This window comes from Rhineura floridana, chromosome 9, assembly GCF_030035675.1.
Source record: "Rhineura floridana isolate rRhiFlo1 chromosome 9, rRhiFlo1.hap2, whole genome shotgun sequence".
Classification (NCBI taxonomy): Eukaryota; Metazoa; Chordata; class Lepidosauria; order Squamata; family Rhineuridae; genus Rhineura; species Rhineura floridana.
Genome location: NC_084488.1, coordinates 13,760,364 through 13,904,542, shown reverse-complemented (window position 1 = coordinate 13,904,542; position 144,179 = coordinate 13,760,364). Strand labels below are relative to the sequence as shown.

The 144,179-nt window shown below is 41.4% G+C and overlaps 1 protein-coding gene across 1 annotated transcript; it reads right to left on the bottom strand.

Moving 5' to 3' along the window:
• Positions 1 to 47,672: 47,672 nt before the first annotated feature.
• On the bottom strand, positions 47,673 to 143,755 carry STIM2 (stromal interaction molecule 2). Its single transcript, XM_061584325.1, has 12 exons — positions 143,170 to 143,755; positions 97,460 to 97,590; positions 72,700 to 72,814; positions 61,537 to 61,648; positions 60,604 to 60,719; positions 59,151 to 59,328; positions 58,560 to 58,737; positions 55,943 to 56,110; positions 53,418 to 53,518; positions 52,964 to 53,202; positions 50,702 to 50,936; positions 47,673 to 49,072 (listed from the first exon to the last, which is right to left on the bottom strand). The coding sequence occupies exons 1-12, from the start codon at positions 143,681 to 143,683 to the stop codon at positions 48,595 to 48,597; spliced, it is 2,565 nt and encodes an 854-aa protein (XP_061440309.1). The 5' UTR covers positions 143,684 to 143,755; the 3' UTR covers positions 47,673 to 48,594.
• Positions 143,756 to 144,179: the final 424 nt, after the last annotated feature.

Below are 144,179 nucleotides of genomic sequence, written 5' to 3'. Positions count from 1 at the left end.
AGGAGGAGTTGAGTTACCACCGCAGCCCCCCCTGTGCAGCAGAGCCTGGACGCTCCCGCCGGCCACAGAAGTGAGGGTGGTGAGTGGAGGCCGTAGCCGCGTGGCGCCGATGGGTGGGAGCGGCCGCGATGGGGCTGAGGAGTCTGTGCGTACGGTCGTTCCGAATCCGGTTGGGGGAAGAAGGCCGCTGGTGGAAGGAGCCGGTTTGAGGCCGGGTCGTTTGTAGGCTGTCGCGCAGAGGGAGAGAGGGGGGAGAGAGAGATTTGTCTTGAGTCTGCTATATTTAGTGAAGCTTGAGTCTGCTGTATTTAGTGAGCGGCCTGCCAGCCTCAGCCGGTTCCCCTACTCCGGAAAGGAGCAGCGTGGCGCCGATGGGTGGGAGCGGCCGCGATGGGGCTGAGGAGTCTGTGCGTGCGGTTGTTCCGAATCCGGTTGGGGGAAGAAGGCCGCAGCGCTGGTGGAAGGAGCCGGTTTGAGGCCGGGTCGTTTGTAGGCTGTCGCGCAGAGGGAGAGAGGGGGGGAGAGAGAGAGAGATTTGTCTTGAGTCTGCTGTATTTAGTGAAGCTTGAGTCTGCTGTATTTAGTGAAGCGGCCGGCCGTCCTTTCCGGAGCAGGGGAACTGGCTGAGGCTGGCAGGCCGCTCACTAAATACAGCAGACTCAAGCTTCACTAAATATAGCAGACTCAAGACAAATCTCTCTCTCCCTCTCTCTCTCTCTCCCTCTGCGCGACAGCCTACAAACGACCCGGCCTCAAACCACCGGCTCCTTCCACCAGCGGCCTTCTTCCCGCAACCGGATTCGGAACGACCGCACACACAGACTCCTCAACCCCATCGCGGCCGCTCCCACCCATCGGCGCCACGCTGCTCCTTTCCGGAGCAGGGGAACCGGCTGAGGCTGGCAGGCCGCTCACTAAATACAGCAGACTCAAGCTTCACTAAGTATAGCAGACTCAAGACAAATCTCTCTCCCCCCCCTCTCTCTCCCTCTGCGCGACGGCCTACAAACGACCCGGCCTCAAACTGGCTCCTTCCACCAGCGGCCTTCTTCCCACAACCGGATTCAGAACGACCGCACGCACAGACTCCTCAGCCCCATCGCGGCCGCTCCCGCCCATCGGCGCCACGCTGCTCCTTTCCGGAGCAGGGGAACCGGCTGAGGCTAGCAACCGCTGCCGAGAGGGCGCCCATGCGGCATGGCAGCCTCAGAGCCAGTTCCCCTGCTGTGATAAATGAAGGTAAAAACGAATTGGACATTGTACTGATTTTAACTTAATAAAGATTAACATTTTTTTTAAAATGGATGCTCATTCCCAGGTTCATAAAACATGGGTTTATGAAGTCTCAAATGACAGTTCAAACTGACCTACTGCAACATCTATTCCTGGGTTCAGAATTCTAAGTTTTAAAAAGCTACACTGTAAATTCACAATATTACTACGAAATGACAAGGTGAAGCAAGTGGTGACCAGAGAGGGTGCCTTCTTAGTTGTGACACCCTCTTTATAGATCTTCCTCTCCAGATAAGTTTGCTTGGTAGCCAATATTACATTTTCTTATTTTCCCAGGCCTTTTAATGTATAATGTTGTATTTTTTTAATATGATGATGACTGGTTCTTGTACTTTACTTTGTTTTTGTAATGCACTCATCTCCATTCTTAAAATTTGTTCAACCTTGGCAGGCAGAAATTCCATTTGGTAACAGCAAGCTTTTAAACCTTGCTGGGTTTCACAAAGCAAAAATCAAAATGGAAAGGTAGAGTCAAGTAGCTTAACCAAATTTAAGAAATGTAGATATTAGATAATGGCTCCCTGTAAGCCTTTCCCATATTAAAATTCTTCGTAATATTTTAACCAGCAGGTTCCTTGCTGTTTGCTAAAACTGCTCATTAGGCCACAGCTGCTTTGAGAAGCTTTTACATTTAAGGCCCTGTCAACTAGAAGAGTGTTCATCAGTGCACAGATAAGCCTTGTAAGTTCAGGTCTGTGGCTTCCTTTACGGAATCAATCCGTCTCTTGTTTGGTCTTCCTCTTTTTCTACTCCCTTCTGTTTTTCCCAGCATTGTTGTCTTTTCTAGTGAATCACGTCTTCTCATTATGTGCCCAAAGTATGATAACCTCAGTTTCATCATTTTAGCTTCTAGTGATAGTTCTGGTTTAATTTGTTTAACATGGCTGCAACCATATCTACTCAGAAGTAAGTCCTATTGAGTTCTATGGGGCTTAGTTCCTTAATAAGCATGTTTACAGTTGCTGCCTTCAGGGGCATCCATCTGTGCTCCCATCTAACATCTCTGCAACACTAAGCTCCTTTCTTCCAATATTGGCCTGGCCTGAGGGCACGTAAACCCTTCTTGCCAGAAGCAAGTAAGCTAGATTAAATGTTCCCTAAAGGTGTTGAACTGTGACCTGGGAGACCAGGGCTTGAATCCCCACACAGCCATGAAGCTCACTGGGTGACCTTGGGCCAGTCACTGCCTCTCAGACTCAGAGGAAGGCAATAGTAAACCACCTCTGTCTGAATACTGCTTACCATGAAGACCCTATCTGGGATCAACTTGAAGGCAGTCCATTTCCATTTTGCATCACCCTAAGCTTGTGAGAAAGAATGACCTTGTCACTTCAGATGGACCTAGGAACACCCTATTTTAGGTAAGATTTCTATTTTAATCTCCGATCAGATAATTTTTTTTTGAATGGTATGCTCCAAGCAACTGCGGTTGATACAATGTATCATGTTTAATGACATCACCAGGGCCTGCCCCGTGATGTCACCAGGGCCCGCTCCATGACGTCACCAGGGCCCGCCCCATGACATCACTAGGGCCCACCCCATGACATCACTAGGGCCCACCCCATGATGTCACCAGGGCCCGCCCCATGACGTCACTAGGGCCCACCCCCATTTTCTCAGGTTTTTGGATGGCTCCGACCTGGCAACCCTACTGATGTTGGCTGTCACTGCCACCATCGCCACTAAGCCAGCCTGCAGGGGCCTTCTAAGAGAGGAGGGGACCATTGTACTCTGCATCCTTTCAAACAGCCGTTTCCCCAGCCAAAAATCTTTAAAATTCAGCAAGCACTTCTTCTTGTGCTTCTGAGCTGCTGCTGACTGAGGATCAGACAGCGGCTAACTCCTGCCCCTGGAAGCTTAAGCAGAGTGATGGCCTCCTCAGCTGGATCATGGGACTTTAGTCCTCTTAGCTGTCTAACCTGGTTAAACATATTCCAAACTTTAGAGGGACAATCCATCTTTTCTCAAGATTTGAGGGTGACAGGCACATATGTTTCAATTGAAAAGGGCTTACCATATTACCTTATTTGCACATTATCTTGGTTTATAAGCTTGGATATTTGATTGCACCTTCTGTGCCTACATCTGGTGCTCTCATTCTACTCCATTTGCAACAGATGAGGAAATTACGCACTGCTAGTCCGTAGTTGGAAAGTTAATGTTGAAATGCTCTTTGCAGTTGCTGTGCAGGGTAAATGAGTTTATCATCCTCTAGACAGCTCCCAACCTAGAGGCAGTTTTCAAATGCACCAATTCTCCATCTACCTGCCAGCAGGTCAATTCAGGGCAATCTAAAAAGCATCAGCTGCCTCCTACAGATCTGCTGCATGATGTCGCAAATTGTCTGTGGTGTGAGCAATTATTCTTCATTTGTTTGAAGAGGAAAATCAACTTTGGAAGCTCCACAACAAGCATAACAACTTATTTTGCTTCACAGATTTTCCTTTGGAGTTGTGTTTTTCATTGCAGAGCCTTCTGCACTTAATGTGGCTCCTGAGAAGCATAGTACATTACACAAACATACACATTTTCACACATAGAAAACTAGCGTATCAGAAGAGGTGAGTTCTCCCTGACATCTACATTTCTAATATCAGGAAATGTTTTATGGAGAGACATTCAATCATGCAACCTCGAGTTGGCACATTACAGTTTTCCCATATCATAAACTATTTGTCTTGAGACACACATAACTGAAAAGACCACTCAACAGACACTAGTCTCACTCCTGCTCTTGTGTATTAGTGATTTCATGTTCAAAGTTGGGGAGCAGTGAACTTGATAAGCATGTTGATATGCATCTGCATCTATATATCCTGCAGCATCAGTGGTCTTGCTGGTTCAGGGTGATTGTTTTTACCTTTTAAAAGATGCATGTGTGGCAGAATATTCAGGTTCAAAGGTGCCATCAACAAAGATGGCAGCGGAGGCGTCATCCCCTTAGGGAAACTGCTGCCGCCATCTTCGTTAAGGGCAATGGTAAAAGACAGCAGACAGGTAGGTGGGGGACATGGGGGCCACATGCACGCATGTGGGGGCACAGGGCAAGCTGATGCCCAAGGGCCCCGGCATGCCTGGAGCCGGCCCTGATATCCTTGTTTCGAGTTCATTTCATTGGCTACAAGTACACCTTGCAGGGTATGGGAAAATGCCGTGCATGATGACATCATATCATCTTTTTTCACTAGATATTACTGTGCCAAAGTTAGTGCCCTAGTGCCTTAATTAAATCCAGTTATCATCATCCCCTTTTAGAAGGTGAGCAGATCAAGAATAAAATCAAAAATATTCTCCATTTCTCAGTGATATTTGGTTTAAAAAATAAATTAGGATCCTCAAGATACTGAGCTAATCATCAAATACTTTCTTACATTATGTAGAATTTCACATTTGTGGATCAATGTCAAACTATGAACCTCAAACGTAGCTGATTTTATTTTATTTATAGTACCATTTTTGTACTGTAAGTTTATGTAAAAGAACAAAACACCATCAAATAACAGAATTTGAAATGAAAAACATAAAACCAAAAATGAGTGAAAACCCTCAGAGTGAAAACCTTTCACTGCTTGCCTAAGACAGGGCTTGTCTTTTCTCCTTTGGGAGGAAATTCCACAAACGGTGCTGTGACAGGCAAAACCCTGTCTTGTGTTACCACCAATCAAACTGCTTTTGGTGGTGGGACATAACAAAGGATGTCACCGGTTGGCCATCCATACACTGTCTCAGGTTCTCCAGTCTCTTAATTTAAAAGAGTCCCCAGAACAGTTTTTGTTGCTTCTATGAAAGTGAAGGTTCAGTGTCATCCAGTGAGTGCTGGATCCTGATCAGATTTCCCAGGTCAGCCATAGAGGTATATAGAAACATAGGAAGCTGCCTTATACTGAGTCAAACCATTAGTCCATCTAGCTCAGTATTGACCATAGTGACTAGCAGCAACTCTCCAGGAGTTCAGACTGGAGATGCTGGGGATTGAACCTGGGACCTTCAGCATATAAACCAGATGCTCTACCACTAAGCTATGGGTAAATAGGTGGCCTTGGGCCCGTTGCTGCATCCATCTTCAGTTCCCTGTAAAATGGAGTGATTTGCCTTACAGCAGCAAAGGCTAATGAGGTTGGGTTTTGTTTAGTTTAGAAATAAATGAGGAGAACATTTATAAAATTACATGAGACATGTAGAAAATTATAAGCACTGTGGAGAAGATATGAGAGGCAGTTGAAGAGTTGTTGACCCAAGTTCCAGCTCAACTCCATTGAGTGGTTTCAAACATTTCTGCCACACTTTATAGACCAAACTTTCTCTCCCTCTCATATACCACGAAAGCTCAGGGTCATCTAATGAAACTAATTGGCAGTAAGTTCAGGTGAGACAACACACTTATCACTTCACACAACATGTTGTTTCTTAAATTCATTACCACAAGATGTAGATGGGTTTTTAAAAAGGAATGAGACAAACAAGGCCACACAAGACCTTCTCTCGGTCCCACCAGTTAAGATAGCGAAGCTGGTACGGACCAGAGAGAGGGCATTTTCGATCGTGGCCCCTTCCCTCTGGAATTCCCTTCCTTTTGATCTTCGCCATGCCCCTTCCTTGATTGGTTTCCGCCGGGCCTTGAAGACCTGGCTGTTCAGGCAGGCCTATGGGATCTCTGGGGTAGGTTGTTTTTAATACTGGTACATTAATTACTGTTTTGGTTTTCATTGGTTTTTATTGTATTTTAATATGTAAATGTATGTCGCCTAGAGTGACCGTTAATTCGGCCAGATAGGCAACTCATAAATAAAATTTTATTATTATTATTATTATTAAACATATTGAAACTTCAAAGGCAGCATAAATATAGCTAAATATCTCTGCAAATCGGAAGATGGAGGACAAATAACAGGCAATGGGCAATCATCTTCACACCCTGTTTGTGAACCCCCAAAGACATCTGGGTGGCTACCTTTAGAGACAGAATAGTGGGCTAGGTGCGCTGTGGTCTGATCTAGCAAAGCAGTTTGTATATTCTTAATGAAGGAGATAAAAATGACAATGAACTGTATACAGATTAAAATACTACACAAATTTGCATCCAATTCAGCCCCTTAAAACCTCCCCAGTGTTTTTTATAACATAAATAAGTAGCATCTTTTAAAATTACAGCTATACTTAGCATGTTCTATGGCATACCTGATCCAGCATCTGGTCTGAAATGCCTGAGCTACAGACAGTGTGAGTGCCTGATGAGACTGTAAGAAGCAACATCTGCCCCTTCAGTTTATGACAAAACATGCTAGGCTAGGAACCAGCAGCAGTTCATTTCTAATGCATGTCATACTAACAGGAGTAATGTGCCACAAAAGCTATATTAGTACACTACACTACACACACATCAAAACATGTTGCATGGTGCTGTGTTGACCCAACTCAGTTCTAATTATGTGTACAAAATTAGCTTCTTTCTTTGATGAGATTAGCCAATTCAGATAATCCAGGATTAATCTAAGATGCATCTGGCCACTTCATCCAATACCTTTGAATTTAGGTCAAGATACTCACAAAGGAAACACACATCTATTTCACCACTTGTGAAAGATGCCCATGTGTATTATTTGCTCTTAAAACAGACTGCAGGGCAACAATCAGGAAAGCATTAGGGGCCCAGCTTCTATGAATGCTGCTTTTAATTAAAAAATCTATACTTGTATGTACCTCCCGGTATAATAAATAAAATATGCAAATATCTTCAGGGTTGTCATCTCAAATGTTACAAAATTTCCTACCCAGAAGTGCTTTCAATGTGAGCAAGTGGCATGCAGCTTAAGTATGAATTGCCAGTTTTCCTCTCACTTTCTATACACATGGGAGAAGACAGGTCTACAATTCTGAATGGTTTACCACCTTACACAGTGGTGGCTGGTGGCTCCATGTCAGTGGGCAAGTGGATCCACTCCAGGTTTTAGTCCAAACTTTCAAGGAGCTATCAAAGGTGTTGAAGCAAGGTGCTGAAGTTCAAATTAGGAGCAGATTCCACTGACCCACAGCCATGGAGCCACCAGCCACCACTGGCCTGACATGTGCACATACGTGCAAGTCAAAAATGCTGAATCAGCCCCTCCTCTTATGCTTCAGGCAGAATGCCTACTTTTTATATATCAGCTGTTTGTATGAAATTGTATCCTATTAGGGATGGAGGGAAGGACTCCTACTGGGAGGAAGGGTGGGATATAAATCTAATGATGATTAGATGGAGGGATGGATGGATGGATGGATGGATGGATGGATGGATATGATCACCATTTTTAAGCAAGCTGGCCTAATGCCAGCCTCCTAAATACATCAGAGTGTAAATACGTTTCGGATGTTGCACTTGATTTTTTGTGATACACTTCTCAGCTCAAAAAATGTACTGAAATGAGTTTTTTAAAAAATGTTTTATGATAAAAATAGCTTTAGAAGTGTGTACACTGAGATAAAAACACATATTTAAATACATATTGAACACCCATTTAAATACACGTTTTCAGCCTTTCAAAAATTTACATATTAATTCAGAAATGGGACAGAACAGATGTATGAATGAACACATGTAAAATTGATACAGGTTAGAAATAGACTGAGCTGCCCATTCCTATTTATAATATACATGCACATTCATTCTTCACATCAAACACAAATTCACAGTTTAAGACCAGTTGCAAAACTACTCTGGAATCTGGGGAGAAAGGTTGGTGATATCACAGGCACTAATCAATAAGTGCTCTGATGTTGTTAGAAAGCACCAGAATTTTGGGTCCCCACATGGTCACCTTGGCTCTAAAGGCTCCATTTTGCCTGGAAAGTTTGACTGCCAAGGTCTAACATATTAGGACAAAATGCATTTGCAGTTCCTGCTGACGTCATCTAGTGAAATGGGAGCATCCAAGCCTCTCTGCCAGGGATGGGGACCTGCAGCTCTCCACATGCTGTTGGATTACTACTCCTATCAGCTCCAGCCAAGAATGATGGAAACTGTAGCCCAACAAAATCTGGAGGACCACAGGTTCCCCATCCCTGCTCTGTACACTAGCCTGGACCTCCTGAACTCACAAATGTCTTGTCTTCCTAATTCAATCAAGACAATACTATATTGCTTATCAGTTTGCTGTTGAAAACCCTGAATTCTCATGGGTTTTCTCAAGGTCCAAGTTAAGCACAATGACTCAATCATCTTCCTTCTTATTCACCTAGAACTCATATTTCCGGGTACCACCCTACACTTTTGCAAGTCTTTGTTTTCTAAGTGTCTTAAGCTGCTTGCAAAACTCACTGAGATTTCCCTGGAGAGCTCTGGATGGGATAAACTCAGCTTCATTGGAGCTCCCAGCTTTGGGCACCTCTGCAGTCCTTCACTGAGCAACCTTTGCCTGGAAAACCCTTGCCATGGTTGGGAAAAAACCTCTTTCTGCCTCCCTTTTAGATTCACCCAGACACTAAAGATCCTCATTCTCCTTCCCTGTGTTCAGCTAGACCGCAAGGAAGAAGAGGTATCATCTTCTGGACTCTCTTTCTCTCCAGGTTCCACAGCTTCAGCCCCCACCCTTTCCTTCAGACTCTGAAACATCAAGCCCTAAACAGCTTGGAACAAGGATACCTAGAGGACTGCTTCCCTTACTATAAGCCAACTTAACCTTTTCACTCTCCAGAGGGCACGTCTGCTGGCCATGCCACCCACAGCCAATCGATTGTGGTCTGGAAATCTCAGAAAAAACAGACCTTTTCAGCTGCAGCACCTGACGTCTGGAATACTCTCCCAAAGGAGATTCAGAAGGCCACGTTGACTGGATGCTTTAAACATTTTTTAAAAACACATCCATTTGCTCAGGCCTCCTCTGATGTTTTAGGAGTTTTATCTTGTTTCAGTTCTGACTTTGCTGTTTTTACATGATGGACACATCATTTTTTAAAATATTTCTGTATCTTTTATTTTTATTGGCAATATCTCATGATATTTGTAAACTGCTTGGAGATTGTGCTATAAATGTGAAGTGATATATAAATTCCAGAGCTTGGAAAAGTTACTTTTTTGAACTACAACTCCCATCAGCCCCAGCTAGCATGGCCACTGGATTGGGCTGATGGGAGTTGTAGTTCAAAAAAAGTAACTTTTCCAAGCTCTGAAATTACCTAAATAAACAATCACCACATAACCTCCTTTGACTCGCTGTCATCTCACTTAACTTTCCTCCACTACTCCTTTCTTTGCTGAAACAGACTTCAAACTGGTCTATGCACCGTAATAAACTCAATCTATCTATCTATCTAGCCTTCAAACTGTTAACCCATAAAATGGCTTTTGTTCTGTTTTTTTCAATAACGGTTACTTTGTGGGGGGACTTGTCTCTGTTGCTCCCTCTGTAGTGCCTTACACAGGCTCTCCAGTGCCTAGATGGTCATTCTTAAATTATCCGCTCTGCTGAAATGTATTTCAGTAAATGTGCCAATTCCTGGAACATGCTTATTCCCTGTCACTGAACACAGAAAAGTAGTTTGCTGATCTGTATAGACACATTGCAAAGAAAGCAAGCAGTTTCTCTTTTCTTCCCTTTCCATGGTCCCAATGCATCCCTTTGTGACCCATAGATGGTGCCATGGAAGCTTGCCTTCTGGAGCAGTGAGTGTCTTCCAGGCACACTCATGGTCCAATGACATTCACACACACACACACCATTCATTAATAGGCAGAAAAAACCTTGCGGTTTAAGAATGTACCTATAGCCCACAGATATTTCTATCAAACTTTAAAAAGCAAAGAATTTGGGCAGCTATAGTGCCAGGGGAGCAGGAGACCTGATCTCCTCTCTGAGATATTGGACTGCGCTACAAATTTGGCAAAATGCAAACACAATTTGGGTTGGTCTTTCACAGTCCAATCCACTTGCTGTGTAGCTTGGAAGAATTTGGTAACATGTGCCTCTGAGCACATGGAGAGTGGTGGCAACACCTGCAATCTCCAAAGATAGAGAATTATATTTTTGTATGTTTGTTGATGTTCTTCTTACTTTGCTTCTTTCCTGTGTTACTACTGTTTCTACAGAGAATCTAACCTAGAAAATTATATTTCTCTCATTATTCATCCTAGAAATCTGTGTCGAATTTATCTTTATTAATTTCAAAGTCTTTTTATTGGTCAGTCTCATATGATGGTGAAGACAACTGTGTGTGTTTCACAGAAAATGATTTACTGTAGGAAACTTCACTAAAATTGCAAAGTAAATCAAACATGTTTAAAGTGACTATCTGAACTATGTAAGCTGTCATAAAATTGTTGCTTCCTCCCTGCTAAAACAAGATCAGCACAGCACATGTCTTGTTTCTGTTATTTGGGCTGATTGCAGATGTTGCCACCACTCACCATATGCTCAGAGGCACATGTTACCAAATTCTTCCAAGCTACAGAGGAAGTGAGTTGGACTGTGAAAGACCAACCGAAATTGTCTTTGCATTTTGACAAATTTGTAGGGCAGTACAATATCCTCTGCTGCATTCCCTATAGCTGCCAAATTTCTCTGCTTTTTAAAGTCTGATATCTGTTGGCTATAGGTACATTCTTAAACGGCAAGGTGTTGTTTTTTTTACCTATTAGTGAATGTATCTGCTTTTTAATCTGGGAGGTAAAAAATGGGATCCTGTGCAAGTTTGCTGAGAATAGATTGATCATTGACTTCAATGGGATTTACTCCCCTGCAATCATGCTTAGGATAGGTGAAACTGATCACGGGGGATGGCAAGGGAGGGAGGAAAGGTAGAGGGAAGGAGGAAATGGGAGAAGGCAGAAGGGGGAGGGGAGGGCAGATTTGATCATTTGCAGTCATGCTTAGGATAGATGAAACTGACAGTGGGGCAGGAGGAGAAGAGGGAGGGAGGGCTGGAGGCAAAAGGAGGAGGGGAGGGGAGGATGGAGGAGGGGATAGGAGAGGGAAGGAGGGGAGGGGAAGAACAGGGGAGAGGGGGAAGGAAAGGAGAGGGAGCAGGGGAAAGGCAGGTCTGATCATTTGCATGCTTATTGAGTTCAATGGGATTTACTCCTGTGCAATCATGCTCAGGATAGGTAAAATAGGGGAGGAGAGAGAAGAGGGAAGAAGGAAGGGAGGGGAAGGAGGGGGAAGGGAGAAGAGGGAGGAGAAGCGGAGGACAGGTTTGATTATTTGCATGCACTTTTAGTTCAGTGGGATTTACTCCTGTACAATCATACTCAGGACAGTTGAAAGGGGAGGAGGAAGGAGGGGAGGAGGAAGGAAGGGAGGAGGGGGGAAGCAGGAGAGAAGGGGAGAAAAGGTAGAGGGAGGGGACAGAGAGGAGGGGGAGGAGAGGAAATTGGGTGGGTAGGCACTGGGCAGAGGGAAAGCTCCTTTCTTTCCAAAAGGTTAACACCATGAACAATATTGTTATTTTTCAAAGTTTTCCCCTCCTTTTTATTCTAAAGCAGGCACATGTAGTTTTTCACCCAAATTTAAACCAAAGCTGTCACTGGCCACCCTATTCCTCTCACAGAGCTACAATTCCCAGGAGAGGGGCTGACTGTTAAACCACTCTGGCCACTGGAGCTCTGTCAGGGGAATAGGAGTCTCAGCAGCCTTCACAAACTACACTTCCCAGGCTTCTTTGGGGGAAGCCATGCCTTTTTAAAGTGGAATCAATGTCTGGTGTGGTTGTGGCCCCTAATTAGCCAAGCCAAACGGTTGTGAGTCTAGCATTTAGAACACTGAGAGTTGGTTCTTACTGAACATGCCACTGCTTATCATTGACTTCAATGTTAAATTTCTGAAATTAATTAAAAATAAGCCAGGGATTTTTTTAACGTTTAAACTGCAGAATATGAAGGTCAGAGTATGAGGCAAGGTCAGCAATAGGATTACAGGTAGTCTGTGAACATGGCTGATTTTTAATTAATTTCAACAAATTATGAGAGCACTGACAGAAAAAAGGCCAACAGAGGTCTGGATTATTTTTTTCTTGTTTTACACTTTGAACTCTCAATTCTTTCTGAGTGTTTTGTGTATCGCCATGAAAAATTAGAAGGTTGTTGAGCAAGCGTTTCTGAGTTCAGGGAAGTTTTGTAAGGTTGTGTTTTGAAATGAGCTTATGGGAAGCAGCAGAATGGCATGGGGGGTACTTTCAATTTAACATTGTGGAATGTGAAAAATCCATGCTGACTATAGTACACAGCCACAAGAGCCAGATATGCTGGCTATAAACAATGCAAAAAACAGTCATGATATTTCAAGTGATACATTTGGAGTTGTCTCTGATTTGGCCCTGAAGACTCCTAGAAATTGCAGTTTGGAGAGGATGCTGATAATTCTTCATCGGAGCTGCTTAACTCCCTCACTTAACTGCAGTTCCTAGACTTCGCTGGGGAGCTGTTAAACCAATTTAGCATAGATATGCCTGAAGTTACAAATAGTGTCACCATTTCTTTGAATAGCAGGGAGTTTGTGCTTTTAACAGCTGCATGAAAGACAGAAATTCCACATGTACTTTTTTCCTGGATGTTATTAATGCTATTAATATATCACATTTTTATCCCACCTTTTTTCCATCGTGAAACAAGGTAGAGTATATGCAGCTTCCACCTCGTCTCCCATCCAAGCACTGACCAGACCCAAACCAGCAGCTCTGGTAAGTTTCATTTAGCTTCCCCCTTTGGACCATGCCTGCAGCTTAAGGCCCTGAGTGAGTTTCCATCAGGAAAGCCAACGTAGCCACTTCTGCATTAGCTGCTTGAGCAAGCAAAGGTCCTGGGTATTAAGCATGCGCAATCATTTACATAATGATGTATAGTTAAAAGAAAAGTTTAAAGTGAGATATGCAAAACTTATTGGAAAGTCAGACAAGTTTCTATTTCAGGCCTGATTTCTCTTTTTGGCTAATTGGGTTAATTTAAAGAAAAGAATTTAAAGATGATTTTATTATATTTTTCTTTTTACTTTAAGATTATACCTTTTAAGTTTTATACTTTTAAAGTTTTACTGTTCTACCATGGTAATTGTAAGAGTATCCATGAGAATGTCCCTTTATTTAATTATTTTTATCTACTTATGCTTGTAAGCCCTCTCCAGGATGCACACCTTAACGTGGTGAGGGGATTTGAGAGTGTTGAGAGCTGAGAGCAATGCTGTCAGGAGGCTAGACCAAGAGGCTAGTCTCCTAGCAGGGGCACCCATGGCGGAATGGTCAAAGCTGAGACACCAGACTAAGATGCATCCAAACTCAGAGAAAGGCAATGGTAAACCACCTCTGAATACCTCTTACCACAAAAACCATATGAACAGAGTATCCAAAATGCAACACGAGATAGTGCTGGAAGATGAGACCCCCCAGGTCAGAAGGCACTCACCGAGCTACTGGGGAAGAACAAAGGACAAGTATGAGTAGCGCTGTGAGTAATGACGCAGCTGGGTCAAAGCCGAAGGGAAGCCCAGAGGCTGATGCGCGCAGATGAGAAAGGAGAGTCCAGAGTTGTACGACACACACAATAGGAACATGGAATGTGAGAAGCATGAACCAGGGAAAGTTAGAAATTGTCAAGCAAGAAATGGAACATATCAGCATTACAATACTTGGCGTGACTGAATTAAAATGGACGGGAATGGGACATTTTCAATCAGGCAACTATAAAATATTTTATGCAGGAAATGTGAAATTAAGAAGAAATGGGGTTGCTTTAATAGTGAGAAGTGATGTAGCAAAAGCAATTAGGAGCTACAACGCAAGGTCTGAGTGAGTGATATCAATGAGATTAAATGGGAAACCTATTAACATAACCATCAACCAAGTCTATGCTCCAACAGCAAATGCAGAAGAAGAGGAATTGGAGAGATTATACGCAGAAGTACAGGAAGAAACTGATCACACACCAAAACAAGATGTGTTGATAATCATGTGGGACTGGAATGCGAAAGTAGGGAACAGAGAAGAACTAGGAATTGTGGGGAAATGGGGCTTAGGAGACAGAAATGAAGCAGGAGAAAGACTTATTGAATTCTGTGAAGCCAATAATTTGTTTCTTACAAACACATTTTTTGAGCAACCTAAAAGATGACTGCACACGTGGACATCACCAAATGGTCAATATAGGAATCAAATTGATTATATAATTGGTAGCAGAAGATGGAGAAGTTCCATACTTTCTGCAAAAACAAGACCAAGAGCAGACTGCTGTACCGATCATGAACTGGTCATATCGAAAATCAGAGTAAAGCTAAAGAAGAAGAACAAAGCAATCATAATGCCAAAATACAATTTAAATAACATCCCAGAACAGTTTGAGGCTTTAAACTTAGTTGACATAGAACCAGAAGAACTATGGAGTGAAGTCAGAGACATTATCAGGGAAGAATGCAAAAAGACAATACCTCTAGTTAAAAAGAGAGAAAGACCTCAGTGGATGACTGAAGAAACTCTTAAAATGGTTAAAGAGAGAAGGAAAGCAAAACCAAAAGGCGATAGAAACACGGACAGAACCCTAAATGCAACAATACAGCAACTAGTACACAGGGACAAAGGGAACTATTACAACTATCACAACTATTACAACAGTTATTGTACATAAAGAGAAGAGGACAACAAAAAGGGTAGAACAAGAGCCCTATTCCAAAAGATTAGATAAATGAAAGGGAAATTTAAACCACAAGTAGGGATGTTGAATAATCAACAGGGGAACATACTGACTGACCGAGATGAAATAAAAGGAAGAGGGAAGCAAAACACTGAAGAACTCTATAAAAGAGATGCCAGGATGACAGATTCATTCACGGAGGAACCGAACGATGAAGAACCAGACATTTTAGAATGTGAGATGAAAGCTGCTCTTAAAATACTTGGAAGAAACAAATCACCAGGAACAGATGGCATACCAATAGAGTTGCTACAGGCTACTGAGACTGAATCTGTCCATATCTTGACAAAAACTTGTCAAGAAATATGGAAAACTAAACAATGGCCCACAGACTGGAAGCGTTCAACATACATCCCAATTCCAAAGAAAGGGGATCCCAGGGAATGCAGGAATTATCAAACTATTGCCTTAATATCTCATGCAAGTGAAGTAATGCTCAAGTAAAGTAAAGTAATGCTCAAGATTCTACAACAAATGCTCTTACCATATATGGAGCAAGAAATGCCAGACGTTCAAGCTGGATTTAGAAAGGGAAGACGTACCAGAGATCATATCACAAACATATGTTGGATAATGGAACGGACCAAGGAATTTCAGAAGAAAATCACCCTTTATAGATTACACCAAAGCCTTTGACTGTGGAGATCATGAAAAACTATGGAATGCTTTAAAAGAAATGGGGGTGCCACAGCATCTGATTGTCCTGATGCGCAACCTATACTCTGGACAAGAGGCTACTGTAAGGACAGAATATGGAGAAACCGATTGGTTCCCAGTCGGAAAGGGTGTGAGACAGGGGTGTATTTTAACACCCTATTTATTTAATCTATACGCAGAACATATCATACGGAAAGCGGGATTGGACCAAGATGAAGGAGGTATGAAAATTGGAGCAAGAAATATCAATAATTTAAGATATGCAGACGATACCATACTACTAGCAGAAACCAGTAATGATTTAAAACGAATGCTGATGAAAGTTAAAGAGGAAAGCACAAAAGCAGGACTACAGCTGAACATCAGGAAGACTAAAGTAATGACAACAGAAGATTTATGGAACTTTACAGTTGACAATGAGGACATTGAACTTGTCAAGGATTATCAATACCTTGGCACAACCGTTAACCAAAATGGAGACAATAGTCAAGAAATCAGAAGAAGGCTAGGACTGAGGAGGGCAGCTGTGAGAGAACTAGAAAAGGTCCTCAAATACAAAGATGTATCTGAACACTAAACTCAGGATCATTCAGACCATGGTATTCCCGATCTCTATGTATGGATGTGAAAGTTGGACAGTGAAAAAAGCGGATAAGAGAAAAATCAACTCATTTGAAATGTGGTGTTGGAGAAGAGCTTTGCACATACCACGGACTGCAAAAAAGACAAATAATTGTTAGAATAAATTAAACCAGAACTACCATTAGAAGCTAAAATGATGAAACTGAGGTTATCATACTTTGGGCACATAATGAGAAGACATGATTCACTAGAAAAGACAGTAATGCTGGGAAAAACAGAAGAGAGTAGAAAAAGAGGAAGGCCAAACAAGAGATGGATTGATTCCATAAAGGAAGCCACAGACCTGAACTTACAAGATCTGAACAGGGTGGTTCACGACAGATGCTGTTGGAGATCGCTGATTCATAGGGTTGCCATAAGTCATAATTGACTTGAAGGCACATAACAACAACATGCTTGTAATTGTATGCTGTACTGTATTTGAATTGTATTGTATATTGGCTGGTGATTTATTTATTTATTGTATTATTGTCTGAGTTTTGCTTGGTATATTATTTTGGGTTTTTTCCTTTTGTACTGTTACCTTTGTTCTGCAGATGTTTTTGAGATTTTTTTGTAAGTTGCTTTGAGTTTCATTCTGAAAAAAGCGACTGACAAATAATAATAATAACAATAATAATAATTGCTGTCAGCTTTTTTCATATGGAGGACTACAGAGGGCTTGTTTTCTTGCAAGCCATGTAGAAGCTGACAAACAGGCTACTAGTGTTTTCATCTATGTAAATCCATAGTTCAGAAAGTGATATGGAAATGGTAGATAATTAAGACGACATGGTGCATTAAATTAATCTGATGGTGTCTAACTACTCAGAATGAGAGGAGCAAGCCAGCCTGTCAAAGCAAACCATAATCATCAGAGGTAAACCAGCACCAGTATTTCAGAGCACACTCATGACTCAGCAGTTGCTTTGCTGCAACACTGACAGGAAAGTTGAGCTGTTGTTTTCTGATCCTTTAGAACTTTAAAAATTTGGCAGGTCTTTCATAGACGAATGGATACTGGAATGCCAGACTCCAGTATCTTAACTTGGTAGGAATGTAGCTTTCTGTCTCATTGCCTGAGAACACTAAAATTATATAGTAAGTCTAGACATTATATTACCTTTGACATTGGAGACTGTCATCCTCAGGAAATCATTCATGAAGTATTACATGCAAGAAGTGGTACCAAGTAATTGGTATTTGTTAAAATGACGCAAGGTAGAAAAGGGATTAAAAAGGCCTTTTAAAAAGTGTAGTATACTTTATAGAAGTACACCATTGTGAATTCCCCCACCAACACACATATTGGTGATAAGAAACCACTGTCAAGGCCATTTTTTTAAAAAAAATATTTATTTTACAAATATACCCCCCTTTTTCTACCATCATGGAACCCAAGGCAGTGTACGTGTACATGTAGGCAGCCACCAATCAAGACACTAACCAGACTAGGGATGGGATCTGCTTGTTGGTGCCTGTTTGATTGCATTCCATTGAACTGGCAGGCAGTTCCATTTCAAGTTAGTTTTTTTCCCCGCTATTCTTTCCTTTCACCGCTCCAATTTTTCCCCTCTTGAAGAATAATGATATTGTTAACAATGTTTTCCTTTCAGAAAGGAAAGCAGCTTTCCCTCTGCCCAGTGCCCACCCACTCAATCCCCCTCCTCCCCTTACCAAATGGTATTGGGTCCTTTCCCCAAGCCCTGGGAGAAAGTGAGAGATCGCTTTAACACAAAGCAAACACAAAGGCCGATCAGTTTCACCTTAGCAAAGCAAAGACACAGACTTGTCATTTTCAAATTAGCAAAGCAAAGAGGCAGACTGGGTCAGTTTCATGTTAGCAAAGCACACTTCAATGCTTTTTTTTAAAAAAATCCAGTGTTGGGAAAAGCCAGGGAAACTCACAGCATTCAGGATGGGTCCGCAAAGATAGCGGAAGGTCCAGTGCCAAGTTTGATTTTAGCAAGATTCTTGCCCATCCTTAGACCAGACTCAGACCTGCTTAAGGTGGTGACCTTGTGTGCCTTCAGACCATATCCTGTAGTCTGCTTTCTTGTCTCCCAATCCAGATTATTATTTCATTAATAAAATAATTAATCCCTTCCCATGAGGCAACCCAAAGCTATTTACAATCCAATAAACCCTACACAGAACTATTGTATACATAAAAACAGCTAAAATCTTTGCATTTATAAACAACAATTTAAAACAAACAACACTTTTGTCATGGGGACATGGTTATGATGACAAAATTATACTGTGATTTTTATTTGAGATTTCTTTCTAGCAGTGAAACATGCTTGCATCTTACTGATATTATAAATATATTTTAAAAGCTAATATTGATGTTTATCCCCTTTAATGAAGTTCCTCAATGAAAATATGTTCTAGGAGGGAATTGTTCTTAAAGCCCTATCTAATTTAACACAACTCTAGCTATTTTCAATGGTAGTTCAATATTTTGCAAGTTTTATATAATGAGGCTGACAGGGAAGCCTCGCATGTGTGCTTGGGCTTTTATTGCTTTTAATCATCCCAAAACTTGTTCTCCTTTACACAACACTTCTCATTTACATCTCTCATTTCATTTCTTCCCAAACAGCCAATGCATTTTTAAAGTAATAGTTGTGTGTCTAAATGGCCACCTAGTCCTAGCTTTTGGGCACCCAGTGGACACAAATGGACAGAAACATGACATTTACTCATTGAACCAAGAACACAAATTCCAGTTGGAAGCCACTGGAACACTGACTAAAGGTATGAAATTTTAGTGAAATTGAATAGAAACAGTAGAACATAGGGCACTTTGCATTATAATAGTTAAGATTATTACGAATCACCAGTTTTTCTGAAAAACTTCTTAACAAAATCTCTCCCACATAGACTCTGATGTCTGGTTCTCGGTATCTTCATTCTTTTTTGGTAAGAATTTTGCTACAGCAGCGTGTGGATCATAAGCAGCAAATTTTAACTGTAATTTGATTTTTAATTCATGTACTAACTGGTAGGTGGGAAAGCTTGTAAGAATTTTGCTAGGCTGGTAACCTGTGTAAATGCATTTACAAGGCTATATTCACTCCCTGTGTTTTTTTCTCTTTCTTTTACGTTTGAACCACTTTAATCTCAGTCCAAATGTCAGGACTTGTATGTGGTAGAGAAGCTTCCACATGCAAGCCATTTGAATGAAAAAATGGACACTCAATAACAATTCCTTTAAAAATGCCCTGCAAACAGCCTCTGTTACGGGTTGGGAATTTGAACAAAAATGTTCCCATAGAGGAAAATGCAATTGGCATTGTAGTGAGGGTCTAAAAGCTTTTGGTGCCTGAGGCAAATAAAAATATTAAACAAGAAGTCACATTGTTAGAGAGGCCTTGCTTCTATTTTTCCATTATAATCTATTTTGTATCTTTTCTCCCTTGCTGTAGTGACAGGTGCGGTGACTGAGCTGATATTATAAGGTCAAACAGAGAATTAGGTCATGTAAGTGTATATACCAAGCTTCCTTGTGATTTCTCAATTATGAAAAGGATATTTCACACTACCATATATTCTATGTCGTTTCTGACCCCTTGGAAATGAATGTAGGGAGAATATGAGTTTCAGACTTACAGTTGCGCTCCAAACATGCTCTCCAACGTTTATTCCAATATCTCATTCTTAGTGCAAATATCACAATATAATCTGCATTTTCCTCTCCCCCACGTCTCGAAAACAGATGTGGAGGTCAAGCTGGCCGAAACAGAGCAGCAGATTTCATTCCAGTCTCCCAAGGTTCAAAAGTTATATCTTGTTGCAAGCAGACAGAATGCAAAATAGGCAACTTAAGCTATGGGTCTTGTTATGCATAGCTGATTAGTTAAATAATTTGACAACTTGCTTCATTTAATGTGTGTGTTGATATTTTTTGCTTCCATAACTGCTGAAGTGCATACATGAGAGTTTAGGGCACACACCCATGACAAGGTAAGAAACCCTTTGCACCCTAAGCCCCTGTTTTGTTCTGTCATCTGCAGGAGATAACCAGGTTAATCCCTCTCTTGCTTTTTTTTTTTTGCCTCTTACTAATACATTTTACACTGGTGCAGAGGAAAAAATCTAAGCAACAAATAGTCATGGAGGGGGGAATCATGATCTTGTTTGAGACATTGCCAAGTCTGATGTCTTATAGACAGTACAATTCTGCCATCTAGAGGACAAATATATGAAGTAGCCCAAAATGTTTCCTAAGCAGACACTTTTTTTTCCAAGACGCTATTAAAATGACAGTCTCTCTTGACAACATGACCGAGTCTTGAATGTCAGGCAATTATATCAGATCATGTTATGACTGTATTAATATTTCAGTCACACTGCACTATTATAAAAAGAGTGCATTGTACATTAAGCAAGTCAGATTATAGAATTGCCAAGGTTTTTTGAATACAGACAACAGTTGAAATTCCTAGCATATTTTACACATTTGTAATGATACCTATATTATTAGCCCCAGACTGAAATGTTACTCCCCATATTCTCAAATGAAAATTGTGGGACCCAGGATTTAGCATCATATCATATTTGTGCATGTGCATACTTTTAGCATGGACAAGATTCTCAGGAAATTTTCACAAGTAAAGCATGAAGTTGATGACCATCCTCCTGTCATATGAGTATATGGTGATCAGAGGCAGATTGACTCTGAACATGGAAGTTCAATATAGCTCCTGGACTTCCGGGAAGTGGTGCTGGCTGGTGGTTGTCTCTGAGGGAGCTCTGCCTCAGAGGAAGCTTTTTTCAGGTTAAAAGTCAGCCAAGAGGAATCTTGGACTGGCTTAAATGTTCTCCAAGGTACAGGAGAACCGATCAGATCTTCCACAAGACTTCGTTGAGCTGTCGGCGGCTGGAATTGATCAGGAAATTCCTGAGATAAGAAGGCAAGCCGATCGGCTGAAGACGGAGTCAGGATTTTCACGCAAGCTGGACTGGAATGAAGCGAAGCGTTTTTTCTTTTCTTAAAAAAAAACGTTCTTAACCAGCGAGCCCACTTCTGCCTAAACCTTATCATTTGGCTTAAATTACTGCAATAAAAGGGATTTGTTTATGAATCAGCAATTGAGAAACCTGGGTGAGTCATACTTTTTCTCTTTTAAATATAATTAAGGAAGAAAGAAATTATAAACAACTTATTTACTTTTCTACGACAAAAAGCTGGCTTGAATTTGGACTTTTAAAGTTTAAAAACGGATGAGAGGTAATTATTATATTTTGGACTATTTTTCTCTTTGGACTATTTCTTGTTGGATGAATCCGCTGCTCGTATATGCTACTAATTGTTTAGTCTTGGCAACCAGAATTGTTTTGCATTCTTGGATGCAGATAAGGACTGTGTTGTGCTGGCTGGATTCCAATTACAGGCCTGGAATATTAACTCTTCTTTTTGGTGGAGGGAAAAAAAGAAGAAATAGACTGCCCTTAGGTTCTGAAACAGTGATTAATTTTAGAAATTAAAGGCCTCTTTTTGAAAATGACAACTAAAAAAACAACTAAGGCCCAGGGGCGAAGAGGTTCTATTGATACACAGGAAGAGGATATACCCCCAGAAATGTTTCAAAAAATAATGGAAGGGATTAATGCTATAAAACAGGAAATTAAACAGGAAATGAAAATTGAATTGACAGATATAAAAGACTATATTAAAACACAAGTGGATGAGATTAAAGGGACAATTGGGCAAATAAAGGAGGATGCAAAAAATACTAAAGAAAAGGTACAAACCTTGGAGAATAGAACAGATATACTAAATCTGGAACTAGAAAAAAATTTGGACTATTTAGCTATGACTGAAATGAGAAATAAAGAGCATTGTTTGAGATTCCGTGCAATCCCTGAGGAAACAGGTGAAGACATTAGAGACAAAATTGTTAATGCTTTAGTAAAATTTCTGGACTTGAATGAAGATAGGATGGAATTTGAAATAGACAAAGTTTATAGAATTAACTCCAGATATGCAACAATGAAAAAAATTCCAAGAGATGTGCTTGTTCACTTCGTAAAGAAAACGACCAGAGATATGGTTTTACAGCAACACTTTAAATATACCTTTAAAATTGATGGTAAGGAAATACTGGTGATGAAGGAAATTCCTATTAGACTTTTACGTAAGAGAAAAGAATATGCTTTCCTTACAGAAAAACTTAAGCAATGCAAAATTCAATTTAGGTGGGACGTTCCAGAAGGAGTGATTTTTACATTCAGACAACAGAAATATAGATTGAATACTGTTCAAAAAGCAAGGGACTTCTTGAGAAAAGCTTCAAAAGATATGGAAGAAGATAAACTCAAAGATATGGATACAGTTCCTGGGAAACAAAGTCAACAAGGATACGCAGAGGAGGGGAAGGAAGATGATGGATCAAAAGGAGCATCAGGCAAATTTTAAAATACACGCTTAACGATGGATTACAAATACCTAACTTGGAATATAAATGGAGCCAACACGGCGCAGAAGAGAAAGAAAGTGTTTCATTATTTGAAAAAATTAAAATTGGATATAATTTGTCTACAAGAAACTCATATTCAGAAGAAAGATTCTAAATATTTGATTTGTAAAAATTTGGGTGAAGAATTTATTTCAGCTGGACCAAAAAAAAAAAATGGAGTTGTTCTCTATATTAACCCACAATTGCTTCCTAAATTGGTATTATTGGACGATAGTGGTAGATTTGTGGGGGTTGAAATTACTTTACAAGGTACAAACATTTTGATAGTGGGTATTTATGCCCCCAATGAAGATAAAACAAGGTTTTATACAGGACTTATGGAAAAATTGTCAGAGTTTTCATATGAGCATTGGTGTGTCATGGGTGACTGGAATGGGGTAATCTCACCAAAAATTGATAGGCTTTCTGAAAAAAATATCAAAGAGACACAAGGTAAATTACCGAAGATTTGTTTTGAACTCATGGAACATCTAGAATTGGTGGATACCTGGAGATATATAAATGATAATGCAAAGGAATTTACTTATTTTTCAGAAAGACATAAAACATTTTCGAGGATTGATATGATTTGGATGTCAAAAATTTTAGCGAAGGATATTTTTAAAATGGATATATTACCAAAAACTTTTTCGGACCATAATCCTGTGATATTAACTTTAAAAAAAAAAATCTTGGATTTAGATGGAGACTAAATGAATCTTTATTACAGAATGATAAAGTAGTACAAGAATGTAAGAAGAAATTAAAGGAGTTCTTTGAATATAATTTACATAAAGGAACAAGTGAAAATATTGTTTGGGATACAAGTAAGGCATTTATGAGGGGATACTTTATTAAATGTAATTCTGAATTAAAAAAAAAGAAACAACAGAAAATGCAATTAATTTTGGAAGAAATAAAACAAAAAGAGGAAGAATTGAAAAAGAATCCAGCTAAAGTTTCTATTGTAAATCAAATTAAAATGTTACAGAAGCAAGTATCAATGTTGACAGTTAGAGAAATTGAAAGGAAATTAAATTTTGCTAAACAAAGGACTTTTGAATTTGCAAATAAACCTGGGAAATGGTTAGCATATAAATTAAGAAAAGAACGTCAAAAAAATATTATTTTAAAGATACAAGAAGGAGATGAGACGCTGACAGACAATGTAAAAATTAAAAAGATTTTTCATCAATATTACTCAACATTGTATAAGTGTCAAGAAATTCCATCTGAAAAAATAGAAGAGTATTTATTTAAACAGAATTTGCCTAAAATTACAGATTTTCAGAGACAAGTTATTAATGGCCCTATTACGTCAAGAGAGATATCTGAAGCTATAAATAAAATTAAATTAGGAAAGGCACCAGGACCAGATGGGCTATCTGCAATGTATTATAAATGTTTGGAGGAAGAACTCCTGCTACCTTTACAGTCTACAATGAATTCTATTTTGCAAGAGGGAAAGATACCGGATAGTTGGAAAAATGCTAATATAACATTAATACCTAAAGAGGACCAAGATTTAACTAAAACAAAAAATTATTGGCCAATATCTCTACTGAACAATGACTATAAAATTTTTACAATGATTTTGGCTGAAAGATTGAAAATAATATTGCAACAATTTATTCAGGAAGATCAATCAGGGTTTTTACCTAAAAGACAATTACGTGACAACGTCAGGAATGTTTTGAATGTGTTGGAATATTTAGAACAACGAAATGATAAACAAGCAGCTCTGATTTTTTTAGATGCTGAAAAAGCATTTGATAATTTGAATTGGAAATTTATGTTCCAGGTTTTGGAGCAAATGGACTTTGGAGACAACTTTATAAAATGGATTAGATCGATTTATACATCACAGAAGGCCCAGATAATTGTTAATGGAGACTTAACGGACTCATGTGAAATACAAAAGGGTACAAGACAGGGATGTCCATTATCTCCCCTTTTATTTATTTTGGTTTTAGAAGTGTTGCTTAGAGATATAAGGCAAGATAAAAGGATTTCGGGATTAAAAATAAAAAAAGAAGAATATAAATTGAGAGCATTTGCTGATGATTTGATAATTGTACTAGAAAACCCTTTGGAAGGAATTCATATACTGATGGACAAATTAAAAGAATTTGGACCTTTAGCAGGATTTAAGATCAACAATCAAAAAACAAAGATGTTGGTGAAAAATTTAACTTTAAGGGAACAGAAAGAGTTAATGGACAAGACAGATTTTACAATAGAAAAAAAGTTGAAATATCTAGGCATCATCATGACAAATAAAAACTCAAAGTTGTTTCACAATAATTACGAAAAATTATGGACAGAGATTAAGAAAGACTTGCTAAAATGGGATAAACTACAACTGTCATTAATGGGTAGAATATCTGTGATAAAAATGAATGTATTACCGAGAATGATGTTTTTGTTTCAAACAATACCTGTAATATCCTCTGATTTACCTTTTAAACAATGGCAAAAAGATATTTCTAAATTTGTATGGCAAGGAAAAAAACCAAGAGTTAAATTTAAATTACTTCAAGACGCTAAAGAAAGAGGAGGACTGGGATTACCAAATTTGAGACTTTATTTTGCTGCCTGCTGTTTAGTCTGGATAAAGGAATGGATCTTATTGAGGAATAAAAGACTATTGGATTTGGAGGGCCACAATCTGAAGTGGGGATGGCATGGATATCTATGGTATGACAAAGTAAAAGTAAATGTAGACTTTAATAATCATTTTATAAGACGTCCTCTGTTGAAAATATGGAATAGATACAAACCAAGGTTTTATTCGAAAATACCATTATGTGTCTCAAGTCAAGAAGCTTTTTATAGAAGAGAAATGTCTGGAAAAGAGAAATGGTTAACTTATCAAGAACTATTAGAAAATGTACATGGAGAATACATAATGAAAGAGAGAGAACAATTGATAAAGGAAGGATATAGTTTTCATTGGTTTGCCTATTTACAATTGTTAGAAAGATATAAAATGGACAAGAAAATGTATGGGTTTGAAATAAATAAATCTGATTTTGAAATAGGTTTGTGTACAAATGATGAAAACATAATTGCAAAAATGTATAAACTTTTATTGAAAATGGATATGGAGGAAGAACAAGTAAAAGAGTGCATGGTAAAGTGGGCAAAAAATTTTGGTCATAACATACAAATGGATCAATGGGAAAATATGTGGAAAAAAGGCTTGAAATTTACATTATGTTATAATCTTAAAGAAAATTTTTATAAAATGATGTACCGTTGGTACATGACTCCAGAAAAGCTGTCAAAAATGTATAGTAATGTCTCTAATGTTTGTTGGAAATGTAAACAACAAGAAGGATCTTTTTATCATATGTGGTGGTCATGTAAAAAGGCGAAATTATTTTGGGCACAGATAGGTAGGAAGATGCAAAAAATTCTAAAGATAAATATTCGGTCAAAACCAGAATTTTTCTTATTGGGTTTTATGGATAAACAAATAGAAAAGAAATATGGAAGAATAATATTATATATGATTACGGCAGCAAGATTATTATATGCACAAAAGTGGAAAATGGAATCAACACCAACAATGGAAGAATGGTTATTGAAATTAATGGACTTAGTAGAAATGGATAAATTGACATGTTTACTTAGAGAAAAATCGACAGATACATTTCTTAAGGAATGGAAACCTCTCTTAGACTTTTTGTTGAAAGATCAAAATAAAATGATGATACTGGGATTTGACGATTAATTAAGACAGCCTATGGAGAAAAGGGACTCTGTATGTATACATTAAGGGACAGGTTTGATGTATATTATATACTTATAGCTGATCTGCGACAAATCGGAAGTCAACTATTTTATTTTCATTTTTTTGTTGATGTATTGTTATGTCTTTTTGACTTTGTTTTGTTTGTTTTTGGAAAAATTTGAATAAAAATTATTAAAAAAAAAAAGGAAGTTCAATATAGCTCCTATGGCTAATTGCCATTGACCCATCTATGGTCCCATTAATTTATCTATTTTAACCTTTCCGTCTTCACAGTGGAAGATATAGGGCAGATCCTTGAACCTGAACTAACATTTGCAGGAAGGGATTCTGAGGAACTGAGACAAATAGTGGTAACGAGAGAGGAAGTTCCAGGCTTAATAGACAATATAAAAACTGACAAATCACCAGGCCCGGATGGCATCCACCTGAAAGTTCTCAAAGAACTCAAATGTGAAATTGCTGATCTGCTCACTAAAATATGTAACTTCTCCCTCAGGTCCTCCTCCGTGCCTGAGGACTGGAAAGTGTCAAATGTAATGCCAATATTCAAAAAGGGATCCAGGGGGGATCCTGGAAATTACAGGCCAGTTAGCTTAACTTCTGTCCCTGGAAAACTGGTAGAAAGTATTATTAAAGCTAGATTAACTAAGCACATAGAAGAACAAGCCTTGCTGAAGCAGAGCAACGGAAAGTCCTGTCTCAGTAACCTATTAGAATTCTTTGAGAGTGTCAACAAGCATATAGATAGAGGTGATCCTGTGGACATTGTGTACTTAGACTTTCAAAAAGCTTTTGACAAGGTACCTCACCAAAGACTTCTGAAGAACCTTAGCACTCATGGAATAAGAGGAGAGGTCCTCTTGTGGATAAGGAATTGGTTAAGAAGCAGAAATCAGAGAATAGGAATAAATGGACAGCTCTCCCAATGGAGGGCTGTAGAAAGTGGAGTCCCTCAAGGATCGGTATTGGGACCTGCACTTTTCAACTTGTTCATTAATGACCTAGAATTAGGAGTGAGCAGTGAAGTGGCCAAGTTTGCTGACGATACTAAATTGTTCAGGGTTGTTAAAACAAAAAGGGATTGCGAAGAGCTCCAAAAAGACCTCTCCAAACTGAGTGAATGGGCGGAGAAATGGCAAATGCAATTCAATATAAACAAGTGTAAAATTATGCATATTGGAGCAAAAGATCTTAATTTCACATATACGCTCATGGGGTCTGAACTGGTGGTAACCGACCAGGAGAGAGACCTCGGGGTTGTAGTGGACAGCACGATGAAAATGTCGACCCAGTGTGCGGCAGCTGTGAAAAAGGCAAATTCCATGCTAGCAATAATTAGGAAAGGTATTGAAAATAAAACAGCCGATATCATCATGCCGTTGTATAAATCTATGGTGCGGCCGCATTTGGAATACTGTGTACAGTTCTGGTCGCCTCATCTCAAAAAGGATATTATAGAGTTAGAAAAGGTTCAGAAGAGGGCAACCAGAATGATCAAGGGGATGGAGCGACTCCCTTACAAGGAAAGGTTGCAGCATTTGGGGCTTTTTAGTTTAGAGAAAAGGCGGGTCAGAGGAGACATGATAGAAGTGTATAAAATTATGCATGGCATTGAGAAATGGATAGAGAAAAGTTCTTCTCCCTCTCTAATAATACTAGAACTCGTGGACATTCAAAGAAGCTGAATGTTGGAAGATTCAGGACAGACAAAAGGAAAGTACTTCTTTACTCAGCGCATAGTTAAACTATGGAATTTGCTCCTACAAGACGCAGTAATGGCCACCAGCTTGGATGGCTTTAAAAGAAGATTAGACAAATTCATGGAGGACAGGGCTATCAATGGCTACTAGCCATGATGGCTGTGCTCTGCCACCCTAGTCAGAGGCAGCATGCTTCTGAAAACCAGTTGCTGGAAGCCTCAGGAGGGGAGAGTGTTCTTGCACTCGGGTCCTGCTTGCGGGCTTCCCCCAGGCACCTGGTTGGCCACTGTGAGAACAGGATGCTGGACTAGATGAGCCACTGGCCTGATCCAGCAGGCTCTTCTTATGTTCTTATGTTCTTAACACTTATCTAAACTTGAGGCAACCACCACATCTTGTAATATTAAATTCCACAAAGGAGAGTAGGAACAGAACATTATTGTAGAGCAATTCCCCAACTGTGAATTTCAAACACCATTCAGATGGTCTATAGAGAGGTGGTGGAACAATCAAAAATATCTGTACTGGGCCCTGCAACCACTGGATTTTTTTTCTGATGACAGACATCAGGGCTATTTTTATCATGGTTGGTTTATTCAATAGGTTACCAAAGTCCTGGTCTAGAGACAGTGGTTTTCATAATATGACATGGGTTTTGACAATGATGCTGGTGCTGAAGGGGGGAAAGTTATTAAAATATGAGGTGTGTATGTGCTTTGATTTATAGAACAAGAAAAAGTATAGTGAGAGATCTACCAAGACCCCCCACAATTTCCAAGTGGCCTTGGAGAACAGGAGTTTTAGACCTGTTGCCTTGGGGTATTTCAGAAAATGTAAAAGTCCTTAACAGATGAATGGCAGGATTTAGCCATCTGTATGAAGTGAAGGGAGAAGCTAAGTTTTTAAAAACACTGGATGATTTCTCTTGATTAGATGAAACAGACAGAGTCGTGGTGGACCTCTCAGCATACTTTTTTGTTCTATAAATAGCATAAATAGGATAATGCCCCATATTATTATAATACCCCATATTTTCCCACACAACCGTGATCCTGGTCCCCTCCCAGTCTCAGTCCTGGGGCATGGGTGCCATTGGGCCTCAGTGGATTGCTTGGCCCCAGAGTCAGCCTTTCCCCTCCCTTTCCACTCCATTTGCAGCTAGTGAGCAAGTGCGGCAGGGTGGCTCCCTCTATCCCAGTTTTGGCCCTGATGGCCTCCCATCCTAGCCATCCCAATTTTTTCCTAGAGCTTATTTGTTGTCCTAGGCTCACAATGCTGGGGGGGCCCTACATTACGCAGAAACTTTGCCTTTAGGTGACCATTTTCTCCCTGCCACTAAAGAAAAAAATTAGTGTGGTGAGTATGTGGACCTTTTTTCGCTCCTATTCCAGGAGCCCAAGCCTGTGGGCAAAGAAACTGCTGAGTCCCGGGGGACACGAAAAAATTAAACAAAAGCAGACTGATAGGAATTGGGGAAACTGGTTATCGGGTTTTACCATTTATGTGGGCGTGGTCTTGCAGGCCCAGCTGTGGAAGGTTGCTGCCTTGGTTAAGTACCTGGACATCATTCACAGGGCTTTTTCTGAGTACCTGGGTCCCGCATGGCTCAGGGATGATGAAAATTTTCATATGAGGGTGACCTGGAACCCTGCATTTCCCTGAGGCATTCATTCCCTTGCAGGAACTTTGGATGCAGTGCCTTGCCCCAGCCCAGAAAGCTGTTGGGGAGCATGCAGATAGTGGGCATCTGTTGGTACGTTCTCCTGCTCCCCTGGGAACTTCTGAGGTTGCAGGGCAGGGGGTTCAACCCCGCCTGCTTTGCTGGGACTTTAACTCCCAGGGTCACTGTGGTATGCAGCCATGTCGCTTTAGACATGAATGCTCTAGCTGTGGCGCAGGCCATGCAGCCATCCACTACGCTCGGAGCAAGGGATGGCAGCAGCCGGGTTATGGGGGTGGCTCCAGTAACCCCTCCTCAGCTGCGCCTGGCAAGGGCCAGCAGCCCCATTAATGTGACCAACATTGTCGGGGTCCTGTGTGATTACCCAAACAGGGCTGCGGCACAATACTTCGCCACAGGTTTTCAGGAAGGTTTCCAGATCCCTTATATTGGTCCTAGGGTTCATCATATGTCTAGGAATCTTTAATCCATCTCTGGAATGCAGGATATTGTCCATGCCAAACTGGAGAAGAAAATTAAGGAGGATAGAGTCTCTGGCCCATTTGATTCCTTACCCTTGCCTCACTTGAGAATCTCCCCACTTGGGATTGTCCCCAAGCGGGCTACGCATTCACCACTTGTCTCATCCTTGTGGCGAGTCTGTGAATGATGCAATCCCTCAGCACTTCTGTTCTGTTTCCTATGCTTCTTTTGACAGTGCTGTCGCCATGGTGCAGCGCCGCAGTCAGGGTGCCCTGCTTGGCAAATGTGATAGAAAGTCTGCTTTCCACTTGCTTCCTGTTCATGCACAGGGCTTTGTCCTCTTGGGCCAATCCTATGTTGATAGGGCTTTGCTCATGGGATGTTCCATCTCATATGCTGCCTTTGAAACTTTTAGCACCTTCCTTGAGAGGGTGGTCAGGTGGAGGCCTGGCTCAGAGAACATCATCCATTATTTGGATGATTTTCTTTTCGCTGGTCCAGCAGGCTCAGATATTTGCCTTGGGTTTTTTCAGGCTTTTGCCTCTATTGCCGAGGAGCTCGGTGTTCTTCCAGCTCCTGAGAAAACAGAGCGGCCTTCACCTGTTTTGACCTTTGGGGGCATTGAGCTGGACACTAGGCTTCAGTTGCCCAGGCTCCCTGACCAGAAGCTAGAGGACTTGAGGGCAAGGCTGCCCAGGCCATAGCTACTAGGAAACTTTGCGAGAGCTGCAAGTTTTGGGTGGTCATTTAAATGTTGCGTGCAAAGTCGTAGCTCCTGGCAGAGCATTTCTTAGGTGCCTATGGAATGCATCTAAAGGCTTTAGTGCTCCTCACCATAGAATTAGGGTCTTGGGTGGCATGAGAGAGGACCTGTGTGTATGGTCATGCTTTTTGACCAGTTTAATGGTGTTTCCTTTTGGAGGATCGAGCTGGTCCTTGAGGCTGAGCTGCAGGTCCACTCTGATGCTGCGGGAGGTTTGGGCATGGGCATTTATTTTAGGGGATGCTCTGAGGATTGGCCTGAGGATGTGTTTGCCAAGGGTATCACTAGGGATCTTACCTTTTTAGAATTATTCCCCATAGTGGTGGCGGTTCACATTTGGCCACAGTTTCTGACCAATAGGCCTGTTATGTTTTGGTGCTACAACCAGGCTACAGTTTGGGTGATTAACTCTTTGTCATCCAGGTCCCTTAGGTTTATGAGGCTTGTCCGGGTTTTTGTTTTAAAGTGCCTCAAGCCAGGGCTGTGGAGTCGGTATGTCAAACCTTCGACTCCAACTCCAACTCCTCTATTTTTCTACTGTTCGACTCCAACTCCTTCATAAATGGCAAATGTATATTAATTTTTCTCCTATCTGACTCCGACTCTGACTCCTTCATAAATGGCAAATGTATATTAATGTATTAATATTAATACATTAATAATATTAAAATATTGATTTTATTTTGAAGTTGGAGTCAGTACATTTCTACCGACTCCGACTCCACCCGAAATTGCTTCCGACTCCGACTCCTCAGCCCTGCCTCAAGCATAATATTGTTTTCCTGGCTCAGCATGTTCCTAGTCTGGTTCACAAGATTGCAGATTCCTTTTCTCGTTTTCAGGTAGAACATTTTCGGGCGCTTGCCCCTCAGGCCAGAGCCAAGCCAGACTCGTTGCCTCTCTGGATATGGAACCTTGGAAGATTGAGGTCCAGCAGGCCATAGACGTTTCTTTGGTTCCCAGTACCAGATCTAGCTGCAAGAGGGCCTTTTCCAAGTTTGAAACCTTCTGGCAATCAGCGGGCTTGGCCGAATATTGGCCACTCCCGACTGAGCATGTTTTGCAGTTGTCTGTTTTCCTTAGGTCCAAGGGTTTAGTTAAAAGTTTGATAGCAGGGAAGTTGGCCGATCTGGCTTTTCAGTCCAGGGCCTAGGGTTTTCCTGACCCTACAGTCAATTTTAGAGTAAGGAAGACTTTGGAGGGGTGGGCTAGGGAGGCACCTCAGCAGCCTGATGTTCATAGCCCTATTTCCCCAACTTTGCTTTTGGCTGCTATTCAGGCCCTTAATGTTTTTTGTCACTCTGATTTTGAGTGTCATCTGTTCAGAGCTGCCATGCTCTTGGCATTTTATGGCACCTTTAGGGTTAGCGAGTTGGCAGCTACTTCTAAGTTTGATTGGTCCACTAGGGCTTTGAGTTTTTCTGATGTTGTTTATTCTGTCAATGGTCTGCTGTGCAAATCAAAAACTGACCAGCGGGGAAGCGGCTTTGTGGTTGAATTGGAGCCTTGTGGGTTTGCTGACCTTTACCCTGTTCAGAATTTGGTTCCGTACATTTGCCTTCGTGGGCAAATCCCTGGAGTTTTATTGCAACATGAGGATCAGTCACCACTGACTCGTTTCCAATTTTGGGCCGTGGTTTAAAGAGCGTTGGAGAGGGCTTGTGCTCCAGCTGGAAGTTTCGGCACACACTCCTTTCATATAGGTAGGTGTGGCCTCTACTGTTGCATCTCTAGCCCTGGGAGGTAGGCGTATCCAGACCATTGTGAGACGGAAGTCTGGGGCCTTTAAGAAATATATTCGACCCTTCAAGTAGCTTGTTTTTCTCGTTGCGGGAATCTCCAGGCTTCGGGGCCCTTGTCAACTTTCTATTTTGTCTTTGCAGGTTTTGGCTGGAGTGGTGAGCCTAAGCACGTCCTGATTTGTGGTCACAATATTATTTTCTGGGCCCTGCACAAGGCCAGGGAGTCTGGCATTGGTTCGCATCTTGGCTTTAGTTTAATTGCTTGCACTGAGTAGGTCGGCAGGCGTGGTATGGTTTGGAGCCATCTTTTCCCGGTCCTGTTTCATGGTGGTGGCTCCCCGCCTCAAGTCTTATTAGTTCACCTTGGAGAGAATGATCTGGGGGTGAAAAAGAGCTTGTCTATTCGCTACCAGGCTGAGTGGGATTTTTCTTTCATTCAGTCTGCCTTCCTGGGGATCAGATTCATCTTGTCTGATATGCTTCAGCACAGTGTAGAAATGTGGTGCCTCCAAGCAGATGGATGAAGCCAGGAGGAAAGTGGACAGTTCCTTGAGGCAGACTTTGTTGGCTGATGGGGGTGGATTCATCCCTCATCCAGAGATCAAACACTCCTTGTCACACCTATATAGGGATGATGGAGTACATCTCTCTGATGAGGGCTATGACATCTTCCTTGAGGATCTGCAGAAGGGTATCAGGTACCACCTTTGGCAGTGGTTGGTGGAGAAGTGACCTAAAAGCAAGGGCTAGGTCTCCTCCGTGGCTGGGTCAGTGCAGAGTTAGGAAAAATGGGGTAAGTGAAAAAAATGGTGAGAACCTTGAGGCACCTTCTAGAAGGTGAAGGGGGTTTCCTCAGACCTGTCCATCAAAGCCTCAAGGCCAGATGGTGGGAACAGGAGCCCTCCATGAGGACTGCCCAGATCACAGGCTCAATGCCTCAAGGCTAGAGCTGAGGGTCACCTGAACAGAATTCCCTAGGCACAGTTAATGTGCCAGCCAGGATGGCCCTAGGAATAGGTAATAAAACTACCCTTGGGCCTAGAGCCAAGGTTCCTCGCCCAAAAATCTGAGGATTGGGGTTTAAGCTTTATAGCACTCAGATTTTAGGAGCCCACACTGATCTAAATAAATATTAAAGTTTCCCTCCGCAGATCTTAATTTGATAATTGGCCTAACAGATCGTTCAGCTTAATTGGCTCATTTGCTTAGGAGAATTGGTTCAATTTGATTTAATTTGGCTTAATAAAATGTTGCCCTTTTCATCTCATATTTTGTGTCTGCCTCATTTGGGGGGTCTTAAGCCATTTCAAGTGCAATTCTTAGTGTGTATACTCAGAAGTAAGTATCAATGAGTTCAGTAGGCTCTGCTTTCAGGTAAGTGTGTATTGGACTTCACTGTCTTATTGAAAACTTGGGATTCTTTTGATATTTCTTGGATTCTTGAGAAGTAATCCTTAAATCAACTTTGAATTTCACTTTAGAAGAAATGTCAGTGTCAACTGTAGTCCAAACCAGTTAAACATGATAGATGAAGGCTTGTGTCCAGTGTTGCACTATGTGAACATGCCATCAGTGCAAAGATTTCTGTTTGCACAACAGAATGTTAACTCCCTCTCCTCCACCACGCCTAGGGTTTCCCTGCAACTTTTCGGAAGAGCCCAGGGGGTAGGAGGGGGAAGGAGAGAGGAGGAAGTCCTTTTGAGCAAGAGGTCTTGTGCTGACGGGACATGTTAGTTGAATATTGCCCTAAAACCAGTGCACTGAATTGTGTCTGCGGTGCTGAGCTTTGCATACAAAGTCATTAATGGCAGTTGCTAAGCCTGAAACAGAAAACAAGGGTGATTATCTTCTCACTCAGTAGAAAATAATTGCCAGTCACTACAGGCTTATGGTTTAGAGGCATACCAAAGAATTTACTGACAGAGGAAAGCAGCCAATCCCAGGCCCCATCAGCACCATACAGTGAAAGCAGTGTCATACCACTTTAAAAGTGGTATAATTCTGGCTTCCCTCAACGAATCCTGAGAACTGTTGTTGGTGAAGGGTGGGAGCTGTTATGTACCCATTCCTCTCACAGAGCTACAATAATCAGAGTTCCCTAGGAAGAGAGATTGGCTGCTCAGCCACTCTGAGACAACACCGTTTCCAGCATTCCTTGAGGGAAGCCAGGACTGTTTTAAGTGGGTGATACTACCTTAAATGTATAATGAAGTTACCCCCCTCCCAAAGTTATAAAACTGATGCTCATCACACCAATGACTGGTGAACTAATATCCTCCAGAGTTAGTCATCCTGCTACTTTTACTTCATAACTTGTCCTTTTCTAGACCCCAGTCCTAATCAACCACTGAGAGAGATGAATTATAACTATAGTCCAAAGAGGAGAGACAGAGCTGTGTATCATAAACTTGGTTGTGTCCAATAGTGACTTTGTCTTAGTGCAGGGTTTGAGAAACTGTGGTCCTCAGATATGGTTGGACTCACTTCTGCTTCCGTTTTATGTCAGTTCACTTTTAATTATCTTATGCTTTTCCCATTTAATCCCCCCAAAATAACGTTGCTATTGTCATTATTTCTAACAATGTTTCTACTGTTTCAACTGCTACTGGCAGCGAGGGGCTCAGGGAGAGATAGCAACCTGCCTTGCAGATTGCTACCGGCCAGACACAACCAAAAAGCCCACCCCATGCCACCTTGCTAAGTCTGGGCCCGCTTTGGGCCATCACGGCAACAATCAAGCCTGGTTCCCCTGGACCTGTCTTCCTCACCACTGCCCAATGCCCTCTCCGTTCTTCAGCTGGGACCCGCCACTCTCAGTCCCATGCCTTCTCACTCTCACTGTCTTGTCCGCTGCCCTAGCCCAGCACCTGCCCCTACCAAGCTCACAGTCCATCTAGGACAAGTGATGCTTCCCCAAGTTTTAAAGCAGCTCCCCTCAGTACTATGGCCGACTGTTATGGATTACGGGAGTAGAGTTGCCAGGTCAGAAGCATCCTAAAACCTGAGATTTCAGGGGCAGGCCCAAGTGATGTCACGGGGCAGGCCTGAGTGATGTCATGGGGTGGGCCTGAGTGATGTCACGGGGTGGGCTCGAGTGAAGTCATTAAGCATGATACATTAAGCATCAATCACAGTTGCTTGGAGCATACAATTAAAAAAAATCTGATTAGAAATTAAGATAGAAAATTTAGCTAAAATATGGATCCTGGGTAGGGAGCATTTAATCTAGCCTACTTGCTTTCAGCAAGAAGGGTTAAGAACATAAGAACATAAGAAGAGCCTGCTGGATCAGGCCAGTGGCCCATCTAGTCCAGCATCCTGTTCTCACAGTGGCCAACCAGGTGCCTGGGGGAAGCCCGCAAGCAGGACCCGAGTGCAAGAACACTCTCCCCTCCTGAGGCTTCCAGCAACTGGTTTTCAGAAGCATGCTGCCTCTGACTAGTTTCAGTGCCTTAAAGCCAGGCCAGTCACCAGAAGGCCACTGTAGGAAGAAAGGAGCCTAGTGTTGTGGAGATTGTTAGATGGGAGCATTCGGGAGTAAAGATGGATGCCCCTGAAGGCTGCAATTCTAAACACACGTACTAAGGGACTAAGCCCCATAGAACTCAACAGGACTTACTTCTGAGGAGATAGTTTGGATTGTGCTGTTGGTAAACCTTGACTAGGGATCCTCTGCAAAGACATCCATCTCCAAGCAGGGTTGGCAACCCCCTGCCTGGAATGCCCTGCCCTTATCTTGTAATGTGGCTGCTCCAAACTTCTTTACAGATTTGACCCTTCACTTCAGAAAGAGGTCTGAGAGATGAGTAAGAGTAAGAAGATTCTCTACCCTTTCTGTCTACCCTGTGGGCTGCTATAAACTCACTTTGACAGCCAACCCAATTCCAGTGAGTAATAATTGACAGAGAGAAAACACACATGGTTTGGTCTACCTTCACAGGCAGCAGCTTGGGAACAATTGCAGCCATACTTTCAAATATGTGAATTCTCTTTTACCACTACTGGGCAAGAAACAAACTGCCATGCAACCAACAAGGTGCATCGTCAATGGGTTTTAGGGGGTTGAGCTGAGCACATGCAACCACTGCTGTTGCTTCTATGGATGTAAGGGAGTGAGGTTAAAGGTAAATGAAATGCAAACAGAAAATGAAAAACAAAAGACAGTGATGCTTTCCTAAATGCAATACCATACCAGCCACAAGATACCTATGAGTAAGGCAGACAACTTAGCATCCCACAACCAGTCAGGATTCATAATCGAAAACCAAAACTAAAAAAATTCTGGCAGCCAGTCAGTTAATGCAGAATGCTGCGGCATGATTGCTGACATAAGTGAGATCCTAAATGTAAATGTACTGCCTTCAAGTTGATTCCGACTTATGGAGACCCTATGAATAGGGTTTTCATGAGGCTGAGAGGCAGTGACTGGCCCAAGGTCACCCAGTGAGCTTCATGGCTATGTGGGGATTTGAACCCTGGTCTCCCAGGTTGTAGTCCAACACCTTAACCACTACACCACACTGGCTCTCTCGAGAGTGAGATCCTATCAGCACATAATACCTCTGCTCTGAAATCTGCATTGGTTGCTGATTTGCTACCAGGCCAAGTTCAAGGTGTGCTTTCCATGTTATGGGTGCCACATAGTACTTGTTCTGCTCTTGTAAGAAATCAGTCCTGTAAAGTGACAGCATTTTGGATAGTCTGTTCATAGTGTTTTTGTGGTAAGAGGTATTCAGAGGTGGTTTATCATTGCCTTCCTCTGACTTTGGACACATATCATACTTTGGACACATAACGAGAAGACATGATTCATTAGAAAAGACAATAATGCTGGGAAAAACAGAAGGGAGTAGAAAAAGAGGAAGACCAAACAAGAGATGGATTGATTCCATAAAGGAAGCCACAGACATGAACTTAAAAGAACTGAACAGGGTGTTTCATGACAGATGCTGTTGGAGGTCACTGATTCATAGCGTTGACATAAGTTGAAATCAACTTGAAGGCACATAACAACGACAACAAAGTGGCAGCACCTACGCCTTGGAACTCCTTGCCTACTGACATTCAGCAGACACCTCTTTTCAGCACCTGCTAAAATCATTTTTGTTTAGGCAAGCCTATCCACGCATGTAGAAGCTATTGTATTTTTAAATCTGTTTTTAATTCATCGTTGGTTTTATTATTTTGAATGTTTTTAAATACATGTCTTTAACTGTTTTTGCCAATAATTTTATTGTTTTAATTCTTTCTGTAAACCGCTTTGAGTTTTTTTACAATAAAGCAATATATAACTGTTGTAAATAAAATGCACAAATAAATTTTGGAGTCACTGTGGCCCTTGAGTCTCTTCCCACTTTTAGGAACAAAGGAATCTGCCTTATACTGACTCAGGCCATTTGGTACCACATAGCTCAGTACTGATGAAATGGACTAGCATTGGCTCTCCAGGATTCCAGGCAATAGTCTTTTCCAAAAATTGAATTCTGGACCTTTCCATGCAAAGCATATGCCCTACCAATGAGCTACAACCCTTCCCGTTTAAAAAAGTATCTTTTAAAATTGGTCTTTTCAATTCACTCTTGAATGCACATCATACCTAGGGCAGATCCACACCATTCATTTAAAGCACATTCAACACCCATTTGAAGCACATGAATCCCACCACAGAATCATGGGAACTGTAGTTTGTTAAGAGTGGTGAGAACTATAACTGTGAGGGGGAAATGACACTTCCCAGAATTCTTTAGGGGAAGTCATGCGCTTTAAATGCAAGTTGGATGTGCTTTAAATGTATTGTGTGGATCCACTTAATAAATTTTGCCTGCATGTAAATTGTTTTAATTAATTTTTCAAAATGGAAATGAGCTATAAAGTGTGGTGGGTGACCATGGGCTACTCACCATCTCTCAGCGTATCTGCCCCTCAGGATGAAAACAATGGAGAACCATGACCACCCCAAGGAAGAAGGGCATACTTAAAATGTAAAGGAAGTATTGTACAACCATGGTGTGAAATCGGATACTTATTGGGACACAGTATGAAGAAATATTTATATAAGCATGACTATCAAATGTGTTTATTATTTACACAACCTGTAAAGATATTTATAGTGCAATCCTATGTTAATTTACTCAGAAGCAAGTCCCAATGTATTCAATGGGGCTTACTCAACCAGGAAAAACTGCAGCCTCAAGTGATAAGGAACTTGTTCTTTTAACAAGCCTTTTACGTTGAGATCTTATCCCAGTCTGTATCTGTGGTGGAATTGCTTTTTAATGTTTTTAAACATTGTCCATAAAAAAAATGTTTTTAAAGATGTTTTGTTTTAATATATTTTAAAGTCTGTTTTTATGATTTTTAAAGTGTTTTTAGTGCTTTTGTTTGCCGCCCTGGGCTCCTACTGGGAGGAAGGGTAGGATATAAATAAAATAATACAGAAATGAATAAAAATAAATAAACTTCATTCACCCAACCCAAAATTCAGAACCATGCCAATTTAAGCTGTTTTGCAACTGTTTATACTTGTTTTATGGTTATTGGTTTTTAAAGGGATTTATTTCTTATTGTGAGCTGCCTTTCCAATCACCAGCCCTACCTCACAGGGTTCTTGGAAAGACTCCACACACACACACACACACTTGCAGGTGTAAAAATACACCCCATATAATAGTTTACTGTCAAACCAGTTGGTCATTGCAGAACATTTAAAAAAATCAATATTATAGTTTCCTAAATAATAAAAACTTTGATACCAAGGTAAACCCTGCCTAATTGCTTTAAAAATAGGATTGGAGGGGGAGAGAAAGTTTTACAACACAAACACAATTCTTTGCTATTTTTACTCAAAAGTCCCATTAATTTACAGCAAAATCCTAATCATGTCTACTCAAAAGTAAGTCCTAATGAATTCAATGGGGTTTACTCCAGGTACATGGGATTAAGCATTGCTTCACTCCCAGAAAAGCAAGTGTTGGATTAAATACTTTCATATTGCTAAGGTTTTCAAAGCACTGCCCTCTTCAACAGCCCAGGTTCTGACTCTTGCACACAAGAGAAAAAAAACTTTAAGCCATATTCTTACTTACTGAAACAAACTAAAAATCTCAAAACCACCATTTTCTGACATTGCAATAAAGTCTAGGCACTGCCTGGGTCAACAAATCACAACCCTGGCTTCACTTATTGGCTGCAATCTTGAAAGGGTGGGGTTAGAGCTAGGAGCTGCTGTAACAGATGTTTAACAGGGGGGGCAGTTGACGTTTTGGTTTATATCTCGGGAACCAGACCACCTAGAAACTTTTTTTAAAAAATTGAAGCTGAGAGTCAGGAGATTAAGGTGAGTTATCCAGCAACCCGGAGGAGACCCCCAAAAACCAGAGTATCCGGCCAAAACCAGACACCTGGTAACCTTATATGGGAGCCATACTCCAAAACAACCGGCCGCAGGCTCCCCACCAAAGCCTTAGCAAAAAGAGCTTCTGCTTGGCAAATCAGGGCACCTAATTTTTACTGATTTCCCTTACTTACTATACTCCTCCATGCTATTTCCTCAGTATGTTCTGGAGTTCCCAGCCCTCAAGAGTAGCTTTTAGGGAGAACCACAGGGGACAAGTGGGCTGGTGGGTATTGATGAAAACTAGGTCACCCAATTTCTACAGGTTTTCTCCAAAGGGAAAGCAATTATTGGTTATAACACATTTCTGACATGTCATCAGAAGCTCTCCTGTGATCTCAGAGTCCTGCTGAAACCTGATAGAGATGGTCATATGGAAAGACAACAAGCAATTACCCAAGATTCCTCTTCTGAGAGCTCCATGCTAGGAATGATCAGAACCATTGGAGACCAGTCTCTGCCTCACTGCCACATTTTTCACTTGTGATCTTCACTGATTACCTACAACTTTCCAGGCTCGATTCAAAGTGCTAATTATTACCCATTAAGCTCTAAATGGTTTTGGACCTTGAGGAATCATCTTCCCCTACATATACCCCCTTAAATGCTCTGCTCAACAACTTGAGTTTCTGCTTGAGGCACCCTTGTGGCCTGAAGTTTGAGGGGGATCGAGCAGCAGTAGGATCGTCTTGGTGATGATGCTAACCCTGTGATATGCCATTCCCAAGAAGGGGCATCTGGTCCTGACACTGCATGCCTTCAGACACCTGATCAAAATCTCACTTTTTCAGGAGACTTTTGGGACTGGCTAAGTCCTGTTTCATAGCCCAATTCATATATCAGGCCACAGGATGTGTTTGCAGCTGTGGGGGTGGAAAAGAGTTGGCACTGACATATCGTGCACTTAGAGGGGACACAGGAATGCGAGTTTAAGAACTGGCTGTGTCACCCTCCCTCTCTTTTTGGCACCTACCCACCCTCCCTAATTCTTAGTGCATAGTTCATTTGTTCATCACTTTTAAGGTCCAGCTAGGAATTTTGGCACCATTCCCCTAATCCACACTGTGTAACTGGCGGGGCGGGGCAGATAGATTGGGTTTGTTTGAAAGGTTAATTTGATCACTTTGGCTTTTCCCTCTTGTCGGACGGGAATCCTTGAAAGGAGAACAGGTAAGTTCAGATTGATGGGTGGACCACAAGGTTTGCTACTGAGGGCGATGGGACCCAGAGGGCAAGATAAAGACTGCTTCTGAGGCTAAACTGTGTCATCCACTTGGAGTTATGGGGGCCCCGGGGGTGGCAATGCAGGAAGGTCTCCTTACTTTTCAGGAGTGGTCAGGTAAAGGGTGCAGGTGGTACAGCTGTACTCCTTTTCCCAGTGGCAGGGACTGTTGCCTTATTGGCTGCAGGCTTGGCCCTGTATGTGAAAGTTAGTTCCCCCACTAATAGTTTTCCCTCTACAGGTGGTTTGTGCTTAAATAAAGTGACCCATAGTTCAATTGTGTCCAACTCTTTATTTTCTTCAAGTTGCAACGCTAGTTCTGCATGCTATTTTTTTCCCCTGCATTGCTGGTTACTGTTGTAGTTTCTCCATCACCACCTGTTTCTGCAATTATAGTTTTTGGGTTTTTGTAATAGATATATTTCATTTGTTAGAATTTTTTCTGTAAGCTGCCTTGAGCTTGTTTATAAAGAGAGACAGGATATGCTTAAAATAAACAGTGCCCATACCACTGCATGATAAGTTGTGTCAAGGGCACTGAAAATTTGAGTAACAATGTGCAGTTCTTCCATTAAGAATCATCACCATATCTAAGATACATGTGGCAATCCTAAGCATTCCCAGTGATGTAAAAAAAAAAGTTTTTTTTTAAATACACGGTTGCAAGTTACCAGTATGACCTGTAAACTGGTTAACTATGTGGATGCTCGTGGAGAAACTACCTTAAGGAGGAGAAATTTAAGTGGAAGAAGGCTGTTCTGCTAGAAACACTGTTGAGATTGGAAATAGTTCACTGTATAAAGGAAACAAACTGGTATTTAATTCCTAACAGAGAGAAATGCATTGTATTGAAGCTGAAATCACCAAAAGCAGAAGCAAAGGTGATCTGCAAGAGGACATAGGCTCCAGCAGCAGCCCTTTGGGAGAGCTGAAGCCAATGTGTTAGCAGTTGGTAGCTGAACAGAAAGAGGACTTCAAGTGGTCCTTTAAAAAGCCTGTGATTTAACTGCGGTGGAGATAGAAAGAGTAATTAACTAATAGCTTAGTATACAGGTGGGCACTAAGACAAGTTTATTGAAGTAAATATAATATCTAAAGTAACAGTGGCACTTTGAAGCAGTTTACAAACTAAGTATTGCTATATAACCAACCTGCAAAGAAACCTTTTATTATACAGCCACGAGAGTGGCCGTATACTATAGCCAGCATGGATTTTTCACATTCCACAATGATATATTGAAAATACCTCCCATGCCATTCTGATGCTTCCCATAAGCTCATTTCAAAACAAAACCTTACATAACTTATAGTCTTGAACTCAGAAACGCTTGCTTAACAACCCTCTAAGTTTTCATGCTGATACACAAAACAGTCAGAGAGAAACCAGAGTTCAAAGTGTAAAATGAGGGGGGGAAATCCAGACCCTTGTTGGACAGTGGTCTCATAATTTGTTGAAATTAAAAATCAGCCATATTCACGAGTACCTGTAATCCTATTACTGACCTTGCCTCATACTCTGACCTTCATCTTCTTCATTTTAAATGTTAGAAGACGCTTTTAATGTTTTTAATTAATTTTTAAAAATTAGCATTAGAGTCAATGATAAGCACGGGCATGCTCAGTAAGAACCAACTCTCAGTGTTCTAAAAGCCAGACTCACAGCTGTTTGGCTTGGCTAATTAGGGGGCCACACCCACACCAGACTTTGATTTCACGTAAGACAGTCATGGCTTCCCCCAAAGAAGCGTGGGAAGTGTAGTTTATGAAGGGTGCTGAGAGTTGTTAGGAGACTCCTGTTTCCCTGACAGAGCTCCAATTGTCAGAGTGATTTAACAGTCAGACCCTCTTCTGGGGATTGTAGCTCTGTGAGGGGAATAGGGCGTCTCCTAGCAACTCTCAGCACCCTTCACAAATTGCATTTCCCAGGATTCTTCGAGGGACACCATGACTGTTTAAATTGAAATAAAGGTCTGGCGTGGATGTGGCCAAGCACAGTTTTGGTTTAAATTTGGGTGGCAGTCGACATGTGCCTGCTGTAGAATAAAAAGGTGAGGGAATCTCTGAAAAACGATACTGTTCACAATATTTTTTCTTTTGGGAAGGGGCTTTCTCTCTGCCCAGTGCCCACCCACACAATCTCCTCACCTCTACCTCCCCTTCTTTCCCCTCCCCAGGTCAGTTTCATCTATCGTAAGCATGATCATACAGGAGTAAATCCCACTGAACTAAAAAAGCATTGCAAATGACCAACCTTGCCCTCCTCTCTTCCTCCCTCCTATCCCTTCCCTCTTGCCCCTTTCCTCCACCTTCCTTCACTCCTACTGCTCCATTTTCCTTCTTCCCTCTCTCCCCTCCCCCCTACTCCCCCATTGTCAGTTTTACCTTTCCTAAGCATGATTACATGGGAGTAAATGTGTGGCGTAGTGGTTAAGGTGTTGGACCTGGGAGACCAAGGTTTGAATCCCCACAGCCATGAAGCTCCCTGGGTGACCTTGGGCCAGTCACTGCCTCTCAGCCTCAGAGGGAGGCAATGGTAAACCACCTCTGAATACCGCTTACCATGAAAACCCTATTTGTAGGGTCACCATAAGTCAGAATCGACTTGAAGGCAGTACACACACATACACAAATCCCAATGAACTCAATAAGCATGCAAATTATGTCCTGCCTTCAATTCCAATGGAAGGAGGAAGTTGAATCTCTGGTAAAAGGGGTCGAGGTCCACTCAGCCTTCCATCCATCCATGGTCAGTAAAATGAGTACCCAGCATATGCTGGGGGTTAAAGAAAGGCCGGGGAAGGAACTGGCAATCCCACCCCATATATACGGTCTGCCTAGTAAATGTCGCAAGATGTCACCTTAAGAGTCGGAAACGACTTGCACTATAAGTGCGGGGACACTTTACCTTTTTCCCCCTCCCCTCCCCTCATGTCCTTCCCCTATCCCCTCCTCCTCCTCCCTTCTTCTCCACTGACCACTCCTTCCCTCCCTTTCCTCCTCCTCCTGTGGTCGGTTTCACCTATCCCTAAGCAAGATTGAGTAAACCCCACTGAATTCAGCAAGTATACAAATGATCACACTTGCCTTTCCCCTCCCCCTCTCCTTCTCCTTCCGCCTCTCTTCCTTTTTCCTCCAGCCCTCCTTCCCTCCCTCTTCTCCTCCTCCCCCGTGGTCAGTTTCACCTATCCTAAGCATGATTGCAGGGGAGAAAATCCAACTGAACTTAATAAGCATGCAAATGATCAAACCTGCCCTCCTCCCCTCCCTCTCCCCCATGGTCAATTTCACCTATCCTAAGCGTGATTGCAGGGGAGTAAATCCCATTGAAGTCAATCACCTGGAATGAAAGCATGGAATGAACAGAGGAGGAGATCAAAGTTTGAAAATCAACAAATATAAGTTATTAATGCTAACTAACAGGCAAAAAAAACTCCTTGTGGTTTAAGAACGTACCTATATCCGACAGATATTTCTATCAAACTTTAAAAAGCAAGGAAATTGGGCCGCTATAGTGAATGCAAATGCAAACACAATTTGGGTTGATCCACTTCCTGTGTGGCTTGGAAGAATTTGGTAATGTGCTAAGAATTTGGTAACGTGGTTTTTGTGCTTGTTAGTGAATTTTATATTATAGTTAGCATTAATAACTTGTATTTGTTGATTTTCATACCTTGATCTCCTCTGTTCATTCCATGCCTATATGATACAGTGCATGGTTAAACTATGGAATTCATTCCCACAAGATGCAGTGAATGCTTTATTCTCCATGAATTTGTCTAATCCTCTTTTAAAGCCATCCAAATTGATGATTATCATGGGCTAATAGCCACAATGGCTATGTTCTACCTCTACTGTCAGAGGCAGTATCTCTTTGAAAACCAGTTGCTGGGAATCACAAGTGGAGAGAGTGCTGTTGCACTCAGATCCTGCCTGTGGGCTTCCCATAGGAATCTGGTTGGCCACTCTGAGAACAGGATGCTGGATTAGATGGGCCTTTGGTTAGATCCAGCAGGACTTTTCTTATGTTCTTACCCATCTGAAACTAAATAATGGCAGTTGGAATATAAAGGAGATAAAAGAAAGCAGGTACTTTCAATCTATGGTGTATGTGGCAGGGATCCTACATGTGGTACTATAAAGACCTACAGATAAATGATCCAGCAAAGAGATCACACCTCACAGTGGTCTAGAGATGGGAGCTTTCACAATCTGATGGGATAAAGAAACCAAAGGAGTTCCTTATGACACATAACAGCTGATGTAAGGCCCATTAAAAATTATTTACAGCATAGGTAGGCAGGCAATATATCATTCACTGTGGGACTCACACTCAAGGTGGGTCAATTTTTTTAAATGTGCTACTTTATTGGTTCATTAACATGTACGCAGGAGAAATCATGTAGACAGGCAGACACAGAAAAAGATTAATGGGTGCAAAGGTGTGTCACAGAGATATGTGAAATTGAAATGTGACCTCCAAGGATGCATCCTTTTATGTAAAGCTATAAAAAGGCCCATCATTATAACAAGGCCTCAGGTGATCCATTATAAGGAGCATGTATTGAATCATTCAGGGGAGGGTTCTAGTGGGTAGTCATGTCAAGTTGCAACCTAGAGATTCTCCTTTTAGCTTTTGATCTGATGCCAAGTCAATTGCTGACTGCAGACACATATATGCACAAACACATAGTCCTGTCATTGGCTTCCTTCCTTATCTACTATAGCATGAAGGTTTGTATAACAGTAAGGAGATGTAGGTAGTAGGTAAGGACTGAGAGAGTGCAACTGCATTGACTCCTGATTTGGCAGTAGATTTAAAGGTAAAGGGTGGACTCTTCAGGTTGCCACCTATCAATCTCCTCATGGGGTAACAATAGCAAAGGCAAGGCAATGAAGAGGGCTGGTATTCTAAATGGTAAATGCCCCCTCCCACCGAGAAGTTCTGAATAATGGCGTTCTGGCAGAAAAATAAATACAAATGCTAAATATTTGTAGGTCCTTCACAAAGGCTTACCTACCAGCAAGATAGTTAGACTAACAATTATTCTGCTATGCAGTTATATGAATGAATGTCAGGAAACATGGATTCCCAATTACTAATGCCCATTGAGACTATGACCCACTGGGACTGGAACTTTCTCTGGAACAGAAATATGGCCCATTTCTTCCAAATGTCATTTGTGTTTGCTAGGCAAAGAGGAATTTGAGACGAAGACTGACTACAAGGCACTGTTTTTCAACCAACACAAAAATGGTGGTGGCTTTGAACAACCAGCCACTGTTTTAGTAAGAAAGCTTCTTCTGTTACTGAACGGTAATTTAAAACACAAAGATATATACTGAACATAAGACTGGCTGCTTTGATCTGAAAGCTTGACTCTTAACTTTCACCTCAACTTTAGATACTAAAATGACATTACACTGTAACAATCTATGTTCCTTTTAACACAAGATTACACTTCACTCAGATGCCTTAACATCTGTGTCTTAAAATTACATTGAAACCAGCAGCATAACATCAAGCAAATGTGGCACACACATAGGGGTGGATCACACCTGTATGTTCATTACTTGATTGCAAGATCACATGATGCCTTGTATGTGTGAATGGACCACCATCATTGTAACACCTCAGACAGAACTTTCATATAACTTCATGCAATTGCAAATACAATGCTTTTAAATAAAGTCTATTCACACATTCAGCTGCCAGTCATCAAGAGTGGCACATCCATGTGTGATCCCAAGCTAGTTAAACCAAAGAGCTAGGATTTTACACTAGTACCAAGGACTATAATAGGACTAGGACTGCAGTTCTAAACAATAACTTGGAAGGTAGACCCATTGAACCTCTAGAGAAGGGAAACTGTAGTTTGCTGGTGTGGATCCAACAGCCAAGTATGGTTTATGCTAAAAGAAGAATTAATTGAATCAACAGTTTACAAGGAGATGGAAGGAGAGTGTATGAAGCACAAGGCTTATTTTTGTAGCACCAAACTTTGGTTTGGCACTACTTCTAATGGATTCAGGGAGGCCTGCTACAAAAGTAAGCATGCTTGGGATTTGACTGTCAATTTGCTTACAAATCAAGCATGTCCAACAATAGGATTGAATATTAGTAACATGTATAGTTACTCCAATAAAATAAAATAAAAACAGCTATAGTACAATAATATGTGCTAGTAATGACATACAATTACACTAACCAACAAGAACTTGGGGGGTTGGGCTGGAAAGGGGGATGGCTAAATCAGAACAAGTCTGAGCACAATAGTATTTCCAATTTATTATCTTTGCCACAGTACAAATATTCACAAATCAAACATCCGTTGTCTGTCAAAGTATGTAAACAAGTGCCCACAGTTGTCCCTATCTCAGGTTTAAGGTTGTGAATGTCTTAGAAAGTCCTTCAAAATCAAGTTTTAAATTTTATCACTTGTGTATGGAATCCTCTTCTTTTTGCAACAAGTTTTTTTAAAAAAACCATTCAGCCTGTGCAATGCAATAAAATCACAGTGAAAGCCCTGGATAATCATGATTTTTACAACAGGACCCAATCCATTAGGTTAATAAATGAATTTAAAGAAGCATTCTGTTGACGAAGCGAGGTTCCAGTTCCAGAAATCAATTGTTAGAAATGCTAGTTTCTACGTAAAAACAACCTAAAAAATAACAAAGAACCAACCCAACTTTTCTGTCATTTACAAGTCTAAACAGTTTTACTTGCGAAGATACTTTCCAGTCAGGGAAACAGTAGTGCAATTTAAGTAGTTTTACTTCATTAAAAGTCACTTTCGTCCAGTATGCAAATGCCATAGCTTCTGTGGAAAGATAAGAAGATGCTTCGGTAAACAAGAAAAAACTTTGGGAAGCCCATGCAGGCTTATTAGTCCGTTAAAGCTTGTGTTAAAAGTGTTGTGTTTTTTTTAAAAAGAGTTTTATATATAAACTAAAAAAGCAGAAATAAATAGACATATAACTGTAAACTGTCTTGAAATTAAAATTTTTCAATAACAGCTGGCACAACTTGACTGTAAAGTCATTTAAAACAGAAGAGGGGTTGACCAAAGAGGGTTTCCTGCTATGGCATCCAAGCCCGGAAAACCAAGATAACTACATTCTTAATTTAAAAAATAAAACAAACAACAAGTCTAACAATGCCACAACTGAGCATTTCCTCCAGCAGGTTCACTTTGACTTCTTCTTAAAAAGACTTTTTATTTTGGAGGACTTTTTGTTTCGTTCCCCGTTTTGACAGAGGTCCTGTGAGGTGCTATTTATCCGAGGGACAGCTGCAGTATGATGGCCCGTTTTGCTTCCACTGCTGCCGGATGAACATGAGGTGTGTCGAGGCTTGGGGACTGGAACGCTGCTAGAGAGCTGGTTCATGCTGCAGGACTTCTCCAGAATGCCATTGTACACCTTGCTTGCTGGACTAAAGATCATACTTTTTGTTTCTGTCATACCAACACAGTCAGGAGAACCCCTCGAAATATCTGCTGTTAGGGAAGAAGAGTCTCCAGTAGACGACTCTTCCAGTGAGAGTTCCTCCCGTGATATTTTTTGAGGTGACAGAGGTTGATATATTTCAAGGCTTGACGGAGGAGACTGTTTCTTTCCAGAGGAATTTAAGGAGTCACATTCGGAAACTGTATCTTGTACTTCCCTACAGCAAAGAGGAAACAATTGTAAGGTATTAGAGTGTTCCATTTAAGGGTAAAAAAAAGTATCCCACTTACAATAATGAAATTACCACTTCACTAAAGCTTCCACAGGCTAAGGCTTTTATTTATTTATTATTTAAGTTATATCCCGTCCTTCCTCCCAGCAGGAGCCCAAAGCTTGGGAAAGCACCAGTTTTCAATCAAAGAATCTGCATCTACTTCTACTTAAACTATTACCAAAAGGTGCCCTAAATAAGCAGCAGATACATACAAACAGTGACAAATTTTTATTTGTTACCATTGCAAATAAAAACTGCAGTTGACAAGAGTAATAAAAAGAGGCATTTCCTTTTACCTCACATAAAGGAGGGAATGCCTCTTCTAAGTTGTTGCCCACTAACATACAATCACGAATCACCTGAAGACAGCAGGTTGGATCCAGAAGAAAATGCACAGAAGGGCATTGTGGGAGTCAAATTCCCTAGCACTCCCCTCCCCGTGGCAGCACTCTAGCCACCCACAAAGCCTCTCATGTAGGTAAGGGGACCTTGGTGAATGGATTGAGGTGGGGGGGCTGAAGGGGAAATGGGTATACCCCAAAATCAAGCAGAGAGACCTTCTGCATCTCCACCCAGTTTTCAGTGATCTCCCTTCTCCTTCAGCCCACCACTCCACAGCCAGCCCATTCAACTGGGTCCTCTAACCTTCAGGAGAGGCTTGGGGGAGTGTCAGAGGGCTGTCAGGAGAAGGCAAGACAGCTTCTGCCAGTCCTTTCCCATGCACCATACTGTGGATCTAACCAAAAGAAACTATGCATTTTACTTGAGAGCTATTGTTTTTACTCATACAAAATTATATTGATTAAATTTCATGACTGACAACTAAAGCTAGTACAATTAAACCAACTAAGATTTAAAGTGAGAAACAGCTCTACTTTTAATAAATATGATAAATTCATTGCACCACCCCAGCTTGTGATCAAAATAAATTAAATTTTATGAAATATATATATGGGAACAATTAATGTACTCCTTCTGCACTAAAGCAAAAGAACCAAGACCTATTGTTGTTTATCTAACCCTTTACTGTTTCATATGTTGGATCACAAAATTATAAAATTGTGTAATTGTTCTGTAGTTCACCCCTCCCCTTCTGTATCAAGGCTTCAAGCGGTTTACTTCACAGAAACTCCAGTGACCTAAGATGGCCCTGAAACAACAATAAAGTACCCAGAACAATCTCCTCTGCTGGCTTCATTGTCAGTCATCGCTTCAAAATCTCAAGGTTAGATCGTTGTTAACAGCTTTTATGTTGGGAAAGCCCTTGTAGAACATGCCAAGAATAGCCACCTGCCTCCTATAACAGGCAAGTCTCTAAGGTCACAGTATACCTTTAATGGCTCCCGACTATTCTTGCTTTCACATATCAAGCCCTAAATACTTTGGATCTTGCATACCAAGGAGGGCATAGGGGAATTAACAGTCTATCAATAACTCTCAAAACTCTATGGAAAAGTCTCTTTGTAATTCCTTCTCTGTGTCCAAGTCTGGCCAGCAAGGGCACAGACATTTCATGGAATTTCAAAGCTAGTTCTAGCCCAAGTCTTCATGCTGGTGTACTGATGCCCATACCATTGCTTGTCAGCAGTGAAGTAAATGGCCTCCTCCTCCTCCTCTGTACGGTAAGCAGCAGGGCAACTGGACACTGACAGGATGTCTGGATCTGCAGAGTGCAAAGTAGCTTGTGTATGTGGAGTGTGTTGCATTTGTGCTGTGCGTTGTGACTGAGGTGATGACGGCACAACATTTCTCCTGGAGCGACACATGCTACTGCTCCGTGCTAAGGTGCTTGTTTTTACAATGGACCCTGAGAAGAACAGAACAATGTTATTCAAAAATTAACCATCTGCTCGAAGTTATCAACTGAGCCATTACTCTGCTCCTCTCAGGAAGAGGAGGACACTTTAAAACTAGTCCTGAAAATCCTATCTACACAAACCCGTAGTCTAAGAATTTTCAGCAAAAGTTCCAGCAAAGATAGAATTCATTTTAATATTGAATAACATATTCTTCCTTCCTAAGTATTAATCTATACTTAAAATATATCAGCAAAGGACACAGGCAAGGGCAATGCAGGTATAAAACTGACCTCTGCTTGATGGAACTTCACAGTAGTCTTGGTTATCATATAAAGTCACACGAGAAATCACAAACCTAAGATGCTGGCAGCAACACATGACTCAAATATTTAACAGATATTATGATCAACTGGAATAAAAATAGGAATTCTATGTACATCTTTTATTAATTTTAAGGATTAAAACATTTAGTAAGAACAACCAGAAAAAAACTGTAGAACAAACCCTAGGTAACCTATGATACCTGAAGCAATGTCTATGGAGTCGTGGAAAATAGTAAAACAGGAAACAAAAGCAATTTCAAAACTGAAAGATTATTCAGCTGAAGAGTACTGTTGATTAGATCATTCTGATGAGAAAGCATTGGACTTCAGGATATCATTAAAGTCCAGATGAATCTGATCAAGGTTGTGCTTTGCTTATATGCCATCCTCCCCAAAATATCAGCAATTACTGATGTATTTCAGAAGCAAAGCAAGCCAAACGAATCTGCAAGTGCTACAGATGGGAGGGTGAGTGTATATTTTTTAAAAATTGCTTTATCAGTACAACCACAGAGCACTCGCCAATCAAAAGGTTAGAAGGGCAGTAGAGGGAAGGAATAATTTTCCAGCCATAACAATGGGAAATTTAAGCAGTGGAGAAAATGTGATAACCTGATGATTAAAGTACAACCTTTGAGGAAAAGATGTCTAGAAGCAGCTCTGTAAATAAAGTTTAAAGGGGTACTTGACAACCCCATGCCACACTTGCCTAAGTTCTCCTCCAGCCTTCCCCACCCCATTGGTACTCCTACTCTTACTCTGTGGGCAAGATTACCTTCCACAGAACAGGGAAAGAATGACAAGGGACTGCAAACATTAGCACCGCCCTCCCTAATAACACTCTTCATGTCACAGGCAGCCTCTGAGGCACTGTCCCTGTGGGCAAGGCTCTCTCCTTTCAGGTATCGCGGAAACAAGAGAGCCTAACAAGCTGCTTTCTGTTGGGGCTTCCAAATAGGAGCACTTTCTCTCTCCCCCCCCCCAACAAAAGCAGGGAGGAGAAAGCTTCATTCACACAGACAGCATTTGGACACTTCCTGAAAGAGAAAAAGCAGCTCTTTTAGCACCACACTGTGTACAAATAAGCATGGTTCTAAAATCTGCCACTCTGAGCATGCATCTGTTCTTTTCTTCTTTTCAGGAAACTAGAGGGTGGAAAAGAAAAGGCTTTCTGCACTTTCCAGGAAGCGAGCAGGAACAGCCTTCAAGAGTCCTGTCACCCCCTTCCTCCCCCTCTCCTTTAAAAGAGAAAAGCTGGACTCTACTAAAAGAGTGCATCTTCTCTGCTTCCTTCTTGGAAGGGTGGGAGGTTAGAGCGTTCCATGGTCAGTTTTCCAAACATAGTCCTGAAGACCCAAGTGAGAGAACTGTCCTTTCTCCCTTCCTGCTAGCAATTTGCAAAAAAATTAAACTCGATTAAGGAAAGTGTGTTTTCCCAAAACAGCTCAAAATATTCTCTCCTGGTTTAATTTTTATCTCCATAAATATTCTTTTCTCTCAAATTCAAAGTCCTTTCACTGACCATTAAATATCTGGGGTTTAATGTGCCAAAGTATGTCTACTTTTCTATACTTCTAGTATCTTTGTTCTGCTGGCTCTTACTAATCCCTCCAACCCTCTGCTTTATTCTGTACTTCATTTTGCCAATTTCTCTAATAATTGTAACCATTTGTTAAACTCCTGTGATCTTTATTAGATATACTACCACATACCATGAAATTGAGAAACTATCGGAGGAGTGTCTTCATCAAGGTCATCCACTCCCCCTGCAATTGGATATGGTGGAATGGAGACTCGTGGCATTACCACCCAACTATGATCAGAGTAAAGTGATGAAGTCAGACTAGGTAATCCTGAGTTATGTGCTATCTGGAAGCCACAAATCTTCTCAATCTGCTGCCATCGGTAGAGTCGCTCTCTCAAACAAGTGGTTAATTCAGAAAGTGATTTCCTGGGAAACAGTAAGGATTTTTTTAAAAAAAGTTGTACATTTGAAAATGTTTATGATCAGCCATATTAATGTGCACAATATTGTAAGTATTCAGGAGCTACAAAAGACATTTATGTTACAGATTCTGACATTTTTAACTTAAAATGCAGCCCACATTGAAATGCTGAACACTAAAGTATCAATGAAGTTTATTCACCCCTTATCAGTTCTCTTACTTTGCTTCCAGAATCTTGTGGTCCACTTCATCAAGAGAAGAGCTGTGTGCAACATGTAATGTCCCAAAGACGGTACTTCTCTTTTTCTTAATCTTTTCTGCCTATAATTAAAGGACAAATATGAAGCCAAAGCTTACAGTGCCTTGCAAAAGTAATCAGACCTGTGACCAATGCTCTCATATTACTGAATTACAAATGGTACATTGTAATTTCTTTTTGTATGATATTTTATTTTGAAACACTGAAACTCAAAATCAATTATTGTAAGGTGACGTTGGTTTTATGTTGGGAAATGTTTGTAAGAAACATAAAAAACTGAAACATGTTGCCTGCATAAGTATTCAACCTCTGAGCTGTGGAAGCTCCCAATTTACACACATGAAAGAAATTGCCCTATCCAGGACACAATTACCTTACCATTGGCCTCCGCTTGTGAACCATTCAAGTTGCTGTCACATTGTCAGGATAAATACCCCACTATTGAAGGTTGTAGATCTGAAGGAAAAGGAAGACCAAAGAGCATTCTACAGAAGTGAGAGATAATGTAATACAAATGCATAGATTAGGGAAAGGGTACAAACTAATATCCAAGTATTTGGCTATCCCAGTGAACACAGTTGGATCAATAATCAGGAACTGGAAGCTGCATCACACCACCTAGGCACTGCCAAGAAAAGGCCGTCCCTCAAAACTCAGCGCTCAAACAAGAAGGAGACTTGTGAGAGAAGCCACAGAGAGGCCAACAATAATTTTGAAGGAGCTACAGAGTTCAGTGGCTGGGAGTGGAGTAATGGTGCGCCAGTCAACCATATTAAGAGCTCTGCATAACACTGGTCTGTATGGGAGGGTGGCAAGAAAGAAGCCGTTACTCAAAAAGTACTATCTGAAAGCATGTCTGGAGTTGCCAGAAAGCATGAGAGTATCCCAGCCGAGATGTGGCAAAAGGTTTTGTGGTCAGATGAGACCAAGATAGAGCTTTTTGGCCAAAACTCAAAAGCGCTATGTGTGGCGCAAACCTAACACTGCCCATGCCTCCAGACACACCATCCCTACAGTGAAGCATGGTGGTGCTAGCATCATGCTATGGGGATGTTTCTCATCAGCAGCGACAGGGCATCTTGTTAAAACTGAAGGAAGAATGGATGGAGGAAAATACAGGGAAATATTGCAAGAGGACCCCTAAAAAACTGAAGCTTGGGAGGAAATTCATTTTTCAGCAGGACAATGATCCAAAGCACAAGGCCAAAGTAACATTGGAGTGGCTCAAGAAAAAAAAGGTGAATGTCCTACAGTGGCCCAGTCAAAGTCCTGATCTCAATCCCACTGAGAATCTGTGTCGCTCTTTGAACATTACAGTCCACAAGTGACGCCCAACCAACCTGAATGACATGGAGCAAATCTGTCAAGAAGAATGGGCCAAAATCCCTCCGACACTGTGTGCAAAGCTGGTACATACCTACCCCCAAAGACTTAAAGCTGTTACTGCAGCAAAAGGTGGCTCTACCAAATATTAATGTACTTAACTCCCACACTTATACAAGCAACATGTTTCAGTTTTTTATGTTTCTTACGAACATTTCCCAACATAAAACCAATGTCACCTTACAATAATTTATTTTGAATTTCAGTGTTTCAAAATAAAATGTCATACAGAATGAAATTACAATGTACCATTTGTAATTCAGTAAGATGAGAACATTGGTCAGGGGTTACTTTTGCAAGGCACTGTATATAAACAATGTAATGGATAAATAGTAATATATATCCTTTTTATAGCAAGGTATGGGAGACATTAGCAGCTTAAAGTATTATGACCTGAGAACAGCATATCCAAAGAGACACACTGTCCTACCATGATCTATAAAATAGAGCAAAAACTCCCCCAAGGTTTCCCATCTTCGCCTACATGAATACTGCAAGGGGCATATTCAATGGTACTCTCAACAAGTGCCTCACAACTACAGAACTCTCTCAAACTGGAAACTTCCCAAAAGCATCTTTTGAAATGGTAGAGATATGGAGTGAGATTAGCATTTATTTATTATTTTATTAAAATTATTTATAAACTGCCTTTCAAAGCAAGACATCCCATCATATTGTACAATGAAATATTAAATACAATTAAATTACGTTAAACTGAATAACTTATGTTTGTTTTCTCAAAGGTTATCTATCATAGACTTTAAACTACAGGACAAAATTATAAAGTGGAAAACTTCAAAAGCTGGACTGAACTTGGAAAGCAGACTGGGGGCAGGCTAGAAGAGTGACGGGGCAGCTGCCTAGGGCACAGCTCTTAGAGGAGTGGAGGCATAGCGGCAGGGAGCAAAAATCTGCAATGTTCTCCCATTGTAACTATTCTTTTGGCTCAAAATTTGAAATTGGAGGGAGGACCAAGCAGTCTGCCCAGGATACACATACATTTAGCTGCAATCCTGCATTCCAGAATTGTATAATCTCAGCAACAAAATCAGCAGGGAATACATGCCAGTTTTGATGGCTGATGACTCAAGAATGCACAATACCTCTTCCTTGGCAATCGCTAACTGCATTTCTGCATTTTGTCTCTTAATATTGTAGTATTGTACTTCCACTTCATGTGTCAGCTGGAGCCATTTCTGCAGCGCATCAGGAACAGACCAATTGCTTCTTAGTTCAAATTCTTTCTCAGCCTTTTTTAAAGCCATGCGGACCTAGAAGTCAGAAGAGGCATGCAAAGACATAAAGATACTAAGCCTGAAATGTAAAACATATTTTTTAAAAAAAGCTTTCGCCCATTAACACTTCTATAGGGATGAGTAATGTAGTTGGTTAAGCAACTGAAACAGATTTAAAAAGATGCCCCCATTAATCAGACAGCAGAATTTACAATTCCTCAGGATTAGTGCAATTACTTTAAAAACACTAGTACATTCAGAAACTATAGGTGGCAGACACCATCTTCAAAGAGGCGTTCATTTTCTCAGGCACAGGAAGAAATGCCTCTTCTTAGGTGGTGACTGCCAGGGCCAGAACAAGGTCTCTTGGCACCCAGGGCAAACGACATGAAACACGCCCCTGAATGTCATATTTCTGGTGTAAAAATTAATTATTTGTAATAAAGTACGTGCAAGAACATTACAGTAGCAATTAAACCAGGAACATGAAAAAATCATAATCGTTCTGTTTATTACTTAACCATTGTTTTTGTTGCAGTATTACTCGCCCCCACCTCCAATTACATTTGGTACTACCCATTACCAATAATCTCACCCAACACTTTATTAAAATTAATTTAATGTTTGTAAATAATGTGTATAAGTATATCATGTATCACATAGCGTTAATAATTATTTGGGCGCCCCCTTGAATCAGGCGCCTGGAGCAAGGGCCCTGCCCTGGTGCCTATGATACACATGTACATCATCTTAATGACAAAATATACTTTCTTCTTTTCAGAACTTTTGCTTTTATTCACATACAATATTATACAGATTTAATTTATTAATGAACAGATTAAAACTTATATGATTAATTTCTTTGGATAAGTCCCTTAGTTATAACAGTGCTGTGATTTCATTTGCTTTCCTTCCATTTCCTTAGACCACGCAGGGATAACCCACAGCCTGCATGCAGCCCTTGGCCACCAAGCCTCTGAGAGCCACATCCACTTCTCCACACTAATTCTCCATCAGCTGTAGAGCGGGAAAAGATTCCTGTTCCTGCATGGCTTTAGGTTAAATCTTGAACTCCCCAGCAATCCTGATGTAGCTGGGGAAGGGAGAGGGAGGTTAAAGTGTGCATAAAAGAGAGAGAGTGAGTCTTTCTAGGGGAAAAGGTTGCATGTCTGTGACGAACAGAGAGTAAGGGGAAATCCTATGCCTATGTAGGAAGTGGGTGAGTCTACAGGCGTGGGGGATGATGGAAGTGGGCATCAGGATGCTAGCCTTGCCCACCACCAAGTCTGGCCCTGCCCCTAAAATGCGACCCTCAACTGCCCACCCACTGCTTCATGTAGTCGTCAAGAGCAAAGAGGTTGCCCACTCTTGCCTTAAACAGAAATCTGAAGCTTCACAGTTTACTCTGTCAAGTCTTAGCAGTGCTACTTTACATAAAAGAAAGCACTGAAGTGTTAGAAAACTGCTATTCTTGCGGCAATGCTGAACCTAAAGATTCTTGGTGGCCTGAATTTGTCTTGCTCATTAACAATCAATTGGAGTAAACATTACTCTAGTGTTTTTCAAACATAGGTGATACACAGGAGCACTGGCCATAGGTAGACTCAACCACTGATCTTCTGGAGGCTGGGACAGAGCCCTGTTCCTTTAGCCACCATATACTAAGAGCCATATACTTCCTAGGGCTCATGTAGATGTACTGGCTCTTTACCTTGCTTCACCTCTCTCTATTTTGATTTGTCTCTGTCCTTACTGATCCCTCTATAAACATCTCTTGCTGTTAGCAGGGTTCTATCTGTGAAACTAAACAACTACCATGTGGAGCTCACAGGCTCCAGTCCTTCCTTTGCCTTTACCTGTCCTGCTTTAGTCCCCAGGCTTGCAGCCTTTCCCTGTTTCTTCCTTTCTACTGATAGTTACACCCACTTCTCTTCCAGTTTCAGCCTCCAATGTCTAAACTATATTTCTGGAATTGAGCTCACCTTGCCTCTCTGATCTGTGATTTCATCTTGCTCCTTGGTCTGATGCCATAGTGCCACTACCTTGCTGGGGAAAAAGCTCAGCTTCGGTGAAGATTGAGGTCCTTCTGTTCTCCCCAAAATGCCCTAAACCTATAGTGGGGCAGCGCTTCATTAAAAGCAGCATATAATGTCTATGCTAGATGATCTATAACTCTATGAGTTAGCATAATGAATGAATGACTCTTTATTTTTACCCCGCCCTTTTTCCAAACTGGAACTCAGGGCGGCTTACAAATAAAACTACATGTAGTTAAAAGCATACAAAAACATACAATTAAAATACAATTAAACTATACACAACCTTAAAACCATGAAACAGGCACTTAAAATACTAAAAAAACAATTTAAAATAATACAAATAACTAATTATTTAAAAAGCAGCTACCACAGCAGACATGATGTGCCACAAAAATCCAGGCAGAAACATTTTTTTTTCAGAAATGGAAATTTTCATTTACAAATACCTGCACCAGCTCCTCTTCTGCATATTTAAGTCTGCTGAGTTCACATTCTGCTCCCTCCCGCAGCTCTCTCAGCCGACACGCTTCCCGTTTTGCATCACTGATTTCATCCATCATCTTGCGCTCCAGGTTTTGCTTTTCAACAGCGACAGTCCGATTTTCCTCCTGTGCTTTTTCAAGCCTTCGAAGTAGAATTTTTTTCCACACGTTACCAGTATTTATTTAGTTCTGTTCATAGCTCAGTTGATTAGACAAGCAGTCTAAATAATTCTGTGGTATCACCATGGTAACTCACTATACCACCCATACTGAGAGGTTAAACACTAAAGAGTTACCAGTTGCTTAACAAACTAGCTGTGCTTTACTGTCAAATTTGGGAAGAACATCAGGACCCACAATCTCATAACTTCACAGGAATGCTGACGTAGCTTAGTGGCTAAGTGTAACTTGGGACGTCTCCTATTCATGTATCATCTTAACCATGAAATCACAAGGTGGCATAGGCAAACCTCTTGCAGTATAGGTATAATCATATTGATTTGCCTTGCAAGATTGTCATAAGGACTTTTTCAGTGTTGTATATTTTTCACATACCTCTCTTGCAATTCACATAAACTCTGCTCTGCTGTCTGAAGGCTTTCTAAATCTTTCATCATTTTTGTTATATGCTCTTTTGAAGTCTTGTTTTGAGTATATGCAAACCAGCAGCCCCCAACACCAATCACTATAGAAATTGTGAGTATGAAATCTTTCATCCAGTTGTGAGGTGGTCCTGAAAAATGCAGTTAAACAAGAGTTAAATATCTAGATTTAGGCACTAAACAGATTAGGACACAATGCTAAACCAAGCCTTGAACTCATGTGTTCCCCTTCCAGCATGGCTATGAGGAATTCAGAAGCTTTTATTTCCATTTTAGATTAACCAGTTTGTCTAGGTCTAAGTCTGGTTGGTACTCAGCACAAACTCTCCTCTCTTGGCAAAATGCTTGCAAGTTTGTCTTAAAGAATAGGCATGTAATCCTGATAGGTTCAAACCATAGTTACGTTAAGTTGGCTTGTTTTCACTAAACATATTTAAGATTACCTACACCACCAGCAGCAAATAGCTACACATGGTGCTGAGATAAAGGCTGGTAGACAAGCATTATTTGGTGTAGCTCTAATTTAGAATTCAGCTGCTCATCTGCCTTTCCTTTGACTCAGAAGTGATGCGTTTGGCATCTGAGGCCCTCCTTCATGTGCCCCTTCTGAGGGAGGTACAGAGGGTGGTGACATGAGAGAGGGCCTTCTCAGTGGTGGCCCCCCACTTATGGAATGCTCTTCCCAGGGAGGCACGCCTGGTGCCATCATTATCTATTTTTAGACACCAAGGAAAAAACATTTCTCTTTTCTCAGGCATTTGGCTCATAATTTTGGAGAGCTTTTGGAGGACTCTGATGTTGCAGCCTCTTTTAGGGGATAGGTCCACTGTTGTTATATTTAGGTGTTTTTAACATTTTGTTTTGTTTAAGTTTTTATACCGGTTTTAACTTCTTTACCAATTGTAAGTTGCTTTGGGTTCACTTTTGTGAAGAAAAACGACTAACAAATTTAATAAACAAACAAATAAAAGCATTAAGTGAAATGATGGTAACTATAGTTTGTCTGAAACAAGTCAACTTCAAACAATATTATGAACCTGGTTTGTTTCAACAAGCTAAAACTAAGATGAATCATAGTTTAGGATTTAGATGCAATGCTAAACTGTAATTAACTTAAAGCAGAAATGAAAGTTTCCCAACACTTAGTGAGTACACCAGAGGACAAAAGAGTATACAACTCCAGGGCTTGCCTAGGCTTATTCCCAACATGATAAACCATGGTTTATATTTACTCTCAAACATATCCGCTGAAGGATATCACAATGGTATCACTGAACAATATTTTCTCAGTCGAATGAGCTAACCTAAACACAAGGTAAATTACAGTTCAGCCAAAAAAAATGCTTTCTGCTAGCAGGTTAAATGTCACATTGGGAGGAAGGGAGAGGAAATGAAATTGTACTAACGTGTGAGAGGTCCAAATAAAACAACATCCAAGGCCTTCAGCTGAAGTTTCTGTCTGTGGCTCCGATCAATGATTTTCAACTGAGAGTTCATAAATACAGGCTCATTAATTGCTATCCTGCACACAATAAAGTGAAGATTTTAGGATCCTTGTCCTGAAAGCAACTGTTAAAGACACAACTAAATATAAACATTCTGTTATATGCAATAACAAAAAAGTCAAACACTTCTAGTGCCAAGTTTGATATAACATAATGTCTTCGTTTAACCTGATACAGCATGAAACTTTTACATTTTCTTATATTGCCATTTCTTTGATCTATACCTGGAGGGTAATTTCACCAAATAATGAATAGTTGCAATGGCATTATTTTCAGGCCAATGAAAATAGCTACTACATAGTCCAAGTGTTTCTATTCAAGAATTGCATTACTTCTCAAGTGAAAGACTTCTGTAGATTGCCTTGAAGTTCAAATTAACAAAGCTTGCACCATATTATGCTACAGAACAAGAGCAGGGAACCTCTGGCTTCCAGATGTTGCTGAACTCCAACTCCCATCAGCCCCAGCAAGCATGGTCAATGGCCAAGGATGATGAGCGTTGTAGTTCAGCAACACCTGCTATACAACAACATAACAACTTCGTTATAAGGACAATTATGCACCATCAAGAAGTAGATTTCAGAAGGTAACAATGTTTTAGCATAAGAAATGTTTGAAGTACTTTAACCTTAAAGTTTCATATATTTCACTGAGCATGCTCTGCATGTACTGCTAGCACAACACTGCAATAGTTCCCCAGACAAGAAGAAAATGTGCAAAGTATGTATGTTACAAAGCCCACATTGTAAATTATGCACCTCTCTGAAAGCAGTGCTTCAAAACGTCCATAAAAAGCACAACATGTACAGAACTTATCAAGATCGAAAAATTCACCTTGGCAAAGTTGTTCCTTTAACATTATTTTCTCTGAAAGTCTTCTCATACCGAGGAAGTTCAACAAATTCCACCAGCCACTGAAGAGTCTCCTCGTGTGTCCAATTGTGAACTACAACACAAATACAAATACTATTTTACACAGGCTGGATTATCAAGAATTAAACCAACTGCACACAACAAAGAACAAAAGCAAGTTATTGGCAAGTTTGCCGACTTCATCATGTGCTCATTGGAGTCAAGATTACAGAAAGATTATAAAGATGTAATTCTTAAAAATATTTCATTATTAAAAATTCCACGGCATAATCGGGAAAAAAGATCTTGTGACAAGTGAAGTGTACATAGAGTTCTGATCTTCTTGTCCCTCATCTCACACTGTAGAAGAGAGCATAAGCAAAGGGCTGATGTGACCATTTAAGGTAAACTGAGATCTCTGTTCACATCCGGCAGAATCTCATATGGTTTCAAGCCACTGAGATGACAGGAAGAACATGAAAAGAAGGCTAGTTGAACAATGAGAAAATGAAGAAAAGAAGGCAACATAGAAATACTACAATACTGCTACCTTTGACGTTTAACACTTCAAACACAATCTCATGTATACCAATACTAGTGTCAATTCTCAGAGTGCTTGTCCTTAGGGCACCACCTACGTACAAGAAGAAGGAATCAGCAGGCTCAGAGGAGCACCAAGGTTTCAGGGGAAAAAGAAAAGGCTTTAGTCCCAACCCTTCCACAAGCCCAACAAGACTGAGCATGCTCAGTGGCTATGGAATGTTGAATGGCTTAGGGGGAGAGGACAGGAAACCGAGGGGTGGGGAAGGGGGGAAAGAGAGGGGGAATGGTATAGAGTGGCTGCACAGAAGCCTGAGCAGAAACACTGCACACTACAACTTTTTGCATCCATTAATGACCTACATATATAAAAAAACAAAGTTATCATTGTTTAACAAGCTGTAGAGTTTATCTTCCTCTTCATATGCAACAGCTATTAACATGAAGACTAGTGCTCTCTATGTTCAAGAACTTGCAGACTATAAGAAAGCACAATGACTGAAATCTAGAAAGAACCGTAACCTTGGCCTCAGCTCACAGCTTTAGGAATTACATGATCCTATCACAACAAGCTAGTAATATTCTTACTGGAATACTAAGAGCTCTTGGAATGCCAAAGTGCTTGCTCCCACCCAGTGCAATCCTTACTTTTCTTTCCTTCAAAAGCAGGCATTTCATGATTCAAGAACCCCAAAATAATAATTATCTGCATGACAGATAATATTTATTTATTTATTTTATTTATTACACTTGTATACCGCCCCATAGCTGAAGCTCTCTGGGTGGTTTACAATTAAAACATAAAAACAAATATACAAATTTAAAAAACACATACTTAAAAGCCAATTAAAACACATGCTAAAATGCCTGGGCCGTGTATAGTAAGATCTTCAGCAGTATAGCAAGCCGGGGGGGGGGGAAGGGCTGTGCAGCTCAGTGGTACAAGTCAGCATTAAAAATACGAAGGCTAATAAAAAGCCTGCCTAAACAACATTAGTTTACACTGTCTAAGTGAAGGAAGGAAGGAAGGAAGGAAGGAAGGAAGGAAGGAAGGAAGGAAGGAAGGAAGGAAGGAAGGAAGGAAGGAAGGAAGAAAGAAAGAAAGAAAGAAAGAAAGAAAGAAAGAAAGAAAGAAAGAAAGAAAGAAAGAAAGAAAGAAAGAAAGAAAGAAAGAAAGAAAGAAAGAAAGAAAGAAAGAAAGAAAGACACTCTCGTGGGAGAGAATTCTATAACTGGATTGTCACCACAGAAAAGATTCTCTCATGCAACCTGACCAACCTAGCATCAACCCATGCCAGGAGACAGAGAAGGGCCTCTCCATCAGATTTGGGGAGAGGAGACAGTCCTTTAGGTACCTTGGACTGAAGCAATTCAGGACTTTATAGGTAATACCCAAGAGTTGTGCCCAGAAATATACTGGTAACCACTGCAACAGTTGAAAAATGCTCTTGGTAGTTCCACTGCCCTCAGAGCCTCAGGGGGTAGTGACCTGGGAGAGGGCATTCTCTGGGGCAGCCTCTAAGTTGTGGAACTCCTTCGCCACACAAAGGTGTGTCTGGCACCTTCACTATACAGTTTCAGCAAATCAGCTCCTCTTTACTCTGCCCTTTGACACCTGAGATGTATATTTTGAGACCCACCCTATCTTTGTAGGTTGCTCTAAATTGTTTTAAAGGATGCATTTTAAATAGTTGTAACCCATCCTGGGACCGTCTTATAATAATTAAAAATGGTACAATATTCTTTTAGCACCATGTTCCTGTAAGTATCCTAGGTGCTTCATTCTGGACCAGCTGAAATTTCTAGAAACGCCTCAGGGACAGCCCCACACAGTGTAGAACTGCTGTAACATGCTCTGTTTGCCTATCCTGACCTTCTTTGTCCAGCACATTACTATCTGTCATATGAAGCTTACACCATGCCCTCTTCATCCTTTGATATCCATTTCACCTCTCACTTTACTCCTTAAATTTAAGCCCTAGTGCAGCCTTTCCCAACCGGTGTGCCTCCAGGTGTTGTTGGACCACAACTCCCATCAGCCTCAGCCATTGGCAATGCTGGCTGAGGCTGATGGGAGTTGTGGTCCAACAACATCTGGAGGCACACCGGTTGGGAAAGGCTGCCCTACTAAGTCTATAGGCAATGGCCAGCCCACCACATTTTTGAATCCTCCTAACCTGCAGTCTTTGTCCTCCTAGACTAATGCCTGCTTGCCTCTAAACTGTTCCTTCAAGACACTTTTCTAAGTCTGTGGTCAGGGTTTTTTCTTTTTAATTCATTTTAACAGCACATAGTTCCTGAACTGCTTTTACATTGTTATTTTTCCTTATTATTAATTAATTAATATTATAGCTCCTTGCTCCCTTCATACCTATCTTCCTGAATTGCCCTTGCTCCCCAAAAGAAAGCCATTCCTTGATCAACTTACTTCTAACGCTTTCAGGCAATCACTTCTCCGTGGGAGTTTTGGCAATGGGAAAGAATAATTAAGCAAAATCTTGATTTTGTTTCTAGAATGAGCAAGAGATTTCAGCATTTCAATAAGCAAGGGACTAAAAAAGGCTTTCCAGGGTACATACAACCAATGGCTGCTCACATCTGGCTTAGAAATTTCACCAATGAATGGCTGAAATGCACATTATATGTGCATATTATAAAAACCCGCCTGAGGGAAAGTGGCTAGTAATTCCAAGGTTAAGCAACCCCACTTCATTTCTCCATACACTCCCTCCCAAAGTCAGCTTCATTACAAGAATGGGCTGTCAGGGTTTTGTTATGTGCTTTTGCATGTTCCGTATGAATCTGCTCAAGAACAGAGGTCAGTGTTAGAGACCCTTCTCCATGCACCCTGTCTTCAGAAGTGACTCAGGTGGTAGATGGAGAAAGGGCCTTTTAGACAGTGGTACCTGTTTGTGGAATGCCTTCCCAGGGAAACAAACTTGGCACCTCCATTCTTCAATTTCAGGTAGTAAGTAAAGGGTTTTCCCCGCACAAAGGCATTTAATTAGTTGATGACAGTGCCCTGAGAGTTTTTATACTGAGTTGCTTTTAAGTGTTTTTATCCTTTTGTGTGTGTTGTTTAATAAACTATTTTTTTGCTTTTATTTATCAACTGTTTTTACTTTGTTGTTACCTGCTTCTCAATTTGTAAACAAATTCCAAAAGATGTATTAAAATATAGATATAGATACATTCAATAAAAGTTTTGTTTGGCTAGAAGATGCACTTAACTAAAGTATTGAAAATGAAGAAAAGTTAAAGGGAATGTATTTCCCAATATTTGCCATTTTATTTAAAAGATGTTGAAATTCTTCAAACCATATGAAGACTGATGTCACAAGCACCTATTGGATAATGCCCTTAGCACTGTAGATGATGAGCAGCACTTCTCCCAACCTCTGGCTCATACCCATCTTGAATGCTCAGCCAGCTAAATGTTGACTTGCACAGGAGCAGAATGGAGCAGTCCCAAGGAAAAGTGTAGAAGCTCCTCAAAAGTCCCCTTACTGCAAGTTATGTTACTCAGTGTTGCCATGGGCAATAATAGCCAATATGCAGTTGCACAAATATGGAGTAGATACCCCTTTATTAGCATGGAACCGGGACTAATATGTAGTATTGATATATTAGTCTATTTTCATCTGGTTCATGGATCCTGTGGGGCCAAAAAGTGGTATTTAAACAATAAGGGAGGAGGAGGGATATGTTTGCTATGATGTGATCATTTAGATCTTGGGTGGCCAATGTGGTGCCAATGTGGTGCCCTCGTGTGCACATGTGCCTGCAGAGGCCTTCCCTTGTGTCCAAAAGCTTCCCTCCCCATACTGAAATTAGATTTCAAAGAAGAAATTCTATGGTAGACAACATAATAGGTTGCAGTTTATGCATATGATGCCCACAACAGTTTTTCCAGTTTACAAATATGCCCACAGGCCCAAAAATCAATTCCCGATTTAGATAAGCCCCAATTATTACTTTCACTGTTAGAATTCTGGGGAAAGTAAAAGTGCACGGAGTTCAAACAAAATCCACTACAAATTAAAAGCCTAAGTTGTGGCAGGCGATTCGGAGAAAGGCATAAAATGTCACAAACAGGAGCTCATTATTTAGTTAAACACTGAGGTTCCTGTTCACCACATAATTAATTTCCTGTGGAATCTGATGGGAGATTTTGCAAGGATTAATGTGTTGGTATTGCTGAGACTCTAATCCTGCTACAGCACATTTCCAGAAGTCGCTCTACCAAAGGCACACAGTTGTCAGTGGGAATGTGCACACACCTTCCTATAAAAAGCCCCAAGCTGTATGCTTCCAAAGAGGACTTGGAGCATGTGGCCCACGCAATTGATACCAGAGATAATTACGAACAACAAAGCCTGGTCATATCAGATAAAAAATATATACCTGGAGCTTCCATCTACTGGAACCAATTCAAATACTACAGCAATTCATGGCAAATTATAAGGACACTTTTACTGCAAATAACAGTTCTGCAAGTAACACCTCACTGTAGACACAAAGCATGCCAAGGCAATGAAGCACACTATCATATCTAGATGAATTTGGACAGTTCTTCCCTGCAAGCTAGTGTTGCACTAAATTTATTACTAATCAGCAACAAACTAGATACCATTTTTTTCCAAACTGCCCCTCTTTTCTGCGAATATGATTTCAGCTGTGGATCAGACAGCAGATGTGATGGCATGCTGTACTCTGAATCACTGTCACAACTGCAGGGACAATATCCACCTCCACCCCTGCTCCAAGCTGGAGAGAAAGGCTGGGCTTTTCTCGTCAAACTGGTCAGAAGGCAATGGAGTACTTGCCATGATGAGCAGAATTGTGGCCTCTTGTATAAGTATCTTACATGTACTCATCTATCTTTTTAAAGCAGGGTATTGTGTAAAAGTTGTATTCCAGACCAAGAAAAATCTAAGTTTCTCATCAGTTCAACAGGAGGCTAAACATACTGCTACTCTCACTCAGAATGCCACTATAACTGCACCAGATTCGGCATTCTCTCTCCCACTTTTGCACAGTTCCACTTGGTTTATTTTAAAGGGGCACTAACACATATTCATAATCAGCAATAGCAGTTTCAGTTAGGCTAATTACACTTTACATGAAGTAGCCCATTATTTAACAATTTATTTTTTAAAAAATATCCCCCATAGAAGTAACACTAGTCTTCCTTTAGCATCACTTTATCCCACATTTTTGAATATGAAGGTTATAGCCACAGCTTCACAGCTGAAGGAACTCCAAGAACCCAAGACTGATCATGAAACTCAAGATAGGAAAAAATCAAAATAATAAGAATTTACTTTAGTAGGTTACGACCTCTCCAACAAATATAATAGTTGTGAGCAGAGAAATAATCACTGTTACTAGGTATTATATAGTCATGAGAGTGGCTGTATACTATAGCCAGCATGGATTTTTCACATTCCGCAATGTTAAATTGAAAATACCCCCATGCCATTCTGATGCTTCCCATAAGCTCATTTTAAAACAAAACCTTACACAACTTATAGTCCTGAACTCAGAAACACTGGTTTAACAATCCTCTCAATTTTCATGGTGATACACAAAATGAGAGAATCAAGAATTCAAAGTGTAAAGAGAGACAGGAAAAAAACAGACCCCTTTTGGACTTCTTTCTGTTAGAGTTCTCATAATTTGTTGAAATTAATTAAAAATCACCCATGTCCACAGAGTACCTGTAATCCTATTACTGACTATGCCCCATACTCTGATCTTCATCTTCTGCACTTTAAAAGTTAAAAAAATGCTTGGCTGATTTTTAATTAAGAATTTTAAAATTTAAGTCTATTATAACGTTGGGCAATGTAAGAACCAACTGTCAGTGTTCTAAAAGCCAGACTCACAGCTGCTTGGCTAAGCTAATCAGGGGGCCACACCCACCCCAGACCTTGTTTTCACTTTAGACAGTCATAGCTTCCCCCAAGGAATCCTAGGAAGTGTAGTTTGTGAAGGGTGCTGAGAGGAGACTCCTATTCCCCTGACAGAGCTCCAGTGGCCAGAGTAGTTTGTCAGCCGCTTTGATTGAAGCTCTGTGAGGGAACAGGGCATCTCCTAGCAACCCTCAGCACCCTTCATTAACTACACTTCCCAGGATTCTTTGGGGAAGCCATGACTAAACTTCTGGTTTAGATGTGGCCAGTGACAGCTTTGGTTTAAATTTAGGTGGGAGACTACATGTGCCTGCTGTAGAATAAAAAGGTGGGGGGAATGCTGAAAAAGAATGATACTGTTCACAATATTTTCCTTTTGGAAAGGAAAGGGGCTTCCCCTCTGCCCAGTTCCCACCAACCAAATCTTCTCCCCTCTCCCTTCCTCCCTGCCCCTCTCCCAGGTCAGTTTCACCTATCCTAAGCATGATTGCATGGGAGTAAATTCCACTGAACTTAAAAAGTATGCAAATGATCAAACCTGTCCTCGCCTCCCCTCTCTCCTCCCCGTCCTCCTCCCCCATGGTCAATTTTACCTATCACAAGCATGATTGTATGGGAGTAAATCCCACTGAACTCACTAAGCATGCAAATTATCAGACCCGCCTTTCTCCTCCTTCCCCTCTCCTCTCCCTTCCTCTTCCCTTCTTCCTCCTCTCCCCTCTTCCTTTTTCCTCCTCCCCTGCCCACTCCAGCCCAAAAATTGCAAAGTAAATTTAACATATTTAAAGTGACTATCTGAACTCTGTCGACAGTCTTAATATTGTTGCTTCCTCCCTGCTAAAACAAGATCAGCACAGCACATGTTTTGTTTCTGTTATTTGGGCTGACTGCAGGTGTTGACACCACTCACCATATGCTTAGAGGCAAATTCTTCCAAGCTACAGAGAAAGTGGATTGGACTGTGAAAGACCAACCCAAATTGTCTTTGCATTTTGACAAATTTGTAGGGCAGTACAATATCTCAGAGAGGAGGTCAAGTCTCCTGCTCCCCTAGCGCATTCACTACAGCTGCCCAATTTCCCTGCTTTTTAAAGTTTGATAGAAATATCTGTGGGCTATAGGTACATTCTTAAACCATATGGTTTTTTGCTTATTAGTGAATATTATATAAATAACGTAGCTATTTACAGTTAGCAGGCATTTAAGTGAAACTTACAATTTGCCTTAAGCAGTTCTCCTTCCAGCATTAGTAAAAGAGCCAAGTTATCCATCTCTGCTGAAATTGATGCCAAGATTTTACATAATAAAACTATAATGATGGGGTACTACTTTTCCATAAACTCATGATACACGTTCAATCAGCAATTTATTGTTACAAATATGAGCTCATCTTCCAAGAAGAAATGGGATCTTGAAATTCTGTATTGCCTTATTTGAAAAGGAATTTAAGGTTACACAAAGCATCCAGAGTAGTGCTTCACTTGCATTCATTTCTAGTGTCTAGATATTCAAAACCTGTGGCTGCCAATAATGAAGAATGTGCAATGCACCCATAACATTTCTTGATGGTATGCAGTTTGTTTCCAGTTGCTTTAAGAGCATCTGCTGTACAGAGTGCCTGGAAACATTATTTTAAGGTGGTCACATACTACCCTTGTCACATTTATGTTGGTCTGTTTCTCCACCATTTCTACAGTACTGCTCTTATACACATGCAACTTCAACCAAGTCACTGACTGAGTTACTGTACAAGGCTAACTCCCAAATTATGCAAATTAACCAGTCAACATAAGAAGCACCTTGGCAAACGTAATGGTCTTACTCATTCCCTCTGGATGAAAATTAGGATTTGTTTTGCTCAAGATCTGAGCAATGAGCTCCTGCTAATACACAGGTATAACCCGTGTGTGGTCAACACATCGTTGTGAGAGGGAGTGGTTCCAGCTACCCTGAAAGAGGCAGTGATCCGACCACTCCTGAAAAAGCCCACCCTGGACCATTGGTTTGTGACAACTACTGCCCGGCTGCAAATACCCCCTTCTTAGGGAAGGTGATTGAGAGAGCTGTGGTGCAGCAATTGCAAGTACTCTTGGATAAAACAGATTATCTTGACCCATTCCAGTCTGGGTTCAGACCTGGTTATGGGACTGAATCGGCCTTGATTGCTCTGATGGATGACCTTTATCGGGAGAAGGACAGGAGGAGTGCGACCCTGTTATTCTTACTTGATCTCTTGGCGGCTTTTGATAGCATTGAGCATGGTATCCTTCTGGGCTGACTTGGTGAGATGGGTATTGGGGGCACTGTTTTAAAGTAGTTCTGATCCTATCTCCAGGGTCATTTTCAGAGAACAGCATTGGATGATTGTCTTTCAGCCCCCTGGCAGTTGTGCTGTGGGGTGCCGCAGGGTACCATCTTGTCCGCATGCTGTTTAACATCTATATGAAGCCCTTGGGAGCAGTCATCAGGAGATTTGGGGTGAGGTGTCAGCAGTATGCTGATGATACCCAGCTCTATTTCTCCGTAACATCTGAATTGGGAGAGGCCGTGCAAGCCCTGGACTCAGTGGTGGGCTGGATGAGGGCCAATAAACTGAGTCTGAATCCTAGCAAGTTGGAGGCGCTGTGGGTTGGTGGTTCCCGAGTTCTGATAACTGGTCAGTTGCCTGCTTTGGACAGGGTCATACTCCCTCTGAAAGCCTGGGGGTGCTCCTGGATCCATCTTTGTCACTAGAGGCCCAGGTGACCTCAGTGGCTAGGAGTGCCTTTTACCAGCTTCGGCTGGTGAGACAGCTGTGGCCATTTCTGGACCTTGGGAGCAGTCATCAGGAGATTTGGAGCAAGGTGTCAGCTGCAAGCCAACGATACTCAGATACCTATTCTCTGTAACATTTGAGACCGCTGTCTGGATTTGGTGGTGGGCTCGATGAGGGCCAATAAACTGAGTCTGAGTCCTAGCAAGACGGAGACACTGTGGGTTGGTGGTTCCCAAGTTCGGATAATTGGTCAGTTGCCTGCTTTGGATGAATATGTATATTCCTCAATGTGGATCTTTCAAACACAATTTGATTACAGAAACCTAAGCTATATGAATATATTTTTTTTCAAAACACAGTATCTGGGATCTAAACAAACTAGTTCTGTTTGCCTAAGAGAGCTTTGGGCTTGCATTTCTCAAAACAGCAGTACCCTATAGCATAATGAAAAACAACTTCCTTAACTGACAGAACTTGTAAAAGCAGTTTGTAATATGGCACGGGGATATCTGATGTTCAAAGAAACAAAACTCTACTAAAACAAAATGGTGCAAAGTCATCCTTAACAAAAAAAAACAAGCCAACAGAAGGAGTGGCAAGGAAGAAAACCAATAACAACAGAGCTAGGACAGAATGAGGAAGAAAGATCTTTGTTCAGATTAATCACATTAAAACTTGTATGTCTTTAAGGAGATCGCCTTAAAGAGAACAGGAAACTGAGCTCATAAAAATAACCTATCACAAAATGCACTACAGTAGGAGTTGCCAAACTGACTCCTGCGGGCGCCATGCCACCCACAAAGGCCTTCATTTGAGCCTCAGGTAGGGGCTCCAGACCCTGCACTTTCATTTGAAAATAGAAAAGGGTAAGTCTAGCCCATCTAGAAAGTTATGAAGCAAAATGTGCAGGTACCCTTCTAAGCGAATTCTGTGAAAGGAACCAGCCTGGCTGTTCCAGCCTGTCAGTGTATTTAGCCAATGAGAGAGTACAGCGGGTGCAGCATGGCAGCCTAGACTTTGGCTCAGTATTGGCACCGGGGAAAGCAGGGTTCTTGTGCCTTTCACAGCTGTATCTCCACAATCAAGACCAGCAGGACATAGTGGAGTTCCCATGTTAAACATGAGTTTGTTTGGGGGTGGGGAGAGAGCAGCAATTACTCTCTCTAATTTTACTCTCTCTGATTTTGTGTTATACTGTGCCCCTGTGGCAGTTATTTTGTGTTACGTCACACCCCCAAGGCAGCAATTTTGTGACTGGTGCCCTAGCACTCTCTCAAAATTTGAAATGTGCCTACTGGTCCCAAAAGGCTGGCGACCCCCGCACTACAGAATGTGCTAAACCTTTACATGAATTTCTACAAGCAAGCACACAAAAAACTGCAAGGATAAACCCCACCACCTCAAGTATAAACATAGAGAGTTGCTCATGAGAACTGATATAGCATACAAAGAATATGAACTAAAGTGTCCCAGACCGAAGTCTAGCATCATCCATGAACTCATTATGTGAGCAGTTTTCTCTTAGCCATAGCTCTTTATCTGCAGTATGGAAACAGTAATACTGACTTACCTTTCACAGCTATTTTAAGAATTCCTGAAAACGTATCTAAAACACTTCAGACATAGTAAACTGCTATATGAGTGGTAAGATATATTGGTTCAACAGACACATTGACACAGCTCCTTGTTAGCTCTGGTTTGCCTTTCCAAAACCAGACCTTTCTGCAACCTCCTTCTGACTACCTCCAAATTGCCTAGAATACCCTGCTATGATATGCTGCCAAAGACTGAACTCATGACCTTTGCTTGAAAGCTCACTTTTCCCCACAGCTTCCAGTCCTAGGTCAAGGCAGTAATTAAATATGGTTTATTGTGTCTACTAATGAGAACAGTAAAGAGTGCAGAATGGGACCAGCACAGTTTTTACTGCCTTACCTTCAGATGTTTTCCAGCGTTTCCACAGGTCTTCAATGGTGATGTGTTTGTCTTCCCTGTGTAGATGGCTATGTTTATTAGAAGCATCTTTATATTTCATATCTTCTCTGATAAACTAGGAAAGAAAGAAAGTTAGGTCACAGAGTTCTTCCAGGTGAGACATTAACAGTCTGGGTGGGTTACAACCTCCCAAATTGAAGGTACTAAAAAGTTTCACTCCCAGTTTCACCACCAATTTCCCCGTACTTCCATCCACTATTATCATTCACTATTCTCAATCTTTTAGTTGTCATTAGATGCTCATGCAGTTCAAAGAACATAGTACTAAACATAATGGGTCCCGAGATGTTGCTGGACTACAACTCCCATCAGCTCCAGCCAGCATGGCCAATGGTCAGGAATCATAGGAACTGTAGTCCAGCAACATCTGGGGACCCAAAGGTTGGGAAAGGCTGGACAAGATGACCTTCACAGAAACGGCAATTTATTTATTTCTTTATTTATATCCTGCCCTTCCTCCCAGTGGGAGTCCATTATATTATTTCTTGCCTCGGTATTACACATGAAACACGCACATGAAAACAAGTCATTGATAGCATAAACCTAGAACTGGAGGCAGAGGCAAGAAGGAAAGGCCTTAATGTGGGTTGGCCCAGAGAGTGGGAGGGAAGCTGAGTTAATAGCATCAATTCCCCAATCCCTTGTGGAAGCTGTGCCACTCTTCACTGCCTCGCAACAAAGATCCCTGGAAGAGGGAGGAGCTGTCTCATGCTGGGACTCCTTCATGATGGACTGGGACACAGTGCAGTGGGCTGCCTTTAAAAGTCTGGGCAGTTGCCTGGGTGCAGCATCACCGAAGGAGTGCAGCCAGAGGGGCTTGCCACTTTGGCAAACAGAAAAGCTACAAGGAAATGCTGCAGCATTATCATCTGAGCCACTGAAGGACTTTGACTGCACTAAGAAAAGGGAGTTTCAGACTTGTACAAGTAAACACATGAGATCTATCAGAGACATGGAGACAGCCTATAAACAACAGATTACAGTTCTGTTGAAATGGAAGCAGTAAGTAAAACAAAAGCTCACCAACTGAAAAAGAGACACAGCTTTGGACATTTAGCTTTATAAGTGGACTTGACCTTGGCATTAGTAGGATTATTATCGGACAACCAACTCTGGAAACATATTTGATATTATTCCTTCCAAGTATGGATCATTTTCCTGGTGGGCCTGATAGACTTTTTCCACAAACCAAAACTGACTACACAGACAAACAAAATTGTTATGAAATACAGTAACTATCATACTGAGTCAATTAAACTAAATATATCTAAATGAACTTGAGAGCCTTTATACACATTTTTACTTGCACAGACTGTAACTGAAACTTCTAATTCCTCACATTGTTCAACACTTTGGACTATACAGAGTGAATTCTGAATTTACCTAAACAGACTGAACTGACTGAAATGAAACTGTCTGAGTATCATGTGGAACAATCAGAACTAAAAAGTGATCAGAGTTTGCAAAGAAACAGACTATCTTGATTTCTTAGGTCTTAATTAACTGGATGAATGATATGAGTTATCTGATTTATAAATATTGATGGTACTAATCATTTTACTCTATTCAGTATAGTACTTATTTGATTTGAGCTAAAACATTGATATTATTGAACTTTATTGCATTTTGAATTATTGAATGAACATTATAACCTTAAAGAAATTTGAATTAAATGAAGTCAATGAATTGAACTCAAAACACTTATATGATTTGTTCAGTCTGAATACACTGTTATTAATAAAATAATAACATTTGAATTGAGAACTGAATTAAAATCGGCTTAACTGATTAACATTAAAAAAGCATTAATTAACATTGGACTCCTTGTGTTTGAAAAAATTATTTGGGTTTTGATTAGTGGGAATGAATTGACTCAGCTTGATTAGCTATTTATCAGTCAGTATTACTTAAATGAAACTGTATCTTGATTGTGCAAGATTTACGAATGAATTGCTGAATTGAAGTATTACATTACTGACCTGAATTTGACTCCGATATAAAGAGAATTGAAAACTGGCTGCATTAAACAAACTATAAAATTATAGTAACAATTGAATTATAAGTATAAAGGCAGAGGCGAAACGGTTAACAAATAAATTAATGTGTGAATGGAGGAGCAAGAAAACCAGGCCAAGGTTACTGAGTTTCTAAACAAAATGAGCTTCAGAAAACATCCTAAGAGCCAAGAATCTTCTCCTGTGAGATGAGATCCAACATGCTTTTTCAAGTGGAATAAAATTAATTCAGGAAAGAATGGTGTTGGGGTAGTTGAAAAAGGAGGAAAAAGAGAATCTTGGATAACAGGACAGGAGAAAGCATTTAAAAGACTTTATGAATGATTTAAAAATTAGAACAGTGAGACATGAAATAGCAGAAATTGTGCATGAAATGAACAATTACAAGTTACTGATTAAAAGATGTAATTCAGCAGACTATTCACTGCATCAGATTGTGATAACAGGAATCTAATAAAGATATTCTCACTGAATGTTAAAGGCCTAAATTCTCAATTTAAAAGATGTAAACATGTAAAATTATTTTTAAATAGAAAATGTGGATTTTTCTTTTTTTACCAAAAAAACACATATTAAAAACATGAAAAATATCATAACCTACTGAAACAAGGGCAAGACTCTGCTGCATCATATTCAAGGGGGAGAAAGATATGGCAATAATTGGCAGAAATAAATATTTTATGTGTCAAGAAATCAGGCAAGACAGAAAGGGGAAACGTGTAGATTAAAGGCATGTTATTGGCACCATCAGTCTTCTGAAGAACAGACATTCAAAACGGCCATGCAAACCAAGCTCCTGCTTGCCACATAATCCCACTGGGCAATAATATTATGCTAAATAAGCCCTAAGCAAAGCAATAAGAACTCTAAGAAACACAACAAATGCCTATTTTTGAAAAAGGCACTCGAAGGTATGCAGTTTTGCATTTGAGAACATGTGCTATCATTTTTTCTCCTAAGAGCACTTAAGAAAGTCTGGTTCTTTTTGACACTGAAGCAGCATCACTGTCAAAGCAAAAAAAAAAATTTAAATGCAGCAGCCAGAAACAATCTGAAAGGCCACTAGGTAGTTCACCACCCTCAGAAGCTTGAAAGTCCAGGAGAAGGCATTCCCTGTAGCAGCCTCTAAGGGTGCAATCCACTTGTATTTGCTCCTCAGCTGGGAGGAGATGGATGTGGTGGGCTCCCAGCTGAGCTGGCAGGGTCCCAGTGCTGCCAGGCTCCACCCACAGAAGCCCCTCATCCCGGTTGAGCCATGGCGCTGCCAGGACCCTGCTGACTCAGCCAGGGGTCTGCTGGGGATAGCCAGCCCGACAGACCAAAAATGGAGCGTTCCAGGGGCATGGCGGAGGAGCCGGGGGAGGATTTCTGTGGCTTCCAATTCCCCTTCAGAGCGCTCCTGCGGGTCCCGATCCAGGCAACATTTCCACATGGCAATAGGACAGCAGAGTAAAAATCATTTCAATGCTGCTCAACAGGGAGTGCTTACTACCGACTTTTACGTTCCAGCCCCTGTGCACGACTCCTGACTGAGCAGACGCTTAGCTTAGCTCCCAAATAGCGAGTGGATGCTGCGGAGCTTCCCGTTGGCTTTGCATGACTTAGATTGCTCTGTAAGTTGTGGAACTCCCTCCCCACAGAGGTGCGTCTGGAAACTTCACTACACATTTTTTGGCAAATGCTGCAGACACACCTCTGTACCCTGTCCTTTGACACTTGAGATGTATATTTTTAGGACCAACTCTATTTTTGTGATTGTAAATTGTTTTAAATTGTTTGTAAGGATTGTTTTTGATTGTTGTAACCCACCCTAGGACATCAGAGTGAAGGGCAGGTAATAAATTTAAATAAATAAATAATGGTGCTTTGTGCCCCAAAACAGGAAATGGGGATGGGAAATGCTTAATTGTTGCTGTCTCTAGTACTCTTTATTTGAACCTCTGGAGAAAGAAATATTTATAATGAGGCTTGCATTCTTATAAAAGCTAAAGTTGCCAGCAAGTCTTAGGAAAACAAGAATAGACTTGCAAAGGTATGCATGAATTTTAACAGTGCAGCTAATATTTAGTTCTATTCATTACCAGCAACATACATCCTGCTCTTATAATTGTACAATCATGTCCTAGCTGAATTTTAAGAGGCAAGAATACAAAACCAGCTACATAAAATGGCCCAAACATGAACCCTTGTTACATCAGAAAGTTCTAGAGTCTATGTCACATAATTTTCAAACCTGGTTTGGTAGTTCAGCAAGATTCAATTTTAAAGTTGAAAAGTAGTAATAGGGGTAGACAAGAATCTGATAAACAAGAACTATCTGCCCAGGAGTTTTTTTTTTTTTTTTTAAGGTGGGGAACATTTAAAATGCCATTTCTCCCATCCACAGTCTGAAATGGCACTATCCACCCTACCACCTCACTGTGCTGCATGGATACAGCCAGCCAAAAATTCAGGCTTTTCAATCAAGGACATGAATTTAGAAAAAAAAATATGTAGACTTCCGGGAAGGGTGACTTCGCTTGTGCCTGCTTTTGAGACGGGCTCCCGCCTCAGAAGAAGCTTATCCAGATATAAATCAGTCAGAACATTTTTTTTTTGACTGATGAAATTTCTCCCGGGCAGGGAGAAACGTAGAGATCAACCTCAAAAGCCTGTTTTTGTTGGGAGGACTGGATTTCATTAATTTATGAGAAAAGGTCCAGCCAGCAATGCCGGACGGACTTCCGAACAAGCTCTATCTGATTAATGCGATACGTTTATCTTTTCTTCAAAGAGAAAATGGACTAACAGGCAAGCACCCTTCTTTCTATTTTTTTTTTTACTTGGTTTAAATTGTTGCAGCAAAAAGAGATTTGTCAAATGAATCAGCTTTAAAGAACTTCTGGGTGAGCTATAACTCTTCTCTGTTATTCACGAAATTAACAGCTTATCTCTGTTTCTATTGCAAAAAGTTGTCCTGGAAGTGCATTCTAAAGATATAAACAGAAGAGGGATTTCTATTCCGAGGAGAAAAAAATAAAAAATATGAACTTTGGAACATTATATTGTCTGGGACTATTCTCTTTTTGGTCTATTTTATTTTGACGAATCTGCTTCTTCACGACGCCACTAACTGTTTTGATGCTGGGAACTAAATTTGTTTTGTATTCTTGAACATAGAGAGATAAGGCAGGCTGCTCTGTTTATACTGTGATGTCATCAAGCCTGGCATATTAACCCAATTGTTGCTGAAATAAGAAGTGGTTCTTCTTTATTTTTGTTTTGTTTTGTTTTCGTGGTTTTAAAAATGGCAATCAAGAAAGTGGCTGAGAATCTGGAAGTAATTATGTTTCAGAAAATAATGGATGAGATTGAGATAACGAAACAAACCCTGCGACAGGGCAGTAAGGAGCTGAAAATTGAACTGAGCAAAATGACGCAGGAGCTTAAAGAAATAGGGGATCCTGTGAGAGAGAAGAATGAGATCAGAGATGAGAAAAGAAAAAATAAAGGGAAGATACAAGCCCTGGAGATTGGAACAAATGTGGAATTGGAAAAAGATCTGGAGTTTATGGATATTAGAAATAAAATCTACTGTTTGGAATTTAACGTTATCTCTGAAGAAATTAATGAAGATATTAGAGATAAAGTTATCAATGGCTTGGATAATTTTCTGGACTGGAATGACGTGATGGAGCTTGATATAGAGAAAATCTATGGAATTAACTGCAGCCATGTGACAATGGAAAAACTCTCAAGAGATGAGCCAGTGCATTTTGTAAAAAAGAAGAACGGAGATATGACTTTACAACAATATTTCAGCAACTTATTCAGAATCGATGGCAAGAAAATATTTGGGATAGAGGAAATTCCCATCAGACTCTTATTATATGACTATGGCTATGACAGCAAGATTATTATGGAATACTGATAATGGAAGATTGGACACTGAAATTACTGGACTTAACAGGACTATTGAAGATGGAAGATGGAATTAATAGGGATAATGGAATAATGGCTATTGAAATTATTGGACAACAGATTTGATGAGATGGATTAATCGATATGTTTATTTGGACTATGGTTATGACAATAAGATTATTATTATTATTAACGAGATGGATTAATCGACATGTTTATTTGGAGAAAAATTGATAGATATATTTCTTAAAGAATTGAAACCTCTCTTTGACTTTTTGTGGAAAGAATAAAGTAATGTCTATGAGATTTGATGATTAATTAAGATAACTACTGGAGGAAAGTGATTTTATAATATAATTTAAGAGACAGGATTGTTATATATTGTAGACCTATAACTGATCTGCGACAAATGGGAAGTCAACATTTTATTTTTTTGTTTAATCATTTTTGTTTTGTTTTGTTTTTTGTCTTTGAATGTTTTATGATTTTGTTTTGTTTGTTTTATGAAAATTTGAATAAAAATTATTGTAAAAAAAAGAAAAAGAAAAAAAATATGTATTAGAAGGAAGTAGCAAGGGAAAGTACAGCTAGCTGCTCCTTTTCGGTATTCCAAAATTAACAGCAAAGATCAGGCTCTCTCTACTTTTAAAGACTTAATGGAGAGAATCTGATCTTTCCTACCAGTCTGAAAGGTGTAACATCCGCCTCATTGCACTACAATCTCTGTAAATGAGCAAGTGGAAGTAGTCTTGGATGTGTGTTGGAAGACACTTTCACAGTGATTTGGGGGGACTTCAATATAGAAGCCAAGGCTGCCAGTGTGGGACTTCAAGGCCTCCATGACAACCATGGGGATGCCTCAGTACACTGTTTATTTAACAAAATTTATATATTCAGCCCATGTGGCCGGACATACCCTTCACACAGCAGAATGGCAATACTTTGTTGATTGTGGAGAGCTTATGGTGAGCCAGTTGGTGTGGGCAGATCACCCACTGGCAAGCTTTGGGCTGAACGCAGCTACTACATTCTATGGGGTGGGGTCCTACTGAGATGGTCCACCTATAGAGACTCACAGAATCTGATGGATTCCTGAATGCTCTGGGGGATTATCCGACTGACATGGATGGTGAGATAGATAGAGCCACTGACATGACAGCTCCTGAATGCCCTCACCATGCAATGAAATGGGGAAGGATCAGAGGTTAGAGAGCAGGTGGCATAAATCTTGGTCTGAACCTGGCTGAACACAGGAGATGGTGCATTATCACACCTACCCTGTGGTGGTGGTGGTGATGGAGGTGAAGAAAGCTTGCTTCTCTGCCACCATTGTGTATGCAAGTAGCATCTGACAGAGCTTTTCCAAGTGGGGAATGGACTCATCACGTGGTTGAGAGAGCATTGCTCTCATTCCTTCAATGGCCTGCTGTAACAAATTTGCAAAGCACTTTAGTGACACTTTGTCAGATTTGAGTTCAATGCCATAATTTGAACAAGTCCAATAGATGCATCCAGAGCATTGCTTGTTCCACTGTACTGGATCAGTTTTTGGTTATTGCAGCCTGAGGATGTGAACAAACTGCTTGGAGAAATGTGGCCAATCACCTGTCCTCTTGAGCTAGCCAAAGGAGATAGGCCGGATGGGCCCAGGGAGTGATTAATACTTCATTGGAAGACAAGGAGGAAACATCCACCTTGATGGAGGCACTGCTGTATCCTCTCCTTTAGAGGACCTCCCTGGACCCATGATTAACAAGTATTGTTCAGCGGTGAATATTCCCCTTTGGGGTAAAGTGCTTGAGAGGTTGAGGTGGCCCAGCTTCGGGAATGCTTTGAGAAAGCTGCTTCTCTGGTCCCATTTCAATCAGGTTTCAGGCCCATTCATGGCACTGAAACTGCTTTGGTCACTGTGGCTGATTACATTTGTCAGGACAGATATAGGGGAGTGCAACCCTACTCTGAGGCTTTTGATACTGTTGACCAAGGTATTTTTCTGTGGTCGCTCTGGGAGGTGGGCACTATATTACATTGGTTCCACTCTGACCGTCAAGGCTGTTTCCAGAAAGTAGTTAGGGGATGCACTGTTCGGTGCCATGGGAACTGTCCTATGGTGTTCCACAGGGTTCCATCTTGGCCCCCATGCTAGTGAGGTGTCACCAGTATGAAGATGATACCAGCTCTATCTCTCTGTTCCATCTGAATCAGGGGAGGTGGTTCAGGTGCTAGACTGGTGTTTGGAAGTGGTAATGGGCTGGAGGTGAGCCTATACACTGAAGCTGAATCCTGAAAAGATAGAGGTGTTATGAGTTCCAAATTCTCAGATTCTCAATGGGGTACTCCTGGATCCAACATTGTCACTAGAGGCTCAGGTGTCATCAGTGGTTAGGAGTGTCTATTTCCAGCTCTAGCTCGTTGACTAGCTATGTATCCTTTCGGGCAGAGATTACTTGATCACTGTACACTATGCTCTGGTAATATCCAGATTAGTCTATTGCAACATGTTAGGCAGGATGGCCCTTGAAGATCATTTGGACATTTCAACTGATCTTGTATGCAGCCACCAGATTACTGATGTTCCATTTAGAACTCCCATAAACCCTGTTTTGTTTTGTTTTTAAATTGCACCGGTTGCCAGTTTGTATTTTAACTGATTATTTTTATTGTTGTAACCCATCCTGCACCCTCATTGCCTCATTGTATAGCGCAGGTAAATAATAATCTATCATTATCATCGTTTTCCCGATTAAAATCAGCAGAGGTTAGAAGTTAGCAATGACAGCACACCTAAAATTTAGCAAAACCAACCAACCAACCCTGATGCATTTAAGTATTTTTAGTTCTAGAACATAATCTTGTGTCCTTCCATCTATTTGACATAGTTTTTTGCTTTACTGCTTGAAAATAAGGTTATCAGATGTGGAGCCCTACATCATCTTAACTGAAGAGGCTAGAGACAGAATTCTGTTATTTCCTCATCTGCCGCGTCACTCGTTTTATAACTGTGTCATCAAATGCTGCTGCTTCTGACACATTTAAAGCCATTTTAATGTGTTTAAAATACTTGATATCCCACCATAAAGTAAAAATGTCCAGGATGACTCATAATAATGTTTATAATGGTAAAGAAAATAAAAAAATCTCTCTCTTCCTCTCTCCCTCTCTCTTATAAGTGTCATGCTTGCCTGAACGCTCCAGTGTAGGCATGCTGTGGCGGCTGCTGAAGCGTTCACAGCAAGTGTAGCAGGCAGGTGAGGCGGGCAGCTGAAACAAGTGAAAGGCAGCATGAATATTTCCATTGCTTACCTCGGCGGTGGCAGCAGTGCCAAGCAGAGTGACAGGAGGCAAACTGTAGCCGCACTGGGCTCAAGACTGGAGGCAGGGGACAGGAAAGAAGGAAGCAAGGTTGAGCCTCACTGGGCTCAAGACGAGAGGGCAGAGGATGAAGTTGGTAAGCAGCTCATGCAGTGACAGCAACGGCAGCCTCAGCCAGAGACCAGTAAGCAGCCTAGGTGGGGCAGCAGCTTTGCTCCAGGCCAGGTGGGGTGGAAGGCCAGTAAGTGGCTGACGTAGGGCAGCAGCAGTGGCCTGGGAAGGAGGGAGGCTGGTAAGGTTGTTGAGTGCCCAGAAAAGGGGAGTGGTTTGTGAGTTGCTGGGGAAGGGGAATGATTTGTGACTGTCTGCGTGTATGTGTGTGTTTGGGAGTGCCTGGGGATGTTTGGGGGTGCCTTGGGTATGTGTTCTTGTTTGTGTATTTGTGTACGCGTCCACGCGAGACAGACAGTCCCTGTGTCCATGTGTTTGCTTTGGAGTGGCTGGTGTGTGTGTGGGGTTGGCAAGCAAAATGAGCAGGGAGGCCTGCCCTCAGCCAGTAAATACATAAATAAGATGTATTGCAAAATCAGTAAACCACAAAAACTGCATGATACCACAATTCATCAAGTTAAAATATCTGGGTAAACAGAAAGGTTTTCATTTGGCACTGACTTACAGCTTGGTCCCAAGCAATTCTTTCTAGAGAAGAGTGTTCCATAGAAGGGATGTCACAGCTGAAAAGGCCCTCTCCTTGGTAGCCACCCACCTCAACTTTGAAGGTGAAGGCACCTAGAGAACATCCTCAGAAAATACTATTTAACATTTGAACAGGTTCAGATGGGAGGAGATAGCCCTCTGAGTATCTGGGTCCCACAATACATAGGGCCTTAAAGAGAAACAAATACAGTAGGGCCCCGCTCATACGGCAGATTGCGTTCTGGACCGCCGCCGTAAAGCGAAATCTGCCATAAAGCAGAACGCATTGACTAACATTATCTAAAATAGCACTAGCATTGTCAAAAAACGCCATAAAAGTGGAACAAGCTCTGTAGGAGCAGGGCCTTTCTGCAATTGACAACAGCCGTATCGGTGGAACGCTGTGCAAAGCGGGGTCCTACTGTACTCAGAAATAGATTGTTGAAGAACGGACAAGTTCTTTAAGAACTGGCAAGATACGTTGCCTGGGGGCCAGTCTCAATCAATAATCTAGCAGATCCATTCCAAACAAAGTACTATTTCTGAGAAGTCTTCAAAGACCTACGTTATACCTCTAATAGTCTAATTAGGATGTTACCAATGTCTGAATAAACTGTATCCAGCCTCACCTCTGGCTATCCATAAGAAGTTACAGCTGGAATTAAGATTATCAGCAGATTGTGAACCTGATCCTTTAGGGGGGAGTGCAACCTCATCTAGAAGAGGTTGAAAACATACCTCTCAGGACAGATGAGCCAGCCACTAACAGTACCTGTGTCTTGTCTGGATTAACCTTCAGCTTGATCTTCATATAGTCTATTATTTATCCCAAACACCAATTTAACACTTCCACAGCCTGAGAAAAAATGCCTTCTCCCTGCAGGATTAGCATACACAGCATATGTTTCCTGCCAGGGATTTTGAACCTTGATAGTCACAAATGGGAAAAGATGTCCCTATGGCTCTGCTGGCACTGATTTCCTCTTCCCAAAGAAGTTAAATTTTGAGTTTGGGGGAAAGGGAGAGGCAGTAAAATGCAAGAGCACGGTGAGAAAACTGCTCCAAACAGGCTGTGCATAGTGGTGAGCCTCAATCCTGCTCAGAACACTTAAAGCACAAATGCTCACTTTTTTGAATATTTCTCCTCAAAGACTTAGAATAGGCTAAATGAAAACCACTGTGGATGCTACTGCAAAAGAGAACTCTATGTCTTCAACAAAATAATTTATACACACACACACACACACACACACACACACAGAGAGAGAGAGAGTGAGAGAGAGAGAGAGAGAGAGAGAGAGAGAGAGAGAGAGAGAGAGAGAGAGAGAGAATGGACTGTTTTTGCAGACTTCACATCGACTATAAATCTATTGCTAAATACACTAATTACAGACTAGATTGTTATATCAAAACATTTTTGTACAACTGTTTAAATTTCTTAAGAAGCAACGCAGGACTTGACAATTAATAATTGAACCTGCCAAAAAATAATGTAAGTTCCTGCTGTTTACATGTTACCTTCATTATTCCTTAACAAGGGGCTTTGCCCCTGCATGTTTCACACCAACCCTCCCATACACAAGCACACCCCAGGGACTCCCAAACACACGCACACACAGAGGGACTCCCAAACAGGTAGCTCTCCTCTTCTTCTCCCCTCAACAGGTTGCCAAGCATCCTTCTTTTCTCCCCTTTAGGGAGCTGGCCGAGCAACTCAGGAACAGTGAAGAGAGGCAGGGGCAGTGCCCAAGCAACCATCCTGCTCTCCCACCACCTCCCTCTTCCTTGCCTTCCACCGCTGAAGCTGTCGGTGAGGCGGGGGGAAGCAACAGCAGAGCAGGATGATTGATAAGGAGCTACCCCAGGCTGTCCTGACTGTTCCTCCAGGGATCTTCTGGGCCGCCTCAATTCTTCCACCTTGGTTGTTTGCTCGGCTCATGCCTGCCTCACTCACCCACCTGTCTGCTGTTCTTGCTTGCCTCACGCTCTCACCACACTTGCCTCACATCCATTGCACTTCACCCCCTGCCCCATGGAATCTTGGCATCATTCCGCAAGATCGTGTGATGACTTATAAAAATATTATATGTATAGATAAGGTGCATTTGTTTCCTGCTGTTGAACTCGTTATTCCCCTTCATTTCTTTTAACTGGATTTCAAGAAGCATTCTAGTGTCTGAGGGAGTTTCCTCAGTCCCTTTAAAAGCTACATAATTCCAGCAGCTACAGTCCCCACCAGCTTTGTTTGCAGTTTCTTCCACTTATAACAGGGGTAAGGAATCTCTGGGCTATAGGCCAAATTTGGCCCGCAAGGCCATTTCTCCAAAACCACGGCCACCTGCTGCCATGGGCCCCAAGGACAACCTTTGGCAAGATTGGAAAGATGAAGAATAGGTTGCAGATGTTGGGGAAGGAGTAGGAAAATCCTGGGGGAGACACTTCCAGAATTCTCTGGCAACTCTGAGTTTAATGAAGTTAATGTAGCCCACTGCCCTCCATCATCTCTGATGACCTATGAGGTTCCCTCAGTGGCACTGTACTTACCAGACCTAGTTGTTGATCAACCTGGAGTCTTCCAGAGAGAGGAAAGCAAAAGCAGTCTGTCAGAGCCTGAGTTTACACTTTCACCAAGGTTACAAAGATTAGAAAGGAGATGGCTTCAGAGGAAGGGTGGGATATAATAAATAATAAAAATAAATAAAATGCTCTCTGCTTCTAGGAAAATCCCTTGCCTTGCAGCCTTGCAGCAAAAGCAAGAAAGTATTAGAGAATGCTCAGATAAGTATGTGACCACCAACTCTCTTATGTTAGGGATGGGTGAACGAGATTAGGTTGTTGCAACAACTGTCTGTCATTGCCTCCGCATACCTAGTTTGTATCCTGAGATATGTAGTCTCCATTTGCCTACTTTGTATCAGGAGAGATGCTTAGACAGTTTCAGAGATATGCCTAGTCTGTTAGTGTTCTGAATCATGCTTAGAATGCCTGATGCTGCACTCCTGTACTGACTTCTGGAATAAAGCTTTGTGTAAAACCCAGACACTGAGTCTGCTTCTCTGGTTGGGAGCCAGGACACCTGCCCACACCTGACTTCATATGTGACATCAGCTGTGGAGCAGGTTGACACAAAGCTGATGGGTGGCGAGTTCAACCCTGTAGGATCATGCAGCGGATCCCTGTAGAAAACAGTTTTGCCAGCCCTAAGCTATGCTTGCACAGCTTACCCCTTGCACTGTACTTACAAAGTGCTTGACAAACAGGTGGCTGTCAGTCACTTGGGAAGCATTGTGCAAGGGACTCTGAAAGATGGGTGGGATAATCTACCTGTCAATCCTCAGATGTCATACAGTTGGCCCATGGAGGTGTGGACAGATCTGACCCTCTGTTCCAAAAAAGGTTCTCCACCTTTGACTTATAGCCTACTTTTCTGAGAATCATCAAGCCCCAAAGCCAGCAAGGAACATGATGACCAGAGGCATGGGAGGGAGGGGGCTACAAATAGAACTGGGGAAAGCTGAAGCTGCTTGGATTGTGCAGTGTTTAAAGGAGGTAGACAAATCTTTCTTCCAGCATGGACCTGGGGATTCCTGGTGCATGAAAGTTGTTGTGGTCAGAAAACCCAAAATGCTTTCCAAGTGCTTTCAGTGTGATTTTGCAAACACAATGGAAGAGGCCAAAGATTCACATTGCTCACAGACATTCAACTGCAAATAAACTTTTAACAATTGAGCAAGTAAGATTTGCTTAAAACTAGACTCATCACTTCTAGCATAAACAACCATCAAGTAAACTTCCTTTTACTTAAAATGTTCTTGCTTTCATTTGGCAAGCCTGTTCTTGGTTTGGCAAGTATCCTTTGTGAAAATAAAATAAATGGTATACTCAAAAGCCCCTAACTTCAAAACACAACACAAATGTGCTCAATGCTGCTTGGGAATATCTGAGAGAGTTGAAAAGATTTTCCAAAAAGAGAAACTGGAATATTTAAATATTAATACCAACATCTACAAATTATCCTACTCTAACCAGTTACGTTGCTCCAAAAGAAAAACAACTTTTTGGATCATAATCCTAAACCATAGAAAAGAGCCTACATGGCAATTCAACAGTAACAAGAACAACTGGTTAAAATGGGCTTTGCAAGAGACAAAGGGATAATTTCAATCACCAGTGAAAAAAACCACCAAGTTGAACATAGAATGACTCACAATTGCAACCAGACTGCAAATGAAGCTTTGCCTTGTTTGCCTTTGAAATCTCCTCAATACCTGTACTATAGCACATTACGTTGTTTTGGCATTTAGTTCAGGAACATTTCCAATGGCCTTAGGATACAATACCAAGTGCCACTTGTAGCCCTACGTCCTTCCACGCCACACACACACACACACACACACACACACACACACACACACACACACACACACACACACACACACACACACACACACACACACACACAGAGAGAGACAGACAGACAGAGATCCAAAAAGCTTCCATAAAAAAGAACACAAGGATCACGTACAAAATAAAGCAACACAGTGGGAAGGAGAGCCTGGCTGGGAGTCCAGAGTCTGTGAGTTCAAATCCCCGCTCGTGTCTCCTGCGTATAAAGGGCCAGCTAAAGATCACCCGCACAGGGAGTGGCTCAGGGGTTACGTGCCCTGCCACCTGTGCAGCCGTGGGCAAGCTGCATAGTCCCAAGGAGCCCAGTTGCCCTCCAGCTAGCAGTTGCGGACAAGGAAGGGGCTGGCTTGTCAGGGATCGACTTGAAGGCAGTCCATTTCAATTTTCAAAGATTAACACAGAATAGCATTGACCCAAGTAGTAACTATACAATCCATGAACAGTACAGTAATTATATGTCACTCTAAGCCCAGAGGAACAGGACAGCTTTCATCTACTGCCTAAAGTGAGTGTCAGGCAAAATCACACAGATGGTTTCCTAATGTCTCTGAGGCAATTTCCTGTTGATATGGCAGGTGGTCCTAGTTAATCTGTGGAATACTGAAGTGACCCAGTCTGTAGACACAATCATGCCTAAATTCCCTCTTCCACTGGGCAGAGCTCATTCAGCTTGTTGGTATTCCTCAGAGGTACTGTATGAAACAGTTGGAATGATGACTTGAATGTAAATGGAAAACTCAGAAGAACAGACTGAACACAGGCTAGAGTTCACCCCCACAGGGTAGGCTCTAAATTGAAGGCAACAAAGGATGCGTACTTGCACAATGACATCCAGAGGACCTATTCGGAAAGATGTGGAGATTCCCTACAGACTCTGGAGCAGATCAAAGAGAATCTTGACCACACCATTATAAATTCCTTGCAAATTACTTTACAGATAACACTGTTTGCATCTGACCTAATATTTATGGATTTTTGATGCAGTGCAAATACATTTCATTTCATTTCATTTATTTCATTTTTAAACCGCCCATAGCGAATAGCTCTCTGGGCGGTGAACAAAACAAGATTAAAATACAATATTACAATAAAATTACAATAAAATCAGCAACAAGTTAAACGGAAAAAAAACCAAAAAAAAACCAGGATGTTACTGGAGTACAATTGGGTCACATCTGCTTAGAATTGCATGACCAAGGTAGCTGAAGTAATGGCCACCAGCTTGGATGGCTTTAAAAGAAGATTAGACAAATTCATGGAGAACAGGGCTATCAATGGCTACTAGCCGTGATGGCTGTGCTCTGCCACCCTAGTCAGAGGAAGCATGCTTCTGAAAACCAGTTGCCGGAAGCCTCAGGAGGGGAGAATGTTCTTGCACTCGGGTCCTGCTTGCGGGCTTCCCCCAGGCACCTGGTTGGCCACTGTGAGAACAGGATGCTGGACTAGATGGGCCACTGGCCTGATCCAGCAGGCTCTTCTTATGTTCTTAAGAGGTGTAGCCTACGATTTGTTAGCTTGACCCTTGGATGATTATATTTAAACAGGAAGGGTGACCTTCTTAGTCCAGATAGTGGTTAATGTCTCCTTACGAGAGAGAATGCTTCCTTGTGCCTTGAAGAAGGAAGTCAGCCACTCCTAGAGTAATATTTCTTGGATTCAGACAACTACAACAATTAATGAGTTGCAAATCTCTCTTTTGGGATACAGTACTTAGGCACATGGTAACATTTCATCTTCAGGCATTTGGAGATTACACTGATTATCTGGACCCATTTCAATTCGGTTTCCAGCTCAGAAGCTGCACTGAAACTACCTTGGTCACCTGTGAATGGCATAAAAAAGGAAAATGGCAGAGTGTGACTCTGTTGCTGCTTCTTAGTATCAAAGGCAGTTACTGGCCACAGTGTTTTTCCAGACCACCTCTCTGGGATGGAGGATAGAGACACCACGTTAAATTAGTTTTACTCTTTTCTGGTGGATAAATTCAAGAACGTAGAGCTAAATAAAAGTAATTCAGTGCTATATGATCCACAGGGTTCTGGTCCATCCCTATTTAAAATGTTAATTCAACTGCTGGTGAGATTTTACAGAGATTTGGAGCGGGGGGCCATCAGTATGCTATTTCTCCTTTTCATCTGAACAAGGAAAAGATACAGTAGTGATGAACTGGAATCAACAATGCACTGGGCTAAGAAACTGAAACTTAATTGAAACAAAATAGGAATGCTGCTGGTAGGTAACATAGTTGACCATGGAGATTGTATCTGACCTGTTCTGGGTGGAATTGCACTCACCCTTGCCTTGAAGCACATGTTTGCAGCCTGGGAGTCCTATAAGATCCAGCCCTTTCACTGGATGCTCAAGTAGTGTCTGTGGCACAAAGTCTTTTTACCAGCTTAGGCTAGGGTACCAGCTTTGGCCCTTCCTAGACAGAGATACGCTTTCTACAGTTATCAATGCTTTTGTAATATCCAGGTTAGATTACTGCAATGTGTGGTACAGGAGGTTGCCTTTGGAGACTGTCCCAAAACTTTTAACTGCTTCAGAACATGGCAGCTAGATTATTAACAGGAGTGTGCCAGCCTAAATATCTCATCTGTCTTCCAAGATCTGCCCTAGCTTCCAACATATTTCCAAGCACAATTCAAGAAGCTTTAAAGCCCTAAACAGTTTGGGATGTGGGTAGTTGAGCTTACCCAGTTTTTAAGATCTGCTTCAGAGCCTCTCCCTCCAGTGTTGAGAATGATGGCCATCAAAGAGAGGGCCTTTCCAATGTTGGGCCTTGTCCACAGAATATTCTCCCCAAGCGCTACTGTGAGGCATCAATATCATTATCTTGTTTGGATGACAGGTTAAGGGCAGTATCCAACTAAATTCTATTCAGAGTAGACCCACTGAAATTAATGAACCCAAGTTAGCCATGCCCTCGACTTTCAATGGTTCTACTCTGAGTAGAACCAGCACTGGATATAACCCTAAAACTTTTTCTACTATTCTATAGTGGTGTACGCATGCGCAGACAGTTGTGACTAAAGGCTCACCCTCTGTATCATTCTCTCTCCCTGCACACACACATTGGCATGCCCTGTGAGGGGAGAAAAGAACTTGGTCGAGCGTTTGAGAGAGTGGGTGAGAGAGGGATGATTAGTTAGATAACATGAAGGGAAGCTGCCATAGCCACAGCTGAGCTGAGAGGAAAGACTGAGGGAAGGTGTTGCTGCCGCCAATGCAGCAAGAAACGGACTAGGTAAACAGACAGGCAGCAATTCTCCTGGACAAAAATACCTCCTTCACTGCATGGAGACTGCCTCCCAAGCCGGGCCCCACTTGTTGTCACCTCCCCCTCCACCACAGCCATTTCCCCCTTCATATACCACAAGTCAAGCCTTACCTTTTTCCCTCACCCCTGCTGCAGCCCCTCTTCTTTCAACTGCACATCACAAGCTGAGTCTCATCTGCTCCTCCTTCCATCACCACCACTGCAGTCCCTTTCCCTTCAATTATATGTCATCTTATATACATGGGGTATGTGCAAAGGGGCTGCAGAACAGAAACTACCATGACAGTATGCCCATGTGCATGAGAGAGAGATGGGGAGGAGAGAGAGACACGTACTAAGCTTTCTGCATGTGCACACATGTGAGAGAGAGAAAGAGGGGGCATATCTATGTATATGTGTCTGAGAGCGAGGGATGTGTGTTTGTAAGGTTCGCTGAGTGGGGGAGGAAAGTGGAGTGTACCAAGTTAGAACAATGTAGTAGGAGAATTCGTGATGGGGTGACTGGAAGTAGGATGTACCAGAAAGAGAGGGGAAGAAGGAAGAAAAGGGAAAGTTTCTGTTTGCCACCCTGGGCTCCTGCTGGGAGGAACAGCAGGATATACAGTAAATCAAACAATTAATAAATAAATAAAGTGGAGCGAGCCAAGGATACAAAATTGGGGGTGGGGGTGGTAATGGGCATGTACCAAAGGAGAAATTGAGATAAGTGTCCCAGAGGAGCCTCTTTTGCGCACTGGAATCCTTGCAAGGTGTCTTGGGCAGGGAGTGGCAGAAAAAGAGGCATGCAGGAGAAGACAAAAACACAGCGACAAAGCGGGCTGCAGAACAAAAGAAGTGGTCACTCCAGAATTGGGGATGGGGAGGTGAAAAGGAGGCTTTGTCGTTGCAATGTGAGGGGAGGATGAAGATCCAAAAAGTTCCCATGGGGGTGGTTTGTGTGCAAGAGGGGGAAGCTGCAAAAACTGAGAAGGGAGGAGAAAGAGGCATGGGCATAGAGATGAAAAAGCAGAGATGGGGTTGGGAAGGTGAAAAGGAGGCTTGGTAGCTATACAGGGGAAGAAAGGTACCATGGGGGTCTGGCGAGTGAAGCGAGCAGAGGGACAGCCCTCGTCTGGTATTTCAAGTATTCTCTACAATTCTGTTTTTATCTAATTAGCAAATTTTAGGTGCTTTATAAATGATTAATATAATTAGTGGTGTAAAATCAAGACACTTTCTGTCTGCAGGGTTCAACATAAAGAACATGACACAAAAAGAAAAAGAGATGGGGAGGGAAGAGGAAAAAACAAACAAATTTAGGAACTGGTTCTTAAGCTTATAACGGCCAGCTGGAATGAAAATAGTTCAGCGACAGAAGCCAACTACAGCTGGTCTCTCAGCTGAGTTCAATGGAATGGGCTCTGCTGTCCCATCTCTTTGGCTGGGGCAGCCAGACTGAATGACTAATATATTTTGAATGTTCTACTGGCTTCTGCTTTGTCAATTTTATTTGTGCTTTTTTTTGTTTTAATTGGATGACTTATAGAAAGCTGCTTTGGATTTTTTAAAAAAATATATAAAAACAGTGTATTCTTTAAAGCAAATGCTCATGTTCCATGAAAGCAGGAAAACTATAGCAACATTAGGACACACTATGAAAATTGAAAACAATTTGTGGTATAGTCGGCAAACACAAAATTTCAACACTTCTATGTATATACTGCTATTCTGGATATGGTATGTATTTCTAAGTATTCAGGATCTAATAATGTGTTAAGTGTAGTACTATTTATATTGATAGTACTATGTAATAGATATTGCTAAATGTTTCCAACTAATTCTCTATTCTTAACTTGTAATACATGTTATTTATTATATGATTCAAACATTATTAAATAAAGAGTTTAATACAAAACAATTATCTTCAATTTGAGTAATACTGTTGCATGAGCACTACTGCCAGTAAAGTCAATTGCTATGTGGCCATTGCCAAGTTCAGTTTGGATTGCAAAAAAAATAATTTTAGTTGTAATGTGCATTAACTGTGTTTCCTTAAAATTCAAACTCTGGATGCAACACTAAAATGAGCGTATGAAACTGCTTTAGAGAGAGTCAGACTGTTGATTCATCTTAACTGGAGACAGCTCTCCAGAGTCTCAGTCATACATTTTCCTAAAGACCTGCTACCTAAGGGCTATGATACTGAACCACATACATAAAGAACAGCCATTTGTAACTTTGTTTTTTTAACATGCATCTCAGAAAAGCCCCTTTAATGCTCAGTAACTCCAGTTAAAAGCAGTCACACATATACATCTTACGCTGTAGTATGAGATTTCAGCCATTTGATGAAAACACACAGAACCAAAGTTCACCCCACTTCATCAAGCCTGCTTTAGCATCACGTCTTTCCCTAGCATGGGAAAGAGGGATGGAGTCAAAATGCTTCATATTTACACTTCCCACCTTGTTATACAGGCTGCCCTAAATCCAGAGTAGTAGAAGCAGCTGAGCAATTCACACCTTCCACTGCCTTTCATAGTGACTATGAGGCCAGGACATGCTGAAGTCCAAGGCGTAAGGGTCAAGTTCATACCATCCAAAACTTTCCTGTTTCATGACCTACATACTCTGTTCCTAAATGTGCAACTTTGTATCAGGCAGTGTTAAAATGAATTGACCATGCTCTACTTGCCTAATTACACCATACTCTTCAGGGTTATACTAAATGTTATGCTTGAAAAAGCATTAATATTCTCATTGCATATTTGTTAACATTCATGATCCCTCTCTAAAAATGTTTTTTTTTTAAATTGTATGTTTTTCTCTCTGCACCACTGGTTATAATTGAAGTGCCCAATTTTTCACATTGTTTTTAATGCCAAATTGTTATCAACCAACCAAAATACAGGTAAATTTTAAACATTAAACAAGCAAAATTGTAGTCATTAAATTTAATTCAATATTTTTAAGAAAACATGTTCTCGGCATGCTAGAAAAACTTCTTAAAAAGCTAGTGATCCTTACAGAGCCTCATTAATATAGAAGAGTTTCCTATGGAATGATATGATGCAAAGTTATATACAGGCATACCCCGCTTTAACATATGCAATGGGACCGGAGCATGTATGTAAAGTGAAAATGTACTTAAAGTGAAGCAATTATCTATGCATGTACTGCACGCCAATTGCCACTAGATGGCAGCGGCGTCATGCCATTAAGTGTCCGTTATTGCGAAGCGAGTACGTTAAAGCGGGGTACGGTGGAGTATGGAGCATGTACTTTATAGCGAGGTGACTTTAAGTGAAGCGACTTTAAGCGAGGTATGCCTGTATAACTGTAGAAAGGTGAGAACAGCAGCAACAGTAATATATTTCAAAAGCTTTTTAAAAGCAGTGCTTTGGCAGAGTAGGCACAGAAAATCCAATGAGAAGATTCTCTTCCATTCCAACCTCTCCCGCACTCTGCTTCACTAATAATCTCCATACAGTTTACTGAAAACAGAATTCAGCAGCATTTTCTTATTGTTAGCTAAATCAAAGTACTTCACCTGATAAAATATAGATTACTATTTAGTTGTTAGAACTTGGCATTTAGAATACATCACACCACTATGGTTGTGTATTTATTTATTGTTAAATTTATATCCTGCCCTTTCTCCCAGAAGGAGCCCAAGGCGTGTACAGAGTGCGACTAACTTGGATTGGACCCAACCTGGGGTGGTGTTTTTTTCAAAGTCTGTATGTAAATACAGGAATTAATAATAACTGAATTTGTATCCTGCTTTCTTCGTCCCAAAGGAGCCCAGGGCAGCAAACATAAACGAAACAATTTAACAAGAAAAAGAAAAAAAATTCCAAAACACAATTACAATTGCAAACATTCTGAAACACAGCTTAAAAATATTATTTCATCAGTGATCTTCAGGTTGCCAGGAACAGTACCCTTTAGCCATCAAATGCCTGGGTAAACAGGTATGTTTTCAAATTCCTCCTGAAAGTTAATAGTGATGGAGATAGACACACCTCATTGGGAGGGCATTCCACAAACAGAGAGCCACCACTGAAAAAGCTCTGTTACAGGTTAGAGACAAACGGGCAGTGCTCAGCAGCGGCACTACAAAGGCCTCATCTGCCAACTGTAGGGTCCAAGATGATTGATACTGGGAAAGGTGCACTTTTAGATACTTGGGTCCCAAGCCATTTAGGACTTTATATGCTAGTACAAACACCTGAATTGGCCCTGGTTGCTCAGCGCTTTCAGTACTGGTGACATATGGTCCCATTGGGCTACCCCAGTTACCAGCCTAACAGCTGCATTCTAAACTAGCTGCAGCCTCCAGACCATCTTCAAGGGCAGCCCCGCATACAGCACTTTACAGTAGTCCAGACAGGAAGTCACTAGAGCAGCCTTTCCCAACCAGTGTGCCTCCAGATGTTGCTGGACTACAATTCCCATCTTTCCTGACCATTAGCAATGCTGGATGAGGCTGGTGGGAGTTGTGGTCCAACAACATCTGGAGGCACACTGGTTGGGAAAGGCTGCACTAGAGCATGATCAACTAAGGCCAGGATATTCAGGTCGAGAAATGGCTGTAGCTGGCGAATCAGCCTTAGCTGGGTATAAGCACTGCTAGCCACAGAAGCCACTGGGACTGCAGTGACAAGTTGAATCCAGGAGTACTCCCAGAGTGCGAACCTCTTCCTTCAGGGGAGTACAACCCCTCCCAGAACAGGTCATACACCTAATTCCCAGACACGGGAACCACCCATCCATAGCACTTCTGTCTCATCAGGTTTCTGCCTTTTTGTTTGCCCCCATCCAGCCCATCACTGCCTTCAGACACCTGTCCAGCACCTTCATAGCCTCTTCCGATTCAGATAGAATGGAGAGGCAGAGTTGTGTGTCATCAGCATGCTGATGCTCCAGATCCTTAGATGACAGCTCCCAACAGTTTCATACAGAAGTTAAATAGCACAGGAGACAGAATGGATCTTTGTGGAACCCCACAGCCCAAAAGCCGTGGTTGTTGTTATGTGCCTTCAAGTCGATTACGACTTATGGCGACTCTATGAATCAGTGACCTCCAAGAGCATCTGTCATGAACCACCCTGTTCAGATCTTGTAAGTTCAAGTCTGTGGCTTCCTTTGTGGAATCAACCCATCTCTTGTTTGGCCTTCCTCTTTTTCTACTCCCTTCTGTTTTCCCCAGCATTATTGTCTTTTCTAGTAAATCATGTCTTCTCATGATGTGTCCAAAGTATGATAACCTCAGTTTCATCATTTTAGCTTCTAGTGACAATTCTGGTTTAATTTGTTCTAACACCCAAGTATTTGCCTTTTTCGCAGTCCATGGTACCAAGCAACAATCTCCTAATACTACTTTCTGGTAGTGGTCCTGATGGTCAAAGTGGAACCACTGCAATACAGTACCTCCAGCTCCCAGCTCCTTAAGTCGCTCTGGAGGGACACCATGGTCAATGCTGTCGAAAGCCATTAAGAGATCAAGGAGAAGCAAAAGGGTTGCATTTCTTCCATCTCTCTCCTGATAAAGATCATGAATCAGGGCACCAAAGCTGTTTCTATGCCGAAGCTGGGCCAGAAGCCAGACTGGAATGGATCTATGTAATCTGCTTCCTCCAAGCATAACAACAGCTGGCTGGTAACCACCCTCTCAGTCACCTTGCCCAGGAACGGAAAACAGTAGTTTTTTTAAAAACTCTGGGTCCAGGGAGGACCTCTTCAAGAGCGGTTGTACCACTACCTGTTTAAAGGCAGTGGGGATAACTCCCTTGCGTAGTGAGGGAGTTGACTCCTGGACCCATCCAGTCAATCCCCTCCTACTAGATTTTACCAACCATGACGGCCAGGGATCAAGGGCATGTAATTTGCCTCACTGCCACAAACGCCCTGTCTACATCCAGGGGCTGCAACAGCTGAAACTGATCCGAATTTCTGAGGTAGAAAGGTACTTTCAAATTCATTTTACTATTTGGTCAAAGGATGACATATTGCCATTCTCATATAATTTATCATACCTATCCAATCTATGAATTTGCCAAAGTGCAACATCTTCTAAATGACTGCCTTGGTTATCATGCACATCTGAGTAACTTACACATAAAATAACAGGGAGTTCTATTTTTTTTAAAAAATATAAAAAGCATGTGAAGGGGGATATGAAACCTTATTATGGGTGGTATTCAATGCTAGTCCTACACAGAGTAGACCCACTGAAGTTAACAGAGGCAACTAAGGTTCATTAATTTTAATGGCTCTACTCTGAGTAGGACTTAGTTGAGTACTATCCTTTATGTATACTCCAAGTAATGAGGTTTGCTGAAATTTCAGAGCCCCTACTCAAGAGCAGGAGCCCATGCATTATTCTGCTGGATTCCATTACTGTGTGGTTCTTACATTTACATTCTTCAAGAATAACACTGCATCGATATGCAAAATCTCCAAAATACCAGAGAGACTATACTCTGTGTGGTTTCCTCAAAATAATTTACCTAGGGAAGTACTATACCAGGACTAGATAAGCTACGAGGTAGCTTTTAGGCAGCGTGAAAAAGTGATGTGCGGCAAAAAAATGTTCTGGAAATTTTTCAGCACTTTATTTTTCCAGGCTAATGTTTCTATTTCATAAGTTCATTAGTAGCTGCGAATAGATGCCAATTGCAAATATTATACTCAGCTAGTTTGGCAGTTTCAAAATATTTATAAAATACAAGTAAAACAAACAAGATCACTCTCTAGGGCAGCCTTTCCCAACTAGTGGGCCACCAGGTGTTGCTGGACCACAACTCCCATCAGCCTCAGCCAGCATTGCCAATGGTCAGGAAAGATGGGAATTGTGGTCCAACAATATCTGGTGGCCCACTAGTTGGGAAAGGCTGCTCTAGGGCAATTAGATCACTCTGTAGGGCATCAGAAAATTTTCCAATTCAAAATGTCCCACAAAATGCACGTCACTGATGTGAAGCATAAGCTACACAGCTCCTAGGAATCCAACAAAACACTGGTAAGTTAATTACTTTCATGCTCCTTTACATTAAAAAAAACCAATTTTTAAGAAAGATCTTCAGAGTAATATATTTTCTTTGCCTACCTCATCACTTTCATCTACTTCAATACCACCATCTTTGTCATCATCCATTTGTTTATGAATTGTGCGGAGAGCTTCCAGACTGTACTTATCTTCCTCAGTGAAACATGGCGGACTCAGTAAATGACAAGGATCTAAAGGACAAAAATCAGAAACAATTCTTACTGACTTGCAATTCAAGAGCCAAAGTGATGAAACAAAACATTATTTCCAAGTTTTAAACCAGTTATAAGCAATTACAAGTTTCAGTTTATAATGATAGTTGCCTAAGTTTCATGCCACTGAACTAGTAGGTCCAATCCACACCCACCCATTGCTTGATTTAGTCCCATGCCACTGCAATAGGTATATGAACACTAAACCACACAGGCTGAATCAATTAACATAGTTTTTCTCACCAATTACTTACTTTCCCACCAATGACTTAAGGAGGGCCAGTTAGGCAGACATGACCCCCATGAAAGGCAATTGTGATATAGCTACATATATGTATATACCACACCATGGGAAGCATCTCCCACATTGCTTCAGGGCCTGATATAAACTTTCTAAGACCTTGAGTGACGCTGAAGGTACAAGGTTTATCAACAAATAAGAGGGGTGACAAACTGAGGGGTGAGCAAGCCCTCAACAAATAAGAGGGGTGAGCAAGCACAAAATATTCTATAGGTGGGGTAGGCAGTTGTTACTAGCTTCTCTGACATGTATGTTTCTCATACAAACACATCATAATAGTAGCTGGGGTGGGGGTGAAGTCCCCATACACTGTGGAATAAGAGAGCAGAATAAACTAGTTGTAAGGGTCAGCTCCAGGTTTGGATGCTCAGTCATTACAAAACAATAAACGGTCCAAGCGTCTTCACCCTATCAGAGTCTATTTTGGGCAGAGGAACAGGTAAGTTCCTTGCTACTAAGGAGAGGAGGTAGCAATGCCACATGTGCAGATGGAGGAAGCAGCAGCAGCACTGTAATTAGGGAGGAAGACTTAAACCGCAAGTGGTTTTTGCCTATCAGTGACTTCTTCCATAAACATTAATTGTGGGTTTCTCATAGGTATCTGGTTGGCTGCTGTGAGAACAGAATGCTGGATCACAGAGGCCTTTGGTCATATGCCAGACTGTACTATTATGGGATGTGTGCATTTACTCACACAGCCCATAGCATTCTTCCCCACAAAAGATTCTGCACAAAAGAGGGAAAATCCAGGTTATAGCTATAAGATGACAGCTTATTCAGACTGAAAGTCCTCAAACCAAAGAGAAAGGTACCATTACATAAAGAAAAGAATCCACTCTGCTTAAATATTTAACATCATCTACCTTCACTCTAATACCACTGCTGAAACTTAATGCAATTAGCTTTTTTATAAAATAAATTTCAAATCCTATTGCTCATAAACCAGCTTAATCTACATACTGCTGATACTATTATTAATAATCCATACTGTATTGATCAGCTTTGTAAAAACCATACTCAAGACAATATTATACAGCCACGAGAGTGGCTGTATACTATAGCCAGTGGGGATTTTTCACATTCCACAATGTTAAATTGAAAATACCCCCCATGCCATTCTGATCCTTCCCATAAGCTCATTTCAAAACAAAACCTTACATAACTTATAGTCCTGAACTCAGAAACGCTGGCTTAACAACCCTCTCAATTTTCATGGCGATACACAAAACAGTCAGAGAGAATAGACAGTTCAAAGTGTAAAAAGAGAGAGAAAAACCTCAGAGCCCTTTTAGACTTTTTTCTCTGAGAGTTATAATCTGTTGAAATTCATTAAAAATCAGCCATGTTCACAGAGGAGCTGTAATCCTAATACTGACGTTGCCCCATACTCTGACCTTCATCTGCTGCAGTTTAAAAGTTTAAAAAATGCCTGGCTGATTTTTAATTAATTTAATAAATTTTGGCTGGGACCCAATGATAGCGTGGAGCATGCTCAGTAAGAACCAACTGTCAGAGTTCTAAAAGCTTCACAGCTGCTGGGCTTGGCTAATCAGAGGGCCACACCCACACCAAACTTTGATTTCATGTGAGACAGTCATGGCTTCCCTCAAAGAATCCTGGGAAGTGTAGTTTGTGAAGGGTGCTAAGAGACTCCTATTCCCCTGAGAGAATGGTTTAACAGTCAGCCACTCTGATTGAAGGTCTGTGAGGGGAACAGGGCGTCTCCTAGCAACTCTCAGCACCCTTCACTAACTACACTTCCCAGGATTCTTTGAGAGAAGCCATGACTGTCCAAAGTGAAATAAAGGCCTGGTGTGGATGTGGCCAGGGACAGCTTTGGTTTAAATTTGGGTGGGAGGCTACATGTGTCTGCTGTAGAATAAAAAGGTGGGGGAAAGGCTGAAAAAGAATGATTCTGTTTACAATGTTTTCCTTTTGGAAAGGAAAGAGGCTTCCCTTCTGCCCAGTGCCCACCCACCCAATCTCCTCCCCTCCCACTCCCTGCCCCTTCCCTGGGTCAGTGTTGGACTACGACCTGGGAGACCAGAGTTCGAATCGCCACCCAGCCATGAAGCTGACTGGGTGACCTTGGGCCAGTCACTGCCTCTTAGCCTCAGAGGAAGGCAATGATGAAATCACCTTTGAATACCGTTTACCATGAAAACCCTATTCAAAGGGTCGCAATAGGTGGGGATTGACTTGAAGGCAGTCCATTTTCATTTTCAAACATGATTACATAGAAATAAATCCCACTGAACTCAAAAAATATGCAAATGATCAAACCCACCCTCCTCTTTCCTCCTATCCCCTCCTCTTGCCCCTTCCCTTCCCCTTCCTTTGCCCCTCACTCCCCATCCCCTTCCAATCCCCTCTTTTCCCTTCCCCTTCCCCTTCCCCCTCCTCCCTCCTCCCCTTCCTCCTCCCCATGGTCAGTTTTACCTATCTTAAACATGATTGGACGGAAGTAAATACCATTGAACTCTATCAGCATGCAAATGATCAAACCTGCTCTCCCCTCCACCTTCCTTTGCCCCCCTCCAATACGCTCCTTCCCACTCCCCCCTCCTCCCCCATGGTCAGTGTTTCCTATCCTAACCAAGATTGCATAGGAGTAAATCCCATTGAAAATAAGCATGCAAATGATCAGATCTGCTTTTCCCCTCTCCTCTCCTCTCCCTTCCTCCTCCCCTGCCCACTCCAGTCCTCCGTCCCTCCCTCCCCCGGTCAGTTTTACCTATCCTAAGCATGATTGCACAGGAGTAAATTGCACTGAATTTAATAAACATGCAAATGATCAAACCTGTCCTTCTCCTCCCCTCCCCATCGTGCCTGCTCCCCTCCCAGTCCTCCCCTCTGCATTTCCTCCCCTCCCTCCTCCTCCCCTCCCCATCCTCTGTGGTCAGTTTCACCGATCCTAAGCATGATTGCAGGGGAGTAAATCCCACTGAATTTAATAAACATGCAAATGATCAAACCTGTCCTTCTCCTCCCCTCTCCATCCTGCCTCCTCCCCTCCCAGTCCTCCCCTCTGCATTTCCTCCCCTCCCCCCTCCTCCTCCTCCCCTCCCCATCCTCTGTGGTCAGTTTCACCTATCCTAAGCATGACTGCAGGGCAGTAAATCCCATTGAACTCAATAAGCATGCAAATGATCCATCCATTCTCAGCAAACTTGGACAGGATCCCATTTCTTACCTCCTGGATTAAAAAGCAGGGAAATTCACTAATAGGCAAAAAACCTTGCAGTTTAAGAATATACCTATAGCCCACAGCTATTCTATCAAACTTTAAAAAGCAGGGAAATTGGGCAGCTATAGTGAATGCCACCAGGGGAGCAGGAGACCTGAACTCCTCTCTGAGATATTGGACTGCCCTACAAATTGGTCAAAATGCAAACACCATTTGGGTTGGTCTTTCACAGTCCAATCCACTTCCTGTGTAGCTTGGAAGAATTTGGTAACATGTGCCTCTGAGCATATGGTGAGTGGTGGCAACACCTGTAATCAGCCCAAATAATAGAAAGAAGACATGTGCTGTGCTCATCTTGTTTTAGCAGGGAGGAAGCAACATTATTAAGACAGTTGATATAGTTCAGATGGTCACTTTGAATATGTCTGATTTCCTTTGCAATTTTAGTGACGTTTCCTATAGGAAATCATTTTCTTTTGTTTCTATTTCTGTGAATATGTGAAGTACAACAACTCTTTGCAAAATTTATACTAAAAAAACTCCAAACATAATTGTGGAATAATGGCACTGACTTCTGCAGAATAGTCTCCAGTGGACCTCAGGAGTGTCTCAATTTGCATAAGATAAAACAGTGGGAGGTGAAATATATTCTAGCAAAATGCTAGGTGTGCTCTATGTTTTTAATTGACTGTGCCCACCTTGCCTTAAATGAAGTGGTTTAAACATAGCAGGCTGAAAATATGCATCCTCTTTTTTTCCAACAGCTAGAGTCATTGCTGAAGTAGCAACATAGTGTAATCAGTCTGATTTTACATCAAACTGCAGGTCCAAATTACACTGTTAATGCACCCAAAATAGAAATAGAACATAACCTCCAATTTGAAACACAAAAGGCTGTCTTCACCATCATATGACACTGACCAATAAAAAGGCTTTGAAATTAATAAAAATAAATTTGACAGAGATTTCTGGGATGAATAATGAGGGAAATAAAATGTTCTAGTGTAGATTCTCTGTAGAAACATTAATAACAGAGGAAAGAAGCAAGGTAAGAAGAACACCAGCAAACGTACAAAAATATAATTCTCTATCTTTGGAGATGGCAAGTGTTGCCACCACTCACCATATGCTCAGAGGCACATGTTACCAAATTCTTCCAAGCTACACAGGAAGTGGATTGGACTGTGAAAGACCAACCCAAATTGTCTTTGCATTTTGACCAATTTGTAGGGCAGTCCAATATCTCAGAGAGAAGTTCAGGTCTCCTGCTCCCCTGGTGCATTCACTATAGCTGCCCAATTTCCCTGCTTTTTAAAGTTTGATAGAATAGCTGTGGGCTATAGGTATGTTCTTAAACCGCAAGGTTTTTTGCCTGTTAGTGAATATGTTACTTAAAAAGCATAAAAGCAATACATGTTTCAAAATAGCTTTGTAATGACCATTTGTCAAATGGTCTTTACGCTGTTTGTCAAAGTACAAATTCTTATATTACATTTTCAGATGTACCTCTAAAACAGTAGAGTATAAATATAACACACATTTTCAAAACCACACATATCATGCCATTACACCTATCTGAGAACCACAACTGGCTACAAAGTTCTGTTCACTACATTCTATATGGCAAATTCAGGTTTGTCTCCACCCATGACATCTTAAGTGGCCCTCCTCAGAGTAATTTTACCATGAGAATTTGCACTTGCAAAGCAGCACTGTTTTAATGAAACACTAAACTGTGCCACTTATTGGAATAGATATCAAACAAGGGAATCAGAACTGACAGACAATTAAAGAAATTGTCTGCCTAATAATTTCAACAGAACTGCCAACTAACTGTATGCATTAGTTCAAATCTATCAACAGACCTAGAAAGTTTTACATGTCACATCTATGCTTGTTGAAATGGGATGTCAAATGCATCACTTCATAAACAGCATATAGCAGCAGAGGAAAAGCACTTGTTCTGTGAATCATTCTGAGTGGTAGTTATATAATGAATAATTACTTTTTAATATTGCTTTTTAATATTTTTTAAAAAACAATATGTTTTTAACCCTTCTTCAAAGATGTTTTAAAAGCTTTTTTTTAAAAAAAAATGTTTTTAAAGTTTTGTTTTGGTGTATTTTAGGGACTTTTTTATAATGTTTTCATGTGTTTCTGGAGCTTCTGTTTGTCGCCCTTGGCTCCTACTGGGAGGAAGGGCGGGATATAAATCAAATAATAAATAAATAAATAATTTGGCAAAGATTGTTGCTAGTTTACATTGTTCTGTCTTTCATTTTTGAAAAGTTACTATCCACTTTCCAAGTTATCACTAGAGATATCTCTAAGAAGTTTTCCTGCCTACTATCAGCACAGAAAGAATGTCAGTACTATGTTTCATTCTGCAACGCAGCAAACGTTTTTCATCCCTTCACAAACATACATTTAATTGCCCCATACCTAGAATAATCTTTCCTTATAACAGAAGTAATACTTTAGTGTTTTAAAATCAATGTTTGTGATGATGGAAAAATGACAAAAGTGCTGCCTTTAATCAATTTCAGTTAATTCATCAACTGCATCCCTTCTTGGGAAGAGATGCATACTCTGGCCCCAGATATCCATGTTCTACTAACATCCAGTGTGGACAACTGTAACATATTTTACATGGGGTTGCCTTTAAAAGATATCATCTTTTAAGCACCAAGCAGTTCTGGTCTCAGGTGTCTTTAATGGTTCCTAATGGTACTGGAGTCTCAGCTATTTTTTATCGACTGTTTTTATTTTGGTCATAACTGCTGGCTTTATTGGTTTATATTTACTGGTTTATCCGTTGCTTTTATGATTGTTTGTGCCATTGTATTTTATTTTCTCTTATTTTCATTGTAAATTGCTCTGAGGCTACTTTGTGAAAGGTGCTGTAAATATACCTGTAAATAAATGCAAGCATATCAACAACACATTGTAAATAAAATCTGTACTTGAAAAAAATGTCAGTCCCCATTCCATTATGCACACATACACAACCTGGAAATCAGGGGTTATGTACTGTAGCAGTGGGAGGGAGAATTTCTTGCCCAGCCTTATAGGGGCTCTTGCTCACAGTCCTCATGAAGATATGGACTAACTATGGTCACAGACAGGAGGCATCTACTAAATAGGGTTCACCACTTTGCAATTGAAAGGTTATTACTAAGCCACTGGATTTTCTTTTTATACAAATTGTCCCTCACAACCTGTGTAATATATGATAATGTACGAAAAAGATGCTCTTTTTATTCTGTAAAATTTTATTCTGTACAATTCTTTTTAATACAAGAGAGGGGGAAAACAGTGTCAGTTCCCTTGAACACTTGATACCTCTCATAGATCAAGTTCCTGAAGGCATTCAGGAGTGAGGAACATGAAGGGAAAACAGTGAATTGATTGAAATTAAGAGACAAGTCATTTTTTGAAAAATAAAAAGCTTAATCAGAGCATTGTTTCTTTTGGTAAAGTCAGAAAGAAAATGGTTAACTACATACCTAAGTTTTATTTTACTTAAATTAAAAGGATGTCCTTAAATTATTATTATTGCTGTTATTAAATATTTTTACTCTGCTTCTCTGCCTGTAGAACACCCACAGCAGCTTACATCAAGAGAAGTACAATACAATTAAAAGCAAAAATCATTTCAATTACAAAAAGGGATAGGAAAGAAAAATTTAGAATGAAGCAATTAAGTGTGCGGCAGCTGTGAAAAAGGCAAATTCCATGCTAGCGATAATTAGGAAAGGTATTGAAAATAAAACAGCCGATATCATAATGCCGTTGTATAAATCTATGGTGCGGCCACATTTGGAATACTGTGTATAGTTCTGGTCGCCTCATCTCAAAAAGGATATTATAGAGTTGGAAAAGGTTCAGAAGAGGGCAACCAGAATGATCAAGGGGATGGAGCGACTCCCTTACGAGGAAAGGTTGCAGCATTTGGGGCTTTTTAGTTTAGAGAAAAGGCGGGTCAGAGGAGACATGATAGAAGTGTATAAAATTATGCATGGCATTGAGAAACTGGATAGAGAAAAGTTCTTCTCCCTCTCTCATAATACTAGAACTCGTGGACATTCAAAGAAGCTGAATGTTGGAAGATTCAGGACAGACAAAAGGAAGTACTTCTTTACTCAGCGCATAGTTAAACTATGGAATTTGCTCCCACAAGATGCAGTAATGGCCACCAGCTTGGATGGCTTTAAAAGAAGATTAGACAAATTCATGGAGGACAGGGCTATCAATGGCTACTAGCTGTGATGGCTGTGCTCTGCCACCCTAGTCAGAGGCAGCATGCTTCTGAAAACCAGTTGCTGGAAGCCTCAGGAGGGGAGAGTGTTCTTGCACTCGGGTCCTGCTTGCGGGCTTCCCCCAGGCACCTGGTTGGCCACTGTGAGAACAGGATGCTGGACTAGATGGGCCACTGGCCTGATCCAGCAGGCTCTTCTTATGTTCTTATGTTCTTAAAAAGTTTAGAATGATGCAGTGATCACATTATTTTTTAAAAAAACAGTAGAATTACACATTAAAAGCCTGACAAAGTAAAAATGTTTTCGATTTGTGTCTACACAGGCAAAAAGAGGGAGCCAAAGAGTTCTCCACTGAAGGTGAGCCAGAGCTGTGGCACCATCACCAAAAAAGCTGTGTATCTCATGCTCATTCACCTAACAGCCCAAAATGATGGCACAGAGAGTGGGGCATCCAAGGTATATCTTAAGGCCTGGGCAGACCTATATGATAGATATAGATAGATGTTATATGGCAGATGATCCTCAAGGTAACCAAGTCCATTTAAGGACTTTACAATGTCTCAATCAACACTTTTAAAACTGAAACCAGAAACATAGCCTACCAATGAGATTGAAACAAGACTGGAGGGAAACACTCTGATCATTAGGTATTAGTCAGAGTCTGGCTGCCTCATTCTGGACTAAATGACATTTCTGACATTTTAAGAAGTTTGTCAAAAGGTAGCCCCCATGTACAGAACAGTGGAGTCATCCACTCTGGAAAGAACTGAAGCATGCATAAATGATGCCAGGTCTATTTTCTCTAGGAGAAGCCAAAATTGGTGAATCAGCCTAAGGGGATGAAAGGCATTCCTGACAATCATCGCCAAGCAAACCAGAACAGACAAAAGGAACTACTACTTGTCATGGCACATAGTTTAACTGAGAGCTTGGAAAGGTTACTTTTTTGAACTACAACTCTCATCAGACAGCATGGCCACTGGATTGGGCTGATGGTAGTTGTAGTTCAAAAAAGTGACATTTCCAAGCTCTGGTTTAACTATTGAATTCTCTCCTACAAGCTGTAGTGATTGCCACCAAATTTTCTCTTCACCCAGGCTTTTTATCATGTTTGTATGCACTGATATTGTTTTAATTTTTAACATTTTAAACTTTTAATGTGTTTATATTGATACACGCTTATTGTGTTTTTGATGTTTCTTGTCTTATGAACCACCCAGAGAGCTTCGGCTATGGGGCGGTCTATAAGTTTAATGAAATAAATAAATAAATAAAATATGATGGATAGGGAGAAGGGCCACTTTTCCTTTCCTTGTATAAAGAGGTTTAGAGGGAGGCTAGAAGACAAAGCACCAGCCTCCAACTGTCCTGCCTTCTTCTTTCCTTTCTTATGAATATCACCCCTGGGCCCCTGTGGAGTCCAGAGGCACTTTGCTGTCCAGCCAGCCCAGCATCACTGAACGTAAAAAAATAAAAAGCTCTAAAACCTCTCCTTGCTGGATGGAAGAAAGAGTCTATGGCATACAAAGGATTTTTGAAGGAGGAGGGGGGCTTGGGCTTTAATCTGCTACACCCCACCATTCTTGAACTGAAGCCAGTTTACTTCTATTGCCCCTCTGAGATCACATGATGGAATACATCATACTGATGACACCCAATCCTCTGAATGACCCAGCACTTCCATATAGATATTGAAAAGCTTGGGAGATACAATGCATATCAAAGGCCATCTGATGGAGCAATGCCTCTCAGCACCACCTTCTGTGATCAATCTTGTAGGAATGGACAGAACCATTAAAGAACACTACCGCATAAAGCCATCTCCAGCAGACAGCCCAGAAAAATATGGCCGGTGGTACTAAAAGCTGCCAAGAGGTCCAGAAAAAATCCATAGGGTTGCACCCTCCCCTTCATCTCTCAGCACAGGTCATCCAGTGGGGCAACCAAAGCAGTTGCTTCCCTTTAAAAAATTAAATAAATAAAAGTTGGAGGTATTACCAAATACACAACAAAATACACAGAACAAATACTAAAATAAGGACAAAATTAAGTAATTTAAAACAAAACAAGATCATATAGCACATATGAATCAAGGCTTGTTATTGTCATTGTATATATTTATAAATCCCTTCACAGATAATCGAACTCACGAGCTCAAGAAACTTAATGAATTATTGTTTCCACAGTAGAAATCATGCTGGGACTCTATGAAGGGTGTGCTACTGTTCAAAGTATTCAGTAAAGGCTTGACATGTAAAACAGGACGTGCTTTCTTAACCTGTCCCTTAAATAAGTATACCTTTCAGGTTAATTTTTCTGATATCAACCAATGCATTTTCAATTCCAAAATCAGGCTACAGTGGCTCCCAACAACCTGTTTCATGTGGGAACCACTAGAACCAGAAACCCAACCACAATTACAAACACCTTGCTCAAATAAGGAAGATTTGACACAAACTTATAAGCACTAACACTGTTCAAGCATTGTTTGATTCCAAGGAACCACACCACAGGCTCTTTCAGAACTACGGGAACCATCCCTTGTCACAAGGAGGCATTAATCACTTCTGAGACCAAACAGATAGCCTTGATGAGCAAAGGTCAACTATATACAAGATCAGTCTTGCATCTCCAAGGAGTATGTCTATGTCACAGCTTGGAAGATTACTTTTAAAAAGTAATAAATTACAGTTACAGTTACATGGCCCAAAAAAGTAGTAATTACCGTTACAATTACAATTGCTCTGAAAGTAACTGATTACTTTACTTTTCCTCCAAAGTAATCACTGCAATTGCATTTCAGTTACTTAAAAAAACGCCTACAAGGTGCTGGCCTTGGCTGCTGCACATCTAAGTAGCCTAAAACAACATTAAAAATAAACAAACACATACAGAGGTAGTAGAATAATTATTTTTATTCATAAGATAGCAATGGTGGTCTCTCCGCTGGTAAGGGTGGTGGGGAGGGAGGCTGAGGCCACTACTCAGATTTTGCACGTCAAACCAAGTGCAACCCCCCCACTCAGCCAGCCAGCATAATCTCTCTCACTTAACCACCTCCCAGACCCTGCCCTGCCACCAACTAAGGGACACTCGCTCAAGCAAATATTTTCCCCTGAGATGCAAAAAAGTTAAAATACTGCAAATGCAGCACAGTAGCCAGAGAGGGTGGTGGAGGCCACTTTGTGTGCCAAGTGCAAACATAGTATTCACACACACACACACACGTTATCTTTCACCTCCACAGTTCTTTACCTCCATTCTGATGCTGCCTCCTTCTCCTCCTTTATCCATGTTTTTGACCTCCAGATCCTTTTTCCTTCCACTCCATTCTTCACCACCACTATCCATTTTTTAAAATAATTGTTTTCCCCACTCCTCCCCATCTCACTCTCCACCTCCTCCCTCGTCGCCTCCTGCCCATCCACAGAGCATGAGGAAAGAGCAACACTGCACAGAAGCCCAGTTTGAGGCACATGATTTTCATCCACAAATCAGAGGAGCAGAAGACTTCCCCTGCTCCCCCCCAAGTAATGCCCAAAAGTAATTCTGGAAATGTTACAATTACTCCACAAAAGTAGTAAAACTATTCCTAGTTCTATTACAATCAAAATGTAAAGGAATTACCTACTTGTTACTCAAAAAAGTAATGAATTACAAGTAATTCATTACTTGTAACTAGTTACTTCCAAGCTCTGGTCTATGTTGTCAGGGCTAAGAGACTGACAGGGCTAAGAGACAGGGCTGAGAGATATCCATTTTAAAAAATGACTAGATGATACTAGATGATACTATAGCTGTCTCCTCCAATTCTGATGTAAATATTGAGTCCAAGTGAACAGATGCAAACAATTTTATTTGTAAAAAGTTTTGCAAATTGGTTTCAGTAGGCTACCAAGGGCTCCATTATGTCCCCCTGAAAGCCAGGCTATAATAGGCCTTTACCACCCAGAAAAGCTTTGCTGGCTGACAACAAGAGGACACAGTGGTGGCAAAGAAATAAACTGCTGTCTAAAGAAATAGATTACAATTATGCATCAGTTAACCAATCTTGCAGGAACAAAGCTCCTTCTAGCAAATGCTTTTGTAAAGGTGAAACTGACGAACTTTGCTTTGCTATGGAGAAACTTTGAAGCCTGTGCCTTTGCTTTAAGGTGAAACTATGCAGCCTGTGTCTGCTTTGCTATCAATAAACTGCTATCAATATCATAAGCCTGTGTGTTTGATTTGCATTAAAGAGATGTCTTCCTTTCTCCCAGGGGTGGGGAGGAAAGGATCAGATACAATTTGGAGGAGGAGGGGCACCTTTTAAAGCCCCTGCAAAAGCTGCCCCCACCATGTATGAACTGGTATAGGAACCTATTTCTATTTTTTCCACGTTATTCCTATCTCTCGTACCAATGTTTCTGTTAAAAAAGTAATGTCCAGGAACACATCTACTTTGTTAATTGAGGTATTACTGTACTTCAATGTTCTGATACTGCACATAGTTTGAATACTAGTGAATCTGCTCTGGCGAACTTTCTATCTTTAAAAATGTATATTTTAACAGAAAATTCACCAAACATTACTAAGGCAAGAATTATGAAACCAGACGTAAAAGGCTCAACCACAGGTTTGAGTTGATTTAAATCAAATTGATTTAAATCAGTTCTCTGAAGGACTCAATTTTAATGATTTAAACCACAGTTTAAATCAGTAGTGAGGATGATTCTATTTAATCATCATTTTTAATAGAAGTACATTGTTGTTTAACATAACTTTAATACATCTTCAGAGAGATAGGTTTCATTAGAAGGTAGGTACACACTAAGCAATTATTCTGAATTGTTTTCAAATTAATTTTAATCAAAAATGGGATGATAATTTGGTCATTTTGGTATTGAAGCAGAATGAACTTGTGAAGTCATTCAGGATATGAACCAGCTCCAACTGTTCAATTAATCATGATATTTTTGTCATGTTGTGCCAGAATCACCACCACCAAACAGGCTTTTAAACTGTACTAATAAGATGGTTTATTCTTCTGGTTAGTTTTCCTCTTCAACAAATAACAACATTAATAAAACATGCATGTGGATTTTTGAAAGATTAACTATTTCAGTTTTTAGATAAATGTAAAGTTCTTTAAAAAGTAACATTTAGGCAATTTCAACCAAGTCAAATTAGAAACTTAAAATATTGGGTGGTACAGTTTACTTAGTCTTCTTCTTCATCTTTGTCTTCCTTGCTCATTGTCTGGAAAAGTAATACAAAGGTTCCTGCTTTTTCAGTTCCCAACTGATTTCTCAATTTAGAATGAATTAATCCACAGGAAGAAAAAATTCTCTATATACCTGCAGAAGAGGCTACTGCTGTTAAAAGCTGGATTACCACTTCAGTGGTCTCCTTCTTGTTCAGATCTCCTCTATCTCCCCAAATTATATATTCATTGACCCTCTCTATCTTTGTACTTAGAGACAAGGCCGAGAGAGAGAGAGAGAGAGAGAGAGAGAGAGAGAGAGAGAGAACTTCATGTACACCACCTGCAGGACTGATCAGGTTATCTCCCATCTTCATGAACTGCTGTTAACATATTCAAAGAATATAATTAGAAGTTTAATTAGTATTCATTATGATATCTTTGACCTAGGCTCTTCTTTTACTAATAGTTTTAATAAAATTTTGTTCTTTGACATTTTAATCTGATTTAAATTAAAAAAAAATCTGATTTAAGTAAAAAAATTCAATTTTTTATTTTTAAAAAAAACACTGATTTTTATCAACCCTGATTAACCAAGGGAAGCGGATCTTCAGGAAAATTTTGAATTGTCTCTTGATTAGAATTGAGAATGAATTTGTCAGCTACTGCATAAGAACTTCATGTAGCCATTCCCACATTACATCATACACATTTCTTTGTGCGCAAGTGTATATTAGAGTTGCACCAATATATTCTCAAGATCTGAATAATAACTTGAAAAACCAGCATATTCAGTACAGCCAAATTAAATAAAAGATACTGACCTCACTAAACATTTGTGTTGTTTCTATTTTGCTGGCACCCTTGTTTCCCTGACTGCAGTTGCTCTTAGCGCCATCTTCTTCTTCACCCTCACAGCTATGATTGGCTGTGTCAACCTACACAGTATTTTGTTTATGGGCATTTTTTACATCATGATGACAGACGTAATGTGTCATCAGCATAATCACACAAGTCAAGCATCAGCTAGAGGAACAAGATGAAAGCAACAAAATACCAATATTCATTTGCAAGAAATGCAAAAAAGGGTTAAAATAAGAAGTTCCATTCATGAAAATGAATGTGAAATTTTGTTACAGGCTAGAGCTAAGAGAAAACAAACAATATGAAAAAATGATGCAGGAACTTATTTCCTTGTGCAAAATAAATGCTTAGTATGCAAAAGAGTACTAGCAATATAAAGTTTGAATGACACAAAGCGATCTAGGCCAGAACAAACACACAGTTTTTAACAAAGAGAAGAAAAAACAGTAAAAACACAAATCACAATACAATCACAAGTGGTCAGTAATTAAGGGGAGAAGGCATGGGGGGAGAAAGCCTCCAGGTGCACAGAAATACCATTGAGCTCAATGCATTTCAGAAAACTTAAAACCATACATACAACACTGACTTTTGTCTTAGCCTTTATGATTAAGATCTTTTATGAATCCTGCAGAACATGCCTATAACATACCCCCATGATGACTGCCCCATGTGTTATAAACAAGAGGACAATGAATATATTTGACTGAAGTTAAAGTTGTCTGAATGTATGACAAGGGAAATTAATCTTTACCTCCATTATTCCACATGAGCATACTAATACTGTCATCGTTATGAAAACACCAGTGGAAGGAGTAAAAACAGTGAGAGAAACTAAAAAGAAGGAAAGTGGCAAGACAAGTGCAATTAGGTCAAACCTCTTTTTCAAACAACTAGCTTTGAAAGCTCCCTTTGAAACAAGTTTCACATCAAGTCACTTGTTCCATTGTTTTAAACTTAACACAGCTGTTCAAGGAGATCACACTCACACAGGAGACTTTGTTCTTACTTGTAACCAGAGCTGGTTCCATTAAGGGCTTTCAAGACGTTGACTGATTCCCTGGATTTGCCCTGGTATTCAACAGGGAAGCTAGTAAATCAGTGCATTAACATGTTCTCTACAGCTGCAGTTTAGTAGTTGTATTCTGAATCAATTCCTTCTGTAAAGCTAATTACTATAATTTATGCAGTATAATTGAAGGATTTTTAATTTGGCTATTAGAACTAAGGCTGAAGAAGGCTGTATTCCTATACCCACTTACCTGAAAGTAAATCCCATTGACCACAATGAGACTTATTTCTGAGTAGACATGTATAGGATTGCACTCTAAGAGTTGGAAGTGGTTGGACAGACACAGCTTCCCTTAGCAAAGAACTAGGGAACATCCAGGTTCAAATCCCCACTCACCCATGAAGCTCACTGGGTATCTTTGGGCCAGCCTCTCTCAGCCTAAGAGCGAGTTGTTGGGAGAAAGTTTGGATATAAATGGAATAAAAATGTGTACACATGTTTCCTTTGTCCCACTGGAGAGCCAGTGTGGTGTTGTGGTTAAGGTGGTGGACTACAACCTGTGAGACCAGGGTTTGAATCCCCACATAGCCATGAAGCACACTGGGTGAGCTTGGGCCAGTCACTGCCTCTCAGCCTCAGAGGAAGGCAATGGTAAACTCCCTCTGAATACAGCTTACCATGAAAACCCTATTCATAGGGTCGCCATAAGTCGGGACTGACTTGAATGCAGTCCATTTTCATTTTTATCTATGATCAGTTTTTTGAAACACAACCAAAACCTGTAAAGTGTATTTACTGGAGGTGATAGTGGGATACGTATATACAGCATTGGCAATACTACCATGACAACAATTTCATCTTCAACACTCTTTAAAAAGAAATTATTTCAGCTAAGAATTGTTTGCTGTGAGAAAAACTATACAAGAAGACGAAGCCTCTCTGCTGTTTCTGCTTCAGAGCAGCTCTTTTATTTCTTTATACCCTACCTTTCTTTTCATGATAGAAACCCAAAGTGACTTACATGTGGTTCCCAGGCAGTCTCCCATCCAAGCACTGACCAGACCTGATTCTGCTTAGCTTCAGCAGGGAGCTGACCTTATGTGCCTTTAGACCACAGCCTGGGACTGTTTCTGGAATGTCTCTCCCAATATGAACCTACCTGGACCCTTAGATTTTCTTCTGAGGCCCTTCTCCAGGCCCCAGGCCCCGATCAAAGCTTGTAGGGTGGTGACAAGGAAGACTGACTTTTCGGTTGTGGCTCCCCATCTGTGGAATGCGCTTCCTACTGAGGTCCATCTGGCACTTTCATTGACATATTTTTGGCAACAGGCAAAGACATCTTTTTTCTCAGGCATTTGATAAAGTGAGATGATGCTGTTTGTATTAATGTGCTGCCAAAGCTTTCTGATGCTGTATGGGGGTGGCAGTTGTTTTATTGTTTTGGCTTTATGATATGGTATTTTTACTTTTACTTTTATTTTTAATAATGTTGTAAGCTGCTTGAAGGCCTTCAGGTAACAAGTGATTCACATGCTCAACTAAAGAATATTTTGGCTGGATCATTCCAAGAAAGAAATTGAGAAAAAGAATGAACTTCCTCTGCACACAGTTCATCATAGCAACTGGAAATGGCTGCAGTGCCAAACAAAGGACATACAAACAGGGAGACAATCTGTTCTTAGCTTCACAGTGTTTCCCCTACACAGGTGAAAAGGAGATGGTGGCATCTTGACTGATATAGAAAGGGATTTTTTAAAAGTAGGTGGGTAGAAGGATTTGTCAAGGCTATAAGAATGCAAGGAAGGAAAAGGGCTGCAGCAAGATCAAGGACAAAACACAAACGTTAAGACTACATGTCCATGTTTGAGAGAGGTACCACAAAACAAAACAAAATACCATTTTGTTCCATTCCTACCATCCCAAATATGTTCTACCTATAGCCCAGAGGCAGATCCCTCTTCTCTTTCCAGAAAGACTTTCCTTGCCACCTTCAAAGTTAACACACCCAGAAAGATACAGCTGTCAAACAAAATGCTGACATTTTACATTACATTTTTACCGCTACTACTGTATATAAAAGGATATACAGTCTGATGACATTAAACAGAACTGCACCTATTATCATCATTTCCTGTGTAATTCTCCCTCTGCAATGAACAGAACAAGTTCAGTGGTAGCTAATCTGTAGCTCAGAAGCTTCATGAATTTCTTTTGACAGTTCAACTGCAGCTCTTGAGACATCAAAAGGTGCCTGGGCATTTTGTGGCTCCCAAAATCCTCCCCTAATGCAGGCACTGACAAACCAGGAAATCCCTGCTCTCTGCAGCCACTTTGCTTATAAGGTACCACTCGGGGAAAAGCAGAAGCATCTGTCATGCAATAAAGAGAAGTAATTGGAGAGATGGACAGCATACACAGAAGAGAGAAGAGGTCAAAGGCTACTCAACAAACATGGAAGGGAAAGAGGCATAAACAGTTGCGTAAGAGGTGTGGATGGCATGAAAGGAAAGATATCGAGTAGCTGGCTGTTGAAGAGATATGCACATCTTAGAGAGGAGAGAGAATAAAACAACACACACAAGCCTGCGCCAGAGAGAAAAGGAGCTAACAATGCCTGGAGAAGGGCAATATATTAATCAGTGCTGCCCATGGCCCCTTTGCAGAAGTTAGGTTCAGGTTATGGGGCCTTCCCTCCCATTTCCTCTTCCAGCCACGGTCTGCAAGCATTGCCTAGAAGAAGGGGGGATTGATCTGCCCCCTGCAAGTCAGAAACTGTCTGGCAGTGGAGGTTTGCAGTGTTAAAAAAGGATCTTGTGCAATTTGTTTGTGCAGGCAACAGCAAACATCTTATCACCTTGCACTACTCCCTTTCTAATCTGGTGCTGGAGTTTCCTGTGGCATCTAATCCTACAATTCTACATTCTGTTCATGGAAGGGACCTGCAAAGTGATGACATCATCATGTCATAAGAAATTCAGGTAAGAAGAAAATTGAAATTTTAAGCCAGAATGGGAGGAAGATTTTATAGTCACTGTTAAAGGAGACAAACCTCTTTGCTCTAGCTGCAATGCATCACTCACTATAAATTTTATAGGATAAAGCTTGTAACTTTACATGCCATTATTAAACAAATCAGAGACCTTTCATTTGAATACTCTCCTGGATCAGATTTAAGGGTGGGGGAAAGCTAACTACATTAAAATCATGCCTAAACAGTGAACAAACACTGTTTTCAGCATTCACTAGAACTGCCTTTCCCACCTGTGCTCCACAAGTTTTAGACTACATCTCATCAGACCCATCAGCATGGCCAACGGTCAGTGCTGATGGAAGCTGGAGTCTAAAACATCTGGAAGGCACCAGATTTGGAAAGGCTACATTAGAATAAGTAACACAACAATTAAACCCATGCTTTGCTAATATTTTATATTAAATAATATTTAGTATGGGAGTAAGAGTTGTGCACAGATTATGACGCTTGAACTTTTGAGTGTAGCGGTCTGTGGCTCAGAAGGTCTGAAACTCTGGCTACCCCAATTTAGTTAAAATAAAGGGGTGATCCTTACAGTGTTTGTGGATTTCTTTGCACACACACCCCATACTTATAAAGTCAGTGGAACAAGTGTCATGGACTGAAAATGGAAAATAATGCAACCTGCATCGATAACAATATTCACCTGCTAACCATGATCTCAAGTTTCTTCATTTAGGCAGAGTAGTGCCCAAGTACTGTGTGTATGTCTTAGTGGGAAGGACAGTTAGGAAGAAAAAACAAATTGGTTGTGTTTAGATGCAAATACCAAATCACAGTTTAGTGTCGCAGAAAGGAGCCTGGGCAAACCTCAGCCGCATGCACTCCTCTTTCCCCTCTCCGGCATGATGAAAAGAAAGAAGCTGGAAGCGTCTGCTTCCATTTTCAATTAAACAGCTATTCATTTTGTCCATACCATGAACTGTGGTTAGTATTAACTGTGGCTTGGGGAAACCTGCAAGGATTATAAACCACAGTATGAAATTCACTTGTTTCCTCATACCATAGTTAACACCAGGGCTGTGGAGTCGGTACGCCAAACCTTCGACTCTGACTCCTCTATTTTTCTACTGTCTGACTCCAACTCAGACTCCACCCAAAATTGCTTCCGACTCCGACTCCACGACTCCGACTCCACAGCTCTGTTACCATATGTTGTTTTAATATTATAAGTTTTAATTTTGAAGCCGGAGTCGGAGTCAGTACATTTCTACCGACTCCGACTCCACCCAAAATTGTTTCCAACTCCGACACCAACTCCACAGCCCTGTTTAACACTCAGCACTGCCCAGGTTTTAACATAACAAGTAACTGTAGTTCATTAAAAATGGAAGCAAAGCTTCTAATCTCCTTGTGGCTGCAACAGAAAAAGAGCATGTAAGCCCTAAAGCTTCTGTACTTGGATAGGTGGTATAAAAGCATGACTAATAAATAAATAAACCAAGAGCACAATCCTAAACCTATATACTAAATAGGGTTTATTCACAAGTAAATGGGAGATTCCTAATCAGGAAGACATTAGAGCAGCAATGGGGAATCTGTGGCCATCAATATGATGTTGGATTACAACTCACATCACCCTGAACATTGTCCATGATGATGGAGTTGGAGTCCCTGCTTTAGAGTTCATTAGGTCATCTGCAACAGTCACATTTCTATAAATTGTCAAAACAAACTTACAAACTCAGATTTTTTCCCACATTCTACAGCTTAAGGACAGCAATCTGTACTTATTTGTAACACATGCAACTTTATGGTGCCACAAAACCTGCTGTGCTTGCTAAACACTGCTACCCTTCTGAAACTGTCCACATAGTAAAGGTGTCGCTACAGATACATTCCCCCTCCCTTTTGAAGCATACAGTTTCAACTATAAATTAATTTTTATCACGCAGATTAGAGTTTAAATGCAGCTATCAGCCACTGAGTACATGTTGTGTAAATAACAAAAAAGAACAGATAGATCACAACAAGCATGCAATAAATTCCTATAACAAAACCAGCAAGCACGTAGTAGGTTCAACTTCTGAATCAAGTTGTCTATAACTTTTAAACAAGGAACAGGTGGCACTTGAGATGTTGCTGGACTACAACTCTCATCATGTCTGATCACTTGCTATACCAGCAGGAGCTGATAGGACTTACAGTTCAATAGGATTTGTTAACATTTAGAGACCTTTCATGTTGCAGTCCTGCACCCACTGAGCTGGGACTTAAGCCCCTTTGAACTCAATGGGTCTAGACTCTAGAGGAAGATAAATTCAGTTTGCCTTTTAATGCAAACTTAACAAATTTGCCCTTTTCAGGCCAACACGTGAACCAAAACACAGTCCCCCTGGACATAGTAGGGCTTGGTTCTGAATAAACATTTATAAAATGTGCATTGCAAGTATTAATATTTTAAACACCAGCTTATCAGTAAAAACTGTAAAATGCTGAATTTATACTAATCAAGAAAACATAAAGCAAAAATCCCATTTAAATTCTTCTGAAGTAGGGATCGCTAATTCAAAGCAAACTGAAACAATTTAAGCAGCTTTTTGTGTACTGATTTATTATGCAACAGCTTTAATACATATATGCAAAAATAAGCAAGTCTTGAAAAACTCTTGAATTCTAAATCACAGGACTTAATCTGTTACCACACAATGTTACAAAAATTAAGATTTACCAATTACAGCACAAAAGGGCACTGTTCTGTTTTTTAAATGTTGTAACTGGTCTCTTACTAAAGAAGATGGAAGAAAATGAAACTTAAGACACTGGCATCTAAATTCCTTTTTATAATCCAGAACACATGCCCTAATCTTTTGCCTCCCTCCCAAAAGTGTTCATTAGTAAATTGCAGACTGACCAGAAATTGTTTTCCATTCCAAGACTACGTCCTAAATTCATACTGACATCAATCTAGATTCATGTAGGAGTATACAGCTTTTCAAGTCCCATAGAAGTTCTATTCAGACAGAATAGAAAGGTAGCAACATTACAGAAATATAAAGAACAAATATTTAAATTCAATGTTAATAGGCTTTTCACAAAGCTTGAAAACATCTGCATTGCTCAAAATAGGTTATCTGCAAGGCTAAGAGATGGTCAGTCTCACCTTAGTAAAGATTAGATATCTTCTAATTTATTAATTCTGAAAGATCTCAGATCCTTTTTCCGAGCCAATTTGAGGCCCAGAAAAATTACCCAAATTCTCAAGCTTCTTGGGCGGCATTCTCCTACTTTCCAAGCAGTAAGCTTCATTAAGCTCACTATGACTTACAGTATATTCTTATGAAATATGTAAATAAATAAATAAAATGAGGATGGTAAGGAGAAGCCTATCCCCCATGAAGGATTCATTGGAGGTGAGAGTGTCATGCCTCCTTCAGATGAGTCTTCAAAGAAGGACAAAGGGGAATGGCGGGCCACAGCAGACCTAGGGGAGGGAACTAGCAGACTCACCAGAGATGCAGCTCAAGACCCCTGATGCTGGATTATGAACAGGACACAGCTGGAGTCCCTCAGTCAGAGGGAGTGATCAGAAGGCCCCTCGGACCCCCGCAGAGCAAAGACGCCAGCAGGTAATAGAGCAACGAATGCATTCTGGCTGTTGAAAATCACAAGCTCTTGGGAGCCAGAGGGCTGATTGAAATCACCTGCACCAAGGAGTGGAATTCAAAAGGGTATGAGATGCCTTTTGCCCTCTGCTGAAACAGCTTTGGACACCAGCATCGGACCTTTGTCGGCCTTGCCTGTGACCCGGACCCTTTCCAATATTTTGGACCCTGGACTGCCTTGCTGGACTATTTTGAACCCTAGATTGCCTTGCTGGACTACTCTTGCCAACCCAATTGGTACTTTCACCCTAGCTCCTGCTCCTCCTCTCCTTTCCCTCATTAACTTGAAATATCAACAGATTTACAACTTGCCACTGCCTAGCTAGCTGCTGGCTAACTGTTTTACTGCATCATCAATCTCTTTGCAACTGACTGAGACTGACAATGGGCTCCTGCAATTCTGTGCCAGAATTCAGGAACATCTAAAACTCATCTGCCCTTTGAGGAAGCCTTTTACGAACTCCTGAAGTTTTCTGGGCCTAGTTTGGGAGAACTTCACTGCATGTTTAGTTACACTGCATTTAGCCAAACATTCAGTATCCACTGGAAGATCTTGTTTTAGACTAACTAAAGGAATGATTCTTAAATTGAGGTTCACAGTTTACTTTCTAGGAAGTCCTGAAAATAAGAAAAAAATGCTGAAGAGTCACGTGTTACTAAAGCTGCTTACCTCTTTCGAATGCAGAACACAACCACCAGGATTGTGAGTGGTGCTCCTACTTGGGACCATGTAACACCAGTCCTGCACAGACTGCACTGGCTGCCAATATGCTGCCAGGCACAGTTGAAGGTTTGTTGTTAACTTATAAACTTATAAAGCCCAGAACAGCTTGAGACCCAAGTACATGAATGAATGAATGAATAAATGAATGAATCTTTATTTTTACCCCGCCCTTTTTCCAAACTGGAACTCAGGGCGGCTTACAAATAAAACTACATGTAGTTAAAAGCATACAAAAACATACAATTAAAATACAATTAAACTATACACAACCTTAAAACCATGAAACAGGCACTTAAAATACTAAAAAAACAATTTAAAATAATACAAATAACAGCATAAAACAATAAAACAAACGTTGTAGAGCCCAATCCTAAACACCTTCTATCCCAAAAGCCTGTCGGAATAAAAAAGTCTTGACTTGCCGACGGAAGGATGAAGGGGTGCCTCTACTATTATCTGCTAGACCATGCCTTAGATCTGCTTGGAAGGCCCTCTTGGTAATACCACTGCCAATCATAGTGCATAGGGTTATGGCATGGGGAAGGGCCTTCTCAGCTGTGGTGTCCCTGTTCATGCAACTCACTCCCCAACGCCTAGAGGTACAGTTGGCTCCCTCCTTATTGAATTTTAGGCAGGGATAAAGATCCACCTTTTTAAGAAGTCCTACAGGGCAGAGTGATGCTGTCTAGCTTTCTGTGATTTTTTAAACGCTATTTTGTGTTTTATGCATGTGGTTTTAAAGTTTGCATTGACAATGTTGTTTTATTATTGTCTGTTATGATTCAAAATGTGTCCCTGGATCCAAAAAGATTGGCAACCCCTAGTTCAAAACATGATGGATTCCTAATCCTTAAAAGAAGTTTACACAAGTATTTCACAAGGAATGCACAGAAATGTAAATATTCATAATACACATTGTAAATACTCACAATACACACTGCTCAACACAACTGAGGTGTTCATATCTCACCCCACCAAGTGCCATATCTGTGGCAGAACGTTCAAAGATTCAAATTCTGATTGAACTCCAATTCTGATGATAGAACACAGCTGGTCAAGCTAAAGCAGAAATATATCATTTGAGGCTCAATCACTGTCTTTCTGCAGCCTTTCATCCTGATGTTTCAGGTACAGAGAATTACTTAGTCCAGCTCCTAGTGAAGGTGAAACAACTAACTTTTACCTCCTCAGAAGAAAAAGTGTAAAAGTAAACAAAACATTGCAGAAGTATCTATTTGTAATAGAACTATCATTACATAGTGTCACCCACTGACTCATTATTACCCAGTTGGCCAGTCTGGCTGCCACCCTGAGCATGTCCCTGAACACCTTGTCTCTTTTAGTATCACTCTACAAGAGACAATGCACTGCAGGAGACTTTTGCAAGCTTGACAAAAGCTATCCTCATTAACAGGAGAGTAACTTCCCCTTAGTATCTGTGAAGAGAAAGAGCTCCAGATGTATGTTTATATCTAACTGCACCTAATCTACTGACTAACTGCCAACAAACTGCCTCCATTTGGCCATTAATAAATCCTGACAAGAAAAAAGTGGCTTCCCCAACAAGAAGTGCCTCCCCACTGGTCACCTAATCAACAGTAATTTGCATCCCTGAAGGTTCTTCCACCTCCATTTTGCACATGAAATGCCACTGGCACCCCAGTGTTTTGCCAAGTACAATTTGGACTTAGGCTACTTGCCCAGATTGGTCCACGATTCTCACCTTTGCTCCCTAATACTGCTCTAGGTATCCTGTGGTGGGAAACTGGAACTGTCTTATCTCCAGTTGCTTGGCATACCCACCTTGGTCTGGAAATCCTGTCTCAACCTAATTTACAGTACAGAGCTCAAGGGTGACCTACAAAGGCATGGCTACTACATAATCTCCACTCCCATGAGTAAACCCTTCAGTGATTACAGACTGTGGCATTCATAAGGTGCACTTAGCCACAGTGCACACCTTGGTTTCCAATCCAAGCTCTGTTTTAGATCCATTGCAAAATTCAGGAAACCCATTCCTACTCTCCTTGGAACTATCAACACCTTAACTCTTTCATTTCTCTTTATTTATCCCATTCCCCCATCACAATTTTTTAAAAATCTTTTTGTGGCCCAAATATTTGCTATTTGCATTAGAGTTTCTCCTGGTGCATCTAGGCCTCCATTCAGCCTGATGGATGAAGAATGTCACCCCCTACTCCTTGAATAGCAATAGTAATAGTCCCTGCCTAGAAACAAGCAAAGCGTAAGCTTTTGATTCAGGTAGAATGGATTTAGGAAGCCTCTATATAATTTCTACTCTAACCAGTTTACTCTCTGTATATACCGAAAAAAGAAATATTGTTTTATTTCATCCCCTTAAACATAACTGCTAGATATTTCACAGTTATTACATTTCACATGCTTGTAAAGCACAAATAGTTTCCCATGTATATTTGTTTATATTTAAGGCAACAGAATATTTAAGAGTTTGAAATTAAGCACTGAAAAGTGTCATTAAAAATGGATTCAAAACAGCTTACAGAGAGAAAGAATTCTTCTTGCTGAAACACAGCAAAGGACAAGTTTTGAATGTCTGTCAGGAATAAGCATAACAAATTACCAAGATGCAAGTATGTTTCCCATCTCAAAGAATCACACCACTGTTGGCCTTCCAACCCTCCCTCCTTTCTAGGAAAACACAAAGAAATATCAAAACATTGCACACAATCCAACATTAGAAATGAATTTATTGGATGAGACTATAATCTAGAGTACCACATTTTTCAAATTAAACAATAGTTTCATAATGCTTCCAATACTAAATAAGCCCAAATATATTTCCATTAGCAACCAAACAGTGCACAAAAGCAGTGATAAGATAGTTGGACAAAATATCCAATACAAGAATGTACAACAAGAATGATTAAATGTTGCAAGAGAGGGGGGGGTTATGTCATGAGACAGCTTAGCAGAAATACTGGTATGTTAAGAGAGATAATGGATAGGGGGCTGGGCCGAACACAGATCAGGATCTACCAGTAGAACTTTGGGTGATTTGCAGTAGTTCTGCAAGGATTTATCTCCCCCCCCCTCCAAATTGTTCAACAGTAGCATCAACAAAATGACTTTCCTTACTTAAATTAAGTGGCTAGAGTGGAGAAAGCTGGGGGTGAGAACCAGGAGTGGATTTATTTATTTTTTGAAGGACCAGTTCAGTTCAGTTCTTGTACCTAAACAAATTGTTAGAATGCATTCAGAGGCACTCTGTTTTTTCACTCAGCTGTGCGTCTTTTGCACCTGGCTCTGGTTTGTAGACATCCTGAGGTTCTATTAAATAATAAAATAGATCTGAAATGCCTGATGGTGTCTGCCCATCCTTATGTACAGTAGAACCTTGCTAGCATGCTGCTCACTGAATGGCAGGTATGATGATGTCCCCCAAGTAAAATACTTTTACAGAATGTGACTTTTGTTATAATGAGAGATTCTATTGTATAATATGAAGAAAAAAACACCATTAATAAGGCTCTCTTGTATGACTACACTGATCTTGAAAATGGGATTCACACACTTTTGAAAGCATATTATCTGAGAGAGAAAATACGAATTGTTTGAACTTGAACTACTAATGAATCTTAGCTTAAATATGTTTTATAAAAAGTTACAGGCTAATTTAAATAATCAATGTATTTTTTTCATGTAGTTCAAAATAGGAAGATTGCCGACTGTGTCCGTTATCAGCAAAAAGCAATAGAAAACACCCATGGCTTTACTGAACATGAACTTTATGGAATCGTAAAACTGACCAATAGCATCCCATATCAACTGGAATTCCTTAAACTACTATCCAGAGATTCTGAATCTTACAGATAACGCTTTTTTCTTAACTGTTTTAGAATACATCACTCCTTCTCCAAGATATCTCCTTAAGAATTTATCATTAAATCTTATATGAAATCATTTGAACATGCTTTCTGAACAGTCAGATTTTTACTAGGCTTTTAAAAACATAAGAACACACACAGATACTCTGATCGAACAGCTACACATAAATGATGTGTGAAATAACATCCATCTTTCTCCAAAGTTAGGTGAACAAAATACCAGTTTTTAGTATAAATGTGTGCTTCCAATAAGGACACACATAGTGAGAGCTACCCTGAACTCTGGCCAGAGTCCAGTTTGTCTTATTGCATCCTGGCTATCCTTAATTTTCCTTTACCATATCTATGACAAATGATGTCTCTACTTCCTTTCTAGAGTTCTTTCAGTGCAGTAGGGCCCCGCTTTTTGGCGCCCCGTTTTTTGGTGTTCTGTTAATACGGCACCAGCGGGGGGATCAGCTGGTGGGGGGGCTGGAGCTCCCCGCACTCCAGCTGATCGCGCCAGAGGAGGGGAAGATCAGCTGTAGCATGCTACAGCTGATCTTATCCTCCTTGGGGGCGGTCTGACTCGTGCACTCCAGCTGATCGTGCCCGAGGAGGGAAAGATCAGCTGTAGCTCGCTACAGCCGATCTTCTCTTCCGGCACGATCAGACTCCCGCTTGAGCTGATCACGCCCAAGGAGGGGAACATCAGCTGTAGCTCGCTGCAGCCGATCTTCTCCTCTTCTGGTTCTGGTGTGATCAGACTCCTGCTCGAGCTGATTGTGCCCGAGGACGGGAAGATCTGATCTTCTCCTCCTCTGGTGCGATCAGCGGGTTAGGTTCCAGACCCCTGCGCTACAGCTGATCTGCTTTTTGGCGGTTTTTGCTTTCTGGCGGAGGTCTGGAACCTAACCTGCCATATGAGTGGGGCCCTACTGTATGCACAAACAATATTGCAGTTATATTAAATGACTGTGGCAAACAGGCTGCAGCATCAGTTACAAATCATTTTGTATACATCAGGCTAAAAACGCATCATAACATGGGTAACGTTTCACACTGTTGAAAAGCAGCAATTGGGTCCTTATTCTGAGTTGTCTTCTTTGGATTATCTCTGATGGCATTCTATACAACTGGGTTGTGCTCTACAGCTCAACTCAAGAGGCAGCCTTGCAAAATGGGGTGGGGGACTGCCTCTAGGGGCATTCTGCCTTTCCATGTATTCTCCCAGTTGAGAACTCCCAAAGGAGAAAAATAACTTGACATTTTCAGAGGGGGGGGGAGGAATGGAAACTGCAAAAAAAAGTTATTTTGAGGAACAAGGGGGGATTCAATCCACTTCAGTAGTTCAGAAGCTCAAAGAAGAATTTGCTGCATACTACTCAAGCAGGGTCAGCTCCAGGCATGCCAGGGCCCTTGGGCACCAGCGTGCCCCGGGCCCCTCCTCTCCCCTTCCATGATCCGCGGCAGGAGCTGTGGATCGCAAGACAGGAGCTTCCAAGCCACCTGCCATCCCCCTGCTTCACCTACCTTTCGCTGCTGTTTTTTGCAGCTGTGCGCACTGCACGCCCGGGTTGCCGTCAATCAAGATGGCGGCCGAGGTTTCCGTAAGGGACTGAAGCCTCTGCCGCCATCTTAGTTGATGGCACGCATGCATGCACATTGCTACCATCAACCAAGATGGCGGCAGAGTCTTCAGCCCCTTACGGAAACCTTGGCCGCCATCTTCATTGATGGCAACTGCAAAAAACAGCAGAGAAAAACGTAGGTGAAGTGGGGGGATGGCAGGCGGTTTGGAAGCTCTTCCTGTCCTGCGATCCATGGCTCCTGCTGCGGATCACAGAAGTGGAACGGAGGGGCCCCTCAGGGGCCCCGTAGCTCCAGGGGCCCTTGGGCCAGTGCCCCACCTGGCCGCCCTTCAGAACCAGACCTGAGACCAACAAATATGATTATGATGATATTTATTACCTGCCCTTCTCCAGAAGGTCCCAGGGCAGGTTACAACAAAATAACTAACAAATTTTGAAAGAAATGGAAGGAAGAAGATAAAAGTAAATGACCCACAGTGGTTAACAAAGCCTAGTTGATGCCAGGGCATGTAGATTCTGGTTTTAAGTGTTCCATCTGTACACAATGATGACTTGTCTTTAGCACTCAGCTCAGGAAGCTTGTATGTCCTTGTATAGTTTTTACTTCCTGTAACCAGAATGAAGTATCTTTGTACTATAAAGCCCCATGTCCCCCCTCAGTAGTACAACTTCAAAGCTTCAACATATTCTTAATCTGGGCTGGTTACTGCAATTTGATTTACATGGGAGTAAGCCCCATTAAGTATGAAGATACTTACTTCTGAATAGAAATGTATACATTGTACTATAAGTTAACTAACTGTACAGTGAATTTTTAATGAGTGCCCAAGTGTGTATTCATGGGGGGATGCTCTGGCACTCTGTCCCCTTACATTTTTGGCAGGCGGCCCCCTCCTGGGGTCCTTCTGTCTATAGCCAGAGCCAATCAGCTCGATTGAACTTCCCTCACTGCTGCTGACAAAAAGCAAGGGAGAGGCAGTGGAGCATAAATAAGTACAGCTGTCCCCTTCTCTTGATGCATTCACACCACACACACCTCATTCGCTTGTGTGCTGCACTGTTCAGCTCTCTGTGTGGTGGGAACTGCCTATGGTGGTCGGAAGGAACGAAGGGGAGGTGGTTGTGTGCACATACAGTGCAGATTTGCAAGTTGGTGGTGCACAGACCAGCTACTAATTAATTTTTTTTAATTAATAAATAGTTCCTCTCTTGGGTCTTTGCAACCCCCTGGGACAACTTCCCAACTCCTAGGTTGGGAACCACTGGGATAATGGAAATGGAAAACATTGGGGTTTGTTTCTTGTGCTGGGGGAGGAATGACGGGGAAGCCATCTGCACATTCACAGTAAACCATTAACTATGGTTTTCCATGATGTGCGAATGTAATCATTGTAAATGAAACTGCTGAAAACTGAAGGTACTAATTTTAGTATGCCCAAAGACCTATTCATTTACATTTATTATGCATGCCTGCTTCCCAGGATAGTCACCCCAAAATAGTTTATTTTAAATATGAAACTGCCCAGTTTGATTGGTATTGCATCAATCCACAGTGTTATTGATTAGTTTCCATGTCAAACTATGGCAGTGGAAACCTTCCTGCCCCACGTTGCTGACTGAAGAGAAAATGAAAGCATGAGACAATGCTTGAGTACAGGGCCGGTTCTAAAGGGCGGCCAGGTGGGGCACTGGCCCAAGGGCCCCTGGAGCTCCAAGGGCCCCTCTGCTCCCCTTCCACGATCTGCAGCAGGAGCCGCAGATCGCAGGACAGGAGAAGCTTCTAAGCCACCCGCCATCCCCCCATTTCACCTACCTTTCTCTCTGCTGTTTTTTGCAGTGTGCGCAGGGTTGCCATCAATCAAGATGGCGGCCAAGGTTTCCATAAGGGGCTGAAGCCTCTGCCGCCATCTTGGTTGATGGTAGCAATGCGCGCGTGTGCAGAGGCTTCAGTCCCTTAAGGAAATCTCGGCTGCTGTCTTGATGACAACCCTGCGCGCACAGTGCGCACAGTGCGCACAGCTGCAAAAAACAGCAGAGAAAGGTAGGTGAAGCAGGGGGGATAGCGGGGTGGTGGTGGGTGGCTCAGAAGCTCCTGTCCTGCGATCTGCAGCTCCTGCAGCAGATTGCAGAAGTGGAGAGGAGGGGCCCGGGGCAGGCTGGTGCCCAAGGGCCCCAGCATGCCTGGAGCCGGCCTGTTCTGATAAATAAAATGTGACATTATTTAATGCTTTTAAATAACAGCTGCACAGCTTGGGGAGTGGAGAAGACCTGTCTTGGGAGTGAGTATTTGAGCATCTGGGTGCTTGCTTGCTTGCTCCTCTGGGTTGCTGTCTCTTGAGACAGCTGAGGTCTCTGGTACGTGCTGCAAGGACTGGGTCCCCCTGCCTGATCCTGACTCCAGAAAGAGGCTGAAGTCAATCTTGCAGCCTCTTGCATCAGCTCCTGGCTAGGTCAGGGGGCATAAAAGTTTGGCTGACCTTGGGCATCGGGGTCACCCCGTGGGGAGCTCTGAGAGTGAGGATGCTACCCATTCTATTTTTTTTAAAAAAATCAAACCAATCTAGAAGAGATTACTAGTGGGGAGGGTGTACAGCGCATGTGTAGTTCCTGCACAGGGGGAGAGCCTGTGCAGTGAACTGAATGATAGGAGAAAGTCACCAAATGCCTTCAGAGTGAGAGTCTGCAGAAGGAGGCCCTCCCTGGGGGTGAGACAGGGGGGAGTAGATGTGCCCTGTGAAAGATATTGAGTAGGTCTGATTATTCCTAATTCTCGCAGAGGCCTAACTGGATAACTGGTTCTGGTAGGTTTTGTTGGTGGGCTCTTGTTGTGTCCATATCAGATGTTTACAAGGAGTCTTAATAAGGAGGAACACGGGTGATACCACTCCAATTTCAGTGATCATGGGTACAGGAAGATATAGCCATGGGGAGGTGGTGAGCTACCATAAAAGACAAGGGCAAAGCTATCTCCCACCCTACCCATGGACAGGTTCTTCATTGCTCATCTGCTGCGCCCACTGGCCTGTGTGTGTTGTTGTTTAATACCACGTCGGTACACAAAAAGACCACACTCATCCATGACTTGATCATGGATGAAGGTGCCGATTTGGTGTGCATTACCGAGACATGGGTGGCTGAGCTGGGAGAAGTTGATCTGACCCAGCTTTGCCCACCTGGATACTCGGTGCAACACCAGCACAGGCTACAGGGATGGTGGGGAGGAGTTGCTGCGGTCTACAGAACTTCCATCTCTGTCACCAGGAAACCACTCTGTCTTGGAGCTGGCTGTGAGGGCCTGTACTTGGTGTCGGGCCAAGGAGACAGTGAATTAGGGTTGCTACTAGTGTACCATCGACCCTGCTGTCCTGCAGCTTTTCTGACTGAGCTGGCAGAGGCACTCTTGGCTGTGGTATTGGAGGAGCCCAGAATGATAGTCCTGGGTGGTTTCAATGTCCATGCTGAGGCTGCCTCTAGTGTTCCAGCTCGGGACTTCATGGCCTCCATGACGACTGTGGGACTGTCTCAAGTTGTCACTGGTCCGAAGCATAGGGCAGGGCACACCCTCAACTTGGTTCCTGCTCCAAAAGGAGGAAGGGGTGGCCTGGAAATTGGGGGGATGTCACCCCATTGTCATGGTCAGACCACTTCCTGGTGAAGTTCAGAATTATGGCTCTGATCCTTCGCTGCAGGGGTGATGGACAGATTAAGATGGTCCGCTCTCAGAGACTAATGGAATCAGCTGGGTTCCTGAATGCCCTGGGGGAGTTCCCAATAGATAGAGCTGGTGACCCTGTTGAAGCCCTTGTCATGCTGTAGAACAACGACATGTGTTGGGCTCTTAACATGGTCATCCCTCAGCGCCCTCTCCGGCACTGTGGAGCCTGGGTTGCACTTTGGTACACTAGTGAACTAAGGGCTGGACAAAGGCTACAGCGCAAGTGGCAAAAGATGTGCTGCGAGGCTGATCAGGCATGAGTCAAGCATCATAACCATGCCTACTGTGTGGTGGTGAGGGTGGCGAAGAAGGCTTCTCTGCCACTATCACATCCTCAAGTAGCCATCCAGTGGAGCTTTTCCATACTGTCAGGGGTCTGTTGACATCAGCTCCAGGAAATGGAGTTTTAGACCCTTTGGAGGCCGACTGTTTATTGTTTGCAAGGCACTCTGAGGGTAAAGTTGCTCGCCTCCATAACTATCTTGCTGCCCCATCCATGTCTACTGTAGTCCCCAGTGAGGTGTCCAGTGCAATGTCTGCTGCAGCTTTTGGAGATTGGTTTCAATTGATGCAGCCTGATGACATGGACAAGGTGCTTGCGATTATGTGGCCAGGAATGTGTCCTCTGAACGCTTTACTATGTTTTTAAAGTTTTTTTTAAAAAATATATTTTTAAATATGTTTTGTTTTAACATGTTTTTAAAGAAGTTTTGTTTCAAAATGTTTTTAAAGATGTTATCTTGTAATATATTTTAAAGTCTGTTTTTATGATGTCTTAGTTTTTAATGCTTTTGTTTGCCACCCTAGGCTCTAATAAATAAATAAATAATGCTTCATTATGTATTTTTTCAATTAACAGACTAAAATTACAACAATTAGCATGCAAAAAAAAATTGAGATTACAAAAGGGGTCCTGTACTCATAAAGGTTGGGAACCACTGCATTATACTATTGTTACAGCACTTATATGACACTTTTCTGCCACTTAGTAGCCCCCAAAGTGGCTTACAGTCAGTAAAACAAAACAAAAAATCCACACAAATCAAATCAGATCACATACTCCCAGCTTATATTGCCACCAGAGACTTTAAAAATAAAACAGGGAATCATTAAACAACAAAGTTTCCTATATAGGTATTAAAGCCTCCAGCCAAAACTGTAATAGAATTGGAAAACCTATCAGTTAATATTTTCAATAATCAAGGGCAATGCCAGGCAGACACTTATTATACAGCCACGAGAATGGCTGTATACTATAGCCAGCATGGATTTTTCACATTCCGCCATGTTAAATTGAAAATACCCCCCATGCCATTCTGATGCTTCCTATAACCTAAGTTCAAAACAAAACCTTACAAAACTTATAGTCCTGAACTCAGAAACACTTGCTTAACAACCCTCTAAGTTTTCAAGGTGATACACAAAACACTCAGAGAGAATCCAAACTTTAAAGTCTGAAACACGAGTAAAAAAATCCAGACCACTGTTGGACTTTTTTCTGTTAGTGATCTCATAATTTGTTGAAATTGATTAAAAATTAGCCATGTTCACAGAGTACCTATAAGCCTATTACTGACCTTGCCCTATATTCTGACCTTCATCTACTGCAGTTTAAAAGTTAAAAAAACATGGCTGTTGTTGAAATTTCATTTCATTTCATTAATTTAAGATAATTAACATTGGAGTCTATGATACTGGAGGCATACTCAGTAAGAACCAACTGTCGGTGTTCTAAAAGCCAGGCTAACAGCTGTTTGCTTGACTAATCAGGGGACCAGGCCTACACCACACATTTATGACTTCTCCCAAAGAATCCTGGGAAGTGTAGTTTGTGAAGGGTGCCGAGAGTTGTTAGGAGACTCCTATTCCCGACGGAGCTCCAGTGGCCAGAGCGGTTTAACAGCCAGCCCCTCTTCCCAGAGAATTCTGATGAATGTAGCTCTACGAGGGGAATAGGGTGTCTGCTTAATCCACATTTGACTAAGTTTGAGACCAATCAGAATGATCACACCACCCCCAAACCCATTCCTATTCAGTGATCTACCTACTGGGAGAGGCCGTGTTCTATATCCCAGAATAGCTATTAATCAGATATGCAAACAAAAGGCAAATAATATATGGGCATTCAATACATTTAGTAAGTCACTGTCTTACTTGTGTATATTCCAGAGAGCAGTGAAGTATAAATATAAACAAAAATTTTGAAATGGTCATTTGGCAATAAACTGGAACTGACTGCTTTAGAAAAACCCATATTGCAACATGTTCACTTGTCCTCCTTTAATCCATTTAGAAACAAGCTTTCAATTATAAGAGACTAGATTCTAGAAAGAACTTTGTTCCTCAGCCAATGTTTAGCCAAGAGAGCAAACAGAAACTGGGTTTATAAATAATCTCCTTATCTATTTGTATGCTGCTTTTCCATAAAATTGTGTCCAAAGCGGCTATCATATCAAATACTAACAGTTCAAAAGAATTTAGAAACAACAACAACAACAACAATAATAATAAACAATTATAATAAACAATAAACAAATAATAAACAATTTTAACAATAAACAAATAATAAACAATTTTAATTCAAAAAAAATCCATACATGATCGTATAAAAATCCATATAAGATTGTACAAACATAAACTAACCCAATTTAACATACAGCTTTGTGCAAAACAATACAAATAAACTAGCCTAATTTAATGGCTTAAATCTGATGGATACAGTAAGGAAGCAACATCCACATCTTTAGCCTCCAGTCACTGAAATACGTTTTTCAGTATAAACACCACTCTAGAGGGCTTGCGGCCTTTCCATGGTGGCATGAAGAAAGTACCTAGTGAGAACCTTTTCTCTCACACACATAAAGCTAGCTAACTCAGGGTCACTTAATGAAACTGAGTGGCAGGCTGCAGAATCAGGACAGACAACCGAACATACTTCTTCACAACATACTTAATTAATTTATGGGATTGGATGCCACAGGATGTGATGGCCACTGGGTAGATAGCTTTAAAAGATTAGACAAATTGGAGGAAGTCTACAGATAGGGCTCTATTAGCCGAGATAGCTAAATGGAACCTCCATGTCCAGAGGCAGCATGCCACTGAAAACCAGTTGCTGAAGGGCAACTAGCAGGGAAGGACTATGTCCTTCATGCCCATTGATGGGATTCAGCCAATGTGTGAAGTAGGATTCTGGATTATTTTATTTTATTTAGTCAATTTATATACCTCTTAGCTACAATAATCTCTAAGCAGTGTAGTAGGAATAGAACATATTGTTTTAATTCCTTTATAAATTGGTTAAACTGTTAAATCAGACTTCAGTTAAAATGCCTACTGCAATGACAAGTCTTCAGTAGGTACCGGAAGTCCAACTGGGAAGGGGCCTGTCTGACATTAGATGATTAATTAGATCAATTCAATGGGGATCCTCTTACATTTTCTACAACTTTTTGGTTTGAGTGAACATGGCTCTTCTAATGTACATATGTAAACCGCCCAGAGAGCTTCGGCTATGGGGCGGTATATAAATGTAATAAATAAATAAATAAATAAATATTCTTTCAAAAATGGCCATTTTGAAGTATAAGTTAGAAATATTTGAACAGGTTTGCATATTTCCATATTAGTTTACATAAAGTAACATAAAGGAGTGTGTTTTTAAAGAAATTGCTACACATACAACACCCAAGAATAATATCCCTTTTTGCAAAAGACATAAAGAAGATTTTATATAGTAGTACTGAGTTTTCTGTTCTCTTCACAAGAATGCTTCATTCTCTTCAGCCATATGGCTGGGCAAAGAGGGGCTGGTTGGCACCCAAGAGGCAGAATGTCTATGAACAACACTGAAGAAGAATGTTTCTGTTATGAGACCTGGTCCCAATAACTACTGAACAAAGTTACAAAATTATTTTTAAATGGAGCAAGAATTTTGTCAAAACCTGTCCTTTCTATGTAGCCTTAAAAGAACAGTTTCCAGAAAGATGAGTAAATCAGAAAAAAGGATCTTGCTATCCAATGTTTTTCTTTATACCACCTTATCAGAGCATTTCAGATTATGTTTATGGAGCTCTTCTTAAAAATGTTCAGAACAGCAATAAACTTACAGCAAAGTCAAAAGCTATGATATATTTTCTTAGTTGTTGATTACAAGACACCACAATCTCAAATATGCCTGTGAGCACTTTGAAGTGTTTATTTTATGCTCTTTTTTTGCAAAACTAACAGAGCATGGATAAGATCCTTATTAATCGCTATAAAAATAATAAAGCTGTCCTAGCAATTTAATAAGAGCGGCACCCATAAATTGATAAGGAAGACCATTTCTTTCCATTAAGAGACATATAGGAAGCATGCCATTTTCTTCATATTAAGCTGCACAGAAATCATTGCGATCTACTTTTGAGATTTTAAAGAAATGTTATTGGGGGGATGCTATCAAAACAGCTACTGAAAAATGAAGATCCCACCTGAATCTCTAACTTCTCTCAAATAAAATACTGGAGAACAAAATGAGACTTGAAGCATACAGCTATCATAAACCCCCTTCTAGTGTGAGATATGCCTGCAAACTAGGAGGGATTTCACCCAAGCAAGCCAAAGGTCTCTACTGAAGGGAGAAATCCAGCAAACGTGATTTGCATAGCTAGGGATTTTCACTTTTGTTTAAATGATATACCATGCAACTCATAGCACTGGATCAGGTGTGGGAGGCCTTTGGCTCTCCAGATATTGCTGAACTACAACTCCCATCATCCTCAGCCATTGGTCATGTTTGCTTGGGGCTAATGGGAGTTGTAGTTCAGCAACATCTGGAAGGCCAAAGGCTCCCCACACCTTCATTAGTTGAAGAGATCCAAGCTTGTAGTTGTCCTCAGCAAATGGCTGAAAAGCTAAGAAAAGAGTCCTTCTAAGACATTTATTTCCCAACCTTATCACTCAAGCTACAGGTTCATGAAATTAGTAATATTTTTGTGGGTGAATAAGGCTGCAACAATCATTTCTAATCCAGTTCAATTATTCTTATTTTCATGAGCAGCAGTTGATCCTTTCAGAAAGCACACCAACAAACATATATAAGCAGAAATAGCATGACTTGAACAGCCAGAGCACCAGAGTCAAATTATGATATAGAATACATTTAACAAAAACAGTCTAAAGAAGAAATTAACCCCATTCTCTACAGGAAGAAAATACTAAGTACATCACTACTAGGGATGTTGTAAGAAGGCATCGTTTTCCATTCTACCCTGCATTCATTGCATGCACCACTGATTCAGTTTCATGGCTGTTACTCTTCTGCCAAAAACGACATTATTTGTCTTGCTGTTCATTGTGATGAAATTACATAAATTATATTGTTATGTTACTTTATCCCATTCATTTCAATGCAAAGGAAATGCAATGTAAATGGGGGGTGGGACATAATCAATTATGTATCATTTGCAGACTGAAAGCAGCAACACCAGATACCAGTCATATTCACTGGATTGATTTCTGTTCTGGACATAGGACTAATCAGCAAAATTCAGCAATTTCCACTCCTGTTTCCATTTTCATCAGAATTCTCTGGTATCCCTAAACACACCAGCCTGCTCAACAATGACCAGAGCCACTTCACACGTTACAGCAAAATATTCGGTTGGCCATGTCTCTTCTGCAATATCTGAAGCATCTTGTGTTACTGAACACATGCAGTAAATGTGCTTCCAGCAAGAGGCATGATCACAATGTGTTTCAGAGAGATATGTTACAGAAGAAGCATGGAAAGTGGACACGTTGGAACTCTTTTGTTGAAACAGCTCTCAATTAGCCTTGCTTATCTAAAAACATGACATGTTTGCATATCAAAAATGTGAGAACTCATCGCACACTTAACCAATATAAATCTGTACAAGCAGTTGAAATTTAAATTTCTACTTTGCATTGCATCCTTTCTGAAGTTCCACTTACTATGGAAATAATGTCTGTGATACAAGAAGGCATTAATATTCTCAGCTGAAAACTATCTGGTCTTACACTTTAGTCCAAAACCCATATTTGTGATATACAATATTTTGACTGTTTAAGTTTCCCATCTATGTTATATATTAATTTATAGCATTTACCACCTGTGGTTGATGCAAATGCAAGATTAATGTAATTAGTGCAATATAATGGTATATAGCCACTATGAAACAAATTTGCTTTAACTATTGTGGGCCTCGCATAGCTTGGTTTCCATAGCAACAAACATTTCAGAATAACTGCTTCTAAAAAGAATGAAAAATGGGTCATTATGTAACTGATGGAGCCTTGTCATCAGCAATGCAAGACACTGTATAGTCCTATCCCCAACGTTCAGTTTGGAAAACATATTAATAAGAGTACCCAATCAACAGACTTTTTTTTATCCCTGTCAGTAGTTTTATGATCAGGAGAATAATAACATAAGATCACTGCTTCTAGTTCAGTTGTACTCTGATTTTCTTAGTATTCCGTAAAAAAATTGGATGCTAGCTAGCTGTGGTATAGTGCAAATTCATTCTATTATTTTTGATATCTTGTATCATCACATTGGAAGATCCTCCGTGGCGCAGAGTGGTAAGCAGCGGTAACGCAGCCGAAGCTCTGCTCACGGCCGGAGTTCGATTCCAACGGAAGGAGGAAGTCGAATCTCCGGTAAAAGGGGTCAAGGTCCACTCAGCCTTCCATCCATCCGTAGTCGGTAAAATGAGTACCCGGCATATGCTGGGGGGGGGGGTAAAGAAAGGCCGGGGAAGGAACTGGCAAACCCACCCCATATATACGGTCTGCCTAGTAAACATCGCAAGATGTCACCCTAAGAGTCGGAAATGACTCGCACTATAAGTACGGGGACACCTTTCCCTTTACCTTATCATCACATTGTTAAAACTATTTCAAGAGCCATCTCCAGATTGGACCAATAATATACTCAAAGGAGACTAATATTGCCAACTAAATTCCAGAACTCTGGGAAAAAGTACATACTGATTTTACAAGGTGCTCTAACTAGTTGAACTATGGAATAGCAGGTCCACTGACACAGTAACATAAACAACTGCCATGTTCTATTCCTGCTACATAGGTTCCTAATTTATGGAAGCACCCAAGATAACTGAACCATAGAGAGAGGCCAGAAGCAAAAGCAACTCAACCTATTATTCAGTGGTATAAGATCAAAGTATTAACTAGAAGAGAACCAAAAGCAGCCTCATGTCTACTAAATCTGAAGCAGGAAACAAGCACACACACACACACACACACACACACAATCTGCCAACTACTTATTTGAAAGGCCGATGCATACAGGAAACTGGTACACAGACTGCAGCTGATAGGGAGATCCTAAAAAGAAAACAGATCACTTATAATATACCATACATAAAGAGTTTGGTTTCTGACATATAATGGCTTGATTCTTCTCCCCTATGAGTTCCTCACTAGTTGAATCATTTATACACATGGCAAGGGATAGTAATTCTTGGTACATGTGCTTCCACTTTGTGATTCCAAGGCCTTGGAGATTTGTCAAAACTGGGAATATTCCCAAAAAATATTGCATCCAGGTATTTTATTGTGGGGGAGAGACTTTGTAGTGATCAGTTAGACTGGGAACCGGCATAAGAGAAGTTGGGATTTTAACAGATGGGACTGTGTACATTTTTTATTTTATAGAGCCTAATTTAACGATTTGCTTATATTTTGAGTTATGCTGGAACACGTCATCAGCTTTTGGAATACAGAAGTATAAAATTTCAAAGAGAAAAAAATAGCTTCCCTCTCCACCCAAACAAACCCCAAACAGGGTAAGGTTTTGAAGATACTTTTGCTAAACAAATTACTGTTGTTGTTGACAATATTGACTGAGTAAGATGCTTTGCATGCAGTGACATCCTCATCCATAACAACATGGAGAAGAATTTGATTCTTATTTCCATTTTGAACCTCAAAGTTGAAAGGCTCTTCACATGAATACCTATCGGTAAGGTGCTATGTCTGTACTAGCCACTTTACCCCTGGCACTTGAGCCATGGCAATTTGCCACCACCTATTCTACATCTAAATCATATGCAGTATATCATCATCTGGCAAGTAAGATTACACTGATAAATGAGAAGTAATCATCTACCTATACTTCAGATTAACTAAAAATTGATTAGAGAGTTAAGAAAGAAGCAGCATGATACAACAGATATCAATCTGCAGGAAAACTTTTAAAAAAATAACATGAAACTAATAAGGAAAAACACACCCAGAGTAGACAGGAAATATGCTAGCAAGTGGGAATACAGGTAAGAATCCCTCAAATCCTGAGATGTTAATACAGTATAAGCCAAAGAGTAATAATACCAGCAAAAACCCAACTAAAATGAGCATGGAACCCAACAGTTAAAAAATTAAGACCAGGAAAAAAAGTAAGGTGAAGCTGGTGCAAAAAATGGAGCAACAGATGGATTGTAATTAAAAAACCTGGGAGAATAGGAACAGGTCTTCACTTGGGACCTAAAAGACCACAGTAAATGTGCCAGGTGAGACTCTATGAGGAGGCCATTCCAAAGATTACAATGGGAGTGTACCCATTTGCCAATATTTCGTTTAGACTGAAGAATAACAACAGAGCTGAGAAACTGTTTTTGCACAAAACAGAAAAAAGGAGCAAGGGTGGATGATTCACTGTACGCTATACCTCTGATACTAAAAAAACCTGATTCAATTACAGAAACACTGTTTAAAGGGGTCCTATTCTGGAAAGACCATAGCTTAAATTATTTATCCAGTAAACCTTTAGGATGTTTTTCAGCAACATGTTTTAGATTTGTTACAGTACAAATTATGGCTTAGATCCTAACTTTCCATCACTCCCCACTCCACCTGCAGCCTTCCCCCCGTATCCCATACTACTCCCAAAGGCCCACCAATTCACAGCAGCAGATTTTCAGGGGACTGCAGAGGAAAGGGGGACAGGAAAGCCCTGTTCTATGAACACAGATCCAAGCCAATGTGTTCAAAATAGGAAACAGGACTGCTCCCATACTAACAGGATAAAGAAGAATTAACACAAAGCCATTCTGTCCAATAATCTGAAATCATTAAAAGTCAGCTCCACAACATTATTCCACCATGTACTAATACATGGTGCTCCACAATTCCCCAGCCACATCCCACTATTCCTCAGAAGCTGCAGCCATACCTGCAACACTTTTGACTCTTCTGCTGTGCTCCTGTCAGCACCACCACTCTGGCTTGTAGAGATTGTGTAAACTACCCTGAGCTGGGAGCCCACAAACACTGGACCTCTTTAGCCGCTTGTGGCTCCCGCCTGTGTAAAGTGCCTCTCTCAGCCACAGCATCATCATTGGAAATAGCAAAGCAGCCAAATTCTGAGTTCTCCAAGGAGGACACAACTATGCAGTTCCCTACAGCACACTGCAGCGTCCTGAAACAGCCATTAGAACTTGAGTTCAAATGCCTAGTCAGACATAAAACTCAATGATACATTGAAAGCTAGTGATTTGCCTGAGACCTAACATACCTCACAACATTGTTTAGAAAATTCAATACCACCATCCACATACCATTCTGAGCTCTCTAGCAGAAAGATGGGATACAAATGTAACAAATAAAGAAATGTCTGTAAAGTTTGTAATGACTCGCACTTCTTTAAATGATTTTTTCCCTGCTGCATAAACAAGACTTGGCATATGCATTTTTCTTTTGGATGCTTCCCACAGAAGCATACTTGTCTTTTTTTGCCACAACTCACAACTAGAAGCTATATAAGATGTCAAAGTACAGGGCCATAGCACAAGGCTAAAAATGTCTATCATGTTCACCAATTTTCCACTAGAACAATCTAGATTCCATCTTCTCATCTGCAACACTAGGAGAATGAATTCAACAGCCTCTAAGCAAGTTTTCCTGTTAATATATTATCGACCCTTCATAGGCTGTTTATTTCACTCCCAACTTCCTGCACTCTGCTTAAGATTCCACTGATGTACAGTGTCTTTAGCCCTCTGCACGGCACAAAACTCAGACACAAGACAAACTGTTAAAGCAGATGTTATATTCCACAATTACACACAGCCATAAAACATCCAGTTAATAGGATGATAAATATTAAACAGTATCCTCCTACTAAGATATTTAAAATAAAAAAGCCTCTAGAGCACTTTTATAGGAATTTTCTGTGGGTTAATGATGAGTTGGTAGTCTGCAATTGCTAGGGAAGCTTTATACACTAGCTTCAATTCCGCATTGCTGTTACTGCTCCATTTGACTAGTAATTCAGAGACACACCCAGAGCCCCAGTTGTCTGCCGACCCATCTAGTTTTTTTGCAGGAATAACTAGTAGCAAAAAGACCAATGACAGAATTATGACAACTGCATTGACAGCCTTCCCTCTCATTTTTTAAAAAATTATTTGAGGAATGCAAAAAGAAACCTGCTGCAAATGGGTGAATAAGGTGCATGAGGAGCTGTAGAAGGGGGCTTCTAATTTGAATACAACATCCTAGGCTCTGTATTCACAATCCTTACTGTTTATTTATTTTATTTATTTATTTTATTTCATTTTTAAACCGCCCATAGCTCTCTGGGCGGTGTACAAAAGATTAAAAGTACAGAAATACAAAATATCACAATAAATAAACTGAAACAAAGAGATTTAAAATTGTAACATTAAATGCTTTAAAATGCCTGGGAGCATAGCCAGGTCTTAACCTGGAGCCGAAAAGATGGAAGCGTCGGCACCAGGCGTATTTCTTCGGGGAGGCTATTCCACAATTCGGGGGCCACTACAGAAAAGGCCCTAGATCGAGTAACTGTCCTCCGGGCTTCCCGATGGGTTGGTACCCGGAGGAGGGCCTTAGACGCTGAGCGAAGTGACCGGGTCGGTTCATAGCGGGAGAGGCGTTCCACAAGATACTGCGGTCCCACGCCGTGTAAGGCTTTATAGGTCAAAACCAGCACCTTGAATCTGGCTCGGAAGCAAATAGGTAGCCAGTGCAAACGGGCCAGAACAGGTGTTATATGCGCTGACCGGCTGGTCCTCGTCAGCAGTCTGGCTGCTGCGTTTTGCACTAGCTGAAGCTTCCGAACTGCCCTACGTAGAGGCAGCCCTACGTAGAGCGCATTACAGTAATCCAACCTAGATGTTACCAGAGCATGAACAACTGAGGCGAGGTCATCCCTGTCCAGATAGGGGCGTAGCTGGGCTACCAACCAAAGGTGGTAGAATGCATTTCTTGCCACCGAGGCCACTTGCGCCTCCAGAGACAAGGTAGGATCGAAAAGAACCCCAAGACTACGAACCTGTTCCTTCAAGGGGAGTGTAACCCCATCTAGAACAGGGTAAGCATCCACCATCTGGGCAGGGAAGGCATTCACCAACAGTGTCTCAGTCTTGTCTGGATTGAGTCTCAGTTTATTAGCTCTCATCCAGTCCATTATCGCGGTCAGGCAGTGATTCAGCACATCCACAGACTCACCTGTAGAAGATGAAAAGGAGAAATAGAGCTGCGTGTCATCAGCGTACTGGTGGCAACGCACTCCAAAACTCCTGATGACGGCACCCAGAGGCTGCATGTAGATGTTAAAAAGCATGGGGGACAAAACCGACCCCTGAGGAACTCCACAATGGAGAGTCCAAGGAGTCGAGCAATGTTCCCCAAGTACTACCTTCTGGTGACGATCCGCCAAGTAGGAGCGGAACCACTGCCAAGCAGTGCCTCCAACTCCCAACTCCGCGAGTCTCCCCAGAAGGATACCATGGTCAATGGTATCAAACGCCGCTGAGAGATCAAGGAGAATCAACAGAGTCACACTCCCTCTGTCCCTCTCCCGACAAAGGTCATCATACAGGGCGACCAAGGCTGTTTCAGTGCCAAAACCAGGCCTAAAACCGGATTGAAACGGATCCAGATAATCGGTCTCATCCAAGAGCACCTGGAGCTGACCGGCAACCACCCGCTCCAGAACCTTGCCCAAAAAGGGGACATTCGCCACCGGTCTATAGTTGTTCAGGTCATCTGGGTCTAAGGAAGGTTTCTTTAAGAGAGGTCTTACTACTGCCTCCTTGAGGCTACTAGGGACTACTCCCTCACTCAAGGAGGCATTTATCACTTCCTTGGTGGTAGTAGTCCTGCTAGCCTTCACTAGCCAAGATGGACAAGGATCTAGAGCAGACGTGGTCGCCCGCACCAATCCAAGTACCTTGTCCACTTCCTCAAGCTGCACCAACTGAAACTCATCCAATAATGAAAGACAAGACCGTGTTCTGGACACTTCAATGGATTCGTCTGTCATAACATCGGAGTCTAGGTCCCTACGGATGCATGCGATTTTATTTTGGAAGTGCCCTGCGATGTCGTTACAGCGAGCTTCAGATGTTTCAATAGTATCTTGAGGACCAGAATGTAAGAGTCCTCGTACAACCCTAAAGAGCTCTGCAGGGCGGCAGAGAGATGTCCTGATAGAGGCAGCGAAGTGAAACTTCTTCGCCGCCCTTACCGCTTTTATATACGACTTAGTAGAGGCACTTACCAAAGCATAACTGCATCCGTCTGGAGTTCGTCTCCATCTGCACTCCAGCCTCCTTCTCTCTTGCTTCATCACTCTCAGCTCCGGGGTATACCACGGAGCTGTATGAGCTCTGCATCGAAGAGGGCGCGCGGGAGCAATCGTGTCAATAGCCCGGGCCATCTCCGTATTCCACAGTTCGACCAAGGCCTCGACAGGAGCGCCAGTACTATCAGCTGGAAAAACTCCCAGAGCCGTCTGAAAACCAATATGATCCATAAGCCTCCGAGAGCGGACCAACTTAATAGGTCCCCCACCCTTGCAGAGGGAAAGAGTTGTCGTAAGTCTAAAACTCAGCAGGCGGTGATCTGTCCATGACAATGGAGTAGATGAAAAACACCCCACCTCCAGATCACCATTTCCATGACCAGTGGCGAAGATCAAATCAAGAGTGTGACCCGATACATGCGTTGGGCCAGTAACAAATTGAGACAGCCCCGTGGTTGTCATGGAGGCCATGAAGTCCTGAGCCACCCCAGATAAAACAGTCTCGGCATGAATGTTGATGTCCCCCAACACCACAAGTTTGGGGGACCTCAGCAATACCTCCGAGACTATCTCTGTCAGCTCAGCTAGGGAAGCTGTTGGGCAGCAAGGTGGGCGGTACACCAACAGGATTCCCAGTCTGTCTCCTTGACCCAGCACAAGGTGGAGGCACTCTAGACCAGTCGCCATCTGGACAGGATGCCTGGTGAGAGAGAAAGTACTCCTATAGACCACAGCGACCCCGCCTCCCCGACCCTCAGGTCTACCATAGTGCTGCACCGTATACCCAGGTGGACAAAGCTGAGAGAGAGCAACTCCTCCCTGCTCACCCACCCAGGTCTCAGTTAGACATGCCCAAAGACATGAAAGGGTGCAAGGCTAACTACCTTTCAGCCTGTAAAGAGCAAAGGTGTTTGCAAGGTTTACTAACCAACCTGTGTCAAGTGTTCCCCATTATGTAGTGCTTAGGATAAAATACTGTACCTTCTCCCAGTTCTTTTAGACACAGGATAACCAAATCTTCAGTTCAATAACAGCTATTACTAATAGCCTTTCTACTGCCATCCCACAGGCACAGCACTAAAGGGGCAAAAACCCCTCAACTCACCTGAACACCTCCTCCCCACAAGATACACCCATGTAGAGACCAACAGTCATTTTGACTTCCCTCTCTCCTTCTGGTCACTTCACACATTACACAGAGGCACACCCTTATTTGCCACAAACACAACACACAATTGCAGCCAAACCCAGCTTTCCCGGCAGGCATCCCTGTATGATACACGTGTTAGCAAGACATATTTCTCCCATGCACACCTCACATTTCTTCCATTCCACACGCGAGGTGGCAGCAAACCCGGGGTTTGCGTGGCAGCCAATCTTGGAGTCTGACGAGTGTACCTGTAAGATACACATATAGCCAAACGCGTGTTGGACTCATTTATGCACTACATTTTCTAGGCATATGCTTTAAAATAACCTTAGATGCACACCTACACGTAAAACAAGAACTGTAATGTGTAAAGCGACCCTGAAGGAGCCGAAGATACCCTCCGTCTCCACCTCCGCCCTCACCCGAGGCTCTTATTTCCTGCTTCCCTCGCCGCGGATGCTGTTGCTTTGCCTTCCTCAATCAATGCTGCCCGGTCGCCCCCAAGCCCGCTTTTTACCTGTCCCCAGGGACGGATTCTCAGGCGCTGAGGAAGCAGAAGCAGCGCCTCCGCTAGCGGCGCCATCGCTTCCCCTTCTGCGGCTGCCGCCGCCAGCCACGTCCGCCGCCTGCGGCTCGCACCGCCCGGCTGACGAAGAAAGGGAAGGCAAAGCAGAGACGGCGGCATCCGCCTCGGGCAGCGGCAAGAGGAGCAGAAGCAGCAAGATCCCGCCCGGCCGCGCTCTCCTCCTTCCCCTCCTCCTCGCGCCGCCGTCGGCAGCGGATGCAACGGGGCAGCTCAGGGTCATCTGTGCGGCGGGAGCCCGCAGCCACCAGCCTCGGCGGCAGGTGAGGGAGCAGGGAAGTCGTCGTTGTCGCTCGGCCGCCTCCGCCAGCCCGCTCCTGATGCTGCTGCCCCGCCCCCGAGTGCCCCACGCTGTGGTGACGAACAAGGCGACGAGGATGCGGCGGTTGCTGCTCTCGTTGCTGCTGCTGTTACTGCCGCCGCCGCCGCCGCCGCCGCATTTCCGCATGCGCAGTCTCAAGCCACGTCAAAGCCACAGCAAGTTCCTCCGCTGATAACAGCGCCAATTGCGCCCGGCCCTCTGTTTGTCACAGACAGGCATTGTTTGGCTACAAGAAGGGCGTGCGCAGTAGTGGCGTCCGAAGCCATAGTTGCCCTTATCTGTTGCCCTCAGTTGCTTAAAAGATTTGTCAAGGGCTACATTTTTCAAGGAAGAAAGGACTCTGCCTGCACAGGACCGTACAAGGGGTAATTACACGTGGTCAAAAGATGCAGTGGCGTGCCTTGTCTCTCATACACAGACACTGGGAAATCAGGAAATGCGAAAGAGTCGTATAGCTCAGTGGGGAAATGAACATGCTCAGTTGCTTCCACTGTAGCCACGGATCTTGCTCCCTTGCCATCACTTTTAATTGATTCCTGCCACGTGGAACGGGGGATCGAAACGGAATGTAAATCAAAAAGGGTTTCAGACCATCCTCTTTTTTTTGCGACCGATTATAAAT

Bases quoted from the DNA above. Each gene is read 5' to 3' on its own strand.
- STIM2 (XM_061584325.1), bottom strand. From the start codon at position 143,683: ATGCGGAAATGCGGCGGCGGCGGCGGCGGCGGCAGTAACAGCAGCAGC. The intron at 53,519-55,942 runs GTATTGTGCATT...CTTTAATTATAG, and splicing joins TAGCGATTGCCAAGGAAGAG to GCAGAAAAGATTAAGAAAAA. The intron at 49,073-50,701 runs GTATGGGCATCA...TCTTTGCTGTAG, and splicing joins TTCACTGCTGACAAGCAATG to GGAAGTACAAGATACAGTTT.